Below are 144,179 nucleotides of genomic sequence, written 5' to 3'. Positions count from 1 at the left end.
TTGTGGGTAGACATGCACTCTGTACACATAAAACCTCCAGCAGATTTCACCCTCCATTCTTTTTCATTTATATTGTCTCTCACTAACTTTTAAACCCTTTTTTTGCGATTTTGCTTCAATTGTTATCAAGGTATAACAGAAATCATGCAGCAGATGATGCCAGTAGGCCCTTCTGTTTGAAATCTCAAGGATGGGGTAAGTGTGGGAACAGCAGTATTATGACAGACCTACTTGCTCTCCATAAACCACAGCTGGATCACACTAATCAGTGGCTCTGTTGCTTCTGCTCTGGCTTTTGAAAAGAGTTTCAATCCTCAGTGTGCTATAGGTGACAGACATTTTGAGTGAACTTTTGAGCAAACTCATTCTCACCCAACAGCATAAGAGTCAAGAAAAAATCCTCTCTCCATGTTAGAAGAGGCTAAACTTTGTTACCTTAACACCAAATAGGTTTGTTCCCTTTATCTGCATCTCTGTCTCCACCCAAACATATCTCTGCAGAAATTTCTGGTTCATAAAGTTGCTGCATTTTTCATTGAATGAGTCAAAGTGATTCTGAACTTTATTGCTAATGGGACTGAAATATTCACAATCCAAATATTGACTTCCTCAAAAAGAATAAGAAGAATCAAAAAAAATCTTAATTTTGCAACAATAACAGCATGAACATATGCTGGGAATTTTATTACACTATAAATCGCTGTTATAAAAGAGTTTTCTTTGGAACAGTTATAAAATAATTTAAAAAGACAAACAGAGTGATTCATATGTTCATGTGAACTCTACTAAGCTACTTATGAAGTGAATGAGGATTAGTGGTTTGTAAAAAGTCTCTGCTTTCTTAGCTACAAAATTTTGGTGTTTGACAGAAGACTCCGATTGAAAATAATGACCTCATCCACTGATTTACAATTGGCCATTCTGTTATTAGGGATATAAAGAGGCTTTCTGCTAATTATAGTTTATTTGGGCTCATTAGGTAGAGACTGACATTTCTCATACAATAAGAGGGTATGCTGGAGACATGAATGTCTCAGCTATAGTCTGGAATTCTAGTATCATTTGAGGACTGCAATTTTGAAAAATAACTGGAGACCTCATGGGCTGCAAAGAGGAGGAAGCAGACAGTATAAAGGTTGGGCACAGTGCCACAGTAAATACAGAAGTGTTTGCCATCCATCACACCACTGGTCTGGGCAGTACCCAGAGAAATGTCTACAGGCCAAACTCAAAATCAGGTTTTGTGGCTCTCAAAAACAGTTAACTGAAATAGGTATTTTTTTAACCCTTTATTGCTCATGGATCTTATATGAAATGTGTCTGCAGATGAACAAAATCACAGGTACTGATGGATATTCATGTAAACTAAGAAATTGGAGTGCAGAAAATGTTCAGATTAAGAGCTGTAGTGATGAAAAATGTTTCTTCCTACATGTGGGAAGACAGAGTTAAAAAAGCAGAAATATTGCAAAGAGCCTTCTATAATCTATTATAAAAATGGTGTGAAGTTTTCTTTTAATCTTCTGATTTCATAGGCTTTTTGACATACTTCCAATAGTTCTGCAAGCCCAGTGAAGTCAATGAAGTTTCTCAGTTATAACTGCTTTTGAAAAGAAATCTTTTTGAGCTTGGTCATAATTTCTCTTTTGAGAGTAAACATAGACAACCAGGATTATCAAAAATTCCTGTCAAACTATTTGTATATTCAAATGTTTTTGAAATAGTTGCAAACAACTCTGTGAAGTTTTGGGCCTTATTTTCTTCTGATGTTGAGGAATGGTGCATACATAAGGTACAAATGTATCTCTCCTTCCTTGCTTCTGAGTAAAACAATGATTAACCATACATTCCATTTCCTAACTGTGTAGAAAGAATATCTTGGCAGATTTCCCACCTTCAAGCATTTGTATGTCTCAGAGGAGGCATGTGGTCTGAGAGCACCTTTTAATGTTAATATAAGCCTTGCCATAGCAACGTGAGTGTTGCCACAAAAAGGTCACTGCAATCACTTAGAAAAATAATTTGAATTACTGTGGGGAAAATTACAGATTAAAACCAGCTTTCCAAAACTGTTGTAACACACAATTGTTGTAGATTCCCACTCTGGCTCGGTTTTGCATTCTCTGTCCATTTGCAAGGAAACATGGCTTGATTTTTCATTAGATATAAATAGCAAGAGTAAGAATATACAGGGCTCTAGCTTTAGTTGTCAGTAATTTGCAGCACTAAGGAGTGATTTATACTGAATACAGATAATCAGCAAGCTTTGTAGGCCCAGACCCTCAGAAGATGTTCTTTCCTGTCATGGCAGCTCTCAGGAAAGTGTCTGTAAGGGTGGTAAACCTTCTCCAAGTGTTCAGGGCTTTGGTGAAGGAAGGAAAGAACTCATCCCTCAGAATGACTTCAGTCAGATGCAGAAATCAACTGGTTGCAACTGTCACTGCTTTAGGCTGATCCATCTGATACACTGTAGGACACAGAAGACAGAATTCATAATAAATGGAAATTTATTGTGCACCAACAAATCTACCAGTGCAGAGCTGAGATTTGTGGCAGGCAACAGACAGCTCTTGAACCCTCTAAGTGTACCTGATTTTCTCCTCACATGAAAGCAGGGGACTGATCTTCTCCTATGTGAGTCTGGCCATGTTTCCATTACAAAAGCATTAATTATAGTGGAAAAGGATAGCACAGGTAGATAATGAACAGTTAACATATTTATTTTAATCTGTCCCTTCACTCACTGTTTGTTCTGTAAATCACTGGCACAAGATTTTCCACAGGAAAAGTTGAGTTAATAGGCAAACTCCTTGACCTGAAGAAAAATACACTGAAATTTTCCAAACCCATCCTAATCACTCCTAGACACTCTGTGATCCCTTAGTTCAGGCCAGAAGACAGACAGAAATACAATGAGAAACTATCTCTGGCTAGGCCACACTGTCATCCCTTCTTCAGACCACACTGTTACTCCACAAGCTGTGGAAGGGGCTAACAGTGGGCCTGTTAGCTAAAGGAGCGAGAAGAAGCTGAGAAGTAAGAAGAAACTGATAAGGAGCTCTCTCCAAGGCTGTAGCCAAGGAGACCGAGGGAAGAAAGACAGAAGAACTTTGCAGCTGGATGAAACATTTTTAGAAAGTTAATTAAGTCACCATAACTTCTCACCAATAGTATTATGTTGATTTATTGTGACCAATAGTAAAGATAGAAGAAGGATAAACAATTGAAAAGTGTATAAAAATCAGCCATATTCAATAATAAAGTGTTGCCAACTGAGACTGCTTGTGGTCTCTGCTTTATGTCGTGACCGCCTCGACAGCGACATTTGGTGACCCCGACATGATAAGAAGTCGGTGGGGGCCCATACGAGGTCCTAGCAACTGGCAACCGTGACCCACTGGGACGTAGTGGGGGAGGCGGCGTTGGTGTAGCTGAGAGTGGCAGGTGGAAGCCACAGGGAGGTCCGGACCTGATTTTCTCATATCAAGACACCTGGAAGAAGGTGAGCCACCAACTAGTAATAATGGGACATAATTTAACTAAAGAGGAAGAAAATGTTCTGGCTACATGGAAAGTTTTGTTAAGAAATAAGGGAATTAATACGTCAGACTATGCCCTTCGAAATATACTGCTGTGGGCTAAATCTCAGAATTTTGGCACTGATCCCCACACAGCTTTTAGTGTTAAGGCATGGAAAAAAGTCGGGGACAGACTGTGGGAAGTCATCCGAAAGGGAGATAAAACGGTTGTCGATCTAGCAGTTACTTGGGAATCGCTCTTTGAGGCATTAAAGGAATGGAAAACAGAGCGAGAACAAGCAGAGAAGGGACACACAAAACCCACAATCACAACCATCAACAAAATTCCCACTCTTAATACAATCATTCCTGTCCTTCATCCATCTTTGAGTACTGATATATGGTCTTAGCCGGTGTCATCCGCACGTTCTGCTTCAACTGCGGAACCATCCATCCTGTCCTTTCCTGCACGTTCTAGGTAAGGTTTAACACAGCGAGCAGGAACCCATTGAGGACCATTATCTGTCAAAACACAAGCATAACCCCTCCCCCAGGTTATCAGTTCCACTGGGCCAGACGATATACCAGTAATCAAATCCTTAACCCATACCATAACATTTCTACGGAAATCTGGTTGCTTAGAATTCAAAGAAGAAAAATGGTAAAAGATTGGAGATAACTGTGAATCAGGTAGGGGACGCAAAAAGTTTAACACATAAACAGCTTTATCTAATCTCACTTGAGGTGATTCTGTTGCAACAAGCTAAAGTAATTTCAAAGGAATATCCACTGTGCTTTTGTCTTAAGTTTGACCATGTATTAAAAACAAGAGCAGAGGAGATATAAAAACCCATAATGCCACTCCAGCTGTACTCTGAGATCTTCTGCTCTGAGGAAACAAGTCTTTTTGTGCTTTTTCTGGGAGAACTCTAAAGAAGAATGAACAAACTTGTTTTTAAATGAGATGCACCACACAATTCAGCTCTTTTTTTTAAGCTTTACAAAAACCCAAATACTTTCATTAAGAGAGAAAAAAATTCTGGGCTTTTCATGTACAGAGAGTAGGTTTAGATTAGTTATTATGAAAAAATGTTTCACTGCATGTGTGGTGAGGCACATGAACAGGTTGTCCAGAGAAGTTGTGGATGCTCATTCCCTGGAAGTGTTCAAGTCCAGGCTGGATGGTCTTTGAGCAACCTAGCCTGGTTGAAGGTGTCCCTGCTCACAGCAGAGGGTTTGAACTTGATGATTTTCAAGGTCCCCTTCCAAATGAAACCATTCTATGATTCTGTGAGTCTATCCCCATTGCTGTAGTCAGCACGATGGAAGAGCCAATTGTAAAAGCATTATTATCCAAGGGAATATGTGGAGACCCTCTTTTTGAGGGACCTTGGTATTGAAAATTGTCCTAAAATGACCCTCAAATGACTAAAAGAAAGCATCATCCTGAATCTGTTATAACACATAATCAAAGAATCACAGAATAAATTAAGTCGGAAAAGACCTCTAAGATCACTGAGCCCAACCTATGACTGAAAACCACTGTGCCAACATGGCAGAGTGTCACATCCAGGCTTTCCTTAAACCTCTAGGGATGGTGACTCCACCATCTCCCTGGGCAGCCCATTCCAATGTCCAAGAATTTCTTTCTGTGAAGAAATTCTTCCAATTATCCAACCAAAACATCCTCTGGTGCAACTTAATGTCCTCTTGTCCTGTTGCTGGTTACCTGGGAGAATAGATCAACCCCCACCTGGCTATACTCCCTTTTCAGGCAGTTTTAGAGCGTGATAAGGTCACTCCTGAGCCTCCTTTTCTCCAGGCTAAATTGTCAGTGCTCCCTCAGCTCCCCCAGCTGCTTGTCATCCAGCTTGTGCTTCAGATCTTCTCCAGCTTCAGTGCCCTTGTCTGGACACGCTTCAGCACCTCAAAGTCCTTCCTGAACTGAGGGCCCAGAATTGGACTCAGCACTCAAGGTGTGACTTTACCAGTGCCAAGTACAGGGGTAGAATCACTTTCCCAGTCCTGCTGGCCGCAGTGTTCCTGGTACACGTCAGGATGAGATTGGCCATCTTGGCCACCTGGGCACACGCTGGCTCATGCTCAGCTTCTCTCTACCAGCATCCCCAGGTCCTTCTCCACTGAGCCACTTTCCAACCACTCTGCCCCCCGCCTGTAGTGCTGCATGGGGTTATTGTGTCTCAAAGTTTTGTCCTGAAAAACAAGCAAGCTAGAAAATGACTGAGCTGTGATGTTATTAAGGATGCCAAATGAATCATGCAAAAGAATAATGTGAAACACACACATCACCACTGAGTATGGTAATAGGGATTTTAACTAACTAGTTTAATTGCTTCCAAGAACTGATGACTTGACAAGTGTACAGGATGGAAATGAAACAGCTCTGCTGAAGTCCAGATCCTCCAGTCAGTTGAGACTTAGAGGCACAGAGCTGCCTGTGTGCTCCTGCTTCCACTGAGCTGGGAAACATACTGAGGTATCCTACATAGGCACTATGGTCCTAAGGAGTACAGAAAAAAACAATTCTGTCCTGACTAGAATTTAAACAGTTTAGAGTAAAAACACTGGGGACAATACACAGAAGAAACTGATTTTTATAAACCAAATTACCATTCATCCTGAGCATAGGACAGGGCAAGGGTGGTCTGGGGTCCTATCTTGATGCATAGGCACAAAAAAGTTGGATTGTTGTCACAAAGATAGCCCCTAAGTCTATTCCCTAACTTCTGAATTATCTAGCTTTAGATATTTTGGTTTTTCAAGATAGGCTGTGTGTTTATCGTTTTACTACAGAGCTGCCAAAGAATTCAAATGAGCAGATACAGCCTTTCTATAAACCTGTGGAGAATTTTTCTCTTCATTGAAACGCACAAGACTCTTTGCCATAGTTTTTTGTTTGTTTGTTTGTTTCAGTGTCAGTTTCTCACTAGAGAACATGACTAAATCAAGACATCTTTTTCTGCTATATATTGAGTCTGGGAAAGTTTGGAGAGATTGATTAAACTTACCTTTCTGTCCATTCACCTCATACTCCTCCCTGACTTGCCTTTGATACTCACAATTTCCAGGGCCTAAGTTCTTGCATATTTCTGCCTAAATCTTGACATCATAAAATGAGTCTGTAACTCACGACTAAGCTCTAGGATGTTACAAAAATATCTTGGTTTGCCTTCTGTCTCAACTGCTTTTAGGACCGTGGGTGATTCTTTTCAAACAAAGCACACTGATTCAAGTCCGTGTCTTCCCCTGTCATTCACCACTGAGAAATCAATGTTGGGAGGGCTTAGGCAGGGTGGAATATCCAGCTAGAGATCTTTCCTCTGTCTGATCTGGGTATAGGATTTATTTAAACCTAGGTCATCTAACCACTGCAAAGCAAAGCTAGATGTGTTCAGTTCTGATATCCTCTCAGTCTCTCTTGTCCTACTGTGCAAAACCACTTAATTATTCATTGAGCTTAGAGAGAGTGTAAAAATTACTATATTTAGATCACAATCTCTGCTCATACATCTACTAATGTGTGTGTCAAGTGGATCACCTTCAGCAAACACAGACTTTGCTCAGTTTATTCTAAGTGTAAGGCAGCTCTCTTGGGAGGAAAACAATTTTATTTCAAGGTGTTGCCCTAAATCAAATTTATGGGGACTTGAATTTTGGGATTCATTGCTTTGAATTCAGCTGGGATAACTTCAGCTGGGATAAGACTTCCTCTTTTGGCTTTTTTTAACATGCTTTTGCATCTACCCTACTTCTGGAATTGATTTGTAGCTGTGAAGAGTTTGTTAACAGAATCCTCTGCCCCTCTATTAAAAAATCTGCAGAAGAGCTACCTTTTAAAAGAGAGCTAAATCCTGCTCTTGCCTGGGAATCCCTGTTGGCCAGCTTAAGTTACCTCACATACATCTGGGTGTTTTTTCTGAGCCTCCTGGCTTCAGATATTTAAATGCACTCTATCAATTGCCCGGCACTAATTTGGCTGGTGAGAATTGCCCATTTGTACAACTGGGATCCATTTCCCTGTGTGCTCAGGCCAAACAGGAGGAAGGGTGATGGCTCCAGGGCCTTTTGAAGGTTGTGGGGACAGCAAGAGGGACACTGCCTCCTTGGTGGGGTGGAGAGCCTGGAGACACTGGGAAAGTTCCACTGGGTCCCAGGCCAGGGGGTGGGCACAGCCAGCCTCTCTCTGTGACACCACCTGGGGCAGAACCCAGCCCTCAAACTTCAGGCAATTGGGCAAAAGCCCAGGAGAAAACATATGGAAAGAATGAAACCAGGGAACCTTATAAAAAGACTGCACTTAGAAAGAGGAAAAACATGGAAAACAACCTGAGAGGCTTTGCCTGAAGCAAAGGCTGTGGGTACTGCCAGCCTTTTTCTGTGCAAATAGAAAACCTTGGCAAAGATTTGAGGTATGAGGTAGTTGTTAGCAATGTTATGGTTAACCAGTATCAGATTGGTACACTTACAATATTCTCATTTTAGAAGGCTGAGTTTTAAGAAATGGAGTGAGACTTCCAGAATTTCTTGCACTTGATAAATCTAGTGAAAATAATTTGGATTCCTCAGAACTGAGGAATTCACAGTTTCCTCTCCTGTTCCCATCCCTTCACAGTCCCATAACAAACTGTGGTTTCCTAAATAATTTTCCATATGAAACCTTCAACTCAGCCCAGGTAAACTCTGTCAGGATATTATATCCCTGTTTCACTTGTTATTTCTCATTCCCTTTATTTGAAGATTGAGAGGAGTGTGTCCCCATGTGTCTTGCCCCAGGGAAGCTCCCCACCACAGTACAGCAGAAAGACAAAACAATTTGCTGACCCATCATTTATGGCGGTGTGTCTTGCACCTCTTATGGTGATCAGTGGCAAAATAAGGGATGACAAATGCAGTGTGCTGTTCATGGCGCATGGGCAAGCACAGCCATCTTCCGTGTCCATGAATGATTTGTTCCGTGTGCATATTTCAAATATAGGTGAGGAAGTGTCCTTCTTTGAATATGATTATTTGTCATCCTTCAAAGCATAAAAATGTTTTGGGATGGAGTAAATTGTAAGCATGCAATTAACTGAATTATTTTTTTGCAGCTCAGTTGCTGGTGGGATTTCATCCATGCTTATATTGCACAGGCTTTCATTATTTTGCTTCCTGGTTTACCTTTGCTTTATGATCTGTAAATATATGACAAGGAAGACTGTTGCCAAGGGATACATCAAACTAAGAATTTCTAATTAATAAATTAAGAATCAATAGCAGGTTATACCTAATCTTTCTGAGAATTTGACTTGGAACTTTTAAAGTTGGTAAATGTACAACATCAGCGAGCAAAGCTAACAATGATTCATTCTCCTCAAATAAATCGTGTTTCTCTTCCATAGGCAAATGTAAGAACTTTGCTTATATAATAAGAACTAAGAGAAATTATTTATGAAAAAAAGATTAGTTTTTGATAAAATACCACACACAGATTAAAAAAATGAACTCATAAATGAACATATGTTAAAGAAAATGCAGATAAATTACACACTCCACCCACGCTTCCCCAAACTATTAAAATTGATAATAACTTGTTCAGGCCAAAATATATTTCAGTCCTATTCTGTAGCAGACTCTAAAAGAATTGGGTAGTGTCAACATTCAGCTTTCAGCTGTTGCACCTGAAATGCAGAAAAAATATTTTGCTATTATCTGTACCTGTCTGAACTTGCTGTACTTGCTACTCCAGGGCTGCTTTCCACACTACTATGTCTGATCTCTCTGCTCTGAAAGAAGCAGCCTGTGTTGTGGGAAATAAACAAGTCTGTGGCACACCTACTTAATTCTTTTGTTATGCCTGCATAATTGGAGAAGGAATGTACACATTACAACCTGTCCTGTTCTATGTTAATGTAGAGTGACTGTAGAATTCTTTTTGGATTACTCTGCAATCTGCAAGAACAAGCAATTACAGTAGGTACAAAGTATTACCTTTCAAACACCCTGTACCTATCATGTAAGCACTGAAGGCTTACATGATAGCCTTACTCTGTTAATTACTTATCTAAAGCCCTGATAAATGTTTTAAAGACCCTTTCACAGTGTTCCCCACCAGTATAAAAAAAAATTTCAGCAGATGATATGTCACAGCCATATTTTTAGCAGGACTGGGCTCTGAAAAGCATGAAAGATAATGCTTTCTGAGAGAGGACTAAAACAACTCTTCAATTAAAAGCACAGTGGCCATTCTACTCACTCAATCAAACTAAAACAAAAACATTTGCATCAATAAAATAATTAAAAACATTAAAAAAGGCAAGTTAGCAATCTAAAATGAATGCAAGCCATCTTTGATTCTCAGTTGGACAGTTTAATTCTGATCTAAATTATACTGGGACACTTATTTTTTGTACACTCTACTGTTTTTTTCAATTAATTAAAAATAGTCATTAATAATCACTTAACATGTTGAAAGCTGAGTATTTATTCTTGCTTTATAGCCAAATCCTTATTCATGGAGAACTTTACCATTTATGCTGCTGACCCTTTGTTGAATTAATATTAACTCATTACCTTTAAAATATTTCTCAAAGGGTATTTGATTATTTATAGGCTATTCCATGATTTTTCTCAGCCACCTGAGAAAAAGCAATCATTCAGCAATCATATTTTTGTACATATACTGAGATATGTCTGATAAATTGAGCTTAATTTTCCATATGTTTGAGATACAAAGAGTAGTTTGAACACAATGGACAGACACGGGGCATGCATGAGGGATCAGACACATATAAAATCATTTTTCTGCTGTCCTAGGAATTGTCAGAGCTTCTTCTACATTTGTAACCCTTTAGAGCTGGGACTGACTAATCAGTATTTCTTCACACAGGTGTATGTGCTCTGACTGGAAAAGGATTGGGCACAAGGAACTGAAAGATGTTCAGACAGAGAAGAATAGACTGAGGACAGTTTATCACATTGTCAGCAGCTTGATCTTGATCTTGATCAAGCTTGATGGAAAGCTTGATCTTGCCCAAGGAGTTCTGTGTCCCCTGTAAGGTGCAGGCATAATACAAAATATAATGAAAAAATGCATAATTTTCAACGGCATATGATGCATAAAACACCTATTCTTGAGACTCCATTGCATAAAATCCTAAGCTCAGATCTCATCTTTATCTCAGATGAGATAACATCTGTCTTTCATTATCTTCACATACAGACTTCCCTCTGATGTGTTTGTGAACAGGTCTTTTTTTTTCTCTGATAAACCTGACATTACAGGACTCTCACTTACATTAGAAAACAAGGGTTCTTTTTGTTGAATTACTAGTAGTAGGTCTTTCAGAGTTATGTTTTTAATGAAAGTTTCCATAGATGGTGGATTTTATTTGTATGGCATTGCACTTCCATAAAAACAGTAGGTCTTTATTTTTTCCATGTATACCTCTTATAGCTGTTTTTTGACCTGGTCACAGGGAAAGCTGATGTCATGTAAAACTTCTATGAAGGGACCCTTCCAAAAATTTTTGGATCATTATCACAGACACAGAATCAAGAACAAAAGTTTCTGAGAGGCCAGAGGAATTTTTACCAACCCACCTTCCTCGTATTGAGGTACAAGGCTCAGTTTATCTGTTCTTGGCCATCCTTACACTCCTCACATGAGCCACAGAAATACCAATGAGTGTGGTGTTCTCTAACCATGATTAATTTTAGGGCTAGGATTTAATTTCACCTGTAGTGTGAAGATCTCTACATATAAAACTTCCAGTCATCTACAAATAATTATTTCTGGGACAATGTGTAGCACAAACATAACAGAGACCTAAGTCCGATCCATTTCCTATCCCCTTGACTAATCCCAGGATGAGTCTTATCTGTAAGCTTCAGTTGAGCACTAAGTGGGTGTGAACTCAACTCCATGTATCTGGAGAAGATATTGAAATGTTTTCAAGAGTTTCTGAAGATACTAAAACAGCTGCATAATATAATTTTGATGTTATTAGGCAAGGATAAGAATTGTCACAACAAGGTGAAATAAGTGACATGAATGAGGCAAGTAGAAATGCTGAGTATACCTTTTCCCTATCCTTGAGATGATGTTGTATACATAGATAAATATGTGTATACTTCAGCAGGAGTGTTCATGGTACTTTGCAGACATGAGAGAGCTCTTTGAGAATATACCATTTAAGGGTTTTTGTCATTGCTTTACATGAAACTACTAAACTTGGCAGGATCCATATTCTTTTCTAACATTATGAGGGATAAAATAAGCAGCCAGGGATCCCATAGACTGAGTAATGCTAAAAGAAGGTGTTTTATACTGTAAATCTGGCACCCTCCACTTTGTATCTGGGTGCATCTGGTCTCAAGATGGGCTGGAGTGGAAGTGGACATCATGGTCATGTAAAAAATTCCTCTATCTCAGCTTGAGAACTTGGCTGCTCCCGGGCTGCAGGTGGTCCTCTGCTGGGGACACTGTCTCTTGCCAAGAGCCCTTAGCGGAGATGGGAGAAAGGAAAGCTCCAGAGTTTCCTGTTTTTTTGAACTGAAGTGTCAATGACCATTATTTATTAACTGACAAAGGGGCCTTTTTTTCCTCTCTTTTAATTAGAAACTACAACAACTTGCTTTTCAAAGCTGAAAATACTTGAAATGATCCCAAGTAATATTCCAAAACCACTAGCCTAAAGCTGGCAGTTAGAAACCTAATGAAATTTGATCGACTGGCTGAGCCCTCCTTTTCCTACACACATACTCACATGCACACACATGCTTCCCTTGCTCCAAAAACACAAAAAAAGACCCCAGACAATGCAAGTGCATTCCTTTTTAACAGTCATCTAAACTTGTCACACATTTAGTGGACATTTTGGGATCTATCCAGGACAGATTACACTTACTGCTTTGAGAGGCAAAATCTCCTTCATGAAACTTCCCAGAGCAGAGTAAGAAAAGTACATTCATTTTACAGGCTATATTTAATTTCATTCCAGACTCATCACAGGGCTTTATAATCTTCTTCTGTGCAGAATATCTTAATGGTTTGAACTCCTCTTTAGCAGGATAGATTTAGCATTTGCTGTGGGAGAGGGGGAAATCTAAATGAAGCTGTGCTGAGTTGCAGCAGCTGCTCCACCACAGGTTCTCTTCTTCCCCATTTAGCATGATCTCTATTCCAGCTCAGGCCTCTGCAGCACACACAAACACACACACCAGCTCACAAGATGTGAGGGTTTTGTCTTTTAATGGCAGAGTCTGACAGGCAGCTTGCTGCTGAGGTTCAGCCAGATACAGCTGGTCAAAGCAATGCTGCTCATTTACATCTGTCTCCCATGCACTGAATTCTGTCAGGGTTTATTTGTCATGGACGGAGTTAATTGTAAAATGCTCAAAACTGAGAGAATATGGAAGATACAACATAAAAAAAGCATCTTTTCTGTGAGAAAAATGAAATGCTGACACAAAGCAGAGCTAAAGCTCAAGCAGTTTTAATGGTTGCATAGGTCTCATGTATTTGAGGGCTCCAGGATTATTTAGTCTGTCTCATTCAGTCCCCTTCCTAGTAAGTACTTCTGTCACACCCTGCCCACAGAAACAGCTTTTGAGTCTGTATTTGCACTGTTTTGAATCTCAAGATGGGCTTGAAGATTGTGATTGGACAGAAATAATTAGGACTATGTCGCAGGTGTATAAAGAGCAACTAGTTTAGAGATGCTGTATGACTGAAATGGTTTGAGGAAGGAGGACTTGGGATGGAGAGTGGGCAGAAACTGGGGAGGTGGGAGACACATCAGTAGTGCAGATGTGAAGTTCTTAAGTTTGGCTTGAAGAATGCCCACATCATCTCAGGCCTGTCTGGTATTGCTGGCCTGTGCTTCTTTGCAGAGGAAGGCCTGTCTGCAACGTGCTGATTTAAACTCATCAGATCAGCTGTGTGTTGTCCACCTGTTTCTCTCCAGCAGCAGCAGGATCACTTGTTAGCTGGTCACAGAGCCTTCATGATATATTTGTCACCAAGCAGAAACTAATGTTTAAGACTTTTCTGAAGACATTGTGGAGCCCAGAAGTTTGCACTGAGAAAATACTTCATCTCTCTGAAAACATGGGAACAAAACTCTTCTCTATAGATCTTCAGTCAATGACTGCCTCCAGGAAATGAAGTTGTGCAGGAGTATAAAACTGACATGTGGTGCTTTTTATGCAGTATAGAGACTTTTTTCAAAAGAACAGATATTTATGAGAAGTCATGTTTCCTTTCCATTTGCACAATGTTTTATCATGTGTTCTCTATAGCTATGTTTGTTTACTTATTTGATGTCTCCTCCCATGAGAACAAATCTCAAAAAAGAAATTTTCAAGGGTAACCCTACTCAGAATAGTTGGGATATACTTTTTCCTATGCTAGCTTTTATATAGGTACAGGAACATCAGTGTTTTCAAAATATTCACAACACATATTGCAAATGCAAAGAGATACATTTAAAGCTTGTTGATTCAAGAGTGACTTCAGCATTGTAAGTTAAACACACAATTAAACTCTTTTCAAATGGTGCCTCAAACACTTGCTAAAATCTCCCTTTTTCCTACCAAAGGGTCATAATAACTTGGAGCTAGTGCTGCCACTCTGAGTACTTTGATCTGTGCAACAAACTCTTGTTGTCTGCTGTCCATCTGTTCATCTCCTCACCCTAGTTGCACTCCATGAGAGCCTGTGGGCTTTCTGAAGTCTAACTCATTTAGGTGGGATACAGCAGAAATTCAGTCCTGATCCACCAGGAAGGCTAAAACATTGACGCTCTTGAGTCAGGAGTTAGAAACGGTATCAAATGTGAAGAGGAACAAATTGCAGCTAATTGTAGAAAACTATCAATCTGTGGGAAGAGGCAGAACTCAAACAAGAAATTCTACAAATTTTGGGAACCTCAGAATTCCTCTTCCCCGTGGTGTCTTTACAGTCTTTGTCTAAACTTGTCCTCCTATCCTTTCAATGGCCAGTTAGCTAGCCCTTTGCTCCTTTTGTGTGTATCATCCTTTGCCTTTTTTTTTTTCACAATCCCTTTCCCATCCTCCTCCTTACCTCCAAAAATATACAAACAGATAAATAAGCAGTGACTGTGACCTCTCCCTGACTTTGCTCTGCTTCCAATAGAAACATGGTGCAGGTTGATGCTTGAGCAGAATTCATGATAATTTTAATCCTTTTGAAACAAATGTTTCAATGTATTTGTCATCTGGAGCCCTAGGATAAACTTTGGAACAAGAATTTTCTGTCTGTATTTGTTTGCATAATTTTCAAGATCTTTATGTTTATTTGGTTTTTGTTTGTATACAGTATGGCGTTCACTACCAAACAGAGACAGTGGAGTCTCTGTGGAGTCATAGCTATCTGTGGAAAGTCATTCAGAAATTTGGAACTGTCTTCCATGTTCAGAGAGTCAGACCACTTCAGCAGATCAGCATCACCCTCTTCCAGGCCATAAAAAGCATTATTAAACCCGTGATGATCACTAACTTTTCTAACAAGAAAAGGTTTGTCCTTTTTCTTTGAACTGTCATCATATGGAAGTCTGTATAAAGAGCAGATTTTATTTCTAAATTTTCCCATTCCTTTATGTCAACTATTCTCCGTCCTTTGTATTTATATTTCTCTTACATCAGCAGTTCCAGAACAACAAAATCTGCCTATTGATATGAGAAATTTTGCTTTTTCACATCAATCAAGCACTAGATACATGGTAGGTAGACAGTGCAAAAGATGTTATACACCAAAGCCCTGTGACTGAGCAAAAGGCTACACATATTTCCATTCTACAGAATTCAGAACTCCATTCCAAATGCAATTAGTAACTAGTTTTGGACAATCTGCCATGTGTTTTCCAAAGAAACTTATGGATTGGCCTGGAAGAAGTGAACTGAATTGCTAGACTATATAAATTATTACTTTCTATAATCCTTCATTGGAGTCCACATTGTGAGTCTATGCTTACAGGTTTTGCTGTAAGATAAAGGAAGGCTAGGTCTCAGTTTGTCCAGCTGGTAAATGTCAATATTTACACCTTTTTGTCTGCAGTAGGAATTCATAACATTTTCATTTAGAGAACTTTAATGTAGGTACCCAATAGGTACTGATTTCTTTGGGCTTATAAATACCATTTATTTTAAGAAAACAGAAGGATTAAATAAATACAAATGTATAAATGTGTTTGAATTTTCCCATGCTTGAGTAGTTGAAGAAAGAGCTTCAAACATGTAGTTATTTCTAGGACTTGCAGTACCAAGTCTGAGATTAAGCAATTTTAAAGAACATAAAATTTATTGGAACCACGTTGCGCTTGTTCTTAAAAAACAATATTTTGGCTTTTTTTGTGGGAAATTAATGCTCACTGCTAATAACTGGATACCATTTCTAAGAAATCCAGGAATAGCCTTCTGATAAAAAATTAAAGATCATTTGTGAATTTATCGCATGACCCAGATTTAAATTTGATCAGGCTCTCTACTGTCTTCATTTGCATTATTGAAAGTTAATTCTAGAATTAAGTGGCTTAGTTAGTTGCAAATTTTTGAAGGACAGTGATGATGTTGATCATTGTATGAACAAAGCCTAGGATTTTTGAAGAACTTAGGGGAATTAAAGATCCAGCTTGCAGTGAAATGTAGACACCTAAAACTCCTAAAGCTTATTTATATTATGACTAAAAGATGTTTTGTTACAGAGTTACCTCCTTACAGATTGTAGTGCTAACTCTTGGTTTAGTTTTGACCTGAGACCTCTGTTGTACACAAGAAAATGAGAAGTGCGTGGCCTGCATGTAGCACCACCCTTCTGGGCCTCCAGCCACCACCCATTAACAAAAAAATTTCCAGGCAAGGCAATGTGAAGAAACATCCTGTTTCAGGGAAAATCTCCTTTTTTTCACATCATGCTGTCTTAATAAATCACAGATATGAGCAGAATAAGGATATCAAAGAAGATGAAACCTCATGGTAATGGTCAGTGGGTGAACATGTCAGTTTCTGCCACTTCAGTAATGGTGTTAATAGTATCAGTTTTTAGAACATGTTACTGATATTTCTCCCATCCACCAAGAACAGCCTCAAAAAAACCTTGGGATGAGATAGAAATGAGAAAATTACTAGTTTAAATAATTAAACATGAGGGACTGTATAACAAAAAGGCCTTCAATTTTCCTTTTTCATTTGACATGCCCTTGTGAATCCTTAAGTGTTTCTTTTAGCTGAAAACATGGCACTGTGCAATCCTGTGTCTTGGGTATTTAAAAAAAAAGAAGGTTTTTTTTAATATCAATTTTAGCCAGTTTTAGTAAATCAATCTGTGGCATTTCTGTCTGGAATGTTACTGCAACAGCCTTCTGCACACCAGTTTGTGGTGCCTTTCAAAGCTCTAAAACACCATTCTCCTAAACTGTGCTGGCCAGGGCAGTGGGAGATGCAGGGTCTGGAACCTGATAATGGCTAGCAATGCATGTGGATGGACAAGACTAAAAGAATAAAGGTGTTCTTCCAGCTGTTCCTCTGAATCTTGGATAGCCAAGAAGAGACACTGCTTAGGGAAGTTCAAGGTTAGGCAACATTTCAAAATGTGGGTATCTGAAGTAGAGAGGGAAAATTACTTCCATAGGAGAATAAATTTGGTGATTGCAGGCAGGAGTGTGAGATGAGTCTTCCCACTGCCATTTAGTATAAAACTTTTTGAGGAGGGCAAGCTGTGCAATGTACTGCTTACTGCATTAAATTTAGTGCTGAGGTTCACTAGGATGTCATATGTAAACTTATGGTATTACTCAGCCTACACTCTCCCATAAAAACAGACTTTTTTTAGGTGTAACTAATAATTATAGAGCATTAACTTGGAGTTCCAGATGACAAGGATCTGCTAGCAGTAGCACCTTTTGATTTGGCCTGGTCTGTGTTACCGACTGAAAGAATGAATAGCCACAACCAGTGTTTTAGACACATATTTAGATCATGCTTGGAAACTTCCAAAATGGTTAACATACACACTCTCACTTCAGATTATGTTTCAAATGGAACTGACACCTCTGTCTATCCATTTACTTTCAGAACAAGTAATAAATCTTTGATGTCTCAAATGAAAAACTGGCTAGCCCTATTATTTTTCTTGAGATGAAAAAAACCCCACAAAACAAAACCTAATAGCCAAAACAGAACTAGTTTAGTTGCAATACAATGAACTAAGTTTTTGGCTGTAAACCCTACTTGTGATGCACTAGAGTACGCCAATAACTTTCTTGGATAAGACAAAAATGTATATGGTTGTTCTGGAGCATATACACACAGATAAAGTCTCAAACCTTATTCATTTTGGCTGTATTTGTGCTTATCTAACCATAAACTATGGTTAAAACTATTTTGGCAGTGTTACAGTGCATTATATAGTTTATTGCTTTTTGTTTTGGAAACGGAAAGCTGCTAAGATATTGTGGTTTGGAAGCTGCTTGCAGAGCATATACAGTGCTTCTCCCAGGCACACACTTTCACTGTATTTTTGTTTTGTCAATGGATTACAGACATCTCATACAGTTAGGCCTTTATGTACCTTTTCAAAGACCCTTAAAAAGCGTAGGTGGACTCTCCACTCAGTTTAATTTGAATCACTCCTATGGTATTAAAAGAGTTATGTGTTATATCATAGTAAATACAATAAAAATGCATTACACCACCCCAGAAGTTGTTGGTTTTTATGGACTATTGTACCAGCTTTTGATTTCTTACTTGCTAACTTAATTTTTATTCACTTTGCCTTTCCATAAGGAAGGTTTCCTACCTATAAAAATATTTCCCTTTCTGAAACTTATTGAATAAATAAAAGAGAATGGAATTCCACACTCTTTTTTTTCCTGTTGTGTGTACTGTCTGATGCCAAGACACACACAGAAGTAGTAAATAGATATGTAGGTGAATAAAGAAAAGGAATTAGAGGGGAAATGATGTCAGGGGTGTGTGATGGGTGCTGATTCTGTGGGATTGCAAGAGCAACAGCAGAACTAGGTTTTATATTGAGAAGGATCACAGTGTTTATGGTTTACGTCATTTTTTGAGGACACTGAATGTACAGAGAGATATGAGGGCTAGTATCAGGATAGAGGTGGTGCTTAACATTTAATTGGAATTGAGAAGTTTGTTGAGTACCTTTTCACATAGAGACACTGGGACCATCAGATTTGCACCAGTCCTGCTTTACCTGGAGACCTGAAAGGTGGCCTGAGGCTACCACTGCAGTGTTGATGGATTGTATACACTGTTCTCACCAGTACTTTCAGCTCTTACACTTGTGTTGTAATTACCTCTCATCTTTAAATCAGGATTGTTCCTGCATCCACTGTGCTGGGTGGAGATGGAGAAACTCCTTCTCTATTTTGCTGAAAATGAAACCAAGTGTGATGAGATTGCAAGGATTATTAGGGTAAAACCAAAGCGCTTCTGTCTAAAGGTTACAGCAGAGATACAAATCCTGTCAGGGGTCCATGGGCCAGATCTCTTATTTCCCAGTATTCTCCCAGTGGTAATTCCTAACCTGGCATACATAAATTAAATTTGAGGAAAGTTTCACAGAGATTTCTGTGTTTCCTCCCTTTTACAAATAAAATGGCAAACTATCATTTAAGTCTATCTCAGTGACTTTTTCATCCTTTTTACCTTCCACTTGTATATCACTATGAGAGGAAGAGTAGCTTAAGCATAATTAACAGCTTTTAAAATGGATAAAAAATTTCTTTCTTTGTTCACTTTTATCTCTGGACAGAAAGGCTGATAGAAGTACAAGGAAATAAATTACTAACTTATTAAAGTGCTTGTCAAAGAGAAGAGGTTCCATTTTGCGTGGTCCAATATGTGAGCTGAGAGGAAGTAGGGAAATATTTTACTAGTGGAAAAATACTGTCTCCAAGTAGTCATGACAGTGAGCAGAGGCTGAGTGGTGCCCAGTTTCCATCATCCTCCCACCACAGCCATGTCTCCCAGACAGCTTGCCTGGCTGTGCCTGGCACTGTTCAACCCAAGCAGGCTGGGGCATGCATCCCAGATTATGGGCTTCAGGTATGGCTGGAGCCACATCTGCAGGCACATGGTACATGGAGAGGAGTCTGGCCATGAAGAAATGCCTGATGCACGACATGCACAGAAATTCAGAGCTAGAGGAATCAACCTGAGGATACAGGTTAAAGACCACAACACGTGGTAAAATACAGACTGCATTTATATGTGGTGAAGTAAAGCACGTAGTTTATAAGATAATCAAGGAGCTATTGCAGTGACTGTACCCAAAGTGGTTCTCACACTATTCGTTTTTTATTGCCTTCTGTTACTTGTAACCATGCATTGACTTACAACAATGGTGTAATAAATATTAGGATGCTCTCATTTATGGCATGCTGCTGAAGGGACTAAAATCAATATAAAAAGAGATAAAAAAGCAAATTAAAGGCTGAAGCTATAAATTCAACATTGTGCAAAGTACTGGTCAGATTGATTTCATGCTTTTACTGTAAAAATACATAGCAATAGGAATTGGCTTGCATGGGACAGAATAGCAGGTAGGGCACACAACCACATCTTTGCTTTTACTGCCAAGGTCTGCCCCTGCCAACACAATTGTGCTCTGACTTACTAAAGGTCTCCCTTTTTATGTTAATGTATCTTCCATCACCCTGACACCTGCACCAGGGTGGGGGTCCCTGGCTGTGCATGGGGGTCAGCAGAACCCTGGAGACTGCAGAGAAGATGGCCTCACAGCAGTGCTTGCAGGCCATGCTGCCAGGCTGGTTCACCCTCAATTACACAAGAGCCTCCTCCTCCCTGTCTCCACCATGGTGTAGATGTCCAGATTGCTCCAGGTCTGTATCACACACTGCTCCAGGTGAGGTTCCTACAACCAGTGGGGCCCACATACTCCTACAAACTGGATGCAAACCTATTTCCAGCACCTTTTCCAGGAAATACAGTTTTCCTGCTGACTTGACTAGGAAAAGTAAGTGTAGGTCTGGGTTCCCAGATCCTGCAGATGGCTGCTGGGGAAGCAGAGGTGCTGCTCTGCAGCTGGGGTGAGCTCTTTATCCCCTCAGCGAGGGAGAGAGTGCTGCCAAGGGCCCCTCCGCTGTGGCAAGGTTTAAAGGACGTGTCAGTCACCAGGGCCTTCAGCCTGCTCTGCAAATGCTTCTCCAGCCACGGGATTTAGGGGGAGGAATGCCTGCATCCCCAGCTCCCAGCTGCTCAGCCCTGTCAGAAATGGGCCCGTTCTGGCCCCGTGCTGAGATGTGAGCCCTGGCCCCAGGGAACTGTGGTGAAAGAGGAAAGCAGCTCTGGTGTTTATGTGTCTGCAGGCTTCTGCAGCAGCTGTGTGCTCTTATTTGGTGCCTCATGCTGCATTCACCACTCCAATTCTGCTTGAGAGCCCCAGGGTGTTTCTAGGGTCTGGATCAGCCCCACTTGAGGTGCATTAAGTAGCACACAGAGTAATCCCTGCTCTTTCTAAAATGGGCTTTTCTAAAATGGGTATTTTCTTCTCTGTCTGTTTATCTTCCTTTGTCTCACCTCTTTTTGACTCCAACCCTTCACCCAGCCCCTAAACTGGCCCTCCTCTTTTGACCTGCAGGTCTGGTCCCATCCTGACAGGTCCCAGTCTGACCTGCCAGCGCCTTGTCCAAACCCAGGTTTTTCTCTCAGCCTCCCTCTCCAGGGCCTTTCTTGGCTCTGGCCAGGCACTACACCTGTGGCTGCTTTGCCTCAGACTATTCCACAAATATCTCCAAGTTTCTCTGAGGCTGCAGTCAGGGTCCTTCCATGATATTCCAGTCCCAGTGACAGCAGCGGCTCTTCACCAAAACTGTGGGGCAAACTTTAGTTTCCATAAGAAGAGGATGATTTTATGTGTGAACTGTAGGTTTTTTTGAAATATTTTTTTCCTTATTTCTTCCTGAAAGTCTTCTCTGTGAAGGTGCCCACAGGTAACACACAACGGTGCATTGCATAACCTGGTGCAATTATGTGTTTGATCTGGTAAACAAACAGGGTGTAGAACCCAGCCAGTTCCCAGATTTCATACTTCCCCCAAATGTTTTCACAGGAAAGAATTCACATTTCACTTCCTCTGTTATTGCAAAGGTTCAAAGCATTCATACTTGGCATATGGTTTTATTTTATTTAGAGCTTTATTTATCCTTGTTTTCCCTGAGTATAGAAGCCACCATAATGAAATTGTTCTGTAATTCAAATATATGTATAACTACATAGTGAAAAAATGAAAAGGGAACTTAAACAAAAAGTAAGTGAACTCAGTACTAAACCACAGCATATTTCCAGATGAAACCCCACAGAATCATTATGTTGCCTGTGTGGTGGGATAAAATGAAAATAACCTCTATGAACGTTTTTTAGCAAAATGACAGCCATGATGATATAAATATATTTATAGACATATATATCGATATATAGATGTAACATATAATTGACTAATATCACTTGATCTTTATCCCTCTCTAGAATATTCTTGTTTACACAGTGATTACCTTGTATTTATATCAATCTGAATGAGAAAAGGCATACCTACTACTTACAGACAGTCAGACCATCATAATCTTAAATATAACCCTGGTAACAAGCATGTTTTCCATTAATTTTTTCTTCTTATAATTTTTTTCTTCCATAATTTTTTCTTCTTTTCTTCTTATATTTTACTTTGTATTTATCTCTGTTTGGATTTTTTTTTTCAAAAATTTTTCTTATGTGGGAAGATTGACTGAGCTAATTTCAACTGTTGAAATTTTCAAAAGCAGAAAAATATTCATTATGTATTATAGCTTTGAACAAAACAGATAATTATGTCCAAAGTTCATATTTCTGAATTATTTGGAAACTGTATGTAGCACAAAAAAATCCACTTCAAACAAGATCAAAATAGATAATCCCACATTTTACCTTAGATTTTAAATTTAGGGGAATCTCTGTGTGAAGTGAACTCCATACATTAGAAAGAGAATGGTTTTTGGTTAAAATGACATTAGACATGGGATTTATTAGTGCAGGCAGAGATCAGTAATTTACCCTAGTTGTTATTACTCCTTTGAAACTAAATGCTCAATGTAGATTAATAGAATTCTTAGCAGTCACAGAAACCACCACTCTGCAACTGGAGAAGAAAATATTAACAAAATATAGGAGTGTCATAGTTAATCTCATGGAGAACAATGAGTTCTTCAATTAAAAAAAGGGAGTATCTGCACTGCAGTAATGTTATATTTAAAATGAAATAATGATCAAACAATTTGCTGTGCAGATGCATTCTCCTTGCATTAATTGTGGCAGGGTGAACAAGTTCTAACAATATGGTAATTAAAACTGATCATATTTCAATCCAGAGCTGGAAGGTTTCAGTAGATATGTACTGCAAGACAGCATCTTTCATCTTTTTCTAGCTGGCTGGAGTAACCCAAAGGTTTTATTGCCCTGAATAAAGATCTGCTGGTCTGTTTTCTTGGCAAAATGAAGGAGCAGTTTCAGTTCCATGTACCAGTGCAGCTCCCACTGTCATCAGGGGCTTTGCAGCTATCCCACCACACTAGCAGGAATTCAGCATACAGGACTGTGAATTTAGACCTCACCCCTAGGAATATTCAACTGAGGGACGGGTTGGGAGAGCTTGCTGTGGGAATGTCTGAAGGAACAGACAGTATTAAAGTCACCTGGGGTACATTAACATGTGAAATATACAAATGGTTTCAAATACTTGTACTTTTTTATTTGACATGTTGACACCTGCTACAGAGCTGCTGCAGACCCGCTGAGCATCTTTAGAGGCTGCAGGAAATGTGCTTACTCTAAGTCACATGCTGCATGATCTTAACATCAAACTGCACAGCATAGGAGGACTCTGCTTTCTCTGCATCTTCTGCACTCTTTTTATTGGTGTGTCTTTTGTAAGAGTTATATTAACACTCAGTGACAACCTTATACTGCTTGTGTCTGAATTTGAACCAGTCAGGAAAAAGTCTGTGCTATATTTAGAGAGCAAGCCTCGCTTTCTTTCTTTATTAATGTAAATGATTTTGCTCTGAGTCAAGAGCTGCCAGACTTACAGGAAATGATAAATAGGCTTCTGCTTTACATGCAGGAGAAAAAGGCAAGAGGGAAAACCCCTCTAATTTGTTTGTATGAATGATAGTATATCTCTTTTGCATAGTGCTCGAGGTAGTCTCGTTGAGGAGATGATGATCTAGTTTTGGAAATAACACTCTGTAGTGAATCTAGGCAGATCTACAAAGACCTACAGGGCTGGTGGCAAAGAGAGGGATGGCAGTAGTGCACATCCCTCTGTGCAAACTGGTACAGGACTCCTGCCTCAGTAAAACATAGTCTTCAACATGGTGGACTGACTGAAACAATTTTTTCACCTATCTTGAATCGCCCAGGGCTATGTAGATGTTACTGTTCCTACTGAGAGCTTCTCTGTGGGACTGCTTGGGCAATTGCTGAGTTAATGAGTTAAATCTGGGAAACTGAAGCATTTGGTCAATGCAACAGAGAGAGTGCAGGTCAGACTCAGCCTGCCTCTTTGAGTAGTCTAGACAAAGAGATATATAAAACCAATTTGGAGTGAGAGGGAATTATTTTCTAATTGTTCTGGAACTAATCAGTTACATTTTTGGGCTGCATGTCTGATACTCATTTTCTTCTAGCTTCAGTTTCTGTAAATATCTTCCCAAACAAACAAGCTTGTATTCCCACAGATCTAAGGATGCATTCAAAGAATTAGTGAAAAACATCACTTGTGGAAAGAACTGCTTATGACCCTCTGCCCTCCAACTTCAGTCTGAATATGACCCTGCAAGATTTTCCCATGTGCTGAGAAAATCAGAATGTTCTAGAGCAGACTGCAACTTGCTCTTCTGCTTTTGTCTGTATCACACCACACCCTGTGCCCGGATGACCAAAGTGGGGCGGGGGCTACAAAGTTAATCCTGTAAATAATATATATCTTGCAACCATCTCAGGTAGGAGCCTTAGAGACAGATTTTCACTTCTGCCCTTGAACAGTAGTCAAAGAACAGTTTGGAAAAGACGATCTACTTGACTACTTTCAAAGTTCAAAATGTATTTTTGGAGAGTTAGGAAAAGAATAATAATAACTCCAGGAAATTTAATCTTTTGGAATATAAGCAAAGCCCTGAAAGTCTTGAGAAACAAAGATGTTTAAAAAAATAAGCAAAACTGATACAGAAATATTTTTGTAAAGTTGCTTCTCGTGCTACCAAAAAAGATAAGAAATCAGAAAGTCACTTTGCACACAAGACTATGTCACCTTCTAGCAAGAAACTGCAAATTGATGAAGACTTTTCACTCTGAAGGAGTCTGAAGATGCCTTTTTATTGTGACCACAAGAAACTTAACCTTGGCAAGCACGAATTTGATTCTAAGAAAGCTGACTAAAAGGCAATCAGAACAACTAAAAGGACACAAATTAGAACTGTTCTTGCTGCAAATTAACCACATTTGAAACTCTAATGGATTCTGGTTTGTCCATAGTGTTGTGAGCAAGCTTGAATTGTAGTGTTTTATTTACATGTAATGGCTCTTACAAACCTAACATGTAATGGTAGGTTAAAGTTATGTGCTTATTAAAATAAAAGCTACAAGGCTCAGCCAATATATGATCGTCCTAGATAAAAGCTGATTCACTTTGGCCCAAGGGCAGAATCACTGGGCTAAATCCTACTAAGCATTAAAATCAGAAAGAATCAAAGCTACAAATCTGGCATGCAAGAGCTTTAATCTAGAAGCACTATATACATTGTGTTATAGTTTTGATTTTAATGTACTCATTGCTTGAGGAAAAACCATCTGCTTTACATTATGCCTGCGGCACAGAGTACATAGATTTCATCACATCTCTGTACAGAATAACAATAAATGGACTGTGAACCATTCTTCAAATATCTTCTTTAAGAATATAACAACCAGTATAATATTTCAAGGTATGAAAACACAAAGAGAATGAAACAGAATAACTGCAAAAATTCACTTTGAAAGAATGTTTCAGAATGGTCTTGGTCATGTTCCCTTCATTTTATTGTCTGTTTTGACAGTTGGCCATCTTCAGCTGTCACTGAAAAGATCGATTCAAAACTTTCACTTTATTCTTGCTTTAGAGATAATAAAATAATAAAAGAGTTCTTACACTTGGAAGATATATTTATCATCTAAAACATGAAAAGTGCTGGACATGTTCTGTGCTTTTTTTTCCCCAAGAAAATTATTAGTTAAAACACTAAGGAAAAAATGTACAGTACTTCAAATTTTCAAGAATAGATGAAGACAGAAAACTTTCTAGGCTTTACAAATAGCTAGGTTTAGTAAAACTGTCAGGTTGATTTCTGGAATGGGACTTCTATAATAAAATAAAACAACCCAAAACAAACAAAAAGCATGGTGCTCACAAGTATTTTCCAAAAGAAGTCAGTAACCTGTTTTTACACATAAGTAAATCTAACTATCAGGAACTGTCAGAAAAGCAGCATAGATGTGATGATGATCATAATGCTACACAGGCTATATAAGTGTGCAAACATTACCTACAGCATAAAGTGACATACATGGTCATTATGGTCACCAGCCAGCACAAAGAAAGTGCAAAGGATGAAGCAATGAGGTGAAAGTAAAAACAAGTCAGCAGTGCAGTTTTCTGCTGTTTTGGTGAAGAATGTACACTTGCTCCATGCAGTGCAAGGCAACAGTACTACAGCAGGAACTCATCCAGAGCTGATGTCAGGTAAGAGCCTGAAAGATCAATAGCAGCCAAAATAGAACTGATCTGGGATTATGGGACTGCATGCTGAGAGGAGCAGGCCCTTAGGTCCTGCTGTTCCATCACTGTATGATCTAGATTCTCCTGCTTTGGTGGATAAATGATCATTGCCCAACCGCAGTTAGGCCAGTAATTAGAAAATTTGTCCTAGCTATCAGAAAAATGCAGTGGTGCTTGATAAATTTTTGTATGGGGTGACATGACCATATTCCTTTACCACCAAAGATCTAGTGCTGGTGACCTGGAAGTCTTCTCAATTGATATCGGAGAGCTTTTCTGATTACACCAGACCAGACTCCAGTGTCTGAATCACTCTCCAGACTTCACTTGACTGTAGGTTGAGATCTTTGCTGATAATAATAATTGAAGTACTGTCGAGTTCACAAGTAGATTCTAAAATTAGGCTGGTGCTGACTCCACACCCTTTCAATCTGCTGTTGTTTCTGTTGCAGTTTTTTAATGTGTGAGTCAACATAGAGCTAAATAATGGCCATGCAGACTAGGTGGCACAGATCATTCTGATTCATCCATGAATCTGTAAATCAAAAGAAGTTTTAAATGCTCAATAAAATAGTCTCAGTCATATGCTGAGGTCTGCATACATGGAATATGAAAACATTTTTTTTAACTCAACTTTAATTAAATGAAAGGGACACATATTTAAGCAGGGACTCTAGAGAGGAGGTACATTTTATCACTGGGGTAACCTCCCCTGCTTTGGGCCAGCCCCATTACAAGACTCAGTGCTTCACAAGTGAGCAAGCAAGAGTGCAGGTCTCCATTTCCATCGAGATCTAGTCACACTTATGGGAGAAGGGGAATGGATCACTTTGGAACAAAATCTGCCATTGCAAAGGCAATACAAGAAAACAAGTAACCTTTTCCATGGGAGCCCACTCATTGTCCATGCTCAAATCAGAAAGCATCTTCTATGATTGCATCTGACTGTGTCAGGGGAGAATGGACCAGAGCTCTTCTGTGAGTACATCAAAGAAGTTACATTTCTTTGAGTCTATTTTGACATATTTGCCAAGACAGAAAAACCAGGAAATACATAGCAAAAAATGAAATATAGGAAATGGGACTCCAAACTTTACATTTACATTTATTTTTTACATTTTATTTTGGTCTGGGACTGAAAATTATTTGGATGCAGGAGATCATAGAAACATATCATATCTCAGGTTAGAAGGGGCCCATAAGGATTATGTTATACCCTAAGCCTTCATTTTTCCTGTTTGTGGACAAAGTACACTTCTTCCACTGCAGTAAGCAGAGGAAGTGACCATACATTCTAGTTCCCTTTTTGGTACCTAAAAGAAGACTATGAAACTAAATGAAATCATGCTAGCACTTTGTCTGATGTGACATTTTGTATATTCTTTTCTTCCTCAATGTAATTCAGTGGCTCTCAGCATACAGCAGAATCCAATTAAACTTAATAAATCATGATAAACATAGATTCAAGTAGGAAATGGGGCTTCCCCAAAACTAATCAAAGCAACAGAGAAAGACTACTTAATGGGTCAAGGGAATAAAGAAAATATTATGCTAAAATTATACTAAATGCAAAGAAGAGTCAGAAGACCTGACCATAACTGGCATATGTTGGGACTCAGATGTCAGAACATATCTATAATGTTCTGCAATGTTTAGAGTCTGGCACAAGTGGTCAGTGGCTCTATGACTTCAAATGACAGTCATCCCCAAGCAAGGTAAGTTGTACAGGAAAAAAACCCTTAAGTAAATGACCTTTCTGGGAAAGATCATATTGGTATTTCAGGTAAATCAGACCATGTTTATAAAGAAAAATGCAGTAAAACTTTAATGAATGCCTCTGCATTTGGCAAAAAGCCAAAGAAAAATGCTGTACCATTGCTTTTCAGAGAAATTGAAGTTATTATTCACTTCATGGGTGTGGGATAATTGTTCTGCGCTTCTTTGAAGCCAAAGTTTTTCATAGGCAATTTAAAGCATCAAGTAAATTGCATGTGTTTTGAAAATAAAATACCTCTTCTATTGACAATACAGACATTTGGCCAGGAGGAATCTATAAAAGGAGCAGATTTATTGGAAGAAGCAATAGGAGGGTTTTCTAAAGATTAGAACTCTATAACATACACTTATTTGTTTTTGTCAATTCTTTGTCAATTCTTACTGCAACTATTCTAACAAGATTATTTCAGTGGTAATTTGGTTCCTAGGTATGTATGTATGTATGTATGTATGTATGTATGTATCTATCTATCTATCTATCTATCTATTTATTTAAAACTGCCTGATTAGCCCAGACCTTGGAAAAAGATAAGTCTCAGCCTTATTCACTTCATAGTGGAGGTCCTTAGTACACTCCTTGAAACTTCTCTGCTCATATTTTAGCTTTATTTAAAGTTTTCTTTTGGATAGATAGTCTGAATGATTTAATCACTTGCAACAACTAACATAAGAGTTTACATTCTGCACATGTCCCAGGTGAGTCTTTTCACATAGTTCTCAGAATTTTTTGATCAGTTAGTTTGTAAAACTATGAGGAATTGTCCACAGAATTTTTGGCCTGATCAGCAAGCTTGTCTTTAGCCAATTACCTCATCTGCAAACAGAAAGTCTCTCTAGAATGAGAAATAGGAGATAAGAAGGGAACAGTTATGGCACAGCTTCTATTGGAAAAGTGGATGCATTATCTGTGAAAAATATCCAGCACTGTCCCAGCTAGCTGATGCTGCCCAGAAACATGCAAGACATATTCTTAAGGGATTGCAATCAGTTTTAAAAGACTTTGCTTGAAAAATACCTCTTAAAAAATATTCTTCCTCCTCACCAGGCCAGAGATCTGAAGAAAAAACAGTAAGCATAGAAAAGTAAGCTGAGTGCCAGCAATTCCAGCAGAGCTGAAGTGCTGGGATCACTGTATCTGGCTTTCATGCCTGCCTAAGGCAGCCTGTGCTGATTGCTGTAACACCCACTGGTACTGGCAGACAGCCTCATCCCTGTCACTGTGAAAGCTTTCTGGTTGACTTTCATATCCCCTGTCACAGGGAACAGGCAAGATGCCACTGGCAGCAACAAATGGGTGATTCCCAAGGACTTCTGCTCACAGAATACTAAGAAGCAGGATGCAAACTTGCTGAATGTGTTGGATAATTGATACAGTGAGTTTATATCGAAGGTTGAGCACCAGAGGCCAGAACAGACATGCTGTCATGGGGTCACATTTGGACATGAATTCTACATTTTCTGTAGTAAGAGGAGATTGGCAGTTTCTTGTACATAAAAATATAAGTTGCTTCTGCATTCCAGATGCTGTGGTGATACAATTAAGTCTTTCCAATTTTAAAAAGTTTTATCACAACAATATTGACCAGCTATGAGCACAAAAGGACGGTGACCTGGGGGTGGATTAGAACTAATAAGAAATTAAATTCAGTTTTGCCCTCCTGATTTCCATGTCTATGAGATGGTTTGTAAATCAAACTGATTGCCTATTAGCATGTTAAACAAATCCACATGCTGATCATGTCAGAATGTAAAAGGAATGTAATTTTTTATCAACTTTTTTCCTCCTAAGTGCTTCTCAACAACATGCAGATGCCTCAATGTGGTGGTGATTCCTATATCTGTAATAGGCACCAATTTCCCCTGGCCTACCAGCTGCTTCTGTAAAAGTTGTAGAATTGCTTGTGTAGATATTTTGGATAGCCTATAGCTAAAATGGCACTAGATGTCTGTGTTTTAGTCCTTGAATATCTTCCAGTGTGTCATTCATTGACATGCACAGGAGATTGAATTTAAGAGTTCCGAATTTTAAGATTTGTGTAACCACTAGCTATGTGTACTCTGAGTAATTAAATAGCTGATCTTGATCTTACAGCCTAGTCATGCTCTTGATATTCTGTAAAATACAGAATAAAGCTACATCTAGCATTACATCTGGTAACAGATCTGCTCCATTTCCAACAGTGAAGTATTTCAAATAGTCACTTTTCATTACTCTGAGTTAAGAGTAAAGTGGATGATGACATTATCGCTGAGTGAGGAGGAAAAGATGCATACCAGTAAGACTGTGTCAGTAGATTGTGAATTGCTGTTTCAGCAGATTGCAAAGGTTTCAATTTCTCAGTGAAGGACAGGGATTACATTCTTTGAAACTACACAGATGCCAAGGAGAGGCTGAATGGTTGAGAAAAAATAAAATAGAAAGGAGGAACAACACAAAAGCTGATTTCTCCACCTGTAGAAAAGATAATCTTCCAAAGGTGTTTAGAAAATAAACTACATTTTTTGTTCTATTGCCTCAACCTCTTAAAATAGTATATAATCATTTATGAAAAACATCTGCCAATTAGTGGCAGGAATGAAATGTGGAAAGATCTGTGGTTTTGTGCTATTGTCATTATTTTCTACCTTCCCTTCTTTGATGCCAGAATAGTTACAGCACAGGTCAGAAAACTAACGTTAAAAAAAACCCCACAGTCAATGTTTTCAAAGCTAGAAATATTGATTTTTAAAATAGGCATAAGAGCTTTTCCCTGTTTTGCATGAATGACAATCATCTCCAGCTTCAGAGGCAGTAACCATTCCTGCTGGGATGAGAGAAAAGTTGAGAGACCCAGAGGTGACATTCAGAGCCAGAGACTGCCAGAATTGTTTTAGGTGTATATGGACAGTACAGTTATTTTTGCAAATATGTTCTGTATTTTTTCTACACGAACAGGCAGAAGTGATCTCTATCCTGAGGCACAGAGTTCCTGAGTAAGGTAGGCCACTTCTAAACTGACCTGACAACTTTAAACAAGGTAATTTTCTTACTTTGCAGACTGAACTAAATCCACTGTGACTGGGCCTCCAGGTGGAGAAGAACAGTCAGGGTACAGACACTGCCAGGGATAGAGGGGAAGACAGAAAGTAAGTGGGTAAATTTGTACTTATCTTTTTGTTTGTTTCTCCCATAGGCCAAAAGGATTCCACAAAACATTGTCAGAAATATTTAGAAGAGGCAGATACAGGATTTCCCTGCAGTTTTTGCAAATAAGCTCAGATAACTTATGCTGCAATTTGACAAGTTCCATAAGGTAAATGAATATCATGAGCAAAGAAATATGTGTGTTCAGCTGCTGTGAAAGCATCTTGATGATAGCTGAGAACACCTGCTGCAGGCTGAGATATGACACACAAAGGCTGTCAGCTAGGGAGTAAACACTTTCCTTCTCCAATTCTTCTGGATGGATTTTGAAATATTTGTGTGAGTAATTTCCAAAGGTTTTGTATGAATTTCAAAAACACATGAAACCAAAAAGAAAACTCAATTTGGCAGACAGCTATGGGCTCTTTAAAAGCACACGAGCAAGCTTCCACTCTTGAGCTGTGCACACATGTTTCTCCCACAGAATGAAAGGCCCCAGTCATGGACCAAGCAGAGTCATGAATAAAAGATGGGAGAAATCCAGTAAGTTATATAAATTGTTTGCAGAGTACCAGCTAGCTCAGTCTAGATCTGAGTGACGGACACTATGGCACCTCAAACTAACTCCCAAGGGCTGGATGTCCTATTACTCCCAAAGTTTCCTTAATATTTTGGTCTTTCTTCCATAGTTTTATCTAGAAGCTCCCTGTTGCCTCCTCTTCAGTCAGAAGAGATCTCCCTTTTTATCTCATTTTTTGGGAAATCAGACTGTCAACTCTTCCAAACTATAAACAAAACAAGGAATTCTTAGTGATGGAGAAAGAGACATTGGATAGGCATTTGACATGAGTTTTCAACATAATGTTTAGCAAAATCAAACCAATATAAATCTGGCATGCATAAGGAATTACCTCATAGAAAAAGGAGGCAAGAGATTTTCCCATAGATGTATGCCTCTAATATAATAAACAATAAATTCAACTAATGTCTCTTTGTCCAGTGCTGACATAATGGACTACATTCACTTTGAGAAAAAAATAAAAACAAAAACCCCATCCCCACCCCCCAGCTTGTTGAAAGAAAAGGATTTCAAAACGCAATTAAAACAATGGGCTTGTGTTACAAGGGGAGGTTTTTATTGAAGAATTATCTTGTCAAGAAAAAATAACAGCCGGTGACCCACCACTTCTGCTGGATCATTCTAATTTTTTTTACTTTTCTCTTCATACAAATTATTTTATAGCATGGTATATGGAAATACCAGTCCCTGAATACGAACTGTTCCAATTGACTAAGGGTGATCATCAAGAAATATTTTGTTGTGCGCCTCTCTGAAAGGCAGCTTCTTGAGATAACTATATAAAGACTAGAAGGAAGAAATCAAGAGGAGAAAAATAATAGGACAAATGAAGGGAAATCCTTCTCACAGGGAGAGCTTTTACAGGCCTACTGAGGTCTTGCATGAACAGGGTTTACCACAATCATCCTAATCAGACAGATGAAGCTTTTCTACAACAATGAGGAATCCTGTTCTGTCAGTGCGAGGAAAGAGATGATGTAAGAGATCTTTGCATCATTCTGTGATCCATTAGTAATATTTCTGTTTACTGATGCAGTTGATGGAAGTTAATCAGATTATGTACTTCTACTACAAGCTCTGCAGTGAAGTAGCCATTTTGAAGGTTCCTGACTGATAAGCAGAGATTGAACAGTTTGATCACAAGCTATAGAAAACTCTAGGTTCATAGCTGTTTATGCAGCTCCCCAGGAAACACTCAGCAGAATGATGACATGACTTTTCATGAGCAGGGGAAAGAGCACAATATAGCTGTAATTCACAGCACCAGACTATTTTTAGTTTCTAGTGCTTAAAAAGCAGGCTTTGAGACATTAAGAATCAAAAAAATCAGAACAGGATGCAATTTATCCTGCAAGGCCAAAAATGTTAGCCTAAAGATCTCTTTAATGTGATCTTAATGGCACTGTACTGACATTCATCTGATGTGAATGATTTTATTTAGGCAGACTAACAAAAAAAATCTTGAAAGCCACAGAGCCTTCACTGTGGTTACAAATGAGTATGATCCCAGAAGCAGATAAGTAGCTGATTTGCTCCCAAATGTGCAGGATCTCAAAATACATTAATGGTGTGTGAGACTTTTTTAATCTCCAGCCAAGAGTTACTATTTTTTCTCCTTCTGCTACCAGGCAAAATGTGCCTGGACATTTTACAGTGTGTCATAAATTAAAGAACACCAAAGGGACCTTTTTTTCTTTATTATAACAATCTACAAGAAAACCAGTCTGATTTTTTATTGTAAATAGAACAACATATCTGGTTTCTAATTCCAGCAAGCTGAGCAGCTAGTTGTTAATGTGGCACTGAAAAAGCATTTCATGCATGATTTAAGAAGCTGAGTGTAGGTAATTGTATCTGAAATTATACCACTAAAAATATAGTATAGTAAATGAAAGGTCAAATACTAGCTCTTGAGGGATGGAAGAAGGGTCCTTCATTATTTATTGCATGCAATTCTTAAAGAAGTGTTTCTCAAGTTTTAAGTTACAACTAGGAAGTTATAAAAGGCTTCAAAGACGTAATGGGTGGAAGAAGTACGTACAAGTTGTATTCCTCCAATGTGGGGAGTGACAAGGGAACATGAGTGGGCTGTAATACTTGGCTGGGTATGTTTATCTTAGCCAGGGAATTGCTACCTACCTCTCACTGCTGGCAGTGGCTTGATTTCTCCTGGGCAGGAGAACTGACTCAGGGCTGCATGAAGATTGACAGCCCAAAATGTTGAGAAAGATTGCTTTGAGGGAAGATGTGACTCAGAAGAAACTGGAAAAGAGAGAGCACAACTACTGCCATGTTCTTAGCATGCAGGGGGCAGAGGAGGAAGAGTGATGACACGGGACAATCCCAAGGCAGGTATCCTACTTGCCAAGTGTGTTGTAAGACAGATAGTCAATGCCTAAAAAAAAAAAAAAATCAATCTCTCCACTAAAGCAGAGTAGAGGACTGATATGAAAAAATTCCCTTTCTGCTGCAAAGCAGGAAAAGCTGTTTAAGCTAAAACACAGAAACATGTATGTAAGTTATGTGTGTTATTTTCAGGGCTCTGATCTGCTGTAGCAGGAACCGCTCACTAACATGCCGTGGGTAAAGACACCAGCTGCCAGAGCAAGGAACAGAGAGCAATAAGAAGTTGCAAAGAATGGTAGCAAAGAGGTTTGGAAAAATTACAAAAATCAGATAAGCAACTTAACAGCTGTTCAAATTGGGTCATATTACCCAATAGATTTTATCAATTGAGGGCTGCTGCTTAAGTTGTACCTCAAAGTGGACATGAGTTGGCCTAGCAGTTGCCACATCAGAGGAAAACAGATTCTAAAATAGCGTGGTATTTGCTTTAGGCATTAGGTGTTATAAATCATCCTGTTTAACCAACTTGTTGGAATTTTCTTTCTCACCTCCCCCCTTCCCCCTTAAATAACAACGGCTTGGTGATCTGTGTCTGCCAGCATGGGAGTCAGCTCATTTGAAACATCGAATAATTCCCATCAGTTATTCCAAGTTCCTGGGTGGAAGCTCAGCTGGTCTATTTGTTGTGAGGATCCACATTTGAATGCAGTCCTTCCTGCTGCCAGTTGGGCCCTGGCAGAAGGCTCATCCTAGAACAACAAGGCTGTTGCATAAGAAGGAGTCACCAGTCAGACAAGTCTGGTCTAGGAGCTTACAGTTGGCTCTGGGCCCTGTGGTGTGAAGAGCACTTAGCACTGCAGATCTCCCTGCAATGCCTGTTCAGGAGTTAAGAGTCTTGGCAGCAATTCTGAGCCATATTTGTCCTTTGTATATCCTATTAGTAACTTCAGCTACTGTGCAGTGCTGCTGCAGGAGTCTGGATGCTTTGTTCTCTGACGAAACAGGCAACTGCTCCAGCCATGAAGCAACTGTTCTTGCCCTACAGACTCCCACAGGCTATGTTCTTCACCTGCCTTTGCCATCTGTCAAAGTGATTTCAAGAGTATACTTCAGCCCTTACTGCAGAAGCTACACAGTTGTCTTCCTGCAGAACCAGCAGCAACTAAAAACTAATATCTATATCTAAATACTATCTAAACAATAAAATCAAATCGGTCTCATTCTACTGGTATCTCTTGGAGCAGGTTCTGTAAGATTTATATGACCCCTGAGAGTGGGTAGGTAAGTGTGTCCATTAATACAAAAATACTCTAGTTCTATAAATAAATAAAAGCAATGAAAAATGTTCCAGTGGTAAATCCAGTCAGATCTGGATCTTTTGCCACATATTTTACTTTTGTCCAGATTCTAGCAATGGGCATGCTGACTTCAAAGCACTTTGAACTTCCACAAGTTTTGAAGTCACAGCTGAGTCAGAAAATCTGTGTATTTCTCATCTGTAGCAAAAAACATTTTAAATGCTGGTTTTAGATATCTGCAAAAAAAAAGGAAGGACTGGAACAAACTTGACAAAGTCACTTCAGAGTTATATTTGAGGGAAAAAGCCAGAGCTTAGAAGCATTTGATGAGGTTTATCTACATTCTTTACACTGATCATTTCCACATTTTTGCTGCTTAATAATAATATTCTTGGTCTGAAGGTCCTACGATTGTTATTTTACTTTGCAATATTAAAATTGAAATACAAAGTTAGCAAAACTTTTCTTTGCCTGAGAACTTCCCTTTATTTATTTTATTAAGAACTATAGAGGGACTGAAAGTAGACTTGAGCCATAAAGCTAAGTACATAAAAGCTCATGTAGTGATTATAAATCTAGGTCTGAAGTTTAACGCAGATCCTTCTTTATGCTGAACGAGGTGTCACAGGCTCTTATTAGCCTTTCAAGTTCTGATTAGATGCCAGTATAATTAAAACATTCTTTGGCACATGATCATGTGCCTTCATGATCACAGGCTGCTCTGTGTGCATGCATGTGCACGTTACACAGAGCTGCTGCCACCACCCACCAGGGACTCACAAATGCTGCACCGTTCTGTTCAGCAATTTTGGGTACTTCTGCCAACAAAGGACTGCTCTATTTTTTATAGCGATTGGCAGTGCTGTGAAGTCCTGACCAGCTCTTGGCACTGTATTTGGAGCTCCACTGGCAGAAAGTCATTCTGCACTTACTCTACAGTTCCATTTATAACCTGGAAGAGCAACTTGCATGTTCTGTAAAAAAAACTGCTGGGAGACAGCTACAATCATACTTTCAATATTTGTGCTTTTAAAAACATGTATGTCAGTATGGACAGCTAAAATCAAAGAAAATAAACTCTCCAATGAGCCCATGTGTAACAGATTTCAGTTGCAGAGATCCTTCATCTACTGCAGATGTAAAACCAAGTATGAAGCTAGCTTTTTTTTTGGTTTGCAGTCTTTTATGTCTAAACCTCCATCCAAAACTGATTACACTTCTCCCCTCAAGAGAATTAAAAAGATGTTAATGACAAGCTGAAAGAATGTCCTAATTGCTGGGCTGCAGACTATCCTGGGAATCCAGCACCTCCTCCTGAGGAATCCAATTGTCTTAAGTGCATGTCCTAGATCCTAGACCAAAGGATACATCCCTTGCTCTCTCACTCTCTCCGTTATTCATGAACTACTTGGTCCAAGTGGAATGACTTTAAAGGAGAGACTTTTTCATTTCAGAATATCCTACGAACCACTGTGGAGACCATTTATTTCACTTCCAAATTCCAAACAAGGTAGAGGATGGAGCTAACTTGTTTTGCTTTCACATTAGCTCTTTTTGACAGACTTTCTGGCTGCTTTCTCTTGGACAAATTTTCTCGGTATGTTCTGAAAACCCTTGCAGGTTTGGGCCCCACAGAGATGCAGGAAACACCTGACATGCAACTTTGAGGGCTTGGTAGCCACGTAGCTCAGTATTGCCAGGATCTGAGCAGTTATGGAATAATCAAGGCAGCCAAGTAAGGACTCTGAAGATTTAAAATTTGCTCTTTAAAAAAGCATAGATTATAATTTAGAAACTAGAAAAGAATACAAATACCTTTAAACATCTTTTAAGTCCACTGAGAATGACACCATCCTTTCTCCTCCTACATCTCCCCCTCAAAACTTTAATGACAAGTGTCACAAATTATATTCATAGTTTCTTCTAATTTAGCTCTTACTTTTACTAAAAAGGAGTCAAGTTCTTCAAGTTGTTCATACCATGTAGCAACAGATGCCCACTACTGTGTGTTGTGGGAAGTCTGAATGTCCATAACCAGCAAAAATGAGAAAATGTGATCAAAAATTTTCATTCTGTAAGAATGGGAGGAACTTTTACATTTATTATTATTATTCCTATTATGCAGCATGAAGGATTCCCATTAGTACAAACATCCCTCAGGCATCCTCTACTGTTTTTATAAATTTTTTTCAGTAATGAAACTTCTCAAACTTATTTTTTATGGATTTCAGACATTCAGATGATTATGATCATATACAGCCTTCAAAATGTGTAAAAATATCTGTTGAAGTTATTAATTTTAAGTTAATTTAGTAATTAATATAAGTTATAAGCAATGTTGCTTATACGTTTATTTGCATCCAAGCCAGATTCAAATGAAGATAAGAGCCTGTTACCTTCAGCATAAATCATAAAAAAGTTTAATGTTGAGGGAGCTCTCCTTTTCTCAAAGACTGCCTACTTTGGAAACTAAGTGTATACATCTTTATTTAATACTAATAACATTGTGTGTTGGGCATCAAATAGAAAAGTCAGGTTATTAAGAAGAAAACTCATTATCTCACATGACTAATCACATCTTTGATTTCACATATTTGGTTGGATCTTCGAAATTTTTTCACTTCCATACTGATGCCTTAATACTATAGTTCTTTTTTACTTGTCAGGAAGACAAACTTCAAGAGATAAGAGGATTTATAGAATGTGGGTTCACCAGAAAAATCAATGCACCAGAACTTACTAGACTGAAAGAATGGACGTCTCTCTGTAGACCTGGCTCAGATTCATTGACAAGCAATCAAAGCAAGCATTGCGTCCTGAAGGGAGCAGGAATGAAATGGGTGAAACTGAACAGTGCCCCGCATTGGAAATTACGTGTTGAGATTGTGCAAAGTATACAATGGGTGGAACTTCATTTTTAGTTTTAGATGTCAACTTACATTTTGGATGTCTAAAGATGTTTCGGTCTTGTATTACTTAGTTAGAACTACAAGTGTCAGCTAGTAGGGAAGGATGCCTGGGCAGAGAGGAAAGAAGGCAGGAAGATAATTTGCTAAATTAATCAATGACAGAATGAAAATATTAGAAGTAGAATTGGACTCTTACTCTAGATAGTAGAATTTACTCTACTTAGAAAGCCAGTTCTCAGATAAACAAAACCACCTGAGAATAAAACAGCTCTCAGTTTAAGGGTGTGAGTGGGAAACATGGTTCCTCACTAAGAAGATCTCCAAAATAGCTATTTGGAAAAGCTCCCCTCTGACAGAGCTTTGAGTAAGGTTACGACTTCTATCAACAAATTGCCTGAGATTTTTATACAGTGCCTACTGCTGGTTTGGTATCACCATGGTTGTTAACCTTCATGCTGATTAGAGCAAAGAAAAAACTTTATAAATCTTTAAGAAAATGGCTTTCTGCAGAAGAAAATATCTCCTTCCTTCAAACAAAAGGACAGTAAGGTCCTATACTGCTAGGAACAGGTTGATATGTGGCTTGAAAGTGTACTTTTAATAAATGCAACAGACTACAAAGAAAAGGATAACCAGTGTTGCTTATATTATTGCTTGATTATTTCCAGATGTTACCTTATAGATTTGCAGTCTTGTTGAATTATCTTGTACCTTAGCATGTCTCTTTGTGCAGTGCAAGAAAAGTAAACAATAGTACTGACATACAGAGTTCATAGCCTCGTATTGATTCCGGATAAGACATTTGTCTTAATACACTTTACAAGACAATGGTGTATTTCCAGCCAATTAAATTATTGCCCATCATGTCACTAAACTGAAAAACTGTTGTAAATTTGGTAAACTGCATAGGGAATTACAGTGCAACATTTGATTTAGCATTACAAACAATTTAAAAGATTATCACGCAAAGCCAAAAGAGCACACAGGAAACAGTAATATTAGCAAATATTATTAGAAATAAACAAATTGTTTTCTTAATTTAATGTCATTTTGAACTAGCAATAAACAGTAAATACCAGTGTAATGTACCAATTGCCAGCTCCAGATCACAAAAAAGAACATGCTTCTTTTCAGCAGCATCAATGCAGAAATCTGTTCCTGCCTCAGCACTGTTCAACTGTTAATTTACTGTGAGTAAGCAATGAATATAAGAGCCTTCCAACTACTAATTGTGGCTTGCTATTTACAAACTTTATTTATAAACTCATTTTCATGCAAGTATAAAATACTAATTCCATGGACAAATACACATTTGTTCACCACTCTAAATTATATACATTGTATTTGCATCTAATATTCAGAGAAGTGCAAAGTCCACAGTGACGTAAAGAACAAGTTTTGTAAACTATTTTAGATGACAAGCTCTCAAAAGATATTAGTAACCATACAATAAGGTATTTTTTGTATACTGCTGAAATCAAATATTTTTGTAGTAAAAGAACATACATTTCAGCTACATTCAAGTGAATATTTTATTACCATGTATTATGTCTTACAAACTTCAGTGGAGATGAGCAAGAGCGCTACAGAACCATACCTTAACGCAAGAGGTGTATTGCATGGTATGTGCAGGCATAGCCAAGGAGAGAGGAGGACTGGAAAGGAAAACAAGGTAGTAAAACTTGTACAAAAATGGACAGTAATACTGACTAACACTGGGTTATAATCTTACTTATAACAGACCTGAAGGGCTAATAGAGATCCAATTCAGAAACACCTGTGCACTGTAGGTACAGTTTGGTGCAGATCAAGAGTGCACTAATACAGTCAACGTTGTACGCGTAAGATAATGCACAAAATACGCTGATATGCATATAAACAACTAACTTGTTTACATTAAGTAGGGCAGCACTCTTGTAGTACTGCATCCTTGGCACTTAGTGATAGGACAACATGTATTTGGTTTAACTAAATTCATAAACAGGATATATAATGGTTTGTAAGATGGAACACATATATTATCCCTTTCAACCTGGTTTTACAGCATTTTTCCAATTTTCAAGTTCAAATGCAAACATGACACACTAGCTAGATATGGAAGACATTTCAGATGTTGGCTTAAAACACCACCTTCAACTAAAAAAAGACAGAATCAAGGATTAATTCAAATTATAGAAAGTGAATTTGTTACTATTGTCTTGCGCAGAAAACAAAATCTGAAACATGGGGGAAAAAAGTGGCCTTATAATAAAACCCACAATATCTTTATGGGCTTTTCCTGAATAGTAACTGCTTCCTTAATGTCCCTTTTATATATGCTAATTTCACTTAAAAGAACTGCTGAATTTATTGATCCGAAAAGTTGTAACTGAGATAGAAGTTTGGCATCATGTTTCATATCACATAGAATGGAAGAAAATATGCTCTTCTTCAAAGAAAGCATGTTTCAGCTATGAAAGGATTCCAATTTTAAGTGATTGTCCTTTATTAAACAATATTAACAACTATCTGGAGGGAGCCAATTTACTTTTGCCTGTTTCAAACAAACTGGTTAAATTGCCATTTTACATTATATATAACAAATGTAATAAAATTGTTCTTAACATATAACGATGTAATACTTTAAAATTAACTGTTTAAAATATTTTACAAAGACATTTTATTATATATGAACTATACAACACACAAGAGTATGAAATATTTTGAACATATACACATTTCTGTATTTTTCATGTAGATTATTATTTTGCACCAAACATTGGTGTCTGCAATTTTACAGTCCTCAGTTAAAAGTAAAACGAAACCCCAGAATGTTTAGTGGATATGTTTACTTTGGGTTTTTTCCTGAAAATAAAGACTATTGCAAGGAGAATTTCTCTAATGATTTTTTTCTTTCCTCAGTTTCATAGTTTGCACAAAGCTTCCCAAATGGATCAACATACACAAGAAGAATAACCTCTCTGTTCTTTGCAGTGCAATTTGCCAGGGATAAAACTGAAACCAAACTGACACTTTCCCCACTATTAACATTGAAAATTGCAGTCAAAATAATGTCAATGCCAATCACTATTGAGATTCCTTTACCCCTTTCATTGAAAATGCAATCCTTTTCAATATCCATTTTAATGAAAATATTTGCATAGAGCAGCCTTGTATTATTTCTAAAGAACATTATGAGCGTTTTAACACAAGATAAGGCACATGTTTTTCAGCATTTATAATCTAAAACTAATCCTGAGGATCTGCTCCTCCCCCTCAGCAAAATCTGCTTTTTTAATATACCCTGTATTACCTGAAGAAAGCAGAAAAGCAGTATAGAATAAACTCAAATTCTTTAGCTGAACTAAATTCAGAACATTAACAACTCCTGATAATAGTGTAACAAATCCACAGATGAATTAAGTCACTTTCTAAACAAATAATTGTTAGAGGGAAAGAAAAAAAGATGCAGCCAGTAGCACTGTTGATGTTAGCTAAAAGTTCACATACTAGAGATGACATTTATAGTGAGTTTTGCTAAAATAAGCTCCCATCAGAAACAAGGTAGCTAAATTGTGAGGCACTTAAGGTTGACATGAAAAGGAGGAATGCAAGGGGTCTGTTTCATAGAAAACCTGAAGTTGCATATCATATCCTTGTATTAAGCCTTCTATTAAAGTGCTAGAAATGGAGACTTAAAACAAAAGGATTCAAATATAAAATAAGTGATTACAGAGCTTAGTATGCATTAAAATTAAGTGCTTTTGATTCTCATGAATTTAGAGCTTTTTAATAGTTTTTAAAAAATAAAGTCTGGAAATAATCCACATGTGAATCACCTTCCTTGTGCCATCAATGCTATTTGTAAAGTGCCCAATTATTTTCTAAACAACAAAACCATTTGCCTTATCTTATGTTGTATAGCATGACATAGTCTGTAGTATGTATGTAATCCATACTGCAAGGACACAGTCAGCCTGATGGAAAACAGCACATGCATACTTTAAATCAGAAGATTTAATTCCGCCTGTCATTCTAAGAAGCCAGGTCTTGAATTACATATCCACCCGTATATAGTGCAACCAACCTCATATTCTCAAAATGTAATTTAGCTGTTCAAGTCTGACACTCAAAGAGAGACATATCAAGCTTTTCCTCAGAGCAACCTGATGCCCAGACAAAATCACAGATGGAGCTCTAGATCTGAATCACATAAATCCACTAGATGCCAAATCTGAGAAGGATCTGGGTTCTTTTGGATGATGAAGAGGCTGAAGATGTGTAGCAGTCTGTGCATTACTGATCACATCTAACTGAGAGGGATATGATTCATTTACATTTCCTCCATTGAAACCATTTTGGAACTGGCAGGAAAAAAGAGAATATAAATGGTTAGTATAGGAAACTAATTTATTAATAAGTATTTAAAAATCCTCCTAAAGACACACTGGATGAAATAATCTTAAAATATATTGATTAGCTTTGTTTTTTTAATGATGATTAATGATAATATCATTTTCATTAAAATAGGAACTGAATCATCAGTGAACTTTATCCATGTTGAAGTCAATGGGAGCCCTAGTTCTGGCTAAGCAAAGAAATAACTCTATTATCTAAAGTGCAGTAGACTTTCTATTTCTAGAAAGTACAGTTTGAGAACTCCTCATTGTCACATCCAGCTGTTACATTTTAAAAGCAACCTATTTACATCTTTCCGTGCCTGCAGTGGGATCCAGACATAACAGCTCCTCCAGGAATGCACATGCAGTCCTATCCATAAGCTGAAGCATACTGTGTGCAATCCACTGGCTGAAATGTTGCAGGGTGGGCTTTTTGACAGTCTTCATATTGACAGTGCCAAGCAAGAGCAATGAATGGCTTTCATCAGTCTTAACATAATTGTTCATAGGATTATTTTAATCACCTAATGTAATGCTTCCTGTCATGCTGTGGACTTTATCTACAAAATACTCCATTCGGTCATGCAAAGAAAATGCAACAAAGTATTTTAAACATTTCCATCATCTCTTTGGGAGTAGCTTATATCATAAGTACTCATTCCTTCAAGGTTTGTCTTTAAGAACATGTCTTATATATTCATTCATCCATTCATCTATCAAATTATGCTGGGTATTAGCTCTTTTTTCCTTCTATGCAAGCATTGAAATTTGACTAACTGTGCACAATTCTTCTAACTTTTTAACAACAAGGCTATAGCCATGTGAATTATGTTTTTAATCAAAGCTGACATACTTTTAAGAGTACACGCAATGATTGTTTCTGGCAGAAGCAGGTTACTTCAATATTCTTCATTAATAAGATGACCACACTCATTAAATTTTTTAAGAATGCTCTCAACATAGAATCAAATACCTAGGAAGGTTTCTCCTGCTTAATAAAGGAATACTGATCCTAAACAAGCAGCCAAATAATCACAAGCCTTTCTGTTGTTCTCCATCACTGAAAGTGAGTTCAGATTGCACTGGCTATGCTCCTACCACAATTACAAGATAGGCAGAAAGTCAAGGCACATGACCACAATAGACCCTTCTGACTTTCTAATTCCATTGTCTTTTCATGGAGAAATCAATGGGAGTTAGAAGTCTGAAAAGATACCAATCACGGCTTGTATAGTGACATCTGTCCTCTCTCTGGACTCCAACCACTGACAGGGATGTGAGTGTGCTAAACCCAGCCACCAAGACCACCCTGCTTTGGTTTGGCTTGTGTGAATGTGGGCTCAGACACCAGTATCCTACCTGCTTATTCACACAGGGCTTCTGCTCATGCAGTGCTAGTCAGCCCCATGCAGCACAGGAATACCCTAACAAGAGGGGCTGAATTTGCCTCTGAACAACTTAAGTAAGCACGATTTTTCCACAAAGTGGGCTTTGATAATTTTTTACAACAAACTAAAAGTCCTATTATTATTGCAGCACAGCATGCTAGTAAATAGGAAGTAATAGACATCATTTTTTCAGAGGTGCTGTCTTAATCACTAAACTTTTTATAGATAGATGTGAAGTCAATGCAGGGAAGAAAATAAAAAAAAGGATCCTAACAAAAATTATTAAGGAAGTGTAACAACAAAATAATCTGCAAAATAAATGCAATTAAAACCAGCCATTAAAAATAAAAAAATGGAATTGCAAATGTAACAGCGGTTCAAAACTGATGCATCACATTAGTGCAGCTTTTGTGTAAAGAGTAATGCTTTGTTATTATAAAGACAAACTTGGATGGCCCTGGAGCTGCTCTGAAGCCCTGTTAAGAAGCGCTGAAAGACTAAACACCGAGCACAGCCAGGCAAGGCACAGCCAAGTCGTGCTCAAGTTTGCACAGTGCAGTTTCTCAAAGTCACTTCATGCAATTTCAACCTCAGGGAGAAGCCATTCATCATGCTGAACTGTGCTATAATTTAGGTAAATTTCTGCAATTCTGCAATTGCATTCTTTTCAGCAGTGAAACAGTTTTAAAAGGGGAATGTTTCGTACTTGTATTAAGCATGTTAAAAATGGATATGCTCTAATTGCATTCCTCACCTTTGTCTTGCATAGGTTAAATGCCACTTAATACTTTAATTCTGTAAATGCTTATGCATGTGCATAAGCATTTGCAGGATCAGTACTCCAGAACATTAACTCATTGAGATAGAACAACAAAAAATAAGAATCATGAGTCTGTACTCTAGCAGCATTAACAGAAATAAAGGGTACCACAGAAAGTACTTCAACAAAGATTATTCAGAATCAGGAACTAGCAATTGAATTTTGTTTCTAAGTTAATTTTACTAATGAAGAACAGTATTTACAACTGCAGTCTGTGCTCAGCCAGGATCCTCTCTTCTATGACTTTTATTGTGCATTCTCTTGGGTGAAAAAGGACCAGATTATTTTACTGTGACTATAACTTTTTCCAACTCTTTTCTTCTGCAGTTAATTTAGACAGCAGCTTGAGGAACAAGCTGGCTTTCACTCATAGCAATATATAAAAACTTGGGTTTTGCAGTAACATTGTGTATAGGAGTGAAACAGTTCATATTTCAGGCCATTTTTATGATACTATAATCTAATGCTTTCACTAATCCTAAAATCATTGAGTAATCTGAGTAGCTAGACAATATTCACACTTCAAAACCATTTTTTTTGGATCCTTACAACATATTTAATGAAAACGAAATTATATAAGCAAACTCAATTCCTCTATAAAGGGTTTATTAGCAAATTCCAAAACTTGGAATTTGCTAATATATTTGCTTCTATCAGGAAAATTACTGGTATAGTACCACAGACTAGTTAATTCACTCTTGATTAGTACTGCTAAAGAGAGTGATCAGACTGCAGGTACGCATATATATAAACTTGACCAAATACAACTCTCTTCACTCTAATGAACAAATAAAGCAAAGACATCCACACACTGCTAAGCCAACCATGTCAAACTCAGCAATTCAGTCACAACAAACTCTGCCCCCCAGCAGTCACCCAAAACAATATAAACTCGATTCAAAGTGCAAGCAGTGCAGCAATGCTGTTTACCATACCTTGTTCCCCAAGGTTTGTTGCTGTTGATCTGTCATCACAGGATCATACTGCATTTGATCCACGCAGCTGGGCTGTGCCTCCTGCGTGCACGGGTACATGGAAACAGCGCCTGCATAGCATGTTTGAGGAGTCAGCATAACCGACTCAGAGTTTATCCCACACTCAAGGTTTTCAGGGACTTGCTGCAAACAACTGAGAAAATCCTCAAAGTTGGAAGAAGCAGAATAGGTCGATCCGTCAAAACCTGCTGCAGAAAAATCCATTTGAGAAAAATTAGAAAGCTGTGGCATCATCGATGTGGGTTGCTTGTAAGGAACAAAGTCTTGCCTACACTCATAAGGGGAAGTGTTAACTTCTGACTTGTAAGAGAACTCAGATGTACTGGCATGCATGCCAGGGAACATGTATTGCTGGGGCTGCTGCTGTGAGCAGATAAGAGGCATGCCAGAGCTCCAATTTGTGAACATCCCATTGACTTGCATATGTTTCATCTTTTGACACAGCTGCTGTTGTTGCTGCTGCTGCTGCTGTTGTTGCTGTTCCACAAGCTGCTTCTGGTGCTGATGAAGTCGATGTGGATCTAAGTCTTGCTGTACCATGCAACCTTCATTCTGGACCAAGGGCTGCTGCTGGTTACAGTCTGAATATAAGAAGTCAGATTTATTTAAGGAATCCTGAACATAAGTCAGGATTTCATCAGTTATGTTGATGTCCCCAATATCATCCACATCAGATAATTCAGTTTTAAAAAACTCCTCATCCTGCTGAATACACTTTAGATCTTCAAAGTCAATACCCAGATTTTTCATGATGCTGTACAAATCACTGGTTTTGTTATCCTGAAAGAGTGCTGCACTGTCTTCAGGAAGTGGAACAGTGCTGTCCTGGGAACACTCCATCAGCTCCCGTTTGAGAATGTTGTGATTTCCCGCAGGTAGGAGATTGTCTGTCCAGCCACTGCTAACAACACCACCCAGTTCATCCCTACTGTCTGCAAAGAAATTCCGCTCAAAAGAAAGTTTATGTGAGGCTGGAGGGCAGAGATAAACAGACTCATCTTGCCTTAACATGACACCTAGGAGGGAGTTTGGATCCACAGAGTCATCGTGTAGCGCTGCTTTGGCTCCTTTTCCCACTGTGCTTTTACTCTTCGGTTGAGAGGGGTCCATAAGGCTCGACATAGGGAAAGATACCTCATATAACACAGCCTCACCCGTGGCAAACATGAAGGGCAACTTCATGTTACGCTTCCGTAGATGTTCTGCCCCTTCTTCATCTCTGAAAATAAATCAGATATGTAGCATGGTACTGCAGTAATAAACAGTTATTCTAATCTTTTTGTCCCATGGAATTAACATAAAAAATGAACTATTCTATTTGTAGGCATTTTTCGAATTCCTACCTATTCCAGCTCAACTTAGCTGAGTTAAACCAAGAGGCAGATTATGAAATAAGGAGCTTATGACTGTAATACCACATTTACATATTACATTTGTAATTAAATCTAGACAGCATACACCATTTTCTGTGCATTATGGGCTGAAATGAAAACAAGTGGGCTTTGTTCCATGCATTAAGCTTTTCTTGGTATAGCAAGTAAATCAAAACTTGAAGTATCAGTTTTTCTCCATTTTACAGACTCCTTAGCAAAAATTATTTAATCTATTTAACAAGGCTGAGTTCAATTTATGCAGAACTTTGTTCAGTACTAAAATTCAGGACTGAATTTGTTATTTGTTACTCCTACACAACTGCAGCTGGATTTCTCAGGTTTTGCTCATTGGGATTGAATGTGGTGCATGGAATAACTTCATGCTTCTGCTGCTTACCTTTTTCTTTCTAAGAAATACATTTGTCTGAAGTTTTATGCAAAAGAACTATGCCACAAGTTCTGAAATACCAGAATTTTCTACAGGTTTGTTAGCAAGAAAGAATTTGGGGAAATTGGAATATAAAGGGTAATAATTTAAAACCAGAAATTCCTTTGTGAATATAAACAGCCTCAAACTACTTTTTAGTTTGGAAGCATACTACTTTATGAACTGGTGACTTACGTAAGAGGTCTTTGCGTGGCAATGATGTAATCTGGTCTTCCATTTTTGTAGACAAGCCGTGCATTTGCCTGCACCCAGGCCCATCGATTTTCTTTGGTTAGAAGCCTAAATACAGTCATTCCACTCTCACCTGTCTTCATCACTAAAGAGTAAGCATACTGTTTACTGTCCAGCAAACAAATCATGAAAACATGCATGTCATGAAAGAATTCCCATCTGTAGAAAAATTTTACAAATCTCATGTCCTCAATCGCCCAATTTGGTGTGGCACTAACGCATTCCCAGTGATTCAGGATGAGTGATCACTTCAAGATGTCTAATTTACTCATAAAATAGAAGTCAAAACTGCAAGATATCTGCTAGAGATTGGTAACTTTCTATATGGGGCTTTGTCATTATTTCTTCAATAACAGAAATTAATAAATTCTAAAACACGTAAATGACAAAAGCCCAAGTCTCTTTCACCCTCATAAAGCGGCTATTACTTTAACATTTACAAAACACATTAGTTCTGAATGCAATCCTTTCACATTTTGACTGGTTTATGCACAGGTCAAATGTGCATAAAAATGTACTTAAAAATCTTATGTTTCATTCCCACTACCACTAACAGTGCTTGATAAACATACTCAATTTTCACAGTACATTTCTGTACTGGGTTTTTGTGGCCAGGTTTTGGTAATGACAGGAGTGCTACAGGGGTGGCCTCTGTAAGAAGCTGTTAGAAGCTTCCTCCATTTCCAGCAGAGCAAATCCCTAGCAGCTCCAAGGTGGACAGGTTGCTGGGCAATTCCAGGACAATTAGAAATTGTGATAATGCCTCTGTGATAACATTTGAGAAAAAAAAAGTTATTGTGTAGATATAATTGTGGCCAGAGAAGAGTGGGTTGAGAATACGTGAGAGGAACAGCTCTGCAGACACCAAGGTCAGTGAGGAAGGAAGAGCAGGAGGTTTCAGAGCTGAGACTCCACTGCAGCCCATGGTGCAGAGGCTTTGCCATGCAGAACCATGGGGATGCAGAGATTTATCCACCTGCAGTCCATGGAGAAGACCCATGCCAAGGCAGGTGGATGCCTTACAGGAGGCTGTGAACCCATGGAGGCCAGTGCTGGAGGAGGCTCCTGGCAGAGACTTGCAGACCCATAGAGAGAGGAGCCCATGCTGGAGAAGGTTTCCTGGTGGAAAGTTTTTAAGGCCTTATTTTACTTCTCATTATCCTGCTCTTTTGTTAGGAATCAATTAAATTAATATGCCTAGATGAAGTCTGTTCTGCCTGTAACAGTATTTGGTGAGTGATCTCTCCTGTTCCTTATCTCAATCCATGAACCCTTCATTATATTTTCTCTCCCTTGTCCAGTTGTGGAGGGCAGAGATGGAGAGGCTTCGATGGGTGCCTGGCATGCAGCAAGGGTCAACCCACTAGAGTCATTTTGGTGCCAAAACCCAGGACCATGAGGATGTTGAGATAAGGAGAGCAACCAGGAGAGGCAGTAGGCAAAACAAGTACTGAACAATCTTAGAGAGTAAAATTATAATTGGAAAGTTTTGTTGTAATTGTGGTGAAGGCATGGGGTGAATTTTGTGCAAATTTTCCAATTTTGTTCTGTGTTGTGATGAAGTTATCTTGGTTTTTGTGTGGGGAGCTATAATTTATTTTGTCTGGTTTTGTTGTTCTAAGTGAAGGTTGTGTGATCAATGTGAATTTTAAAGATAATTCTTAAATACGTGATTCACAGAGGCAAGAGGTGGAAGTAATACAATTGCTCAAAATCCCTGCACTTCTAGACAGAAAAGCTAAATAAAATGTATTAGGAAAGTCTAAGAATCTAACAAAAAATCCTTGCTACAAAACCTATCTTTTTAATTTTAATCTTAGCAAAAAAAAATGTAGCAAAACCAGTTTTAAGACAAAGTTTCAAACCATTCAAGTTTCATCCCCTTCTACTCTGGAACCATCTCTTTTTCTTTTTGAAAGAAAGAAAACCACTGATAAGCAACGGTGACTGAACTACACCTGAAGCAGAAAATATATTTAAATAGGCTGAGAACAACCTGCTGAGGGGCATTATGCAATTGTCTATGAGGGGATAAGAGAAAAAAATTTGAACTTTTCAAGAGAAGTCAGTAGAAAAGAAGTAACATAACATTCTGAAGATGATTCTGTAAGTTCCGAAGATAATTCTGTTATGACTAGCAGCAAAAGTAAAAAACAGAGTCCCCTAAACAGCTATACATCAGATAGCTGGTGCTTATTTCCTCAACACTATACTTCTTTCCATAATTATTACTTAAACCAGCTCAAGCTGCCAAGAATCAAACCCAGAAATGTTTGATGTTACAGCCTTTTTTTAGGGGACGAAACTTACTTCGGATGTGATTTTCAGCACAGTAAAGCATGTCAGCTGCATGAATAAACTGGTATCCTGTTCCTCTCATACACAGCTCTGCTTCAGTGTATCCCAGGACAATTTTTCCTCTGGAAGATAAAACCAAAAAATTGCAACATGGCTGATGAAGCAATTCACAGAATGAACGTCAGCAAGTTAATTATGGCAAGAATATTTCAGATGCAAGTGCTAACTACAGTTTGTTGGTATAGCAATTGTACACAGAAGCAGAACAGCTCCAATAAAAAATAGAGTCAACAAATCATAAAACTTTAACTAGTCTGCCAGGTTGCCTTCAGTGACTAGGACTGGGTTCACAAAACCATTAGATCATAAAAAAAGACTGGATGCCTACAGCCAGACTCTCAATTCCATACAACTGAACATATTCACTCCTAGCAGGCAGCTCCCATTACTTCCAAAGAAAGACACTGTTTTCTTAGCCCTGCTTCTTATCATTTACCTATAGGTGCTTGTGCAGAATTAAATAGGAGTTTAACTTCAGTCATTTAAAACCTCTTGCTTAAATTAGAATTTTTAGTAGCTTAATGTATCTCAGAACTACATCCCCTTTGCTTTTGAGTGGTATGAGACCCCTGTGTTTGCATTTAAACAAGATATGACTCAGAGGACCACTAGCAAGAGTCATGTTTGACCCTGCAGCTAAAATTAGAGTACTTTACTAGAGGCTGGGGGGATGAGACACTTAACAGAATTCGTGTGATCACTGTGCGATACCTGATAAAAAGACATAGTCAAGAGAGACTTAAACAGGATTTGAAACAAAGACATGGAGATGCAAAGACAAAAGGTAAAAAAAAGGGGGAAAGTAGAGATGAGGAACAATATACATAAAAGTATTTTTTTCAAGAGAATAAAAAAATCAAACAGAGAAAATAAACACTTATGTTAATATTTTTTGATTTTTACTTGTATCAGCTTAGAGAAATAAAACATTTTGGTCTCTCAGTTGACAAAACACCAAGTAATTTAATCCTATCCTGTAAGTAGGCATGGAAACCCATGTGAGAGACTCCACTGAAAATGCAAGAATTGTCTGTCAAAAATAGGAGGGAGAGGAGAAGGAAGGAGACCAGAGGCTCTTATTTTGATAAAAAAAGCATCCTAATGGATTTCTTGCTGTGTTGAAGCATAGTAACATTATTTTGATCTGATACTGCAGAGGTGCTTCCAAATTTTACATAGAGAAAAGAATGGTTTGGATGTGGGTAAAATCATAGTATAAAAAAAAGTATTTAAATTCTGTTGAAGGAAAATACATTTCCATTGTATTTTACACGTATTTGAGCTGAAGGAGAAATGTGGAATGAAATTAAACACTTGCTTTATCAGTTCTAAAACCAAATTTCAAACCAGATTTAATGTGAAACTTTTCTTCTTCCCTAATTCATTAGTATGCCGTCTTTCAGTTTTTCTATTTTGCATTGGTTTTGCAGGTTTTTGCTTTGTTTTTCTAACAACTGAGAGTCAGAGAGCTGCATGCCATTTCAAGGAAATAGACTATGGCAAACCCATTTCTCTTTACCTGATAGCAGGGCTGGAGAGAAAAACTTCAACAGCTTCTGGACTGCCATCACTGAAACAGTTTATATACCAAAAGAGTAGCCTGCTTTATGTTTCAAATACATCCCTGAAACCTATTTCATTGGCAAATTATTAGGCAATTACAGAGAATAATTTACACCTACTTTGCATCACAGCCAGTGGGTGTGAAATCCAGTTTGTGTTTAGTTCTGAAGATGAAGTTTTTGGTTCGTATCTCAAGGATGGATGGTGGCTGCAGGGGAGTAGCTACTGCAAACAGTGCAAGCTGAGGAGACAAAGCAGCACCATCCTTCCCTTTCTTGTTTTGTCCATGGAGAAACTTCAATCGTCCTTGAAAATTCATAGCCTTAGGATGAGGAAAAAAACAATTGTTACATGCTGGAGATATTTAAAAGCAAGATATTTTTGTTATGATGTAAAATATGTATTTTTCATTTTTTTTAAGATCCATCAGATTCAAGTGTTATAGGATGGCATACATAAAAGTTTACTAACAAGTACAGAACACTATTGTTATACCCTTGACCATGTCACTTCAATATCTACTAATAAACATACTGAAAAATTAATTAATGGGAAGATTATTCTGTAAAAAACAACAAAAACAAAAAACATATAGTATCACATATCAGCTGGGGCTTCTAAAATTCTAATGAACATACATGCATATAATTATATCATTAGTTCTCTTGCAAATTTGTATATTCAATTTTGCAATTCTAAAGAAATCTATTTTGTAAGATACCACATAGGGGGTGATAAACCCTTACTTGTTTTAAAATATAAATAATTTACTAACAAAAAATGCATTAAAAAGAGCAAGCAAAAACTTTTCCAAATAAGGAAAAACTATGGTCATCTTAATTATCATAACTTATTGCATCTCAAGATACTCAACTTGCTACAAGAAAATACTCTTGTAATGCATTTTAATCTACAAATCACACAGCATTTTACAAAAGCAGTTGCTTATTTGCATTTCATTGAGGAAACTTGGCCATGAGAGAGAACTCGCACTTGTGGTTGTGACAACAATCTTAAGGGGGAGACATTCAGTTCACTAACTGAAACATTGTGGCTCAAGCAGACCAGATAGCTTTGGAGACTTACAAATAAACTAAGTTGCCGCACCTCTTGTTAAGAGGTGCAGATTTCCAACTTTTAAGCATATGTGGAGGTATTTATGTAACTCCATACTCACCAGGAATCCAGATGAATTATCCAGGAGGCATCGTAACCTGCAGATGAAATTCCTTTCCATAAAGGAAGAATTCTCTGGAGGAAGTTGGTCTGGGTTATAATAGGTTGCTGGCTGTGAAAAGCCATTATCTCCTGCAGGAAAGGATTATTTTTAAGGATTATTTTTAGAAGAACACCTAGAGAAGGCTATCTATAACAAACGATCTTCCTTCTCATAAACAAAGCATTAGGTCATGACCTGAGCAAGAACAATGTAAACTGGAAACATCCTCACAACCCATTATTATTGTAACACTGAGGTTAAACATCAATTCTTCTGATGGGATTATGTTTTACAGGCTATGGTATTTGAAAACTGAATGCAATTTCAGGTTTTGGGTTTGTTTTTTTTTTACATCAGGGCTTTTGTTTGTTTGGGTTTTTTATTCATTCATTATTTTATCAACAGCCTAGATTCTGGATCAGTTGCAAAGAGCAGAGTTCTCAGCAGAGAACACACCAGTGTTTCTACAATGGTAGGATCTCCAAAAAGGCACAGCCACTGCAGGAACTTCAAGTACTCAAAAACTCAGTATCAAACTGTGAAACTTACTTTCCAGACAGCTAGGTGAAAGCAGTAGTAATAAATAAAAATCAGCAACTTTAGGAAAGCACCACAAAAAATCAGCATTTTTCTCCAATGAAGGCAAAATGAGCCTACTAAATAGTGAAAATATTTCTGGGCTCTGCTGATCAAAACACCATAGCTACCTCTCTAGGTGTACCTGGAGTTCTTGTGTTTTGCAGTTGTTTGTTTTACAAAATTCTCAAAACCATGATTGTTAACTAGGATAACAACATGGTATCCTTCCACCTTGTCAGGACAAGCATTTACTAAGTCGTATTTACAAAACAAACTTAAACATTTGGAATATAAAGTAAAACCAGAAGGTAAATCAATAAACCTCTGATAAAATACATATGTTCTACATGAGACTATACACACAGAGATACCAGAGCATGACTACTCACAGCAAATTTAGCAAAGCAATCTTGTTTGCAATACATATAAAAAACCAGCCATACCCTAGGAATTCATACATGCAGAAAAGTGAGAAAAATCCAGCTTAAAAAGACATTTTATAATAAAATAATCTTTAATTTAAAAAAATAGTCCATGTACTCTTAGAGAACTGATTATCCAGTATGGACAAAATAATACTACAGACTTTAAGAACCCATATTGACTTTTCAGACATGGAGATGAGGTCAGGGAGAGCATGTCACTTAATAACACACCACATTATATTTTCTGGAATATAATTCTGTCTCATGAACAGCTGGAAAAACTTACAGATAGGCTCAGAGGTCAGTATACTGGCAAAACAAACCCAAAGTTAAACAAATCATTACCAAAAGCCAGTTCTATTTAACCTCCTATGAATTCAAGGGACTGCATTGGAGCCAAATGAGATTGCTGATATCTTACCAATAGGCCTTCCAACCTAAGGCCATCTAAATCCTACAAGTATGCTGAGTTATCTAGCTTTTCAAATAAAATCAGGAGATATCTTTTTTTTTTCTTAAAAGAACTGCTATGCAAGGTCAATTTTTGCTGAATAAATGTCAAGATATGGAGAAAAAGAAACTTTTTTCTGTTCTAGTTGGTAGTGTGATGAAAAGGGATAATCTGAAATTACAGCCATGTAAAGAACTGTATTGGCCAGTCACCATTATGAGCAGATCCCACAGGCAGACAAACTCAGGTATTTGTAGTCCAAGTCAGTTATCATATAACTTTGAAATTACAAAATAAGAAATTCCCACACTTTTCATATGGACAGTTCGCAACAGACAAAGCAAACTTCCTTACTTGCTACTGCTGCAGTTTTCTTATTATAAATTGCTTAACTGACAGTGAGAATTTTCAACACTTCTGAGATGGTCCTTCTCTAGGAAGCTCTCTGAAGAAGCAATGATTATGAAAAAAGAGCATCAAGGAAACAGTATGCAAATCCTAAATAATATTTCAAAAATGCCAACTCTGGGTGCAGATGTAGTAGCCAATAAGCAGTGCCAGGGTTTCTGCTGCCATCCTTGGCACTGTTAGGTGTGTCCTTCAGCATTTCCGCCACAGGAGAAACTCAGTGTTATCCTTTGGGTAAATATAGAGATGAAATTTGAAGGTTCAGCAAGTCCAGCTGGCTGCTGTGGAGTTTGTCAAGTTCCATAGTAAAATGCACAGCTCCCAAGAGTGAGCAAAGCTGTTGTGAAAGAAGTGGCTCCCAACAGGAGGGGAACAGAACTCAAAACAGGAGGCAGTGGGTTTCAAAACTGAGCCTCCTACACTTGTGAAAGCAACACTGCTGCACTTTTCCAGGCAGACAGAAGGCAGGAAGGTTTTACTGCCAGGATCTTGAAGTGACTCACTGTAAGAAGGCAAAGACTCGTACAGAGCATCTACAATCCCTAGAGCAAAACTAGCAGTTAGCACTACAGGGTTAGAAGCCATATCCCTCACAAAGTTCCCACCAGATCTCATCAATCCCATGGAGCAACGTGCAGAACATGCAGTGCATTAAGTGCTTGCCTTTAAACTCAAGACCATATGGTTGCGCAACACATCAAGTTCAAAAGATAATCCAGACTTAATGCCCCAAAGCAGATATTTGGGACTGAAAAAATCAGAATTTTGCAAACTTCTCTGGGAACAAGTCAAGGACCGGGAGGCATGTCTGGGAAGCACAGTAACAGCTGAGGAAACCAGTGGTCTAGCAGCATACCAGAGTACTGAGTGAGAAATAACTAGCCCAGGCTAACTGAAGCAGAATCAGTTCCCAGACTCAGGATGGAATCTGTGTCTGAGTCTGAGATACCTATAAATATCTACATAATGCCAGCTGAATGTATTAAAAAAGAAATGGATTAAATTAGCAAAAATGGAGGGGATCCTTACGGTCATAGCATTATCCTTTGCTATAAATCTGAATTCAGTTTAAAATCCTCAACATCCAAACATTTTATGCCACTTGAGGCTCAAAAGTCATCATTGAATCATAGAATGGTTTGAGATAGAAGAGACCTTGGAGATCACCTAATTCCAACCCCCCTGCCAAGGACAGGGACACCTTTCTCTAGACCAGGTTGCTCAAAGAGCCATCTACCCAGTCCTTGGATACTTTCAGGAATGGGGCACAATTAGCAGCTTTTAGCAAGCTAGAAACACTACATACAAAACAAAAAATTGTTTGTAATCCTGCTCAGTACATGCTAATGCTCAGTCAAATCTGAGGCCAATCCAACCTGGTGTCATTCTTTTCAAATAACTTTTTCTAAATTCATATGCACTTGCTTAAGGTCCATAGAACACAATTTCATTCTGAAGCAAGCAGGATGAAAATTTGGTTTCTGAGAACTGTACTCTTTGCTGTACTGAACTCTACTCTTACCTAGCTGTGCAGTGGACCTGAGGAGATTGATCTAGAGATGATGTAACAACACTGACTGCTAAATGAAAAACTGAAATATACTGAGGTATGTTACAAACACAGTAATCTTTCTCTACTAAATCACAGCATTTCCATGCTCTTTTTTTTTCAATTTCTTAAAGATTTATTTTAAAATATGGACTTTTTATGGATTAATAAATGCCCTATAATCATGTCACAGTAACAGAAGTTTTACCTACGTGTTTAAACAACTGTTGTGCAAAGGGAGCATTAAAATGGAGCAGTTGCCTCAATGGCTTTGTTGTCATTGTGATGCAGGCACATGCTTCCTGGATTACACATAACCTGCACCTACACATCTTTGCTCTGACACACATGCAGTATGTTTCACCTTAGCTGTTTCTCAATATAGCAGCTCACTCAAGCATCAGCCAGTAACATGTGACAATTCTGCTCTAACATGCACACTTCTTGATCTTAAAGGCTCATCTATTTAATGTTTTATTTCTCTTCCCCTTTTATCTCCAAAAGAAGTGCTGCTCTATGTGGCAATGAATGCACTATTCCCTACAGTAACACTGTAACTAGTATATTCTTGGACTGATCAGTCTAAGAAACATTGTCACTTATACGCCAAATTAAAGTCTTCCAATTTAAAGTATAATTAGTACTTTAATGCTATGAATAACAGTGCATACTTAAAGTGCAAAAAATAGTAATTCTCACTGTTGACTAAATGTGCCCATAAAATTCAAATAAATTTGAAAGATGCTATTTCTTCCTTTATTAGTCTAAATAATTATTATCTATTTTTTTTTACATAGACAAATTAAAAAAAGCCCAAAAAGCAACAACTAATCTGACAGGCAAACAATAAATTCTGTTCTCACCTTGTACACTTGGTCCAGAATCTCCTGACTGGGCAGGATTTAATGCCCAATGTAGCTGTCGTTGAAACTCAGGTCTGTCTTCTGTGTGAATCAATTCAAATACACTCTGGTGTATAATATCTGACTGTGAACAAAAAGAGAAAGGTGAGAGAGAACAACAATAAGGAAATTATATCACAATATGGTACAAGTTGTCTGATCGACAACACTGTTATGGATATAGCAAAATCCATTTTGCTCAGGGATAAATACATACAATCACATGTAGGCAGCAAAACTTCATGAAACGATTTTTAGCAGCACAGAGAACAGCTCAATTACACACATGACTATGAACATAGGAAACTAATAAAAAATATTGCCTTAGAAAAAGGAAGTTACATTATGTCAACTATTTCTTTACCTTCTTCTACCTAAAGGCCTGGAAATGCTATGCTTAGGTTGTGTTTAAGTTATTTAATTTCATATACTGGTAAATAAAGTATTTATCAGGCAGTACTTGACTTGACCCACTATAGGTGCTACAGGAATATAAAAGGAGCTAAAGACTGTGAACCAAACTACCAAAACTAAGCCAAGCAGATTATAAACAGTGAATTTGCTTGCCTGCAAGCTTTGTCACTTCCTAAGGATGCACTAAAACATGTAATTATGAAGCCCTTATTCCAATATCAATTGTGTGGTTAGGAATGTGATCTAAATGGCAAAGGCTCAAGAGCAAGGATTAGTGCTTAAAGGAATTTAAGGTGGAAAAAACCCCATCCAAAATAGTCAAGAAAAGACTTAGTTGACTGACAAGAGTTAAGATCCTGGTTTTTGGCATGTTTCAAAAACCCAGCCATTATATAAACAGAAAATACTTAAATAAAACATAGATCTAATGTAATTGAGATGAACTGCCAGAAGCAGAAGCCTAGGTCAAATTTTGCTATTACAAATTTCACAAAACAATCACTATTTTCCAGAATAAATTGCCAGAAATGTTAATCTTTCTAACTTTACGACTTTATTTCTATATCATGCACTTGATTTACTAGCGTTACTTCATGAATGTTACGCCCAATTTATTTTCCAAGCTTTTTTCTTTTTTATTCCCCAGCACTGAAGTAATACGTAAACCCAGGAATAAAAATGGGGTTTTTTGAAATATTTTCTTTTACACAAACTTTCCCCAATCTTTTATCAGTTACCTGAAATTGCAGACCAAGCAAGGTTTCTTGCTGTTTTTAGACAACAGCTGAATCTATCAATATGCAGTATTCATGGATATACTTTGAGAACTATAACAATCATCTTCATTCTATCATCTTCACAAAAAGTAATCCCAGGAGTTTTCTAACAAAGGCAGAATTTGCCTGCTATGCCTCAGTCTTTAGTACTTTGGCACCTGGGTTTCAAGACCAATTAATTCAGCCATATGCAATCTGCACCATAAATAGTAAAAAACAAATGCTTGTCTTGAAATTAATAATTAAATAAATACACATGAGCAAGAGGACAAATTCCAAAAATAGCAAAATCAGCCACTTGATGTTTATAAATCTCAAGGCATATGGAAATAATTTTTCATGAAAGGTTTCTATTAAAATAATTACCTTCCCACTGAATTATGTCTCACTCAGCATCATAAACTGGGTAACACCACAGTATAAATTTCAAACAGTTGTTCCAGTAAAGAATAATTAAGTGTGAAAATTTCCTATCTTGCCTAACTCAACTTTGGAAATTATATTCCTGTTGTGCTTGGCCTGACATCCTGGCTATGGAAGATGATAGAAAATATGGTTTCAAAGTAATTCAAGCTAAAGTACCTAACTGAGAGTTTTATTACAAAAAAATTTTAAGACCCTAAATATGAACACTGATGTTCCCTGAAATTAGGCAAAACTTTTGGAAAAAATAGAAGAAAAAATAAACTTACTTGTTGGAATCCCAAGTAGTCTTGGATAGTAGAAGAGACATAAAACACCAGAGCATCTGCTGTAACAACTAACACAAATCCATTTAATGCCTGGGGAAGAAACACAGCAATCTGTCAGCTTCAGAGATAAAATTCCAGATAATTATTGTGTCTCTTGTTCTACCTATACTGTAGTCCCCCAATAAAATGTGAAGCATGCAAAAGCACATCATTATCTGACAGCACAAACAGGATTCCCCATTGCATCTCTCTGTAGCATAAGTGTTAAAATGAAAACTGGATCTAATTAAAAAAACCCAAACTTTATATTAAAATTCAGTGGAGAAGACAATACGTGTTGATGACTTTTCAATACCCTTGATTGAAGAAGACAAAGGACATATATGAAGAGCTATAAGTTTATCTAACATCAACCACAGTTCACAATGTTTGTGTGGCTCAAGCCTTGGTTACCCCCAGCCGCCCACAGCAGAAACGAGAGCCATGTCACAAACCCAGTCCCAAAATCCATTCTATTCATAGTGCAGACAGGCCACTGTGGACAGGAAATCAAGCTATCAAGATCCCCTATATAGTCCAAGAAAACATTTTATAGTTTACTTAAAATAGAAAACCTCTGCAAAAGCAGACTGTTGCAAGTAAACAATGTTTTTGAAGAGATTTCCCCCTCGGTGGAGCAGCAGACCAGGCGGCTCCACACTCAAAGTCACGCAAAGGGCATTTATCTGAACTCCCAATCAATAGGGTCCACGGCAATTGTTGTGATAGCAAACAGTACATTTGTGACTTGGCAGCTCATCTGAAAGGTGCCGATTTACTTCCATGGATCTCAGTCAAGATTTAACAAAAGGCAGTCTCTAGGGGCTGGATTGAGTATATTGTGCCACTTAATTTCCTCAGCTGCATTCAAAGGCAAATTTGGCCAGCATACTCAAAACCATTTTTTAAAAAAACCTCTTAATTTATGTAGAATTTTTGTACATAGAAAATGTAAAGTAAGTGAAGGCTATCGTATATCTTACTGCAACAAAGTAATAACATATAAATGAAATATCTTGTTAAATGACTGGTCTTTAAATGCTGTGAACCACTCCAATTTTATGTGTAGATATTATTTAATCTACTCTAACAAACAATTGTTAGCTCTATAAAAACTCCTTACAAGTTTAGTAAATTTTACATGAATAAAGAATGAGATAAAAAATCAATAATAATCTGAAATTAAATAGCATGGCCAATCCAAGAAATGTCGAGTGGTTACACAGAATCCTTGGTTTAGATGAAGCTCACAGTAATTCCATGGTTGCGGAATGCCGCAGTGGCAGGTGCTTGTGTCCTCTGCTGACCTGTTCTGCAGGGCATCTCACCTCAGCTGCTTGACACAAAACATCTGCAAGCTGCACAGCATCTAACTTTGTCTCAAATCTTAAAATTGGTTATTCTGGTCCATTTCATACAGAGCTACCTACACTTTCAGTGCCTGGAATTCAATCACATTTTGCACTGGCCCTGGTACACAGTTCATCTCAAAACAGGATTGTTACTGAGATAGCAATATGCATTACTAAAGCCAAAAATTCTGTAAAATGCATACATCTGGAGAGACCCAATAAGTGGGAGATGAGTTCTGATGGAGGTTTTTTCAAGATGCAATCCAAAAGCAATTATCTGAAAACACATAATGAAATTTCTCAGTGAGTTCATTATTCTGGAGAACTGAAGATGATATTTGTGCCTCTAAAAATACTCTCAATGTTCCAAACTAAAGAGGTAGTTACAAAATTGTTCATTATTATTGAGAATTAAGTTTTAAAAATTTCTTAAAGGTCATCATTTTTCTTGCACTTTTTTACAATAAACTTGCTTGGGTTGCGATGGACTTTGCATTTAAAATAAGAATTTTAAATAATTTAAATAATTTTAAAGGAAATTTAGCTTGCTTTTAAGAAAGGCACATTTATGTATTTGATCTCTGCTTCCACAATACATTGAATTGGTAAGACTGTTTCTATGTTGGAAATTAAAGACAATTTTCTGTTTGTTAAGAAGCAAGCAAGAACAACTGATGAACAAATAAAAGCAAATACAAACAAGAGTGTTTATTCATATCACCTTGGAAAAACCAAAAAAAGTAGGGAGAAAATAAAAGGAAAACATTCATCATCAGTTATCATTTATTCACCTGTGTAATGCAAAATACATCTGAGCATAAGTGGAAGGGAAGGACTTTGACAGCATTTACAACTTACTGCTTCCCACTATCTTCTGGAAAATTCCCAGATTCATCACACTCATGACTTGTTACATAACCTAAGAAAACTCTATCTACATATTCATTCTCATAAATTTTTTCACATACATAAAATATTTACAAAACAAATTCATTTAAGAAATTTGGCTCATTTACTTCCCAAGAGGGGCAGGATTTTCAGTAATAACTATATCACCCACTTAATTTTTTTGCTGGAGAAGAGTTCCCTCATATAACTTCCAGTCAGAAGTCATAACCGCGCCCCACTATATTTCAGATTAAATAGATGCCTCCAATATAAACTGTCTATTTTTGCTTTTTAGGTTCTTTCCTGTTTAAAAGAAAGCTGCTCATTGGTAGTAACTCCACTACAGTTCTTTGTCATACTTTATTAAGGTTAGAAAATGAAATAAATGTCCTAGTTTTTTTAGTTGGTTGGAAAACAATTTTCAATTAGCATCAATTTAAAATAGTTGTTTTGTGGGATTCTAAGAACCTGTTTTCATTTCTAGTCTTTGAGCACTCAAATTCATTTTGTTTGACGGAAACAACTGGCTCTGACTGAATGATTTGCCACTTTTGATAGATACATTAGTGAGGAACCTGTGTAGAAGGCAGACTAACAACATATTTCAAATGGAGCTGCAGGTCTCCATAAAATCCATTCTGTGAAACTAGATAGAACATAGTAATACCTATATTGGTAATTTCTTGAGTTTAATCTGGACTTGGTAGTATAGAATTATCCATAAGCTTTGACACTCTAGGATATTAAAACAGGCTAGACAATTTAAAAAAAAACCCCACAGTTTTTAAATAAATATTTTCCATTAGTTCATATAAAAGCTATTCAAAGTATTTTAAAATTTGTCCTGAATCTACACTACGTATGCTGAGTTCTTTCAAACCACTGAGAAAGCAAGATCTTTCGGCAAGCCCAAGGTCTTTGAAGTTAAAAATTGTTTCTTTCAGACAATTAGTCACCAAATTTACAGTAAATCGGTAACTTATCTGTCCCTTATACAAACTGTTCCTTTATATTAATATCTTTACTAACAACAGATGCAAAGACACGGGAACCCCCCCAATTAATTACTGAGAAACACTGAAGAGGAGCCCATATTCTAACATACACTCTAAAGTCCTACTACCAAAAAAAAAAAAAGCACCCTAAAGAAAATGAGGAAGGAATTTCACAATAAGAAAACTTTTCTATCTCATCATTGAGCATCTAGTATGGTAAATACAGGTGTTTGGTTTTATAAAATTTAAATCTTTGAAAAATATGTCTATTGCAAAACATACCTGCAAGAGGAGTTCTCCTTCCAGGATCTGCATCCCTTCTCCACACTTTCCTGTTCTAGAGGTTTCCTGAATGCCATTTCTTTCTGGTCTGGTAGAGCTAGATGATTTCAGAGCAACTAGAACAAAGAAAAGAAAAAAAATTGAGTGATCTTTGAAAGGCTCTATAGAAATTTAGGTAAAGATCTGCTATTTTGTGTAAGAAAAAAAAGTATTTAAATATATGCATTTTTATATATTATAAATACAATCTAATGAAAAATTTTTGTTCCCATATCAAACTTTTTCCTTACCTTAAGAGTGAACCCTCCAATTTTGTCATCTTTCTCTTTTCTATATATAATACTTTCACAACAAAATCATTATTCTTGCAATCAACCCAAGTCTCATTATTTTATACCTTTTCTCCTTCTTGTCCTTCTCTTGACTATAAGACTCACTTCTAGTTTGTCACTCATGTGACAAATAAAGGACACTTTTGTTTTCATAGACCATCCTCCTATGACAGCAACAACTCTGTGTTAAGGTAGGGAAACACTCGCACTTATTCTTATCCCACCTAATTTCAGACATCAAACTATGGTTCATCAGACAGGTAAGCCTGCTCTATACCTAAGGCTCTCTTCAGGGAAAGGAAGGAAAGAAACATGAACCCTAAATTCATGGTACATAGTAAAAAATCCCAACAAAACAAAGAAAGGTATTTCAAACAAAAAGATGTGGATATTTTCTGTCATAGTTAAATTTTAACCTTTTAAACAACTCTTTCCAACTTCAGATAAAATACTATAACAATGAATCATCATTATTCAGATCACAAATATTTCTAATTGAAAGAAAAAATTACCCAATAACTAAGAAATGAAGAATCAGATCAGATTGCTGGGAAGTTCCCAAAAGACATTTCCGTCTCTGCATCCTTCTAATAAAAAGGATACTGTCAAATAAAACTACATACTCAGAGATCATCCATAACTCAGAATTTTCTTACTCTTCACTGCTCCAAAAAAGAGGAGGAAAAGAAAGCAGTCTTCAAATCTGAAATTAGTCTGAGTAGGTCTGTAGTGTCTAAACAGCTTCAAATTACTTGAGCAATTGTACCTTAAACCTTTACCATAAAATTAAAGGCCACCACCTCCCAGCCCCAAAATGCCTATGATGCAAAGCAAAGGGAAATTCATAATAGAATAAAACTTATAAAAACAACTGCACTTCTGTAAAATACAAGTTTCTCACGATGATGGGATATTCAGCCTAAATTTAAAATGTTTTGAATCTGCTGAAAACCTTCATTTTTCCCTTGTTCAGAACTTTATTCAAGAATCCTGAAGAACTTCTGTTCACTCACTTTTAAATTACATTAAATTATATTTTACACTATATATATTACCTGAAGATAAATGATGCCTTTCCCATTTTTTTCAAGCTATCATGGTAGCTAAGAACTTTCAAGCCAGACAATTTTCATTAAAATATACCTCAAAGGCACCACAGAGGAAAAATGTGTTTTAAAGAGACATTAACTGATTAATCAAATCAGAAGGTATTTAAAGGTTTGCTTTGAAATTAAAACCCTAATGCTGTTTTTCCTACAAGGTAGTAAAAATGTCCTGCAACAGGCCACAGGGAGGTACAGTCACAGCAAATTCATGTGAATACATTATAAAGCCAATTTTTTTTCTAGCATTATTTCAAAAGTATATATATAGAATATTCACTAAACATCCCTGAAGCCAACAGGCAGTAGAAGAAAATGTTTTAAAATGTATCATATATGATTATTGAACAAGTCCAAATTCAGCTGTGAAAGCTGCAAGTAAAGATGCCTTATCACCCTTGCCATTCTTCAAAATACTATATGCCATTAAATACAAGTGAGTTTTTTCTTTTATAATGTCTGATAGGGTTAAATACTGTCTGAGAGATAAAATCCATCAGGGTTCCTGAGCTAAAACATAGCCAATGTGTTGGTGGCTATATTCCTCCTAACTTTCAAGGTGCACAAGAGGTAAGTGTGAATTTAAACATTTTCCTGAACTGGTATCTGCACCTTTTGCAGAAATCAGAATGTGCATGGAATCAAGCTGTTTACAACTAAGGCACATGGAAAATCGCCAATTGAGATTAGTGAAAATGGAAGATACAGTGGAAATTAGAGCTGTATATCCACAGTTTGGTATGCAACTCATGAAAAAAATGAAACAAATCCAAATTTTCCCTTTTCTGACAGATAACTCACAGGCCTGTCAGTGCCTGCTACAAGCCACCCAAGTCCCTGGCACTGAACAATCCCAGATACCAGGATGCACACTTGCAATGTGTGCTTCTACACTGTCAAAATGAAGGCCACCAGAAACAAGAAGCCTTTTATCATGGGAGGACCACCTTGCTAAGCAGCAGTTGTGAACAGACTTAGCCAGACAATCAGGTGGTCTCAGAAATACCAGCTGGAGATATAATAATAGGTAATGGAAAGGAGAACTAAATCTTAGAAAGCATAACTCATCAAAAGGTAATATTACAGTCAACATCACTCAGCTTAAAACCAGCCATGTGTGTTCTGCTAGTTCTCATAGTCTGTCTTACTCATGTCATCAGACAAAATAATCTCAGTAGTTCATTACTTTATAGTCTTTGAATATCTGAATTAAATAGAATGCATTGTGTGCTCTCCTTGCTTAATTCTCCTACACAGGAAATTAAAACATGAATACCCCACAGAGTAAAGACGAAAAATCTGTACACATACTCTAGATTATATTCACCATCAAATTACTTTTCAGAATTTCCCATTAATAATTTTAAAGCATCAAAAATACAGCAAATTTGCTTATACTTGTAAAAACACTCAAAACCAAATGAGCAAACAAACAAAAAAACCCCAAACCAAAAAAATATCAGTTACACAGCTTGAGCAGGAAGGTTGGATTGTAAGCACCTGCTTTTAAAGTAGGTTAATGATTGTCATTTAATCCTATGTCCTGCAATAAGTATTATTTCCATTGCCTAGACTTCCCGGATTTGAAGTACAAGTTAAATCTCAAAGACGACTAGATAGTGACATTTAATAGATTTTTCTAGACATAAATATATATATATATATATATATTCTGATACATTTGTTTTATGATTGTGAAATGCTTTAGAACACAAGCCAGCAAATGTAAAAGACAGTTGCTTTTACCTTACATCTACAAAGATAAATTCAATAACAATGGTTACATCAGTATTTACCAGCTTATCTCTGACTTGAACCGTTACATTCAGGTGATAAGAGACTTATATGGAGATGCAGTGTACTTTATTAGACTAACAGTATGGAGTGGGGGGAAAAAATGTTTGACATACAACTACTTCTTCAGGTCTGAAACAGAGTTCTAGCAATTGAGTTCTAACTACTGACAAAATCCATCTTTTATTTTAAAGCCATAAAAGTACTCATTAAAAAATTATTTTTTATGTAAGGACAACAGGTATTAGGTGATCTTCTTTCCAAGGACCACTAGTCAGTATGAGAAATTGCATGAGTTATAAGCAGTTTGCTGAATCAACTAATAATTCATGATAGATTAATTTCATCAATTATCTGCTAAGATATTGAGAAAGCAATCTAATATGAGGAAAATTATTTTAAAAATAAGTCTATCTACTGCCTCATTTAATCACTATGCTGTTCTTAAAGACTGCCTCTAGTCCAAGATGAAAAATGTCTTTTTCACCTTCAAATACCTGATCTCTAGGGTTTATACTTGGTAGGTATGCTCCCCTCAAGCTCCAACCCACAACCAACATCCTCTTCCTTCCAGGCTGTCACTCCTGCTCTCAATAAGAGCCCTTGCCATGACTTTCTCACTTGACAGGCTGCTGCCCTGAAGTCCCAGCTCCACTATTTCACCCACCCCATTGCAAAATCAATGACCAGGCAGCCATCCACAGCTCACAGAGCACCTTCAACAGGAATCTCGTAAATGATGATTCCATATTCTCTTACAGAAGTTAACAACAGCAGAGAATTGCCAAATTGTCACAGAGCAAGTTCAAATAGACTCTAACTGATGTAATTGAGAGGGCCCTACTTGTGCTAATTGTTGCAAAGTTAATAAAGTAAATGGAGATGCAGAGAATTCATCATAAGGCATAAGGCATCATATTAGCAATTTTCTAATTTTATTAAGTTTCTGAAAAGCATCTATGCAGAAGGCTGATTTAACACATACATACTTGAACTGTTGAATTTACTATTACTTTAAGAATACAATTTAGATAGTTAATTTACTTGAAGACAAAGGATTCAAAAACTTGCCCCGTTCATAAAAGTGACAACCTACAGCACTTATACAAATATTCAAAAGAAATATCAATAGCAACAAAATCTAATAAAAATACCTTTCACCTCAATGTGACTAATATTTTATGTAATAATCAGTTGCCTGACCATAAAACAACATAGTAGCATCCATCCAACATAGTGGTATGAGGACACTGTCAATACTCAACTCGGCCAAACCAAGTTTATTATACTGTTTTCCTCAAATCTAGAAACTACTAAATTGGGAAAAAAGTACCTTTTTTTTTTTCATGTCATCAGAAAGAACTAAGTAAATAAGAAAAATAACTAAAAGTTCTTTTTTTTCTGTTTTGAGTGAATACAGAAGCTTTTCTGACACAAATACACATTTGCTGGTGTTCAGCTGTGAAGTCTGGAGAGATTTTTCTCCACTGAAACCTGAGCATTCGCACACCAAATGTCTCTTATTTGATTATCAAAGGAATGAAAAAATGTATGATTAAGCTTTCCATCTCAAAATTCATCTAATCCAGCCACGTGTTATTAGACTGCTGAATAAAACCATTTCAGCAACTGCTGGCTGAAAAGCTTTATGGAAACCATACCCCAGTAGAATGTGTTAGAACTTTTTCTTACCTTTTCTTCCCCAAAGAAAAAGCATAGCAAATTGTTTTGGAGGAGCAAGGGTAGCTCACTACTGAGAGGTGTAAAGAACAGAATATCAAGATGCCAAATTTTAAACAGACCTTTTAAAATCATATTGAGAGTCAACAAATTTCTTTGAATCAGACTTGAGATAATTTTAACTTTTAGGTGAATGATCTGTACAAGGCTAAACCTGTATTGAAGCAACACTTGTCTAATATTGCAAGTATATCACTAGCACATCAGTCATGCAGTGCTGGAATTTAATCTTAAAGAGCTTCCCAGAACTGCTTTAAATCAAATTTTGGCACAGTTTCCAAAATCCGGCCAAACAGGTCAAAGTTTGCAGTCAAAGCCAATTGAGACCGTTTCATAACCTTTTCAGCAGATTTATAAATTCTCCTTGTCTGTTCTAGATTACTGTACAATAACAACAGTATCTTGAGGGGGGTGGTCTTGCTCCAGCCACAAATGCTAAGCCTCAACACGAAGGTCACCAGCTAACACAAGACAAGGAGGGCACTACTGAGAAAACAGTAGTTTAATATTAAACTCTTGCCTAAATCATTAACATAAGCTAAACTGTTTATACTGGTGAAAGATCCATTTTAAGTGGGAGAAAGTATTATATATACACATCCCTGTATCCACATGCAACTTTATCTATTTCCATTACTTAAGATTATATAAAACATTTTGCACCTGCCATCTCTGACACTGTCAAGGCAAAAAGTGTTTATGCAAGTTAAGTAACGTGGAAAAAATGCAACTAATTATTTTTCTAGGAAGATAAAAGATGCATTGACTGCATATTTTGTAAATAGCTACACTTTTAGATAGCAAAACCTATAAAGTTTAGTAATAAAATTTGCGAAGGATTGCTCTGTATTTAGAGATACAAGAGAAAATAAAATTCAGAATTATCATAACTAGTTCTAAAGTCAGTTATGTTACATGAGGCAAGATTGACTTCTGTGTAGGCTCCATTTACAAGCAAAACACATTACATATAGGGGAGGAAAAGTTTTCACTGTGTTTTGCATCCTTAAATTTTCCATTTCCTACCTTTTCATTTATGATTCTGAATAATTGTCAAGATAGATTTACAGTGGGTCTTCTTGCTTACATGTCTGAAGATGAAATAATTTAAGAGCAGTCTTCCTGGTAAATGTATTATAAATTACAGGTCAGCTTCTAAATTACAGTAAACTGTGCAATTGTATGTATATGCATTATAAATTACAGGTCAGCTTCTAAGTGATAGTAAACTGAGCAATGTATAACAACTTGTGTTCTCCATTACTACTGATACTCCAAAATGTAATAAATACATTAATAAAAATATAAAAATACATAACTTTTCTGATGTGCAGACCAACATCAGAAGATTTCAGAGCAATATCAGAAGAAAACACCTTACAAAAGTAGTCATGGAAGTTGAATAAACAGATTTTGTAAATATAAGCAAAATGAGGATGAAATTGTACATTTGGTGGTGACTAATAACAAAGGATACATTTTTTACCCCTTAAGCATCAATGAATGAACCTAATTATGACAATACTGGAACTGTTTTCAAATAATACATTTTAAAGCAGAAAAATTACCAATAAAACATACTTAGGAGCTGCCTTTACTTTCCAGAAAAAAGCCCAATATAGTTTAAAAACTAGTTAGAACCAACCTTCAGCCTCAGAAGCCATGGTACATTGATTCATAAGCATATTTTCAGCTAATGAGGAAGCATATAAATATGTTTACATATTTAGGAAAAGCTACTGAAAGAACCAATAAGCCACAGAAGACAGGTATTCTTGGTTTGGCCTCAAAGAAATTATTCATGGTTCAAGAGAGAGAAAATGCCATGAAGCAGCTATCACAAGAGGATAAATCATAATTATTTGTGATACCATGAATACTTTAAAGAAATGTTAGTAGATTATGGTTGGTGAAAGAAGAAAAAAAGAGACTCAGGGGAAGTAAAACTTTAATAACAAGTTTTAACTGAAAAATTATTTCCACTGCTTAGAAAAGGAGAACAGAACGTGGGTAAGTGGTCAGGTTCTGGGCATTTCCTGGGCTTTTGAGAGTCAATAACTTAACTGTTGTACAGATACAGATTGCTTAATGATGTTACAAATCTCTAGAACTCAAATATTTCCAGGTGTGCAGATTTTGTGACTGCCACCAGAGTGAGCCCAGCAGTGCCACAGATGCACTGCATGCACTACAAGCTCTGTGCATGTGCACCCCTCCATTTCCAGTCATCCAGTACTTTCTTCTAGCCCAAATTCAAACCAAATAAAATGCATACTCATCAGCTATACAATCAGACACAGCAGAGAGCACAAATCTACCCATCTGTGACAATGTTCAAGTATAAAACAAATTTTATTTAAGGGAGGAAGAAATGTAGGACTTGCCCAAAAAGGCTAAGAACGGGAAAAGGAAATTTTCTTCTCCAAAGCAGATGATTCCAAAGGTTAAAAGCTCCTTAATACAAAATTTTTCAATAGAAATTGTTGGGAACTTATAGTGGCTGTCACCAAAGCACCTACTACAATATAGCCATATGCATTTGCTAGACTATGGGGAAATATTTATACTTTTGGCATAATCAAGATAAAGTAATTTCAATATTAAGTTTCTACTAAGAATCCTATTTGAACATTTCAGAGACCATGGATAAAAACAGACCCACAAACCAAAAATAAACCAGTAAATATTTTGTCAGAATTGGGCTGAAATTACTCAAGGTACAGCTCCAGAAGGCTTCTCAAGGGCCCTGCTGTACTTACACTTCAGACATGTCTTCATACATATTTTACACTCAACAAGAGAAAAGTGCAGAAGTGGTACACATTACTTGAATTGCTGCAGGAGTCTAAAATAGTCTCTTCATTGCAATCAATATATAACAAATATACATGAGGAATAAAAGCAGCACACAACATTTTTCTCAATACCAAGTACCACGATATTTGAAATTGTGATATTTCAGACTGACCTAACAAAACCCATCTAAATTTAAAATGACCTTGTGTTTGCCCTACTATACAAAAAAGGTCCAAAGTGAAAAATACTATTTTTCATTTATCTGTGATCAAATAATACACTTAAATAATTTAGCATGAAAGCTATTTTTGGCATGAGGAAGTCTGTTGCTTGCCCTTTCAAAATTGACATGTCTGGAGTTCAGATCAGTTCTACTTAGTTTCCAGGTCTACGGCAAGGATATGTTTCCAATGTTCAGAGTTATAAATCATAAAACTGACAAAAACTTGGCAGGAGTGTCACCTTTCTTCCTACCTAAGCTTCAATCAAATTTCATTGGCCAAGACTCAAAGGGAGCCACAAATTTGCCAGAAATTACATTTCTGAATCACAAGATTATTTATAAGATAGTAAATGAGTACACTCATTTGTTCTACTGGGGGAAAAAAAGAAACTATCTTTTCTCTAAATCTAATTTTGCTACTTAGTAAAATTTACCAACACTAACAGCAAACAAAAGCAGAACAAAACCTTTCAAAAAGTTTCTAAATCCTACAGCTTTTGTTGATAAACCACCATATCCTAGAAATACCGTAGTGTAGTATTTTAATTCCTCTTACTTTATGATATTTTATACTTGAACATATTATCTGAATATGTATCTTCTAAAGAATAAGATTTTAATTTAAATTTACAATTTTTTTCATTTAAATAATTATTAAACTACATATATAGACCACACATATACTATACTATAAACTACACATATACCATATGAATATGTATCTTCTAAAGAACAAGATTTTAATTTAAATTTGCCATTTTTTTCATTTAAATAATTATTAAACTACATATATAGAAAGAAAACATACAAGGCCAAATCAGGTACTTTTCAAAATATCTTGAAATTACAAAAGGTGAACCAGCAAGTTGGTAACTTATCTGCTGTTTTACAAGTTCTGGGTTTAGTGGACCACAATTTAAATCCTAAAACTCATTTATAATAAAACAAGGAGATATATTTTAATAGTTGGTTGTACTGAAAAGTTATTGTTCTGCTAAATGCATGACTACAGGTGTAAATTCTAAACAGGAGGAAGAAAACCATAAACTTTTCCTTTCTAGCACCTGAAACATGGGAAAGCCTGTATGAAACATCTCTAACTCTTCCTGGCATTATTTTTATACCACCAAAAAGCCTCTTAGAAGAAATGAACTCTGATCTCGGTCTCCTATGGAAAGTTGAATAGGTAACAGCAGGTAACCAGGACAGGAATTAGATCTTACCTAATGAGTTTATTTATGATGGGCTAAATGTGTAGCAACTTCCTGAGCCAGAATTTGGACAAGATGCTGGGTATCCACTGTTATTTTGGAGAAATATCTAAAACCTCATCTTAATATCCTAAAAGAATGATGCTTTAACTGCAACAGCCTGCAAAAGTGGCAGCTGTCTTTCTCTATGGCTTCAGTCATGGCAACACTTTAAGACAGCAGAGGTCTACAGCCAAAAATGAGGAAGGCAATAAGTCTGTGGCTTAGGTATATTTTTCACACAGATACCAGTGTATCACTATTATGCTTTTCAAGCAAATACAGGATTATAATATACACTACAGCATATACATGGGGCAGGCTGGGTGGTAGGCAGGCAAAAAAGGAAAAGACTGAGAGGCTGAAGACAATGAGGAAGTTATCAAAAATATGCCTAAAAGTTGAGAGGAGGAATGGGTTTGTGGTTCTGACATCACCTTCCTGTGTGTTGTGATGGAAATCATACAGGCACTGTACACTTTACTTCCTTAACCATGAAACCAGAACAGGAGCACTTCAGCTCCACCAGCACTGCAAGAATAAATGCAGTAAAGATTTGGAAGTTCACATTCCCTAACTGGGAGAGTTTTCAGTGCTCCATGTAAAAATCACATTAGATGACACAAAGCTTAAAGCTTATGATTGCACAGTATTTCAATATCATCTTTCCTGACAATTTTGGCTTGCTATGTTGAACTATGAAGTTTATGAATTAAAGACCTATCCACATAACAAACAAGGTAAAATTTTCAATGGCTTCCTATATAGAAAGAACAAAAAGGGAAACAAGGTCAGACTGGATTTTTTCCCAGACACTTCTATTGAAGACTGTGCTTAGGAGGTTGCACAGGACAGAGGTCTGTGCTTCTGATCTAGCAGAAATACAGAAATAGCAACAGCGAGCGTTATATAACTTATGTTGCTAAGGGTTAGGCTGTGACGCAAAGGAAAACTATATTTTATTCATTACAACCCCAAAGAGGAGGGAAATAGAAAGGCAAGGAATGCTGCAAAGAAGGGGAACTGGAACACACAGACACACTCTGGAAGAAGAGGACTTGGGTAACAGGAACCTCTGCCTCTGTCATCTGCTCTGCCCCACAGGGATCCATTTCACAGAGGGCCTGTTCAGGTCTGTCCATAAGTAAACTTGATAGAAGCAGTCTGATAAAACCACAGAAAACCATGGTGTAAGTTTGCAAAGCTTATTCCGATAATTCTAGCCTTGCAGGACATTATATAATAAATATTTTAAATATTTAAAACTTTAAATATTAAAATACACCCTAGAGACTACAAGTATTAACAAAAACTTACTACTGGAACAACTTATTTATTCATCTTTCAGAAACAACTGCTCAATTCAGTCAGATGTGTATAACAGTAAATCTAAAGCAAAACAATATTTTCATTAATATTTTACTAGGTATGTCTACAAGCTTTCATACACAGAACCTTTTCTTCAATACCATAAAATATTTTAACATATTTTATGGTTTTAAGATTCTAAAATTAATATAGAAAATTTTACTTATTGTTTTAAAAAAACACTCTAGTAAAGGTTCTATTCCCAACAATACTAAATACAGAATTGCTGTGTCCCTTTCATAGCACAAGCTTTTAGTAAACCAAAAGGTACACAAAATTTTCTTAATATTTTAGTGTTTGCATTCTACTTTTAATAAACTGCTTCAGAAAACAAGACAGATACTTAAATGCTATTCATTAAGCATCACTACTTAATTTTACCCACAGATAACATAAACACAGAAAGCTCCTGCCTTGATGAGATTGCCCTGGAGGGCAACCACACACACAAAGAAAGATGAGTGATAGTATCGTATCAAGATTTCAGTTTCTTGTTGCTTGTTCAGTTTCTTCTTTAGTTTCATACTTTAGAAGAACTATGTGGCTTGTGTGGACTGGCAGAATTTTTTCAGTTGGGGAGGAGAGGGGTTGGGGGTCTTGAGAGTTTGGGGCATTTTGTTTGTTTTCTGTTTGTGCTGTGGAGAAATTTTGTTTGTTTTGCAACTGCCTAGAAATACAAATATTGTTCTGAGAATCTGACAGCAAAAGGGACCTCTCTGGAGCTGTGGCACTACCTGGCCACAGAGCTCAGAGATACCCATGGTGTGATGTTGCAGAATCTTGTATCTCTGAAGTCAACAATACTACAGCAAATTCAAAAGGGATTTCCATCTGCTTCCACATAACTTAGTTCCACAGCTTTACAGTAAACATGAGACTTTGCTAGATGCTCAGAAAGAATTGCTCCTTTCACTGACTCTTCATTTCACATGCATTCCTTTCTTGTTTGGGAATTCCATAAATTCTTATTTCTAAAGAAAATACAACATTGGAAAGGCTGTACATAAGTAATTACCATTTCCTCACAAAATGCTTTTTGAAGCATGTTCAACTTTCACTGCACCTGAAATGCCATTAAAAAGGTAAGTTGGAAGATGCAATGTCTTAAAGGGGACAAAGCAACACTTTAAGGCAATAACTGCTGCTACACTGCATCACCACAGCAAAATCTGAATAATACTTACTTCTTCCTCCTTTTTTTTTTTTTCTCTTTCTCCCCTCACTGACATTCTAGTAAGGCTTTCTTTGCTTATTTTACTAGAAATCCTCTAATCCCTGGTGACCATTTTATCACATCCAGCTTATGTCCTCCTGTGATAACACTGCCCATTAACTTCAACAGCTCTTCTCCCTCTTTTGTATTACCCTACTTGGTACATCCACAGACAGCAATCATAACCCCTAGCCTGCATTCTGCCATGCTAAACATGACAAATACAGTCATCTCCTCTAATGTGTACCCTCTAGGGCTTCTTTCTTCCTGTTCCTGTGATATTTGTAAGACCCTAACTTGATTTGACAAACTGAATGACAATCTCAGATGTTCTGGAGAATCGCAGTTGTCTTAAACTCTTTGATAAATGGAGTGACCCTGTTCTACAGGAATGTACCTTTCAATACTACCTCCAAGACTGCTTCAAGAGGATCTACCAAAATCTTCAGAAGGGAGATACAAAAGACAGCTAAGTCCAGATTAATAAAAAGGCTTCCATGTCACTTGTTTTAGTCCCACCAGAAAAGCTGGGACTTTGAAAATGACTACAAGTTTACAAAAATACTTACCAGTATTTATTAACTGCAGCTACTGAAGTGAAAAACATTCTCAATATTTTAGTTTAGACAGTTATTGTCTGGCTCCCAGACTCCTGAAAACAGTCATATAGCAGGAAACATGATTTTAACGTGCACAATTGCAGCAGAGATGGATATGGCTATAGGCCAGAGTAGTGCACAACTCCAGAAGGCCAGATCCATATAAAGGACCTGATACACGAAATTTGGGGTTCTATACCCAACATACTATTTAGAAAATTCCCAGTTTAAATACCATATGTACTTCAGTTTCCTAAGTTCCACCGTAAGCCTCAGCCTGCATAGCTGCTGTACCTCCCTCTGGATGGGTAAGAATGGCTTGTCACCCACATCACCCTGACCCTAAGCATGGTGCAGAAATTGATTTCTCCTGACTCTTCCCCAATATGGCATAAATCCAGGTTCTTCTGGCAGCTGGTAGTCACTGATTCTTTTACAGGTCTGAGGAAAACTACATAGTTCTTTTTTTCAATGTCAGGATATAAACCCAGGTTTTATTCACTCCTCTGCTACAGGTGGTTCCCACTCCTTCCTTTTCCACTGCAGAAGAGGTCTGAAAGCTGGGGGTACTGGTAATACCTTACTCTTCCTGCTGAAAAATATATACCATATATAAAAGAAAAAAAAAGTTTCTCAAGTCTGAAATACCAAATCAGAAAGCATGTTCCATCTGGGACACTGACAAAAAAGGGCAAGATTTATCTCTGACCCAGTCCCCATTGGAAAGGGACCACTCTGTTATGGGATGAATGTTTCATGGGAAATGCATAATCTAGTCCAGACAATTCCATTTTCAAAAGACTTTAGGTCTAGTAAGGTAATGAAGAAAAATCAGAAGTCAAGTAAATAAGAGCATACTGAATTAATCTTGACAGAACATTTTTAATGTTGCAAAAAGTGGTTTTTTATAGGGTAGGCTACATTATAGGCTATAGGCTATCTGCCCGCAGAGTGGACACTGCAATGGAGAATTGGCAATCACTGATATTGGCCTCCCCATAGAAAAGAGAAACAGAAACAAGCTTAAAGCCAAAATTTGATTGCAGTTTTATTTATAATAAAAGGAATAATGTGCACATATTTTCTTGTGAACACCTGCATGATATTAAATTTGTTTTTACAGTTACACAGATTGCTCATGTTCTTACCAAGATAAATGTACTTTGCTTCAAAATTTCAGTTAAGTTTGTGCCATGCCTTTATCAAGCATATTCAGATTCATATTAGAGTAAGCACAAATCAACTCATATTTTAAGGGTGCCATCTGTCATATTTTTTGTATTCTACTGCCAAAGCAGCAAAAGATCAAATGAAATAAAATGTAAACATGAGGTTTCATTTACTCTGCCACAAGAAATAATTTTCAAGGTGGCAAAGACAGAGCTGTTTGATAATTACATATTTTCTGCTAAATTGTTCCATATGCTTAGAATATTTGGGATTTAGCCAAGAAGAAAAGCAAAATCACTTTTCATAGTTGAGCAGTTCCTCCCAAAATACACATCAAGTTATCCTTATGCAGTTGTTTCTTAGGTAAAAAAATTACATTAGCAATTTATTTTACTATGTTCATCAGAAAAAAACACAAAGTTACAGAAATATATGCATTTAGTTTAAAAATTTAAAATGTAAGCTAAAATAGTGCAAAAATACTTTGAAGCACTCTAGTGACAATTTCACTCAATTGACTCCATCTGCTCTACTAAGCTATTTGAATTATTCATAACAACACTTACAAATATGTTCCTTTGACAGCTGTCATTAAAGACAAGATATATTTGTATATAAAATAATCCAGTTGCAACTATTCACCATATTTGTTTAATCTTTAAATAGAAACCAAATTTCACTTCCACATTTACTTCAGTTCTAAAATTAATCCATTGAATAAAAGCTTTGATAAACCAGAATGAGAATCTATTATTAGTTTTAATGTGTTAGTGAGGGAGATGCACATAGGACAGATGAAAAGATGACACGGAACTCTCTGCAGGATTCAGATGGTGATTGTTAGTGAGACAAACCCCACTTCCTTCCTGCATCCCAGCCCTTTGTGCAGGAGGATGCTGAACTCACCAAGAGTGTTTTAATTTGAGTTTATAAATTATGGCATATTCTGATAATAACTTTTTTTTTCAAATATACTGCTGCTATGAATTGTTTTGCGGAAATAAGTCCAGACTGATTCCAGGCACAACTTCATACTAATTTCCCTGACCTTACAGCACAAAAGAAGGAAGAGCAATATGAGCATTCTTGGCAAAAGCTGTACACATCCCCCCCTCACTGCCTTGCACATCACCATTTTTGTAACGCTACTGCAAATCATAATTTAAGGATTTCATTTTGCCATTACATTTAATACATAAATTTATAAAAGGACGTAGATGTTTCAATTTCTAAGCAGTTTTCATCTCAGTTGGAGAACAGCTTGCTTACAAACACATCCTGGATATAGTTTATTAATTCTGCAGCTCAGCTACAGATATCTGCATTCCAAATGAATACAAAGTTGAGTGACCCTCATTCTTGCAGCAAAACACAAGTAATAAAATGGCAAGAAATGCAATGGTTTGAAGAACAGAAGACTTTGATTTAGAAAGGTGAGACAGCCCTCAAACACTTTCCCCCAGCATGCCTTCCAACCCAAGAGAGGACATAGTTCACTCCACAGCTTGGATAGCTTTAGCAGGGAACATATTTGCCTTTGAGTTACCACAGCTCACAGCATACAGTGCTCAGGTAAAACAAACCCAGTGATTCCTCTTCCACACAGTGAGCAGTAAATCACAGAGCTCAATATTCACCACCACCAGCTTCAGCCAGGGCTGCCAAGCTCAACAGCTAAAACAAACCTGGAGCCTAAATAAAATTTAGTAGAACATATATGTAACACATATAGCTGCAACCTCACCATTTTATAAGCCTCCTTTCCATACATCAAATATTTTCAAATGTGATGGCCAATTATTAAATATCACTGAATCTAACATCACATTTAACAGAGTAGAAAACTATCACTACAATCTTTTCACTGCAAGTTTTAATATTCGACAACCAGTTCTTAACTCTTTCTGACCCAAACATTCAACTAAAACAACAAGGCTGTGCAAGACTATTGGAAAAGTTTGATTTATGTTATTTTACCATTATAGGAAAAGTGAAATGAGTCTATACTGTTTCAGCTCTGTGGTACATATGCATAAGCTACTCAGCAAAATAAAATAAAATTCACCCTGCTAAAAGCATAACTGGTTTCTCAGGTATGTTCAAACTGAAAAAACTCAAGTGCAAAAGGAAATTAAAAAGGCATATTACTGGTGATGACTATACTAATGTATGAGCAGAGGAATGTACTGACCTGCACAAAGATAAAAAAACAGGTGGGATAGACATGGTCTGTTTTGTACAAAGTATATACACAGCTTCTGAGATTTAACTGATCTTGTTCAGTCTCACAAAAAGACTGAAACCAAATTGCTAGGCATTCCTTCTTCAGGACAGCTTGGCTTTGCAGAGAAGATAAAAAGTTAATCTTTCTATGAGCTTTCCTATTCTATTTCTAGCTCTATCAACAAAATAAGCTATTAAAAAAGTAGTAGTTAATGTATCAGATTTATTTTCCTGCTCTTCATGCAGGCTGTGAAAACTATTGATATTCATCTCTCTCCTCAAGCATAACTGGAATAATTTAGGGGTGAATTAAAATAAACTATATGTAATTCAGTAATGTATTTCTCATTAAAGGAACTATGGGTGTTTAGTCCAGTGAGGACTGTAGTAATTTACAGTTTTTGCTTTTAGGTACCAAATGGCATTTCCATCCTTAGATCCTAGTGCCAACAAAAATCTACTATTTCATTCCAAACATTTAGTAGTATTACACTTTGCATACATAAATGTATAGCTGCCAGCCTCGCAGAATAAATTCAAGTAACAAATATTTTACATGCAATCTGGAATCAACTCACTCTGCAAGCAAAACACCAAAATCTTCTGCTATAAGCAATTGATCCTGCTCATAAAATACACAAAAGAATCAGAAGTGATTGCAACTTTCACTGTTGCTTGGCATAAAAATACAAAAAATAACCAGCTTTTATAAAATTATTTATTATTTGGATCTCTTAGTTCCGTTTATCTTATGCATGTAACTTTCTTATGCAGAACCTTTAAGTGGGGTGACAATCTCTAAATTCAAGTAACATGTAGTCTATTCTGAAAGTCTATTCTATTCTACATTCTGAAAGTAGACAGCAACATTTCTTTTCAGAGATGTACATACAAAAGGTGATCTTGCAGCAATGTTATATTTGCACTTACTGCATCAACTAACAATTTACCAGGCTGAGATTAATTTCTGAGTTACTAGAAATTACACAATTATTATTTAAGTGTAAATTTCTTAAGGCTATTATCAATGTCTTAAGAGGAAGAAAGTTCAGTGGCCTTAATATAATCTAAATGAAGCAGATATCCCATTAGAAGGATTTTTTTAATTATTATTATTTCCTGGTTTGTTTTTACAAAAGAAAGTGGCATTTTGGGAAACTTATTAGTTCTTTAGCTCCTACTGATTACAATGTTCAATATCAGAAAGAAAACCATAAAGATATTAAAATACAGAACTGATTCCCTAAACATCTCTCAGGTGCTGCCACATGAGCTACATCCTGTTAAGCATTAAGTTTCTAATTAGGGAAAATTAAATCGTCCGGTGTGATATCTTGGAAAGTGATAATCTTGAGTGCATATCTTCCAGAGAACCTTCCAATACCTGTAAGCCTGAAGTACATCTGTGCACATTAAATAGTATGTTTCACATTTTAAAAGTTCCTTGAATGCAGAGCTCAAATTTTTGATGCAAAGAAGGTTCATAATAGCACCCCTGGGTTCTTGCATCAGAGAAGACAAGCAAAGGAGAGAATTTGGTCATGACATATAAAAGTCAGTAAACACCTCTACAAAGGCAGGGATTCCCACCAGGGAGTCCTAGAAGGATCCCTGTAATAACAACATAGCTGAGCATTCAATGCCATCGTGAAACCTTGAGTCAGAATAGAGTCAGAATATCTGAAAATGTCTGAAATGTAAGTGTATTCTTACTTCAGTACCTTCATAAAAAAGTGAAAGAAACTGAAGCAATTTCTCCAAAAGTCTCTTGCATTTAATTTATCATGTCTCTACTTTGACATTTACTTTAATACAGCCATAGAGTGGGGTTAGATAATGCAGACAAAGAATCTTCAGAATACTTTAAAGATACCTCAAGTATGAAAATATTTATATACACTGTAAATTCCTGTGTTTTATTTTCATTTTGAATGAAAGCATGACCCACTTTATGAACATGAGCAACTGTGGACTTGGGGGGCATTACCAAATCCAAAGGGAGACAAATCTTTTCCTGTATGATTTCACCCATACAAGAGTTAAAAGCAGCACATGGCTTTGGACAGCACTGAAAGAGTCTGCACAAGTAATTTTCTCCCAGATGGGTTTAGAGCAGTAGTATTTTCTGAACAGTTATACCACCTAATAGTGTATCATCAGGATCTGTCCCCTTCCACTTGATACTGCCTCCCCTCCCCATTCATTTACGTTCCTTAATCAGACAAATCCTCTCCAAGAGATTATAAAATAATTTACATATGGGTTTCCTGGGAGAGAAGAGGCAAAAATGAACGTGGCTATATTCTTTTCTAGGACACTTAGGAGCTTAAAATAAGACAAAGGGTTAAACTGAAGGACAGTCTCAGCTACTTAGGTTAGTCTGGCCAGCTTAGTCACTAACAGTCAGGTATCCTCAGTTAGAGGAAGGCACAAAGGACAGCAGATATTTTTCTGTCTTTTAATGGAGAGACACTACTTGAAGTGCAAGGGTGGGAGCTCTTCCAAAAGCATATCATTGTACATAGACTCACTTGAGCCATAGTATTCCAGAGAGAAGATGCATTTCACAGCATTAGCTGCCCCTCAGCACTGCTACTTGACCCCATGAATGGAAATGTAAGTAAATATGTGCACAAGAAACACAAGTCCTTTGCATTATACAAACACGGACTGGCATGGATGTTACAGGTGACATGAAATGAAGGCAAAGTAATTTGAAGTTGAAAGGCATGGAATGAAAACACTTGCTAAGGTTCCTCTCAAACATAGCCATGGTTTCTTGATTTTGCACAAGTTTTTATTGCATTCCTCTGTTTTGGTCTAATTCAGACAGATTCAAATCCTGCAAGAAACAAGCTTATAAGACTGAACCAGCATTCTTGCACACAACAGGTGGAACCTAATTCTGTCATTAGGATCTCTAATGCTTTCTTCTCTAGTTACAAGAGGCACTGTAACACCCATTACATTTTTCTCATTGTCCATTACATTTTTTTGATTGTTAGTAATCCAATCCTTTGCCTGAATTATTTTTTCCTATATAGCTTATAATATTTATTACAACATTCCACTGTTTCCCAGGCTTCCTAATTGCTTAGTGTAAAATGTTCTTCTTTGTTATTTTAACTTTGCTTTTAAACTTCTCATTTGTGCACACTGCTTTTATAGCTTTCTCTCTATGAGATGTGTGTCTTATTTAATTCTCTGATATGGATTCTAATGATTTTGTAAGTGTTCTCTATTTTCATCCAGTCTTGCATGCAATTCCATGGTTTTTAAACTCTATTTTATTGGGAAAACAAATTAGGAAGAGGTCAAAAATACAACTGATCCATATCACGCATTCCTGACTTTTGAAAGTTTGCCACAACTTTTAATTTCTAACATATCCTAAATCACACATTATGATTAGTAGGCAGCTCACAACCATTTGGTGAAGGGTGATGTGCTTGCACACTCAGGCCCACTCAGAATTCTTTTGTTTGGTTTTTTTAACAATCAAGCCTTTTTATTGTTTTCAAAAGTTAGCCTAATTGGCTAACTAATTTGCTGGACTTGGTCTGTCCAGCAAAACCAGATTTTCTTTTTTAAGCCTAGTCTCATTACAGCAAGCATTTTTAATTAAGTAAGCAGAAGTTGTGTCTGGGAAAGAAACCACCTAGTACAGCATAATACTCATAAGTCCAGACAATTAACCCCCTTTTTTTTCCAGCATTTTCTCAATCCATATTCTTTTCTGTATCACTAATGCAAAAACATTCAAACAGCAACAGAAACACGCAACCTTATCTTGAACCAATACTGCCTAGCAACCTTTTCTTCCAATAGGGTTTCAGAGAAGCAAATGTCTATTTTGGTCTTGAATTCTAAAGTGAGTTAAATATGTAAGCAGTGGTTATAAAATGTTTTTAAAATATAAAAATCAGACTAAATGCAACTGTAAATCTTGTCGACAGTGTTCTGCTGAACTATTCCTAATTCAGCTCAAACATGCAAATCTCATAACATAAGCAGTTTATCCTCAAAAAATTTCTTGATTAAGATCTCTTCATTTTTGAAGTAGCAGAAACATCATGTCTGAAAGACCACATTCTAGTGCTAGACCCACTAAAATGGAAAGCTAGCATGAACAGCAGTAGTTTAATGCCTGAGCTCTTCATGTCCAATTTTCCTCCCGCCCAGACAAATGTACAAAATGTTGGCTAAATCTCACTCCTCAATTCACAGCCCTTATTGTCTATAAAATTTACTACTAACAAATAGTAAATTTGCATTGCCAACTACAGAAAAATTATTGAAGAAAAAAACATGCTTGCTGCATGCTTAGAGCAAAATGCTTTGCAAAATATTGGTGGTACAGTGATTGAACCCTTTTCCCTACAATATCACACCCCTGCAGAACATGTTCCTTTTAAAAGCATTAACAGTAGCTATGACATTCTTAAATTTAGCTGAAGTAGTAATATTGAAGCAACACACTTACTGGTTTTAGAAACATTTTACCAAATGAAGAGATTAGATTTTACTAGAGTTGCCTAACATATATACCATACTCTGTTTAAAAACATTCACCTAACCCAAGAACTTGAAGTTTAACCAGATTGTGTGTGGGATGATTTTCCTCAGCTTTCACAATATACTTTCTTTTAAGCCATTCCCAAAACATAGCTCAGCAAGTCCTAAACTGCTTGTTGAACTAGATTGGTGTTTCTCTTAAGACCAATAAAAGATTCAAATAAATAAAATATCTGATTTTAAAGAGCTGAAAAACCATTATATACCACAGAATCACTCACAACACTGATTAAAACCAACCCAAGCTCTGCTACACAGGTCAGCTGAACTCAGGTTTTTATATGTTTTTAGCCTGTTTAATGTTGCTTTTTAAAGAAAGAGTTAACAGCATTATTAAGTGTGGAATGTTAAGTGTTTATGCAGTAGTCTCCCTTAAATGGGGGACATATCCTCAGTTGCTACAAAGTGGTACTTAATACAACTCTGTTTTCTTAAGTAGAAGGTAAAACCAACAACTAAGCTGTGTATATTTTTTTCCTTAAGTGACTGATACTAAACTCATTTCACAGCGTGATAATTATTCAGTCCAGAAACACCACACTAAGTCAACATGCACCAGCCTACAAAAATGAGAGTTCAGTCACTGCACTTGGAGGACTCAAGCCTTTGCTCACACAAACAGTTGCACTTCCTATAGCAGATGTTCCCAAACTGTGCTATGCATTAGGAGCCACTGCTCCTGATCTGGGTGTGAGAATGAAGACAAAATAAAAAAGAATAGAAAAATAAAAATGGAGTCATAAATAGTTGCAACCACTATGGAATAAATGTTTATTCCCTTAAAGCCTAAAAGCAGGTGTGTGCATCTTGCTCAAAATACCCCTATCAGCCTCCCAGATTCAGAGAAGGCAAAAGGAAGGCAAAATGAGATTTCCATGGGAGCTGAGAGGCAGTTTGTCATTTTTGAGAGCAAGAAGTGGGCAGGTTACAGGACCTTGTAAGTGTAGGATCAGGAGTATTATGTCTTTGTCAGAGAGGGTCAAAAGTGGGTGGGAATTTCTACATTTCTAATCCATCAGTGGTAGTTCTCAACTTAAAGTTGAGAAAAAAACAAGCCTCAAGAATGGCTGCATATGAATATGTATAATGTAGGAGGAACAGAAATAAGTGTTAGTCAGTTTTATAGTTAGTCAGTTGCACCTAGTCACCTGATAAAATTTTAGTTCAGATTTTTTTTTTTAAACATACACAAGGAATAAAACTTCACTTTTGCTTTTATCTTGTACTTAAAAACAGAAAAGTAAATCTCAGGAAGCATACAGTTGCTCAAATTTGTAATCTCTCACTTGAGCTTTGAAGCTTAACAACCACATAACAAACTGCATACTGCTTGTGGTTTCCAGACTCAGAGGCAATGAACTCTTGTCCCCTAACTATCACAGAGATGACAGTCACCAGCTGAATCACCAAAACCATATCCTGGCATACACACATTTCTTCTGAGCTATTTCCCATTCAGTTGCTTCTCTTGGTACATCATCTTTGCTTCTTCAGAAAGAAAAAAGGTCAGCAAGAGGTGCATGGTGGTAAATTGTAACTTATCATCAGAGCTATTGATGTGATACTGCTTTAGCCAGAAAAAGGGATGGAAAAAGGCCTTCCTAATTTTTTTGAAATGAGGCACAAAAAATCAAAGATGAAAGTGAAGTAATTTAATTCTTTGTGGAATGAGATCTGTGGGAAGCTGAACCTAGAGTAACAGTTTCCTACTTCTGAGCCTTTGGTTCCTAAAATCAGAGTTCTCTCTTCCTATAACAATTTTTCAATATGTTAGAACAAAGCAAAAGTGAATCAAATATTACATATTGTTTAAACTGCCATTTGTTAGGCTTTTGGTTTGTAGAAAAGAAGACAAGTTAATAACAACTAGAAAATTACAATCTACTACCAGAGATTTTTATTTTTTAATAAATCACTAGTTCTGAAATGGTTGAAGTCTTTGCTTAAGAAAAAAATCATATTGAAATAACTGTTCCTTTTTATACATCAGTATTAATTTTTATTATAAAGCCTAGGAATCAAAAGTGTTTTTTAAATTCCCTTTACAGCTCCCAGTTATTTTCTTATCCATCAGTTTTATTAGGCAACTTACCTCATGCAAACTTGGACCTGGTGCTCAAACATTAACTCAAATTCTTTTTTTTTTTTTCCCTACTGAAACAGTGTCTTAACTTTATCTTCACTGAACTGATGGCTCAACAGCAACTTCATAGGATTTTTGCCTGGGGAATTTCTCTACCATTTTAACTGATAAAACAGAAACTGTCAATTATATTCCATACATGAAAGAGGACAGTTTATTCTACTGGTAAAAGGCAATGTTGAATTTTGCAACTACTGCATTAAAAGGATATGGAAGTGGGTTTGGAAGGTTTCTTTACAAGACCATTCAATTCCAGACCTTGCTATATAAAAAATATTAATGAATAAGCACTTTCTAACAGAAATATCTCTTATTTAAATTGAGAGAGGAAAAAATGCATTTCAGCAAAAGAGATGAAGTTGTATTTTTATACCAATCCATAACTTCTCAGCAACTTAGCAGAAGGCTTTCTGAAATGACTGAATTATAGCAAGGGAATCAAGTGGGCTTTTGGAGGATTGCTTCCTTTCCAGACCAAGGCTGTCTTTTCTCTACTTGGGATACAGGAGTCACTCACAGCTTATTTCACTGCCAGAGCCCATGGGCTTATCTTGTAAAAAGACACATGCATGTCTTCGGTCTGGTAAAAGTAAATCAAACAACAAATTGCATGAGCAAGGAGGAAACTGGGGGCTATCCTTATTTTTCCTCTAAATAAGTAAAATGCAACATGCTAAAAAATGCAGCATAAAGAAAAGCATCAATAAAGGAAAGACATCATCCTTCAGTTTGTAGCTCAGATGGAGACACCAAGAGGAAAAAGGGAATTCATTCACAAAGCTAGTGTCTTCTGGTGGCCCCAGGAATTTTACTGCTGAATATGTGACAATGGAGTTTGATGGGGAAGTCAGATTATTTGACCAGTCAGGCAGTGGACTTACTCCAGTAATCCCTACTTTATGCAATAGTTAGAACTTGTCTTGAGGGGCCAAGGATGTATATATTTCAGCTCATTAGATGTTATACAATGCCATGCACAAAGTGTGCAGTACTGTGCAATTCAAAAGGCACATGGGTTGAATTTCAAGAGGCAATTATTCAGTGGAAAAAAATGAGCATCTCTTTGTTCAATTAAAAACAGAGTTTAGCATGCATCAGTAAGGACAACTAATTCCCATTTGTAGGTCCCTTTTAATGTTCACAGCTGGCAGGCAGTAAACCTACATTTTCTTAAGGAGCTTCAGATAACAGCTCATTCTAGTTCTTACAGTTTAGTTCATTTAAGTTTATAGAATAACTATGGTGAAGTTTTATCATTAACAGAATACCTTCTTAAACATGCACAGATTGGACATAGCACTGATGAGCACGAACTCCTGAGAGACTTTTCCCAGGAAACATTTATCAATGCATTACCTGAAACTTTGAAGAGCACATTTGAAATTCATTATTTTTTACCTCTTTAAAAAGAGGTAAGTTATTTAATTTAATTTATTATTTTTAATAATAAATTAATAAAATAAACAATTACAATGACCAAGGTCTGGTAAATAGAGTTAGCTTCCAGCTGGATCTCCAAGGCCATTCACAAAGCAATCATTCTTTAAGCGAGTAGTTTATGAAAGCATGTACGCAGCAGAAACTGTTCAAACAGAGGTGAAGCTTTTGTTTACTCAGGAAAAACAAACAGTGTTAGAACTAGCTAGAACTGTAAACATCTACAGAACTCAATCATACATGTCTTATTTCCTGTTTGACTGTATCTGTATTCTGATAAGGCAAAACTAGGGCATTTCTCCCATTGGCAAACACACACAGGAGGAAAACTGCTGAGTCACAAACAACACAGACAGCAGCAAAGACCATTCCAGTATTAACAGATTATTTGTACACATTTTTAATTTATATTCATACTGAAGCCTTAAAAAAACTAGGACATATTTCTAAGGTCATAGTCAAGCAAACCATACTTCTACAAATTCAGATGGATGAATCATGAAGCCCATGGAAGACAGATGTTGAGAGCCCAGTTCAAGCTCTAGTTATAATTCTCCACTCAAGCTGTCATTGGAGGAGGGAGCAACAGTTGTGGTGATTCGTATTACAAAACCAAAAAGCTCCAAATCACTTTATCTTTAGGTGCTACAGTACAGCAATAATGTTAGAAAAGATAAAAAGACCTGGAATATACAAGGCCAGAGAAGCAGAGGTACTTCCTCAGGCTAGGCTTTTTATCTTGCTACCTGTTCTAGGTTTCAATGTCATACAGCAGCGTCAATCTCCAGAACACTGATGTTGCTAGAAGAGGATAAATTATATTTTAGGCTCTGACCTTGCAAACAAGAGTTGGGAATCCTGAGTAAAGCACAGAACAGTATGCTTAAAACTAATCTCCCTATTAACTAGGCCTACAGAGAAATAACAAATGCTCTGTGTACTGGGACAGGGTTTTTAAGTAATTTTACAACAGCTTTGTGGAACACAAGAGGCTCCTACACTGACTTTTCATATGCCTTTGATTAAATAGTACACATAGGGCAGAGAAGAAAAAATAACCTTTCATTTCTCTTCCTTGCAAGGGGAGTTCTAACAGTGATTAACATCAATCACTGAAATACCAGAATGTAATAGGAAAAGAAAATCCAAAGAACATATTAACTGTTAGCATTTGTGTCTGGTTTCTCCTCTTATACTACAAATACACTAACATTTTAAGTTCTTACTTTGTTATATAAACAGAACTTTCAATCTTAGATATTCCGTTTGGGTTATGTTAAATTGCATCAATCCATGGGGGTATAGAGCTGCCCAGCCGCATCAGATGCTTAGTGACACAGCACTCCTAAAAATAAAAGCTAAGATTGTGGAAACATACATATTTTGAGATTTAGAGTGATGTCACAGCTGCATGGCTCTAATCATCATTTTTGAAGATCAGAATTTAGGACTTCAAAGCTTAAATCCCTACTTATCATCTGTTACGTAAAATACAGGCTAAAATAGTCTTTAGCAGACAGTCCCAAATGGTCAGTGTGAATCTCAGGGGATTGGAGGGAAGGGGGGAGGCTTGGAGTAAAAAAAAAAAAAAAAGAAGCAGCCTGGATTAGAAAATAACATGAACGGCATGGTAGTCTGATACTGAAATAGCTACACAATTCCCAGGTTCACATTTTGTATTAATTTTGTATTTGGGCCGGGGGAAGACAGTACAAAAGGAAACAGAGTTGGTTTGTTTGGGTTGGGGTTTTTTTCCCCAATATTTTTTTCTCTCCAACTCTCGGACAAGATTCAAAGAAGTGCATTCAAAATTGTGAAAATTACTTCATGTGCATGGTATAAAATACCAGATACGGGAAAGTAATTAGAGAACAACCAAACTATGGGGTATTTTCTACCTTGGGTGTAGAAAAATGGCTCAAGGTAGTCATGAATCAAGTAATATTAGCCAGGCCCACTAGAAGCTACTGGCAGCAGCAAATTCCTACACAGCATCTACAGAAACACTCCAGAGCAGTAAGTGCAGCCTAATTCCACTGCTCTACAGGGCTGTAGCTTTTCCTGCTGTGGAGATTAATTATCTATGCATGCAGCAACAGGAGCAGGGAAAGAAGGTATAACTTGAAAGGGAAGTCACACCTTCAAAAAATACACGAGGAAAACTGCATTAGACACACACAGCAGGCAAAGATGGTACATGTCTAAAATAAAAGCAAGTCAGGACTGTATTATCCTGGTCTTACTGGGCTGCATTTTAATAATTTTTGTGCTTTCAGGTTTCTGTTCCAGACCACCACGTGCCACTTGGATGAAGGGCTATCTATATCTGCTAGACTGGCAAAATGTTGCTGCCCTTCTCAGTGTGACAGAATAAACACATTGTCTCCCACTTTGCCTGTCTTTCCCATTTCTACATCTTAGCCATACTCTCCAGAACAGGAACCACATGCAGTCTGTTCTCTCCAGCACATAGCATGATAGAACAGTGGGCATGACAGGAAAAATACATTATCAAAAAATATATTCTATGTGATGACAATGGCTGCACTGCAAATTTAAGCCATACGATGCCAAGGAATGTGTGTTAATTATATTACAAAGTTAAAGAAAAAAGGCAATGCAAACTTAGTGGAAAAAATAAATCTTAATTATTTTGTTATTGCTGTGCTTGCCAGAATCCCTAGCATCCCACATAAGAAACCAATTCTAAACTAATTTTGAGCGGAAACTTTCTTCTATAAATGCAAAATACTGCCCAATAAGCAAGAGGGAAAAAAAAACCAAATACTTTAAACCACAGGAATTCTTAGCGAAATGGATGAAAGGACAATTAATAAGCAACATGTTGAATTTAGTTTCTTATGTATTGATACATACACATAGCACAGCTACTTCATTTTAGATTCTGCAAGCCTCTCCTTTATTCTCAGTACACCTTTAAGAAGAAAAATTAAGCCCCTAACATTAAAAATGTGATCAGTCATATAAACTCTACTTTTAACCCTTTAATCTGTTTCACCAAAATCCCAAGAACAATTATGAATGATTTTCTTTACCACAGTAAAGTACTTTAATGATTATCAATTCATCATATAAACAACGACCAAAGCTAGAGGCAAAAGGGCTTTTTCCTTTAGTATGGATGGGGAACACAGGCTATGCCTAAATGATTGTCCAGTTGTGCTCCAGATGCTGAGCTCACACTAACCTGCATCCACACAAAGAGCTGTTGTCCCACATTCTACTTTATATTTTTCACTGCTGAATGCACACATGCATGGGCACTTAACAGCAAAATGAACTGAAATAATACCAGGACAACACATAAAGGCTTTAGTGATTGTCAGCAGACACCTGCCTGATTCATCCCAGTCTCATATATAAAAAGCTTGCCTTAAGCCACTTTCAGAAAGTATCTTACATGCACAAAATAAACACTCCAGCAGTGATTTAAGCTAACCTGCTTGACTTTGAGGACTGCTAATCCACTTCAGTACAGCAGGTAGAAGTGCACAGCTGAGAAGTGACACCACCCTAAACCACTTTTTAGCTTTGACTTGCCACACAAGACTTTATATAAAGAAACAGACTTGAGACTCACTATTTTAATCCACTACTACAATTTCCTCCTTGAATAAGGTCAAATCTGTACATATAAAAGCATGCCTGACATGGGCATACAGAAAGCCTGCTGACATCATGTGGACTTGAAACTACCCTGATCACACTAAACTATAGTGTATGTAAAGAGTCACTTAGCAGCACAATAATTTCATTAACAAAAAAACAACAATCAAAAGCCACTGCCCAACAGAATACAATCACCAACACTGAGACCTTTTGAGGCTGTGGAAGAGTAAAATGCATACAACTATTTCCTACAACCTGAAATACTGCAAGCATGCAGAGGTCTACCATATTTCAGTAGACACTATAGAAAAACTCACCTGTCTCTAGCGCCAGAGAACATTCTGTACCACTCTACCATCTTAATAACTAGGGGAAATGAAACCCCTACTCATTTATTTTATATATATATATATATATATATATATACACATATATATAAACACACACGTTTAGCTTTTAAGTAACACCAGAAAACCCTGTAGATGTTTAAGTGAGGCACATTTATTCAAATTGATGTAACTCTTTGAGATGTCTTTCACAAAAAGAGTTCTTTTTCTCCCCACAGACTTCCGCCTTCAGAAAGCAGACATTCACTCTAGATTATTTAAACTTGGAAAAATGCAAGTGTTTTCTTTGAAAAAAATATCTATTGTTACAGCAAAAACTTGGGTTTCCTTTCAAGCAAGATCATATGATTACGCGTTTATATTTTACTTTCCGCAGGAATTTACACACCCCCCATTTGCATCCTGTTATTCATTTAGCGTTTCCCTTCACTTCAGCATGCTGCGTTAATAAAGTGGAGCCTTGGCTCAGCCTGGGCACTCAAGGTGACAATCAGTGCTCCCTCTTACATTTGTCAGATTTATTCTACAGGGTTTTCCACATGTACCCAACCACACAAAATGCTCTTTCAAAAAAACCATTCTGAGAAGCACAGCACAGACAGAGCATGAAAATCAAACCTGGGGCTTTTCAAGGCTTTTTTGCCAATTCTGTTCTTCAAAGTACTAATTTTTCTTTCGGAAGGTGAATGTTACTGAAATAGATTCCATGTTATTTAAGACTACTAAAATAGTCTAAAGACCTAATTTTCACTCTTCTGTCAGTCACAAATTGGTTACTTTTGTTTATCTTCATTGAAGTCATCAATGTTAGTCTTTAAATACCTTCAGATGGAGACTGATACTAACCTGATTTGTAGGTCCTACAACACAAAGATCTGAAAAGAAGCAGCAGAAAGACTTTTTCTGCTAATAAAACCCTTTAAGACAGCTTCTACTGAAGGTATCAATTCTTTTTTTCCCTGTAGAGAAATCACACCTTAAACTTTAAATCATAGCCTTAAACTTTATTCCAGGACCTTCAAGTGCAAACTGGGGGAAGAAGCAGGAAGAGTAAAAATTAAGCAGTTCCATTCCACAAGAAATTGGAATAAGAAATTAAGATTTACTATTATCACTCCCTCCCAAGTAAGACAAAAACTTGAATTATTTCAGAAAACATCATTAAAGCAACCACAACAAAACACATTTCATTGAGATGAGAACTTCTTCAATTCACCAAGAGAACACAGACAGGCAAAATAATTTCTTTTACAGCAGTCTACCTGAGATAACCTTTTGTAAAGATTTTCATGAAACTGAGGTGCCAAGAGAACTCTCACTTGATGGGAGAAAATATTTGCATTTGAAAAAAGCACAGCTAGAAATATTTGGCCAGCTCTAGCTTCAGAGGTTGAACTTCATACTAAAAATTGTCCTGAACAATCACAGAAATCAAGACACTTGGATATATTCTTCAAACAATAAAACAATATAAATTCATAAGCACTAATAAACTGAAGACAGTTGACACAATAAATGAAAACTAATATTCTGTATTCCTGCAGGAAAACATGGAACTGTTTTAGACAGGTTTCTTGAATCCTTTCATCCATGTTTTGAAGGCTGAGATAATCTTAAACTGATGAGGACAGAGTTTATTATAATGTCAAATAAAACTTGAAATTTAATATCAACTTCATTGCAATAAGATTCTTTAGCTACAGCTGATCAATAAGATTTCATCTTCAATATAATAACTGTAAAATCTCAGTGACTGATAAAAGAAAAGGACAATTAATTAAATACAAGCTCCTTGCTTCATTCCTGCACTGAATAGGATCAGACTACTCCTGCCTTTTAAGATACAGGCAGGAAGCCAAGCAGTGCATCCCACTCTACAGAGCAGCTCAGGTAGTGAAGGAGAGAGAGAGAGGGACAGGACTCCTTGGCCAGCTCGGAGGTGACCAAGGACACACACTTCTGACCCCATGACTACTCTGAGTGCTGCTGTATTGCCCTGGCCAGGACTGGGGTCAGTGCGCACCTGCTGTGCAGAGCCTAACTGCAGAACCTTAGCTGCCATTTTAATGCCTCATGTCCTGCATTAATCAGGGCTTGGACATGGGAAAGATTTCGTATCTATCCTTTACAAGTCACCTGTGCAATAAACTGTAGGAAGGGGCACTATCAATTACTTTGTATCAAAGCAAAGTAATTTTTGATGAATCATTACGCAAAATACAGTTGGATGGGAAGTCCTATGACATATTTTGAAACAGTAATAGTTTTACTAAGGCAATTTTCTGAGGGGGGAAAAGAGAAATCTCTTGGGCATCTTTGACAGTCTGATGAAAAGGATTGAAGGACTCATTAAGGGCAATATTACTTCCAAATGCAAAGCTTTGAATGACTGGTGACCTAAGTGAAATGTAAGTAGTTACATTTGGTTTCAAGAAAGTGGAAAGCTTACTTTACACAGTTCCATTGTATATATTCATGCAACTGGAGGTTCCATTAAAATGCAGATAAATTTAACAGTTTTAAGCACTTAAACAGCTGAAATCAACATACAGTATAAACTGAATTTTACAAGCAGTTCAAACCCAAATAAATTCCCAATGCTTACCATCAAAAAAACTTTTTGCTCTCAGGTAACTGACGCTAAGCCTAAGCACAGACAGCTTATCCAACTTGGCAATCACATCCTGCGGGAAGGGCAGCAGGCTCGCCAGGCGGTCCAGCTCCGCATTCAGGCGGTCCCTGTGTCTCTTGGAGGGATTGGATTTGACTCCTTCAGCTGGGGACGGCTTTACACTGCGGCAGAAAAACAAACACAATGTAAATGCCAGCTCCTTTCCAAAATGAAGGCAAATATTTGCTGTGCCTAATGTTACATATTGTCTCAAACTGTAACAACCAAAATGTTTTCCCCAGTGACTTTGTTTCCCATTGGGGAAAGAAAAAAAAAAAAAAAAACTAAAATGGCCTAATCTCTCCTCCAACACATACATTGTTAAATGAAGCAGTTTGAGCTACAATGTCTACTTGAACTTTTGAATAACCATTCAAAACCTTTTACATTCAACAATTTTTATAAAAATCTTCCTATGCTTTCAGTCAAATATCACTTGAGTTCTCCCAAATGTTAGTATTCCAAATATACCGATAACTTTCAGTAATATTTGTGTACAAATAAATTTGGCAGTACACTTTTTCACTTCAATAACAATTTCTCACGGATGTCCTTAATTTTATCAGTTTGGAACAGGCTAGTATTAATTGAATATAACAAAAGTTTTAGTAACTTCCTAGGCATCCAAAACTCTACTAAAAACCATGAGATATAGCTCAGCCAGCATGTAAACTTTTTGCAGGAAACACTGGAAGCTCATCCCTTAAAGCATCTCACAGTTGAAGGCACTTCATTTGAGTACAGCACGGCAAAAGTGTGCCTTTGGACAGTACAAAGAACAATTTAAAAATCTGTGTTATGAATTACATAATGAAGTTTTTGTAAACTTGCTCTTTTCCATTTATATCCACCCTGAGCTCCAATTCCAGATACTTGGATACTCACCCCTTCCCACATACCAGAAGTCTGTGAAAAGGGTTAGATCCCTACTCATTTAAATTACTACTAGTCATTACAAGCAAATACCGAAACCAAATAATTTATCTGCCTAAGCCATAGTACATTTTATGTTCTTTATTAAACAGTCTTCCAATTAGAGAGTGAGTCATTGTCACTTTTCCAGTACTGCAGTTCTACGTGAGATCTACAGCAGTTATCAATTTGTGCTGCTCTCACAGAAATGTTGGTTCTGCAAGAGGCATCACTCAAAAATACTGAGCAGAAAGACATTCAGCAGCTAATTTCTTCAGTATTTCATTTAATCTGCTCCCAACTGTCATCCTTATATCAATTACATGGTGAGCAATTGCAAAAGCTCCAATAGTTATTTTTGCCACTGCTAGAAGTAAACCATACGGAAAAGTAATTTCATCTTGTATTTTCAGTCAAATGAGTACTGATAGAGTGGACAGTCTTATTTTTAGCTTGCTTTTACTTTATGTTTCAATTACACCTCTTGTTAGTTTAAATCCACGCCCTTCTTTTTACAGCCATGGCTTATTCAATTGTTACTTGTCAAAAACTTGCCACTTCAGCCTGGCTGCCTGCTCCCCAGCACTACAATTGCCCTTTTCCACATTAAAGGAGCCTTATGTGGAGCCTGGAAATGCAAAGATGCCATAATGCAAAATGTTGATAACAGATAGAAATATAACATATCAGCAGAAATTACTCCCAGATGGATAAAGTTAAACTTGCTGCAGAATAAATACTATAAATTAGTAATGCTTTAGCCTAAAAACATTTGAAAAGTGGGCAAAACAGTTGAAGCAAGAATTAGGAAAATTCTCTCTCTTAAAAAAAACCATAGGCTCATCATCATTGTCAATGGATGACTAACTACTTGGTTAGATGGGTGCTTCGGTCACAAATCATGACTTTGACACCAGCAGTTCACCATATTCCCAAGTGAACATTAAATAATTTAGCAAGGTTTTCTTCATATTCTCTTATGCTGGTAGAAAATTAATTTGTACAAGCCATATAATTGGCAAAACTTACATATAGCCTTTAAAAAAGAAAGTTAAAAATCATCAAATCTTAGCAGCAACATTTAAGGGATATTTCTTTAATATTTTATGTATTAGACTGTTTCTAAATGTAGAAACAAAATAACAGATTTCAATTAAGCATGTAACAGTTGTATAACAACCAGTGAACAGCTAACTACTATCAAATCAAAGTGGTTTGCTTCTGAAAAGCAGAGGACCTCATAGAAACCATTTAAGACATGCAAACTTTACAAAATATATCAGCACTAAGTAACAGGCTTTTCTGTCGTAACAACTGTACCCTGCTTTGCTTTAAAGTTGCAAATTGACCAAGCAGCTAAAACTATGTTTAACTTGCAGTCATCTAATCAGATTTAGATGTGATTGTTTTTCTACTTTGCATTTACTTTCTAAAGATTTCTCTTACTTTTATCTAGCTGAAAGCATTTCTGAATACTAAGTGACCAGTACTTATATCATAAATCTTGCCATATTCTCTCCCCCAAATCAAACACCGATTATCCCTAATTTTCCCCTTTGTCACCCAACTAAAATTCGTTACATAAAAATGGATCCTTCAGTGACAATGGGAATGAGGGCAGAAATGCTGGGGGCATAAGCAGCAACTTAACCATTTTCCATCCATTTATATAAGCCCTTGATGCTGAAGACAGCCCAGATTCAATGCAGAAAATTGTCTTCAAGGCAAATTATAAGCTATGTCAAGATTAAATCTATGCATGTGTTTTATTTAAAAGAAAAAAGAAAATAAAGACTAAAAGAAGGAATGTATTTAAGCTGATCTTTCCATTCTTAATCTTCTACCTTTCATAGAAAATCTGAATTCTCTAACCAAAGGCCAGAGGTCTCTGTACACTCACTGCTTCTGGACTTATCTACAACCCTTGTCACCCAAGAGCTGCAAGACAAGCAAGACCACTTAATTTTTTGATTTAACAATTTTAAAGCATTTCCATCACAAGACCAGCTGACTGCTGTTTTCACAGGTCTGCTACAGCATACTTAATTAGAAGTTTTCACTACACATGCTCATCATGTTCACCTTTATAGGCATTAACCCCAAATGTTTAAAAAGTGCACAATTACCTGAGTCTTAATTATTATCAAAAGGCCAAATTAAGTTTCAATATTTACATGCTCATTTGTATTATTTTAGATGGAAATTTTAGTAGTTTCTGAGAAAATGCAAAGAGAGAACAAGCTTATTTTGTTCATAACAACATAAAACACTGGGGGGAAAAAAGTAGAAAAGCCAAGCACTGAAAAGCATGATATCTTACTAACAAGACTGAAGTGTCAAATGAAATCAGAGAATAAATGAATGTGCAAAAAGAACACTACAGAGATGTTTTAAAAAAACTAATTTGTTAAAAACCCCTAATTATTAATTCATCAGAACTATCTTATTCCTTAGGAAAGAGGGATATAAGGAAAAACATACAAGCCACCTAACTAATAGATTTCATCTTCTCAGTTTTGAGTATTTTTCATCTCATATTTAATAGTACATGCAATAACACATCTTTTTCCTATGCACAGGGTTTCACTCAGTGGAGGCCAGGTATCTAAAATCAGTTATGAAACTAAGCAAGAAATAGAATCCTAAAAAATATATCTTTATTTACTTTAGCAATTAAAAAATACTTCTAAGAATTTACTCTTATTTCCCACACTGAATTTGCAATTACTGAAAATTCAGCTGATGATTTCTTTGGAAACAACAGATAAGAATTACTGCCTATCAACCTCTTAAAGTTATTGTCAACCAATCTTAAAAGGGCAGAGACCCTTTCATGGCTCTTTCAGGGGAGACTGAGACCACTCAAGATTCAAACTGCTGAAGGGATAAAGTTGTTTTATTAAAAAAACCTCAGTCAGTGACACACTACTCATCTGATGCTGGGCTACTATTTGCCATCCAGTAGCAAACGGTTAGTTCAGGTTGGTTTGGTGCATTAAGGATTCAACCAGAGTGACAGAAACATCTAGAACACCAATCAAGGATGAAAGTCTGACACTCAGTTTTAACATATTTCACAACTTTCTAAGATAACAAGCCAGCATTTATTGGAAAAAGAGAAACAAAAAATTATGTTCCTGCCTACTGATCATGTTACTTATATACGTATACCTTCATTTGATATAGATTCTCCTTCTTAAAAGTACTCTTTTGCAAGAAGCATTAACCAAAACCAACCAATCAAAAAAAAAACAACCCACAAACCTTAAAACAAGCGACTTTTAACAATAAAGTGACTTAGAACAGTGATTTTACTATATGTAACATAGAGTTACCCCAAGGCTGACAAATATATATATATATATACACATATAAGAAGTTTATTCTATGTAAGACAACAGTCTTACTACCTCCATTTCAAATAAGAGGTACAGACTCCTTTGTGGCAGATAATTCTTTACACAAAGCAATATTTCAATGATTATTTTTCTTTTCTGATGACTTCCTTTTTGAAAGCTTATTCTGGCACTTTTTGTTTGTTTGCCTTGAATGAACACATAAATAGTTCAATTTTTTAAATTAAAACGTGTGCTCTGCTTTCTAATACTACTAGGACTACTCATTACTAAAGATCAATCAGTCAAAACTCTGGAGTACTTAATGTCCCAAATACATTTAAGATAACAAAGAAGAAAACCCTATCATATTTTTTTTTAATTTGATCTACTAGATAAACAAATCATTATGCTTTTTGTCTCTGCATAGCATGAAACATTTAGAACTCCCCACCCCATTCCTTGTCTATTACATTCATCCAGTTATACAAAACAATTCTTATCCAAACACTGAAAAAAAGAATAACAAACCAAATCAGAGCTAGTAAGCAAAAAGACCTAAAAACTGCAAGTTGGAGCTGTACTTTTATATAATACCTTTCATCTCACATTAGAATCTATCTGCAGTAAACCCCACTTCCATAAAACTTGCATTTTTTCCCTACAACTACAATGCTTTTATATTAGTTCCCATAATAGTCACTAGACAAAAGAAGTTGAAGACTTGGAAAAAAAAAACAAAAACAGAAAGCAGGGGCCACACATTGCTCCTCAAGCCTCAGTGGGGAGTGGAGCATCCCCCAGCCCTGCTGCCACCAGGGGGACTCATAGGGTTTAAACCCTAAAGAGGGAGGAAATCGAAAGACTCCAAGGTATTGGGAAAGTGATTTCTGTAGCATATCACAAGCAATTGCAGTGCACGTGTTTAGCATCTTTTTCTTCTCTCCCCTTACATGACAAGATAACAAGAAGAATTGGAAGGAACAAGGAACAACTGCCTATTATGTTCCCCCACAACTGTGTTTCTTTTTTAGCTGCAGTACTGTAATTCTCAACTGAATCAAAAAAGCACATTTCAACACTTGGCACAGTCAGACAACAGCCTGTGATTCCCTCTCAAATTCAGCTCTCTACAGGGCAATAGTAGAAACTGGGAGTTGAGTTGCAAGAAGGAAGTTTCTTAAATTGTTACAGAGTTATGACCATGAGTTATTTGTACCTGAAACAAGAAGTATTTCTTCTGTTTAATTTTTTTCCCATGGCAACTATGGCATTAGAGTTAGACCTTCTTCCATTTCTACAAGCCTCTACAGATCTTACTAATTATTATGCTCCATTAAGAGGTACCTATATGACAAATAAAACATTAGAACTATCAACAGATATAATCTCTTCTACAAAGATATTAGTCCCAGTAATGTATCACCTCTACCTTTTTCTGTTCTCTTCTTTTTGGGTTTGTTTTTTTTTTTTTTTGAATAACTGAATTCTACTGAGAGGAGGAAAAATTGAATTCAAACAGATTAAAATGACAGTAGTGTCAAACCTTTAGTAGCCAGCACCAAGTACCTCTTTCCTCTCTCTTGCAATCAGTTAAAAAAGGTTTATTGCCCGTGTCACTTTTTTTTGGCCTAAAGGTGTGGTCTGTAAAGGTGTGGTGTGTATGTAGTTATGTGAGAAATCAGAACCCTCTGACCCATTAGCAACATTCTCCAAGACTGGCCCAACAGAAGCAGCAACCAAGGAGGATAAGGTATTTTGAGAAGAAAAGAAACACATGAACATGATAAGTGTGTTAAAAGCAAGATAAATGTCTTACATAAAAATAATTTCCAGTAACCCAAGCAAGGTGGGTTAATAATTAGCCTCCATTTCAATTATAGGTGAACAAACTGTTTCAATATGAATGTGTTTATTTTGAGAAGAAACTTCTCCCTCTGATCCTAAGGCCAATAGATAAATAGTTCCCATTAGTAATAAAGCTTCAAGTTCAACTACTCACAGCAGTTCAGCCAACTTACATAACAAGAAGATACAGGGAAATGGATTACTTACATAGACACTACAGTAAGGTAAAACAAAAAGATTTCACATCCTCTATCCAAGGCTAACCAAAATTTAATAATAAGGAGATCTTACCAGCAAGCAGAATACCTCATCATTCACAACCAGAACCTCTTGCCTTTAGCTATTAGTAAGCTACAAATGCTACCGGTACATTTCATTTCCTTGTGAACAAACACTGATTTCATTCTTAAAAATTGGAAACTACAGTGTGAATTTAATTAGGTACCTCTATAGTTTTTATTTGGAAATAAGTGGTCAAAAAAGCAGGCACTGGTGTTTTCATAATTAATGCATTTTTTAGCAGGTGAATTATATATATACACACACATATGTATATACACATAGATACACATACACAATTTTTCAACTTTTTTCCTAATTTGTGGGGTAAAAATCCAAGCTATGTACATGCATTCATTCTAACAACTCCAACCATAAAGAAGCAAGCACTCAAGCTAATTCCCTTCATCCCGAGACTGATTTGTCTGCTGTGAATCTAAAAACATATCATTCACAACACGATTTGATCAAAAATTTCCCATTCTCTCCTTCTATGCTTTTGTAGCCCATGTAGTTATTTTACACCTACAGAAGTAGCCCATAGAAATGCACTTGGATTTTTTGAGCATTGCTTATTTTTCTTGCAACTCGGTAGTTTACCTTTGCTACTTTTTATGACCTAGAGATTCTTGACTTTCAGTTGAAAGTGCAAGTTAAGCATCTCTTCTAGCCTAAAAATTCCCCTCTCACGAGAGCAACGTTTTAGTGAATCATATAAAACCTAGGATGCAAACCTAAAGCAGGTGCAGCAAACAAAATTATTTCAGCACTAAACTGTTCCCACAGTTTCAAAAATATTAATTAATAAACAAAAAGCCCCTATATAGCCAGGTGTTTGAGTTTGGTTTTTTATTTTTTCTTTCCTCTTCCGACCGGTCTACAGCACTTGGGTTTCTTTGACTCTGCACAAATAAGCGCATCTCATGCGGTACCGGAGGATTCAAGAGGAGGGTTCAAGCCGGGGGTCCAGCACTCCTAGGCAGGCCCTACACAGTGGGAACCGGCCAAGCCTTTCCCGACTCCGACCCCGCGTTCCCCGCAGAGACACCTGAGCGGGCCGGGGGCCGCGCGGTGCGGGAGCGCGGGGGGAGCGCGGCCCTCGCCCACGGCGGCCACCGCGGCGGGGCGAGCGCAGCCACCGCGCGGAGCCGTCACCTCAGATGCCTCCCAATCTAGGTCAGCCGGCTGCGCCGCGCTGCCGGCACCGCTCCCTCCTTCCGCCGCCCCGACCCTCCGCGCCCCGACACTCCCTTCTTCTTTTTTATCGGGGTGGCGGGAAAATCCCTAAAAGCGGTAAGAGTCCTGCCGGCACCCCGAAGCAGCAGCAGCGCTCCCGGCGCCCCTGCCCCGTACCGCCCCCGCCGGGCCCCGCGGCGCGGTGCGGGGCAGGACGGCGCGCCCCCGAGAAGCTCCGCGCTCGCTCTGCCCTCCTCGCCTCGCCCGCCCGCGGCGCCGCTTACATTTTCTGCACAGGTTTCCGCCGCTTGCGACTGGCGTAGGTGACATTGGGGTTCATCCTGCCGCGGCTCTAGCGCCCCGCGCCGCGGGCGCCGCCGGCCGGGGGCCGCCGCCCCTGCTGCCCGCCGGGTCCCGGCTGCCGGGAGCGGGCGAGCCCCACCGGCGCCGCAGCCCTGGCCTCGCTCCGCCCGCGGGCCCCGCTCCTGCTGCCCGCGGCCGCCCGGAGCTCGCTCGCTCGCTGTGGCGGTGGCGCCTTCCCCGGGCGGGCGAGGACGGGAGGCGGAGGCGCTGCAGGGGCGGGTTCCCAGGTGATCGGCGGCGGCTACACCCACTCGCCGCCCCCGGAGGGCACAGGTATGGGGGCGGTCGGGGCTTTCCAGCGCCGCTCGCGCCGCGTCTCCCCGCCAAGGCGACGCCGTCTCCCCGTCGGCTCCTCTGCGGCGGTGGGAGGGTGCGCGGCGGGCTCTGCACCCCGGCGCGGCCGCCGTCTGCTGGCCGAGCGCCTGTCAGAGTGCGCGGCGCCGGGACCGCCCCGCAGCGCCCGGCCCGGCCCCGCGCCCGCTCCCGGCCGGGTCCCGCCCCGCCCGGCTGACAGCCGCCACCGCCCCCTCGCCGGGGAGGCCCCTCGCGGCGGCGGCGGCGGGCGGAGGAGCAGGGGCGGCCGCGCCGCCATGTTGGGAAGGTCACGCCAGGAGAGGGAGGACCGGCGCGGCGGCGGCGGGAGCGCTCCGGGGTGGGCACGGGGATGGGAGACGGAAAAACCCCCAGCCTCTGGTGGCCGGGGAGCGATGCGAGGGGGGCTCCCGCGGCCAGTGAGAAGGAAGGTCAGCTCCGAGAGGTCATGTAGCCCCGATAACAGAAAATAATCGGGGGCGGCAAGGGGAGAGGGGGAGAATCACAGCGTTAAAGTTGAAAGACAAATGACACCATCTCAGTGGCACCGTGATGTCCGTGTCTGTCAGTCCACGTCCCCCGTTCCCCCTCTCTTCCCGCCTCCGCCGGACTGACACCGTCACAGCCGCAGGTCGCCCCAGCAGGGAAGCCCAGAATACCAGGCGACCGCCCAAAATAGGGGGTTATTGGGGGAGAAGCGGAAAGGCACCGGGCTCCACCGAGGACAAGGACAGCAGGACACCTGGGGACAGAACGGAAATCACTGGCGGCAAGGTTGTCGCTCGCCAAGCATCGGGAGGACCGGCGGGTCTCAGTGACCGGGGACGCGGCTCATGTCCCATTAGGTGACAAATCTCTGAGACATTGCGCTGATATTTTCGGCTAAACATTAGTTTCAAATGAAAGGAGCTGCATGGGAAAGTTACTGCCAAATTGCTGACGAGTAAAACCGTCCAAGGAGACCCCGGTGCCGGTCTGACCCGCCGTCTCTTCCCCGGCCCGTTCTCTCCCTCCGATCCCTTTCGCCGCCTCTGCCGCAAGCATCAGAGCTCTTCCTCCCTCCCCTGGAATAACCGCAATAAATTTTATCTCAGCGCTAAACTCGAGAGCCCAGGAGTCGCCCTGTGTAAACACAGGTTGTTCGCGGTCAGGCTGAGACGACAGTCGGGAAGAGCAGCCTTTTCTCCCTTGCCGAGGCACCCGCGCCCCGTGGGGACGGCCCTGCCCCGCCGCCGGAGCGGGACCGCAGCTGCCGGCTCGGTCCCGGCCCCGCCCGGGCGCGGTCCCCGCAGCCGCCGCTCCACTGGCGGGAGGCCGAGGCAGTGTCCGTGGTGCTGCTCTGGCTGCCCGTCCGCAGGGCTGGCCGGGCTGTCGGCATCGCACCCCGGCTCGGGGCTCGCCCCTTTCTCCGCCGCTTACACGGAGAGGAGCCCCGCTTACACGGTGTTTCTGCTCCGCCCTGCCCGCGGAGGAGATAGCGGTGGTCCCGGTGTTATCGTACGGCAAAAACCTGGGGCAGAGCGCGGCGCCCGCCCCGCGGCCAAGCGGCTTCCCCGGGCGGTGCTGCCGGTCCCGCGGGGTCCCTCCGGGCCGGGCCGTGCCCCGCCGGGTCCCTCCGCGGGCATTTAGGCGCACTTGGTTATCAGCTTAATTGCTCGGGTTTAGCTCCCTGCTATCCTGTGCCAGGGGCAAAGTGCACTGAAGCCACAACAGGCAGATAAAATTAATTTGACTAGACCTTAACGATGCTAGTGGGTTTGTCAGATGCCAGGGATTTGTCAAATTATGTTTTCAAAAAATAAGTCCTCAGAATACAACATTTTTGGAAAAATACAGATAGAGGACCTTATGCCTTATGAGGTCAATGCCTTGCAGTTGCAGTCTGGCCAACTTTCTGACCTATCATTTTTGCAGAGGACGCCAACTTTTTGGTAGCTTCATTCCCCTGTCCCTTTCCTCTTCACTCTCATCTCTCTTCAGAAGATCGTACCAGCATCCTAGAAAAAGCAAGTGGATAATACAGTATGTGTCTTACTTCCTTCTCTTTTCCTGTCCCTTTATTCTTTTGATTTTAGAGCTGAAACTGAAATTCATGCACATTCTTCACTCCAAACATATTCACCTATGGAAGCACTCAGTTTCTTCCAGCCCAAACTTCCCAGTCCCTTTCAGTGCTCTTTTTAGCCTGTGACTCTTCCTATTCACTGGTTTATTTCTCTGTCAACACAAGTGGGCTGTGATCACTCCATACAACATAAATTGCTGCTCTGCTTTCATTCTTCTCTTCACTCAGATTATCTTTGTGTTGAATGGTTACAGTCATTGTTCATGGCTCCTCTTCTTCTAATTTTTGATTAATTGCTTTCAGTCCTTTATTTATTCACTTTGAGATTGAACAAAGATTTCTTATTCTCTGCTGGTGTCAAGACCATAATGCTTTCTTGCTCTCTTGTGCTACCTAGGTAGCAGAGAGACACTCATGCTGTCTCACAGGCTACCTCCAAATCTCTGGGCATTACAAGAAGGAAGTAGCCTCCCATGATGGGCTGTATCTCCCAATTCCCTTCTGAGGCCATGGGAATTGCATAACACTACCAAGGTACTGTGGGTACTCTTAGCTCCCTAATTTGGAAATAAAGAGTAAGGTAAATTCATGCTGCTAGGCAGAAGTTGCATCTTCTGTTCATTGGAATGCCAATCCACTGCCCATTGTTACAAATCCTCTCCAATGACAGAGACACCTATTTAACAGTAAATATGAGATTTCAGATGTTCAGCACACAGAGAATTGCAGAATGCATGGAGAATGTCCTTATACATCACTGGGGCCTTTTAGGCAGTTAACTAAAAAATTCTAAAAATTACCCACAGCTTTTGCAAATCAGTCCTCATCTGGTGTTCTTATAGCCCCTTTGCTTAATGCACTGTCTCATTATTTTCTTTTATATTTGATAATTTGGGTAGAGATGTTGCCTCACATTGAGTGTAAAACAAGAAAAACTATACAACTGTGATTCAGCAGTCTTAGATACACTCCTTTATAGTGTATTATTTTTGTTAGACTTTTTATTATTTTTCTTTTTGAACTTGTATTTTGTCATGTTTAACAGCAGGTTTGGTCTTGCAAAGGATGACTGTGGTTAATATCATGTAGACAATTAAAAAAGGTTTAGTTCCTATGGAGATCACATTCATGCATACAGTACTCTCATCTCTTCTCATTTTATCTTTAGGCTACTACCCAGGTGTTTTACTAGTTCTAAACCAAGGAACAAATTTTCCTGGAATAAATTCTCTCAAACAACTAGTAATCACTTTTCTCCTCCTACTCAAAGCTAGCATTTTTGCCCTTATAGATATGACTTGTCATGCCAATCAGTGATGAGATTTTTAAGAGAAATATGTTTGTGCATGTAGTGAGCTGTGCCTTTCCCCATCCCCAGCATGTGTGAGGTCCAGTATCCAGTATACTTTGCAGCTATCATCCTCTGGAACTTCCAGAGCTCTTACTTGTCAGCAGTCACACCTGTTGCCCTAGCTTCAAAATAAGCTCTATCGTTTTGTTCCACACAATTCCACATTCTGCCCCATTTCTGCATCTCCTGCCCTGAACAGTTCCCTCCTAAGCTCTGTCTCCTGTCCCCTCACTCATTTCATAGGGTAGGGGCTATTTGGAAGAGGGGACTTTTACTAAACAGACAGAAATTCCTGAGTGAGCTGGAGATCACAGGGTCACTATGAGACGAACAAAAATCTTGTCATTTGGGAGGAATTTATAAGAACTATAAACACTGCTTGTTATCTTAGGGTCATCTCTGACTCATTTCTAGCTTTTACCCTACTCTTTCTGTCCGTGGCCAAAATTTTACTTCCGTCAGCTTAATTCTGTGTGCTGACTTGTTCTAGCTGTTTGCAGGGTAAATAGCACAGAAGAAATCTAGTCTTGGTATCTGTGATTTCTTCTTTCCTTCCCTGGAGACATGGAAAGAAGACTGGGATTTAAAATTGTGATTTATGCATCTCAGGTTTTGTTGATATACAGAACTGTTGCTGATTTAGCTGTTATTTTCTGTGTTCTACTGAGAAGGAATATTTATGGTAACTCAGATAAGTCTTGTCCTACTCGTTTCAGGGGAAGTAATCATCTGTAGAAGTTGAATGAGAGTTAGTGAATTGCCTGTATGTATAGGCAATGATTGTTTGATGATTGGAAAGGACGTACAAACCTATTACTGCAAGAAACGAGGATTGTTGGCAGAGATTCTACCCCACTTTTTAAAACTTTAACAGAAGTAATTATATAGAGAACAAAGAAAGTCAGTCTTGGGATTAATATTACTAAAGCCTCACTTTCAGGTACTTATTGAACTGTCTACAGTTTTAATGAGAAAATGGGATTGACAATAAACTTCCTCCTCCCCCACCCTGCTATTTGTATTTTTGTCAATATGAGACAGAAACACCACATTCTTATTTTTTGCTCCCATCCAGACCTGCCTCCCCGCTCCCACTACCCTTGCAGGTGCTTCTGATGTGTTAGTGTTTAAAATCACACCCAGTTTCTATTGAATATTTAATTTGGGGAGCATTTCCAGAAGTTGAAGTGCCGTATGAAGGATGAAAAATATGAAATATAATTATTTGGGAAAGGAGAATATAATCATCACATAGAGGTTCCTGCTGATAGGTCTTGGTTAACAATGGTGTTTTAATTATTTAAAATTCATTGACTTGCACTAATCCAATGTAATCTATAATCTTAATTGTTCCAACAGAGCCCCCAAAAATTATTGAGTAGATGAAAAACACATTTAAAGACTGTGTTCAAGATTTTTCAATTTGGAAAAAGTTTGGGAAATTAGTAAGAATCATCTTTAAGGCAGGATCATGATTCTACTTATATCCTATGGTATGTAAACCAAAAAAGCATATTGCACTTCTTAGTACAGGGATAAAGGAACAATATTAGTATAAAATAAGTATAAAAGGCTTGGTATTCTCAGGTTTTTTTCTCCTATGCAGAAACAAGTAGAAGAGAACAAATTTATACAGAAACTGCCTCTTTGCTCAAGATAACTCTTTTTTAATCTGAAACCAAGAGGTTCTGAAGAGCTTTAGATATATAGCAAGCAACTTAAATGAAAGTTGCCTGCCTAAAACATTCATCAATCCTCTTTTTCCCCACAAGCATTGAAAGTAAATTTTATATTATAGCTAAATATTCTTCCATTATTATGACCAAGGACCTCTGTTTTTGTCCAGAAAAGTAAAGAGACACTCATTTTCATCCAACATAATTGACTCCCAATCAAGTACAGGAAGACATAAAGCAATCAGTGATAATAAGTCATCCTTTCCCAATGGCAAGTCAGGATGACCCCAGAGAACCTCTTAAGCAAGACACCAGCGGTTAGACACCAGTATGACTGACAGCCACTCCTTCCTCCTCCCCTCCTTCCTCGTTGATGGAGTAAGTTTATGTTTGTTACATGAATATACAAAGAGTTAGGTCTGCAACTACAGACCTAGAAAGAGAAAAATACTGGCTTTGCATATACTGTATTAAGTTTCCTGCAGTCAAAACACCAGGATCAGCAAATACATTATGTTCCTAGGATCCTTCCCTGCCACTGAGGCTCACTGGTACAAAAGGAATCAGATCCAGACTATTATATTTTCTTAGTTTCCAGATTAAGGTGATTGCATGCAAACTGCAAACTGCTTGTGCTAGCCTGCGGACTGCCCCTGGGAATCATGTGGGAACATGTTGAAGCTGTCTAAATGATGATTCTAACAATTTAAATCTACCAGTGATTGTTTTAACATCTTGGAAGTTCCACAACACTTGTTAAATTTACTAATACAGATTGAGCCTCAGAAAACATTTGTGATGCTTTTGGCTGCGAATGTTCCAAATAGCCTACAATCACTAGGATGAAGGAGCAGGAAAGTTTTGGTCACAACAATAAATGTGACCAAAACTGACAATCAGCAAATGTGGGCAGCATATGATCCAGCTGCACCACAAATACAATCTTGTTGCACCGAGACCTTCTGTTCTTACACACACCACAAATACATGAAGAGCTGATCATTTACTTCTACTTTACAAGCACTACTGCACTCTGTTCATTAACAGGACTTTGTTGCTTAATTGGCTTACAATTTTAACAAAACCTGTGGTTTGAGAGGTCCTGAAACAAGCTTACAATTATGACGGTTGACTCAGTAGGCTGCAAATTCTCTTTCTGCTCTCATTAAGAGGGAAGGGTATACACAAAGTAAGACTAATGAGTAAAAAACTTATCTAAATTAGACATGACAATGCTGTTTCCATGCCAGAGTTTTATTTCTGTGAGAAGAAACTTGAGCTAACTTTAATAAATAAATGTAGGTGTCATGCATTTTAATTTAACCTTATAAAACCTTACCATGACTAAGATGAGCTACAGGTATTGTATCAATGGCAATTGTATTATTTCTCATTCTAGGGGACTTCCTGTTGAATCTAGTGGGTATACAAAGACAAGAATATAACAAAAATAGCAAATAGATACACAGATATCTAAATGCCAAAGACCAAGGCTAAAACTAATATCAGATCTGTATAATTACACAGAGATTTCCACAAACATACTGACATATAACAACAGACAAGAGCAAACAAACAGGAAAGCCCAAACACAGTGATTTTAATACCTGCTCAGGAAGTAGCCTGCCTGAGAATAAAACTCTGGTCTGTGTTAGTTTCATTCAAATTATTTTCATTTACGTGATACAAAATGCAGTCATTTCTTGAGTCCATAGTTCTCTAAAGCATAGTGAGCTGAATCTGTGTCATCCCTATCAGTTAACTTCCCTACCCATCACTTACTGCCTTCTGTCACAAGGACACTGCAGCCTCCCCAGCTAACGTACTCAGGGCATGCTCCTAGAGACTTTTTCTCATTGAGCAATTCCATTTTTATAGGTTTTCTAATTTAGACACCTAACATACTTTCCCATCCAGAGTGACTACAGTTTTCTGTTATTCCAGCAATATTTTTTTTTTGCTTTCATCCCTGACTGAGCCACCTGAGGAAGTGAAGAGAGGTGAGAAGACAATGCATCTTGTTAGGGCAGGAAAGTAGGGAAACAACTGCCTTTGAAGAATTAAAGCCAGCATGGATCCTGAGAGCTACCTCATTACATAGAGCAAACAATAACACTGGAGAAAGGGTAACAGAAGCAGGTATCTTTGCAGTGGGAAGAACTTGAATGCTTTTATTCTGCAAATAGTAGTCATGGCTTGTTATTTCTTCTCAGCATTAATGGAGAACATGCATGTACTGAAAACTGCCCACAAACCACTTGATGTATTGTTTGCTTTATCCTTTCTATTTTTTCCACATTATACTGTTAAGTGTCCTAACCAGACTGTGTTTACATGTATCCCTAAGCAAGCCACAACTGTTGCTAGCTACATATCATCTTTATAGTCTCATTATCTCTGGTTCTCAGAATTCTGTCTGGCTCACAGACTAACTTAGTATTTAACACTTGCTTGTAATGAGTCTTCTCAAAGCCTTCTAAATCAGTGTGCCCTGCATGCAAGATAAGTGTTTAGCTCCTCAGTTATAGTGACCTGCATGTTCATTTTCCCAACTAGCTACCTAGCATCAGCTTCAGAGTAGAGCCTCGGGTGTTGTCTGAAAAGTAAGATTTTAACAATCTGAGCTATGCAGAAAGCTGTCTCTTAAATATTTTTAATGTTATACACATGCAAAAGAACCACAGACCAATGTCTAGTGTGTTCTTTTGCAGTTCAGAACATTCTTTAAGTATTTTTCTGTTTACAAAAATAAAGATACTGAATAATGAAGATACTGAATTAGAAAACTATCTGTCCAGTAGAAAAAAGAAAGCTGTTCTATTTCTTCTAAGGAATACTGGGAATACTGCCTCATTTATAATTTGTATTTTGGATTACATATATATATATATATATATATGTATATATATATATATAAAACATTGTAAATAAATGACAAAATACTGGAGTGGATAAGAAATATGGGCATTCTTTTCAATAAAAGAGAAGTGCTTATTTTTTAGTCTATGTATTTAATCTTCTAAAAACCACTAGATTAAACCAACTTTGAAACCTGCTGATTACCAGTTTCTTATGTCAGTTTTCTTAGCAATTCTGATGATCTCAGCACAATAGTGTCAGAACTGTTTCTTCAGTGTTTTGCACAAATATTTTTATTATCCTGGCACTACAGTAGATTGTGTCATCAAGATACCATGAAGTTTTAGAAGTTCACTGTTTTCCCTTAATAGTCAATGGATCTATTATCTAAACTATCTGCCAGAGATTAGAAGTTGCTCATTTCAGAGATATAAAATACTTCTTGTTATTTCTGAGGGTGTATACCAGAGCCAGTTCACAGCTTCTTTCATAAGGAAGACGTAACAAAAGAGATGTCCTAGAGGCAGCAAAACTCCAGCAAACATAAATTTTTCATCCAGGATTCCTTTTATAGGAATTCCCTGAGTTCATACTTGGTAAGTTTGAATCTGGGCTCTTTCATCTTACAAAGTTAAGGGTGAGATTTCCCTAGTAGTGTGCAGCATGATAGATGATCCTTCAAAAGTCATTGACAATCCTTTCAAGGCACATATGACAATATTTTGAAGTAGAGTAGGGTTTGAAATGAAACCAAACACTAAGCACAGAAATAGGGTGAGATGATCTCATCTATGTTAAGAAAGACAAGCAGTGGCATGTTGGTCTGTCTGAGCCTTTCAGCTGGCCCTCAGGCTTGCCTTAAGGTGGCTTGTGGTCTGCATAATGTCTCAAGGCCAGTGTGATATGTTTTAAGTGAGTTTCCAATGATGAAAGAAGTAATTCCTGTATTTGTTTCTACCTCAAGCCTAAAGAATCAGGAGTTGCAGCTGAAGGTTACTTCAGTTATTGAAGTTATCATATTGAAGTTATCATATTGAATGAAATGGAGCAACTGTCAAATTTTCTATTTTCTGTTTTGTTTGCTTTTTTTCCTGGTAAATATTCCTACTATATCTACTAAAATATAAATAGTTATAATAGTATGAAGTGAATTGAGTCTATGTTGCATTCAGTTCCCTAATTCCATCAGATCAGGGTATCTGGCATAGTGTTTTGCATGCTAAATAATAAGACAACACTGTGTTCTTGGTGCATTTATTCATTCCTCATCTGATAGAAGTAATTAAGCATCTCTATACAATTTTGAGATGTTTAATAACAAAAAGTCTTGGGACAATTTATCAAAGTCACAGAAATGTTTCAGTCTTACTTTCTGAAAGTGGGATTCCTACTCTACTTTTCTAGAAATGCAACCAGAATAGAACAGGAAGGTAAAATTGATGAAAAGCAAAGAGAATAAGTACAGCAAATAAGGAAATCCAGAAATAACAATAAGCCAGTAGTTAAAAAGGTGGGTATTGAAGAGAAAACTGAAAATGGTTATGGAGCAACTTGAGATCAAAAAGAAGACATTAAAAAAATCTGGAAAAAGAGACATAAGAGAAAATTTTTGAGTTCCACTAGTAGCTCATAGAAGCATGGAAGCTATTATTTGTAATAGCTCATTTAGAAATGTCACTGTAAGAACTAGTGGTCAATATGTTGTTACATTACAAAGAAATTTCTTAGAGCTTTTATGCCAGTAGTTACAGTGGCAGAGAACCATATGAGGAATTATACAAATTTAACAGAGTATGTATGTCTGAACAGCAGTGTCTGGGTCATTGCCAACATCTAAACTCTATTTAATTTCCTAGGTATGTTGCCTTTCACACTCATGTTCTAGAATTAGCCAATCCAAAAAAATGAACAAAGAAAGGGAATGATATGGGAATAATCTTCAGCTTGTCCCCATAGAATCTTCTTGTGCCTTTTGGCTCCATAGAGCATATTGTGGATTTGCAATTATTCTTCCTCTGTGGAGCCCTCAGGGAAAGGCACACACAGGGAAACCTCCACATTCCCCATCACATGATCCTTCTGCAATAAACTGAAAAAAAAAAGCCTTTCTAAAAGGAGACCTGAAAACAAATTTCTTTGGGATATTACTCTTCCTGTCAGAACGTCTCCCCAGTAAAAAGTGTTTCAGCAATCCATGTGCCAGAATGTTATGGCTAGAAAGTATTTGTTAAAGATGTATTGCTACCCTTGTATAAAATATTTATTTTATTCCCATAACATTCTCAATAAGTAGCAAATGTATATTTCTTGGTCTCCATTGTTTCAGGCCAAAATTTGTACCAAAGTCATGACAACATTTAGAATAGACACAATGAGACAAATATGTTGATCAGGGCAGAACCTGGTAGATACCTGTGTGTGTTTTCCCCTTGTTTTCCTCTCCTCTGTAACTATACAGATGGAAGAATCACAGCTCAGTGGGTTTTTTTTTTTCCCTTCATTTCATTTTTTTCTATTGTAGGCCGAGAAGAATAAAGAAAACTGCCAGTTTAGGATTTTAAGCCTAAAACAGTACAGTTCCTGATGATTGGAAATATGGTTACCTTAAAATCATGGCTGCAGGTCACTTGAACTGCATTTGTAAAAATGAAAATAATAAGAATTTCATATATATTTGTGCCATTTTACTCCTGTTGTGGTAATTGATGCTCTGACAAGGCTGAGTTTGTTCCTTTAACACCTATGTGCATTCTATCCACAAGCAGCTAAATAGTTGCTTAGTTGCTTCCCTTACATAATTCACACAGAATGGCATTAAACCTGAAGATGATGTTCCAGATTGTTTAGGCTTGTGGTGGCTAGAACCATCTTCTGTGATCCTCTCCAAGCTTATTACAGCTGCATTATATATATATATATAAAACTATCAAATTATCATACAATGATATGTACCTATATATATACACATATATATATATATATATATATAAAACGATCAAACTATCATACAATGATTTATATGTACCTAGTCAGATAAAACAATAATTTCTTACACCAAGCTATATGCAAACCCAGAGCAGAATTTTACATAAATTAATAACCACTTCTGGTTTAAACCACAGTGTGTCATGGGGAAAGAAAAGGAAATGTTATATCCTTTTTGCTGTTGAGTTAATATTGTTAAGACTAGGCCTTTCATGGAAATTTTTGGTATTCACATGGTGTAAGAACATCCAGTATTTGCAATATTTGAAATATTCATTTATTTGAGGTTCTTTCACACAATATATCTGCATGTATCCAAACAGCAGACATAATATGTTTTTTTCTGAAATATTTGATAAGGATGACATAGAATAAGAATAAGCTTTGGAAAGTACTCCATATTTTAAATCACCTCTGTTTTCTTTATGAAATAAAACATTACTATGAGTAGCTAGGTCATTTCCATCTATAAAAAGCAGAGAAATCAGTGTTTTGTCTGATAGTATTTTGCAATCCCTTCAATCTATTTAGCTTAACAGATGTAGGAATGCACACGGATGGAAACAACTCAATCTTTTTCAAGCCTGATGCTCAAGAAAATAATCAGGGCAGTGAGCTGGTGATGCTATGCCTTGTGTTTTTTGTAACTGAAACTATTGCAGAGGGGATATTGGAAGCAAAAGAGTATTATTTTTTAGAAAACTATGGATTTCATGTTGGTTATCTAATATCCAACCTATGTCATTCCCAGAAATCACTCCAGTTCAAGAGACGTGGCTGTCCTACTCAACTCTGAGTGTCATGCTGCTTCTGCTGGAATTAATGGTTCATCCAAACTGCAGGTGCTGTTAGACCCTGAGCCTAGGTGCAGGCAGTGGCTGCATTCTGTGGTGGAATAAGGTGAGCTGCAATTCAATATAATTTTCTCTCTTCCTCTATCTTTATTTTCTGTACTCCAGTTTAGACTGGAAGATGAAACAGCCATAGGGAGGAAAGTCAGTGTGTGCTGTGCATCAGGATAGCTGACCTGCAGGATCAGTTACAAACTGCTCAAGACTGTTAGTGTAAATGCAGTCCAGGGAGAGATATTAATGAATATAAATTCAACAGAATATAATCAGTGAAGGCTACTTTTCCAATTTCATCATACTTTTGTAAGGAGTGATAGGATTCAAAATAAATCTCTGATGGTGCTCCTCGGTTTAATGAGCAGCCACCTGTACTGCCAGATGTACAGATCCTCAGGCTTTTCTACCTTTCAAGTCAGTATTCTGCAATCTAGTCACTCCAACCAGCAGTCAGGTAGCAAACATTCAGCATGGCTCACTCAGGAATTTCAGCTGGGATTTGGACCCTACAGGACTTTCCTTGGGGGAACTTGTCACAGCGTGTTTGTGCTGACACAGGGTTTTAGAAACAAAGTAATTTATATTACTTTTTGCAAGGTAAAAAGCCTTTGGGAAAAGTAATAAATAAATAAATCCTCTTTGTGAGCAAATCCCTCCACTGAAAAGAAAACAAACAAAAAATCGTCCTCTTGTTTTGAACTGATATCAATGGCACATTTTGGATGGCTTCTTCTTTCTTCTCAAGCTTCCAGCTATTTGCAGGATTTTTGATATTTGTGGTTTCCCCTGATTAGGAGTTACTGACTTATCTATGTTTTATTCCTGCCAAGCACCCTTATCCCAATCTACCCAATATTCAAACACTTTTATCTATTACTCTGAAGAGGTAGAGGGAATTTGTACCAGTATCATTATTGTACCTTTCTATCTCACTTTTTAAAGTCTTCCTTTATTGCTCTCCTTTATCTAATGCCTTGCTGTTGAGCAGACAGGCAACAATACAAAGCCAAACACATTAGTCATTGAAAGTACCTCCCTCACCCTTCATCAGAATCTGTTTTGTTTCTTCTGCAGCTGTATCTTACACAAAGACACATTCATGAAATCACGCACAACTTTGATTATTTTGAAGACATGGACAAAACAAGGAACAGGAGAAAAACAAGCAAAAAATCCAGAAGTAGAAACATCTTCTTTAATTGCTTTCATACTGAAATTAAATTATATTCTTCAAGAAAATGCTCAGGTTGTCTAAACCAAATACTTGGGAAGTGATATGAGATGTAATGAAAACAAGTACTTTTTTTTTTAATAGTTCATCTGAAAATGCTTACATGCAATTTTACCTACAGTGACACTTACTGTGTTGGTAGACAAACACAGAGGTTGAAATTAGTAGATATAAATCATTCTGACTTATAAACATAATGGAAAATTGCAGGTTTAGTTGAGACCTGTTCTTAAATATAGACTCTTAGTTTTCAAGAGGTGAAAAAGAAAGGTGGGAGAGAATAAGAGAAATTATTTATTTGGGTTGAACAGAAACAGCAATAATTCAGACTTACTAGAAAAAATGAGCACTTCCACATCTCTGAGTTTTTTCTACAAAAGAAAATTCCTTCATTTGAGCATGGGTTAAGGTTTCCAGCCTTTGGAGTAAACACTTTAGAAAGCACTGCAATCTTTTTTCTTTTTTCAATGTCAACTGAAACAAAGTCAGGATTAGTGCTCAGTGGATTTTCTGAAATAAGTGAGTCTCACACATAAATATACTCATTGGATCCAACTCTACTCAAAATGGTTATAAGTTTGCTTCATGCACAATGACTACAACACAATTCAGGCTCAGATTTTGAATGGAATCTCAGGCAGATTTGCCATGTGTTATATATTCCACTTGAAGCTATCCAGATTGAATAAATAGACATCAGTTTATATTCTGCATAGTAATTAATACAAAGATTTGAATTATCCTAAGAACCTGGGCCTTGAAAATTCAGAATTAAATTGACCATCCTGCCTGAAATCTAACAGTTATGGAATACCGTACATTCCTTAATACACCATATTACAAACACAAACACAGTTAACAACAGTACAGGTAATAACAATATCAAAACCTAGTAGCAATATATTGATACCCAGTTACCAAATTTCTTCTGAAGAACTGTTGTTACTCTCTGGAAAACAATACAAATCACAAGAGTTCCCTGGGAAGTGCTGTTAAGGGATCATTGCTCTTACATGGTTATGTCTCAAGCAAGCATATGGATAAAAAAAGCACTAATTTAAAAAGCTATTATGGAGGTCATGAAGCATAAACACACTGCATAAACCCTGGTTAGGCAAAACCCTAAGTCTTCCCTGTTTTCTTTCATTCCATATTTTTATCTTGGATGGAAACAAAGTCAACATTCTCTTTCAGCTCTCCAAATAAAATTTCCAGGAATCAGGTGTTTCAAGCTCAACAGAGGCAATGAGAAAGAATGAGGGTGCAGGGTTATTGTAAGCAACCACAGTAGGAAATTCACATCTATCGTTTCAAGCACTGTAGTAAGTATTTTAAAACTTCCCTAACAGTAAGTTAAGATTCACAAATCCATATTGCTTTAGTAATAAGGGAAGTTCCAATGGCTCTGGTTCTGCAATCATCACTGTTATTAACAGCTGTTTGTTCACCTCAGTTTGTGGAGAAGAGGTCATTATTAATGCCAATGTGAATTCTTTTTATGAATGGTACAACCAGCTAGTTACAAAATAAAAAGTTACAAAAATAAAGGGAGAGAAAAATCCTAAAATGTAGTGTCTAGGTAATGTTATCCTCGTGGAATCGAGATATGTGGTGGGAATGGGCCTATAAATATTAATAGAGATAAATAAAACAATAGATAATATCAAATAAATATAGTATAATATCAATAAATCAGAAAGAATAGCCTGGAAATAGCACACAAACTGTTTCCAAAATCAAGTAGAACTGATGTAAAGCCTGGAGGCAATGAAGCCGAGGAGAGGTTAATCTGATCATGCAGCAATCCTTATGACCTCTTTATGTTGATAGGATCATTCCTCTTAAGCGGAATTAAAACTTATGGAGGAATAAATATGCTAAACTGTGCTGAGATGAAAATGATTATCAAATTATATATTGCTGAAAATAACTGTAATGTGAAGGCTGCCCATGAGACAGCACTTGCCATCACTGCATCACTACCTGCTCCTGAAGGCAAGGTGCTGATTTTGAATAACCTGCTTCTGCAGGAATCTGTTGATTTGCCCAGTGTTGCTTCATTACTTCAGCAGTCTTCTCTCTTCTCCAGCAGTTAGCAGGCCACCATGAGGCAGTTATGTTTTACATTTGCTTCAACTGAAAATAATGCTAATGAAACATCAACCAACTTCCATTCATGATAGCTCTAATTTTGGCAGACTGAAATTAGTAAGTGCTATTATATTTTTGTATCACAATTCATACACAGACCTGGATGTTTCAAGAAAAAATTAAACTAAGATGCCTATCATTTAGCATTTTGAAAGAAATCCAACAAATCCAGAATTTCTGATACAAATTGTGAACGCAAAATCTTGTGTAGCGTGTATAAACACTGAAATAAGGTTAAAAAGCTCAATCAACTTCCATACTTTGAAACATCTGGAGGTCAAGAGACATTTTTACAGGGATGGCAAATGAACTGAATTAAAGGGAAAATAGATTTAATGAAAGTGCTTAAGAAAATACTTTTCTTTAATTGCAAAGTATTATTGTTAACAACATTCACGTCAAGCTTTTACCTCATTGCAATTGTGTCTTCCTTTGGACACAAGTAATCAAATTGTGTCAGTATAATTTAATTCTTTTGGGCATAATAAGCTTAATGCTTTATATAGCAGTGCTAAACCTAACAAGTGCACAGAGTCCTGTAAATGCAAAGAGCAATCCTTCATTGCATAAACCATCGTGTGCAATCACCCCAGTTCAGACAAAGCCATAAACACCTGCAAGAACCATTTCAGGGGGGTCAGCACCTGGCACAACACAAAACTATTTGTGCAAGAGAATTTTCCAGCCACTAAAAATGTATTTACAAAGCATGGATGCTCTTTTTTTCCTTCATTTTGCAAGACTTCATGTTATAGCAGAATATGCACTGCACTCTACACACACTAAATGTTCAGATGCAGTTTCAGAAATATTTTAATTAAAATGAGTTATCAATTACTTGAAAATAATTGCCCTCAAATGTTTCCTTACTCTCTTTACAGGTGTGAAAATTTCTGAATAATAATGCTTTCTGGGAGCAAGATGGGGGAAGGAAGACAACTCATATCATAGACTCTCTTTATTGTAATGCTGAAGGCTATGTCTGTAGTTGATATGTGGCATATAAAAAGACAAAGTATAGGTAGGTCTGATTATCTTTTTTTTTAAACCTGAGGTGACTTCTGAATATAGACAAATCTCCTATGGAAAAGCAGCCGACCTTCTATTTAAAATATAGAAAAATATTTTTGTATAAAATATATAGTTTTAAAGTTGTGTTTAACTGTAAGGATCAATATTTGAATTGATATCATGTGATTAAATTAGCTATTTCTTTTGGAGTATAGCTACTGTTATTAAGATACATACATAATATCTTTTATGTCCAAATTTCTTTTCCTAAAATGTTTTCCTAAATTTCCTTAAATTGCGAGTTCCCTCTCCTTGACTACTATAAAGCATCATTCCTGGCAGAACTATTTAAAGTATTAATTTTAAAAAACTTGCTTCTTATGTTAAGTGTAGACGTAGCATGTGAATTATTAGAAACAAAATACAGTTCACCTTCTGTGGTATTTGCTGTTGGCTTTTTTCTAATTAAAAAATGTCTTCTAAACCAAATCAAAACAAAACAATCAAAAAAACCCCCAAACAAACATAAAAAAGCTTGCTTTCTTTCTCCTATACCGGAGAAAATACCAGAGTCCTGAACAGACCTCAGCATTTCAGGATTTGGTGCCATGATGTATTCATTTAAGTTTGTGTGTGTGTGAGTTATTTTCCAGGGATGTGAAACTCTTTTGTATGTTTCTCATGGTTATGCAACTTACTGAACTGACATTTGAAAAATACATGTGATTCATATTGTCTCCAGTTTTGGGGAAAACTTCTGGATTCCCACAACTTCCAAAAGAAGGAACTTATGGAAACCTTTTGATTTGCCTAGCTGGTGTGACCAACTTCAACCACTTCTCATCTTCAAGCAAGACACCAGTTGTCTCCCCTCTGTTGCTTTTGCAGCAATTGGACGCTAAATTTAATACACAGGAGAAATATTGAGCTTCAAGGTGCTTCAAGGGAGAAAAGCAGAGAAATGGATCCCTCTTTGCATTATACACTTGAGGAGGCACTGAATGAAGACATGAACCAAAATATAGTCCTAAAATCACTGTAAGGGTGTAAGAATAATGCCATGCATAGGGGTGTCAGCTCTCTTGAGGATTAAGGTAAAAGAAGCAAAGACTTGCACCATCATGAAAAATTGTCTCTTCTTCAAAGAGACACTGTCCCACTTTAGTAGTCAGTACCTCTGTATTTCATGTACATAGATTTTCATGTCAAACATATGCTTCTGATTATTCTAAGACTTCAGTTTTCTTAACTGTTTTACTCAGCAAGGAGTGGATTTTTTAAAATTGTACTATAAATAGTCATTCCTCTATTCAACTTGACACATATGGTCATTCTATCATTTTTGCCAAAACAAGGGAAACCAAATAAAGATTTGGGGAAAAAAAAGGGAAGAGGAAGAATAGTGAGGTAAAGTATTTCTGCACTTTGTCAGACTTCTTTATTCTCAGAATTTCGTCATCTTTTTCACACAGAATCTACACAGAAACACACTCACAATGCTGACAAGTCCACTCCGTTCAGGTTTACTTCTCTTTTCCCTTTAAGATAATAAAAATCATAACAAGAATAACAAAGAGGTTATAATCCACTAACTTCACAAGAAATTGAAGCAATACTTAGGGTGTAAAGAATAAAAGTTTGACCGTGCACTTCTAAATTATAGCTGTAGTTTTTTTCTTAACTTTGAAAAGATCTGTACTATTGCTTCCCAATTGGTTCATGAAGGCTATTTTTAATTTTTTTTTTTGGAGCAGCAAGATAAAAATTCTATTTAGAAAGATGGGTAAATATGGAAAATTGGGATCCAAACCTGAGATTCAAACTCTCTCAGGATTTGCACACATTCAAATCCAGACAGAAAAACATCTGTATGTCTACTGGCTCTGACCTAAAAACTCACACCAAAAAATCTGGTAGGCTGTTTGGCTAAGGCCTGTCTATATTTAATAATCTTTATTATACATTTGAGAATCTAAATAATTAACCTTGTTTCTTTGCAGGAGATCTTTCTAAAGTTGTGAATGAAAACAGTACCTCCATTCAGGGATACTGATCCTATACACACTGACCTCTGAGAAAAAAGAAGAAGCATTGTAAAAAAACCAACATCTATATGTGGACTTATACTCCTGGGTGGGGGTAGATTTCAAAATATTTTCAAGAGTTTCTCCAGCAGATGAATGTCTCAATGAGCATGTAATTTATCTTATCTGTCATGCCTGGTAACATGTAAGACAGAAAACATTATTTCTTTTCCCACCACCCAAGAACATTCTGTATTTTCATAAGAAACAATACAAATAGCAGGCAAATTCTCTTTTTCTCCTCTGTGTCTAAGAGTTGGATGTAGTTCACCTGCAGGGCTGGCATGAAGACTGAACACTTGTAACCATCCTGTTTGCACTGAGGAAGCTGAACCCTAAAGCAGAAGAGTCAGCATATAAACTAAAGGAACTTTATTTGATAATTTTATGTAGAAACAGAAAGAGCTGGTTATAGATTAGATTATTCAACTTTATGTTAATGTATTCCACCAGATAAAAAATAAGATATCTATGTTAACTCTAAATAAATTCACACCAGGAAGTCTCCTGTAAAATGAATTGAAATGCAGATAGGAAAATGAAAAATAGTAGTTTTGATCCTTATTTTAGGATCCTTATTTTAGAAGTACCTTGATCCTTATTTTAGGGATTATTCAAAGACTTACCCAACACAGGTGTATATGTATGTCACCTATGGGATTTCTCTGACCTTTTCACTAGATGAATACTGTCAAATATTATATTCTGGCCTTTAATCAATCCTTCTGTGCAGTTCCTGTGGCTGGAACAACAGGAGGGATGGCCAACTCCCCAGCATCTTGCTCTAATCATCACTTCTCAAGAGAAAACAGCCCCCTGCAAATCAGAAGTATTCACTCCTCAGGTGCTTTCCCACAAAATCCTTCAGACGGGAGGCTTAAAATAAGCCCTTAAAGGGATCAGATTGTGCTCCTGGGGAGTAGTTGCTTTTGTGTTCTCTGCTTTTTCTGAGAAAAGGATCAGCAAAACATCTGCTGTAGGATATGAAATAGTTGGAAAAAAGAGGCTTTTAAGGGCCTAAATTAGAATAAGGGAGATGAATCTGGGAAAACTGATAAGCAGTATTAATAATTTGTAAACCACCAAAGATACTTCCATCATATCTACCACTATTACATAAAAAAATATGATAAATTGTAGCTTACTGTAAAGAAGACAGTAAAAATTCTAGCATTTACAGTTGTTTGAGAAACTTTAAATCTTCCTTTGTATGTAATTCTTGAGAAATCAGAATAAACATAAAGATCATGCCATGATCATGGTCATGTAATTGAAGGCAGTGTTGTAATAGATATATACAAATGCAGCAACGTATTACTGATATCTTTTTCTGAACTATAGAGTTTTTTTCTATAGACTCGGTAATGTGTAGCATTTTACACTAAGCAGTCCTATCTTCATATTTCTCAGTTGTATGACTTAAAATGTGTAGGAGAGCCCTCAAGATGTCACCTGTAAGACACCTTGGCTATGGAGTGAATTTTAAACTGTGCTGTAGTTTTATACATTTTTCATCTTCTGAGATAAAATGTTAAAGGGCCTGATAGGGTAGCCAAGAAAGTAATTTCTATGAACTATACCAACAGTATCATATAGGTTTAAATAATTTCTGAGAAAAATATAATAAAAGAAGATTACTTAGGATGTAAAAGAAGCTGTTGAAATGTAGGTCTCAGAGATTATGAAAGCCACACACTAGCCCTGCAGCAAGTACTGGCTTCCACAATTACCTACTGCTACTAAGGTTTGGTTGCTCAGCCTTAGATATTCCAGGAAAAATACATGAGAAAGGGATTGAGAATTTTTTTAAATTTTGTGACAGTAGTCACTGATGCCGGGACTGTTTCCAGTAACAGCTGCCCTAAGGTAACAGCACAATCAACAGCTGCGAAGTCCAAAAATTAGAAATTTGTTTGGCATACAAATCAGTAATTTTGAGGAAAGGAGCCAACTGAAGAGTACTTCATGCATCTGGCATCTGTTGAGTAGCTGCTCTGTACAGTGTGGAAGGATATTGTAGGAAAATATTTGAAACAAACTGGAAACAAGTAGCTTAAAACAAGCCTTCTGGGGACTGAGAAAGATTCTGTGTTGATAACAATATGGAAAAGATAAAATATGAGGCTTCTGGGAAAAGGGTGAACCACAAAATAGGCATGACTTGTAATATGGCTGAACATAACCCTAAGTATCACTTTCCAAAACTTTAGTTTCCAGAAAAGCTAAAAGCACGTCTCTTAAAAATGAAAACAACTGAGGTTATTAATATATTATAAACAACATGACAAGTAAAATAAATGTTATTTCTAATTTTCTAGAAATACTAATATTAATCTGTGAGTTCTTAAAACAGGCCACTTTCAGTCAGAGTGAGAAAATTGGAACTGGGATCTACAATAATAAAGCTGCTCTGAATAATGATTTAATACAGGGGTTTGTCTAGTGTTAGATGATAGAAGGCTGTGAATAAACTAATATTCTTTAAGCCCTAATGGGATTAAGGGAGCAACATGATGCAATTTGATTATTTCCAATAAGAAGCTGAAAGCATTTGGCTTTCACTGTCATATAAGAATCACTCTTTTCTAAGCACTTTTAATTTTGATGGGATATCCAATATAACATTATGTGGATCAGCTTAAAGGCAGTTATGTTTGATTATTTTCCTTTCTTTGTTTATTATGTTCCTACTGATATTTTAAATAAAAGGGTCTCTGCAATTCAAAGGCAAACAGATTCAAAAGCTGTAATTAACAAACTCTAGATATGAGCGACTCTAAATATATACAAATACAAGAGAAATCTTGAGCCAAATCTGAGCATGATGAATAAATTATTCTAAGAACCATTACTTAAGTATCATCAGCAATGCCAGGAGCAAATTTTAAATTGGAAACATGACTTTTTATTTTCCCAGCTGCAGGCAACAAAAAGCCTGACCTGCTTATAATTGTGCATTCTTAAGTGTCTGTTAGAGAACCTTTGACCTCAGGCAAGTGACCAGGCCCACAATTCCCTTTTGTAAGTCCTGTGGCGACATTGGGTTTGGGTTGCTTCTGCCACCACACTCTAGGAGGTGATGCACTTAACCAAATGAGTCTACAAGGCTCCTTTGGCTTTAGCAGGAGCAAGTTCTCTACCTTCTCATTCCAGCTCTTTGTTCAGCTCAGCCTCCTATTTTAGTATTAGCCTCTTAACCCTATGATCACCAATTTTCTTAAGCTTATCATGAAAATGTCTGCTTCACTCATCAGTGGGCTCTGAGCATTTGCACATCAACGCTGCCCTGTATGTTTGCACCGGGTAGGTGCTAATGCTCATCTCAGAAATTCACCTATCTGCCAAAAATAGAAGGTGTTATTTCTATTTTGTCAGATCACAAGTCAGTGGCTTCACATATACAAGAAACAAACAAACAAAAAATAAAAAGAGAATGATGATGTGGGAGACAGTCTTGCTCAGTCATTCCCCAAATCCACAGCTTCTGTACAGGTTGAAGGAACTCAAAGGTCTCTCTGAAGTGCAAAACATTTTCTAGTGGCAAAGAAAAAAGGAATTTTGCCTTGGGACATTGCAGTGTAAAGGGCCAGGTCAAAAGATTCAGAGAGCAGAGCTTTTTGCTACTTTCAAGTTGTCAGGTTTAGTTTGTGCTAAAAGGCACCGTGGTCCCTGGTGAAAGGTAAGAAGCTGTTTAGACCTCACAGAGAAAAGAAACTACCATTCACTGCAGTTCATGAGACTTTTCCTGCTGTCAGAATCCTTCATAGTCCAGAGACCTTGTTTACCTGCCCTAGCTCCCAGGGAAGCTCTTTGTGCTGAGGACTCCATTGCCCTCCTGAGGGGGAAAGTCAGACTTCTCCTTTCATGTGCCATAAATCTACCTGAGTGTTGAGGGAATTCTTCCTTCACCTTTCCAATTACACCCTGTTTTACCAGACTGCATAAATAAGAGAAGCATTTATTTCTAAAGCTTCCTTCATTAAAACAATTGCCCCTTTTCTTTGGGAGGCAAGGTGGTTATTATTGTTACATTAAAATTAATACTTGAGTGGATGTATAATGAGCAGAAATTGTTAATCTTTTAAGGCAAATTTGCATTCACTGACATGTTGACACTGAGGTCTCTCTATTGCAGCAAAGCACTTTTGTTTTGGTGTTGACATTTCAATTTGACATTCTTAGGCTCTAAAACATCTCTAAAAGGGCAGCTGACACCAGCCCCCTCTTTTCCTTTTTATACACCCCTGCCACTACACAGTGTGAATTTGGCTGCATATATTTCAGAGAAGTAAGGCATCTAGTAATGCCTTAAGTGTTACACTTGTGTTCTGCTCATCCCTTGAATTTAGATAGGGCTTCTTCTCTTACCATTTTTATCAGAGTTAAACACTCAGGTACATCAGCGCAGAAGTGAAAATTTCCAGCATTTATTGACATTTATACCACAGACATATCAAACCACTTGATAGACAAGACCTTTCTATATTTGCTAATCAGATAAAACAACAGAAATCCAACCACAACTGAAGAGTCATGTTTTTATTTCAATACCAGGTATGGATACAACCAAATAGTGAAATATAGATCTGAAACTACATCAATTGTTTCTGAAGGTGACAAAATCTTCTGTGTAATTTCTCCTCCCACTATATTTTTCTGGACTCCTCTCTTTAAGAGGCTTTTTGTGTCTATACAGAGACACTAATGAATCATTTTCCTTCCCAACTAGCCCCATATCTACTAAAAAAATAAAGGAAAATATTTTAAAATTGAATAACTGGAGTGTTAGCCATTATGTTGTCAACAACTGAGTAACATGAAGCTGTTTGCTCACCACCCCCTACCCATGCTGGGATGGGAAGGAGAATAAGAAAAGAGTTAATACTTGTGGGCTGAGATAAGAACAGCTTAAAAATTGAAATAAAATAGAATGTTATAATATTACAACAGTAATAATAATAATGGAAAGGGAGATAACAACTAAAGAGAGAAATAAAATCCAAGGAAGATAAGTGATGCACAATACAATTGCTCACCAGTTGCTGACCAATGCCCAGCTTATCCCTGAGCAGCTATCAGCCCCTCTGAGCTGATTCCCCCCCAGTTTATGTATTGAGAATGATGTTCTGTGATACAGAACTTCCCTAAGCTAACTGTCCTGGCTATGGTCCCTCCCAGCTTCTTGTGTACCTGCTTAACAGCAGAGCATGAGACACTGAAAGGCCTTGACTAAGAGCAAGCACTAAATATGAGTGTGTTGTCTACATTATCCTCACACTGAGTGAAAAAAGCACAACACAGTAGTACCAGTTACTTGGAAAAATATTGACTCTATCCCAGCTAAAATCAGGAGCAGTTTGTACAAAAATTAGAAGCAAACAAAGAAACACAACTTCTCAAAATGTCACCAGCAATGTAAGCTCTTAAGGGCTTTGAATAGGTCACAGTTGCATGTAGACAACATTGTATGTTGTGCTGAACAGTGTCAGTTCCCTGTCCAAGGGAACCTCCCTCTTAAGAGCATCTGATGACTTCCATGAAAGAGCAATCCCATTGAGGTAAGAGGAATATATGATTGTCAAGCTTAGCTCAGCTTATTAAAATGTCAGAGAACAGGGGAACACCCACTTTCACTCTATGACTTCTTCCTTCAAGCATCTCATATCAAAAGCATTCTTTTAGTGCTGGCTAATATCAAGAAAACATATAATATACGCCTATAAACTGTGCAGAACTGAGCTCCATTTCTAACTGTGAAAAAAGAAAGAAATCCAAAGAATAGCAGTTAGAGAAAATCATGGTACAACACCACTGATGAAAGTTATAACCAATGATGAAATAGTATTTCTTAGAATTACAGCTGAATACTTCAGACTTTGAGAACCATGCTGTTTATCAAAAATAATGCATATTTCTGCTTTTCATAGTAGGAAGCAGCTAAAGAAAAAAAATCAGTCTTCAAGAGATAAAATATCTGTTACATTAACTACTTAGCTGTGGGAATATATTTTCCATGTTTTAAAGAACCAGACAAGGTATATGTGCACATTTTAATATGCCATATTCTCTATAAATTAAATGCAGTTTAATTTTATGAATTAAGAAATGAAGATGAGTTCTTCTGTGGACAAGTGAGCATACTATATGTAACGTTGATTTTAAAAACTTATTTAAATGAGTAAATGACTGTTTTCAGACACTCCATTTTTCTCTCTTCTTGTTAAAGAAGTTTCTCCCATGTTGCAAAACATTATCGAGATATTGGGGAAAATTTTATTTCAATTGTGTTTTACATTACATATTTAGCATGGAGAGCATGTACACCTGAGGTATTTGGGATGGGAGGGATTGTGAAGACCTGTGAAATTTCTGTTAAGTGTATGAAGCTGAAGAAACAGGAAAAAGAGAAGGCTGAATATGAAGTCACCCATGTAGGTTGACTGGATTAATATTTATTTATCTAGAATGATGTATGTGGCAAATATTGCAGCATTATGCCTCTGGTCTCAATAATTGCAGTGGAGTTGCTTGTGATACCTAACAAAGCAGATGAAATGCTGGCCTTAGTGTCTGCTGAACAATGGTTATACACAGAAAAATTTGTAATGTTCTAGGAGCTAGCACTCTAATTATTTTTTTTTTGAGAATTCATACAAGCTTAGTCACATGAAGGATTTGAAGAGGGCCACTCCTTCTGGGAGTTGTCCCTAGTTGAGAAAAGGAGCAGAGAAGCATAGGGATGCAAAAGTGTGGATTTCCAGTCCAGCTGTATGAACTCTATTGAAAATCTTGAGATGCCACCAGTAGTAGGGAGCTCCTGCCAATGAGTACTCATGTTATAACATGATAGGCAGTTCCCACTTCAGCCTGATAAACTGCAACTGGATAAGAAAACCTCTCTGCTCTTAGAACTTAAAACTGAATTTCCAGCTGAACAAGTGTTTCTTGGGACTGTAAGGAGGCTTTGCTCTATGTAATAGAAATTATTATACTTTATGGAATTTCAATTTTGATTATAAAATGTTAAATTTGACTATTTGACTATGAAGACTATTGTAGAAATAGTCTTCCCTGCAACAAGAATAATGTATGCATCTGCAACCTGGAAATGATGCAAATCACACAATTATAAATATCACATGGCACCTTTATTTCTAAATAGAAAAACTATTTGATCATTTATTAGAGGATAATGTGCCAAGAGTGCAACTGTGAGAATAATGTTGTTGCTTGTGACAAGTCTGTCCTTACAGGAGGAGGGTATAAAGAAAACATATTTCATCCACATACCACAAACTATCTACATTTTAGCAGATGTTTTCTCACAGCAGAAATTTCGGAAACAAAAAGTCAGTCTTCCTAACCACAAGATATGAATCACACTACCGTAGCATGGAAACCAAGATGATGCACACTCAGAAACAACAAATAAAATTAAAGATAGCAGTCTATTGTGATAGCTATAATTCTTAAGAATTTCTACTGGAAACCTTGTCTGCTTTATGAACAAATCAAATTCTATAGTTTACTTATGAATGAGACAGATTAAATTCTTCTGCCTCTGAGTAGTTTCAGTTTATATTTAGTCTCTTATTTTAAATTATGACTCACTGAGCTTTATGGACATGAGAGGCTACTTGCAGTTAAATTTTACAAGAATTAAGAGTAAATTTGCTTTTCATTTCTTGAATCCTTCCATCACTTTTTTTCTCCATATTTTGCTCTAGATTATCATTCTTTTTTTCTTGCAGGGAAAGTGAGAGTGAGGAGTCATGACCTGACTCTAATCTGACCATCAGGTGCCTCTGAATTAAAAAATGATAATTAAAAAATCTAAATTTCTAGGCATCTTTACTATTACATAAGGTTTGTTGCATCCCAGGTGCTACTTCTGCAAATGGATGTAGCCTTGCAGGGAGGTGTGTGACCCAGGTCTAACCCAGCTGTGTCTGCACTACAGCACAGGCAGCAAGGGCAGCACGGGTGTCACTGCAGTGTGGTTTGCTGGAGGGATGCTGGATCAGCCCTAGCTGTGCTGGGACATGTGGCTGTCCCAGCAGCTGCAGAGCTGGCTCCAGTACAGGGCTCTGCTGGGGGCTCTGCACCTCACTGAAATGTTCTCCACTTCCTTTGCTCTTGCACTGTGTTCAACACTCCCCTCTGTTCCCCTTCACCAATACACTTATCCTGCTGTCCTTGAACACCCAGTACTTTTTCTGACTACTCCTGGTAGTTACTCAATATTAGCATTGTTTTGATGTCATCATACAGTCTGTGTTGTAACCATGGCATAAGTGGGTGAGGAGAGAGGACAGAGACAAGGCCCTCGAGGAGATGACTCTCAAATGTAGAGTAAGTTTGGTATGCCTTGTTTCCATGAAGGATTTGCAAACCTGACCTACTTGGGGTTATTATCTTACCTCCCACAGGCAGCTAAACCCTAATATGTCTGAATGTGCTAAAGACATTTGTATGAGGCTGGAAAAGATAGATCAGCCTGTCACAGAAAGTAAATGTATAGATGTAAACCCCTCAAATATATGCATTTTGTTAGTAGTCAGACAAGAGTGATGCAAATAAAATTCATTCACTTTGTCAGAATTATTAGAAAAAGCTCTGCTCTGGATCTATAGCTTGATCTCATCACACATTTTGAGATTTTGGCCTGTGAAATAGAGGGCAGTTTGGTAGAATGAAGAATATGTTTACCCCCCTTTTCCCAGCTCTTCTTAAGCAACTCTGAATTATCTTGCTTTTAAAGACTCTGAATGACATAATAAGCATGTATATATTTAACAAAATCCTAATTGAAATTTTAAAAATTAAATTAATACTAATATCTTTTATTGCTCTTCCATACTGCAGGGCAGAAACTATGCAAATAAATAAAACTGAATGCAACAGAACTCTGCTTTCAGCTAAAGCTGAGATTATTAATGCATGCAGACAGGTCAAATACTGTTGTGGTTTCACATCAGTTTCTTCTGTTTTACTTCCAGATTTTTGAGAGCTTCCCTTAGGTAAAGAAGACATCTGTTTATGTCTGAAAACAATAGATATGCTCAAGCTGGAATGTGGAGGAGGTTTCTCTTCACAAAACAAGCACAGCACTCTCCTGGCAGGCTTGCCAGAGGGCACAACATAACTAAGAATATGAACTGCTCCACTTACCATCTCTATACAAGCACAAGGTTTTTCTCCAAACATGCCCTTGATGATACCAGAGAATGTATCTGAAGCTAACACTGGAATATTCCCATTTATTTCCTGACACTGGGATAAGCCTATCCATCTAACTCACAAAAGTGGGTTAGTATCATTCAGATTATTACAGTGCAAAAACCCAATAACAATAAAGATGCAATGTGCCATATCAGCAATAAACTTATGCATGAGCAGAGCAAAATACTGGCCAGCCTGGAGTAGGAAAGGTTTTGTCCTTATTTTTCATGAAATTGTTTAATGTTTAGCCTTAAATGTCTACAATTATCCATGCAATTAAAGATGTAGTCCATAGAAATCAGGTCTACATTAACTTTTTTTTTTTTAATTTAGCTAAATTTTAAAGAATCAATCATAAAAAAGTTACATTTACACTACAAGTACGAGATCAGTGAGAGGTAATATCTTGGCAATGATATTTCCTTCAAGCTATGATGAGACTAGAAAAACACATTTCTAGTGCATTCATTAAGTTAACATATTCTATAATTAATAAAGAATCATGAGTCACTTTCTGGGAACGGTATTAAAGGAACTTCAGGATGTAGTATTTGAAGAAAGAGAATTTGGGAAGCCCTGTGATGGTGTGGAACTGCATTTCTTAATAGTACAGGAAAGTGATTTTAAGGGGAGGGGAATTGATGACTTCTTTTAGTAAAAATGAATCACAGAAGTGCTGGAATCTGACAATCAAAATGAAATCTCACTAAATTATACAAGTAACTAGCAATATAGTTCTGAGACATAAAGAAACCACAGGCTTCTGGCAAGTTTTTTCTCACGAAAACTTGGAGCAGTTAGAGAAGATATAAAGCACAGAGCAATTAGATGGTTTCCTCTTTTTTACCATTGAAGATTTAATAGTTAAGCAGATGATTCTGTTAAGAAAGTTACTACTTTTTTATTCATGCATGTTTCAATGCATATTGACATATTTTTACATGCTTTTACATATGCTTTTCTTTAAGATTTCAAATAGCACAGTTGTTGAGAAACCAACAGTGAATAGAACTCATTTTAATCCATATGCTTGTTTCAGATGCAGCTTCAGCAAAAGGTTGGAGTAGTGGTCCCTGCTTCCAGGAATGGCTTTGATTTTTTTCAGTGACAATCTAATATGAATGCATACATCAACATGAGTTAATATAAGTGCACACATGGCATTCTATTTGTGTCCCTTAGCAGGTGTATTTTTTCTGGCTGGGATGGAGTTAATTTTCCCACAGCAGCTCTCAGAGTGCTGTGCTCTGCCCTGACAGCTGGAAAGGTGTTGATAACACACCAGCAGTGTTTGCACTATTGCTGAGAAGAACTTGCCCAGCATCAGCTCTGTCCAACATTCCCCCTCACAAGCAGGTTGGTAGTGGGCAAGACCTTGGGAGACAATATGGCCAGGACAGTTGACCCAAACTGACCAAAGGGAGACTCCATAATATTCCAGACCATGTGTCTTCTCAGCAATAGAAGCTAAAAGAAAAGAGGAGGGGGGTGGGAGAGGGGCGTAAGGGGTGATCTGTTATTTACATAATTTTTCTTCTGGAGCAACTATTACGTGTACTGAAGCCCTGCTTCCTGGGAAGTGGCAAGGCATCCATTTATGATGGGAAGCAGAAAATAAAATATTTGTGTTTCCTGTGCTTCTGCATGCGTGACCTTTGGTTTTGCTTTATTAAATTGCCCTTATCTTGACCCATGAGTTTTTTCCACCTTATTTTCTCCCTGCCCTGCCCAATGAGGAGGAGAGTGATAGAGCAGGTTCCATTCTCTTCAGTTTGAGGAGTCCAGTGCTAGCCACTTTCTATGGCAGTATCAATCTTCATCAGACTTAACCTCATATTATACTTCTCAGATTTTCCTGCAAGATTTTGATAAAGCAGCTCTTTCCAGGGCAACCACTGTGAGCAAATGTTCTCAATTCTGGAAATGCTGGTCAGGGGGTGGAAGATCTGACAGTTCTGAAACTTTTAATCTATAAATGTCATATTCAAAGTCTGGCAGTACCTGAAATGGAGGAATTAAAATTGAAGTTATCAGATCTTCTTTTCAGCATCATTCAGACAGATTCTGCTCTACTTTATTATGAAATGACAAGAAGTCCTGCTTGTATTGAGGAAGAGGAACTGTATCCTATGCCATAATTTCACACTTCTCTAATTTACTTCAAAAGAAAGGAAAAGCAGATTAATATGTTCCTTTCCTTCTTCTCCAGCTAAATTACAATTCTTCCCTGACACTTGTTCATCTACCAGAAGTTTAATAGTAACAATAGTACATTCAATAAATGGTTCTTTTTATCAATAAAAACAAAAGAATTTTTAAAGTAAAGTTGAAACTTTAAAGGTAAATGTAGGAGAAGGCATAACTTCTCATCTTCCTTTTCCATTCTGATTTTTAAAAGTCTTTTTTCCTGAAATTATCTGTCTCTGTCTCAGATTCCAACTCTCTTACACAAAAACTCTTCCTAAGCCTTTTTTTTTTCTTCTAGTAATTTTTTTCCACCCTCTAGCAGAAAGATGAAAGGCAGGTAATTTGTCTGCAGTCTCCAGACTGATGAGAAGCAAAAGACTCTGTGCATAGAGGAAGTTCTAACACTACTAACGAAAACATCCCAGCAATGTGTTTCTCAGTGGCACAATTATTATTTGAAACAACTCATTGATCAGGGCATACATTTTAGATATTGGAATGAGAAAGTAGCAGTCTGTATTTTACATTAAAGGAGAATTTTTCCACTGAAGGAAAAAAAAAAATATTTTTTGGGAGTAAGAACCAAGAAATTATAATCACATTTTTAAAATCTTCCAGAATAGTAGTACTCAATTATCATCTTTGAAGGGGAAGCTTATGAGTATGCATTTTGTAATTATATTATTGTTAATATTTGGAACATTTGTTCTTAAAGAGATAAAAATTTGCTTTCTGGAAGCTAAACACATTGACACATTGCTTTGTTGAGCCTTTTACAAAGTTTAAGGTGCAAGTTGTTTTAGACACATCTGTGCCTTTGTCTTTTGATAGAGTTTCAGCCTAAAGTGTGGAAATAACTGAAGTCAGATTGCTCCTGCAGGTAAAGCAAATAGGTCCTGACATGACCAACAGAAACAGACAACCCAAATTACTTTCAAGAATAATGCATTTTATCTAAAATGAGTAGTCCACCTGCTTCTTTTTTTCCTGTTGCTTTAAGACTGACTTTTCATTTGAAGAGAAGTTTTCTTTCCTGAAGGGGAAATATAAAGAATAGGAACTGATAACAAAAGACAACAAGCTTTACAAATGTTTCCAAGAGACAAAAGTACACGGTGTCTTGGGGAAAAAAAAAAAGGAAAAATAAGAATAAGTTATTTACAGACGTTTCTAAATTTTCATCAATGACAATCTCTCCACAAGAGTTGACATTATTGCTCCCCATAACAAATCCCCAAAACCCCCAACCTTAAGAAAAATTCATTCTAGTTCCTCTGTTTTCTTTCATATCTCAGAAGGGAACCTGAGGTATAACACAACAGGTAGTTAAAGAAAAAACTAGTAGATACTGAAGTTTACCATTTCACTGTGCAAACCAGTCTGAGACTTTCAGTGAAGCTCCTGGCAAAGCCCAGGACATTTCCACTGGCATCTGAATGCAGGCATTGGCTGGGACCAGCTCCTGCAATAATTTTTTTGCCTTTTTGCTCTTTTACTACAGTGACCTGTAGTCAATGCAGGTATTTCTTTTCACACTGAACCCTTTTCACAGATTAATTCGTGGCCTAAATAACTCTGCTTATTTTGCTTTACCTGATTGCAGGAAATGTCATTCCTCCTCTTTGTTTTTTTTTTCCCCCTTGGTAATTTTTTTTTAATTTTTGCATTCCAGGCAACATAACATCTGCACAGTATAATCAGCCAGTGACTTCTTGGGGATCTCCCCCATGCCTTACCACAGCTGTCCTTCCAGCCAAAACTCCTTCTCCAGTCCCTATTCTTTCCCTCTAACCTCCCACTGCTGCCAGTATGCTCTCCTGTTTTTCAAAGGCACAGTGGAGTGTTATGGAAGTGTGGTTCAAGGGCTATATTTACCACATAATACTAATGTTTATTAGCCATAAATCCCATGGCAGGTATATGAAATACAGTTGTTGGTGTCAGACACCACAACTTTTCAAAACATAAGCATTCTTCAAAAACTATGTGCTAAATATATTTTCTTCATTCTCTCTTCAGTTAATAGTAAAAAAATGAAGATAAGGCAGATGACCTCTTCCTTGTTTTATTACATGAGTGATATTATATGAAATAGCCTTTGCTGCCCCAAATCTACTATCATCAAGCATTTAAAAGATGAGAGTAAATGCTCACAAGTGCAATATATCATTGACAGAATTCCACCAGGTTTCTGTACTTTATGTATGTCACAGTCTAAAGGCTCTCCTGAAAACACCTCTGTTGCTTCTTCCTTGCAGTACTTTACTAATGCTGGTGTAAATACCCTTTGTGTCTATCTCTCATCTGGTAATTAACTGTGTTGATTAGAAGAGCTTCAAAATGAGTATTTAAGGATCATTCTGTAAAATATGTAACTCCATGGTCTCAGATTAAAGCTTAGTTAGAAAGTTTTTACATCAATCTTGAAGTAGAAAGAATAAGAAGGAAGAAACTCTTGTGCAGGTGAGTTTCTCTGCTATCCAGCCATAGTATTTTTAAACCCAGAAGGATTCTCTGAATGCACTGCTTCAATAAGACATAGATAATGCACAGCAAGCAAGCTAACACCCTGTATAGAGTTCAGTGAAAATTCATGCAGTGAGATGATCACATGCATTATAACACCTTGCTGACTCATTGCTAGTATGAGAGAAAATAGTTTGCCCTCAGGGAAAATAATAGCTTATCTCATTTGCAAAGAGAAAGAATAATAACCATGAAGTCATAGCAAATTATCTCCACCTGTGACACTGATGAAATTCTGAGGTGGAGCTGGCCAGGTGAAACTGTAGAGGTGGAAACTAAAATAAAAATATATGTCTGGAAAAGATTGTGTATTGAGACACAGGACTTTCTTTGAAGAAGATAAAAGGGCAGTGTTCAGTTATGATTTCTGTAAAGAAACACAATGAGTCAAATAACCACGATGTATTTTGTGACTGGAAGGAAGGGTGGGGATGTGTGTGGGGAGGGGAGAAGACAAAAAGACATCTTCTGTCTGAGTCTGGCATCTATGAGAAACAAGAAGTTCCCTTCCTGGATAAGTTTCTCTTCTTAATAACTTCCTAAACTCCCAAGGTATACTTTTTATTTTGCTCCTTAACTAAGGAAGTAGAAGCCAAGAATTGAGAAAAAATAATTGCTCAACCTCACAAAAGAGATACTGTCTGGTTTAGAGAGGGGTCAGATTAGTCTGTGAAAGCAGAAACTTGGTACTTATGAAATTTAAATGTCAGCATAAGCACTTAGTATATTTGAAAACATGTGGACACTGGATACATATGTTTGATTTTGTTTATCAAAACTTATGGAATTTTTCTCACCATTGATCTGGAGTCGGTGCAACTTTACTTCAGTGTGGATTGGGGCAACTATGTGCTCCCCAGCCTGGCTCAGATGAACTGCAGGCATGTTGAGATAGACAGTGTCAATCACTCCCACTCACTCTGTGCAGTTTCAGGAATTATCTTTATGAGGAATCACTCTTCTAACTCACAGCCTAAGTTTAGTTCTGTCTTGTTATAGTTACACTTACCTGTGGTAAATTTTTCTGTGGTGGAGGGGACTCCTCCAGCCCAGCTCCTTCATTTCCTGTACAGCCACGAGATAGAAGGATAAATATTTGGAGACTGGGAGAGGAAAATCCATTCCATTTACCATAGGTGGTTTCCATCTCTTTGGATGCACAGGCTATTTATAAAATCTTTTACAGTTAATTTTGGACAGAAATCTAGCTCTTCTACTGAGGGGATAAGGGACTGAAAAAAATGTTAGAAAAATCAATCTTTTCATGGGTCAACAGACCTAGCTTTCTTTTGACATCTTCCAACATGACTCAGTAAATGGGAAATAGTTCTTAGACCTCAAATAAGGTCTGAGAACTATTTGGATCATCTGGGGTACTGCTACTGATAGAAATAAAGACAGAATCTACAGCATAAACAGGCATTAATTTTTTTACTAGGGTTCTGTTCTGTGAAGATTTAGTAGGAAACTGTAGCACATGGAAGAATTGTCTGTATTTGGAAGAAGTAAGCTCAGCAGACCATGAAAAGCACCCAGTGAAGCCACATTGTAATCTCTAGAGTGACTGAAGCCTATGAGAAGTGTAAATCTATCCTGAATAGATGGTGGTATATATTAGGAACCAGGGAAATATATTCAGTTGACCACAGCCTTTCTTACTCAACCTTTGAGTCAACACAACTGCACTTACATCAGTAATTTCAAGCTCAGAGATGTCTGGCCCTTTACCAATAATTATGGGCTTCAGTTTCCCAAAGGTTATGGAGGTTTTATTATAAGTCTCATACTACAAAAATCAAATTGGACAAGAACCTTGTATTAAGTCAAGCTTAGACTCAATCTCGGTCTAAGTGGGCTACTAGATTCTCATATTCTTATGTTAAAATTTCCTAATTGTTACTGACAATACCATGAACTGGCATGATGTGGATTACATTGTGCTTTTCACTGTACAATCTCAACATTCAAATACATATTTACAGGTGGGGAAAAAATGTTGGAAGTTTTGGGTTTCAATTTTCACCTCTGCAGAGAGATTTATTGACCACTATTCAAGGTAGTAGGTACAAAAAAAGAACTATTTAGCTCCATTAAAGACTTAAAAAGCTTAGATTTACTTAAAAACATTGATTTCCAAGTAGGCAGGATGTATGTACAATTTCATGAAACAGGAAGAGAGTAATAGTTAAGTACATTGTGTCATTGCTTTGAAAGCTTTTGCTGGAAGCTAATTTTTATGATTTAATTCAACTTAGAAAGAAAAAGTATGGACTGACCCAACAAGATCTTTCACAGCTGAATATGCTTCTATAATTCTATACAAACATTTTTTAAAAAGTAGTGGTGGTGTTGTTCCCAAGATAAGAGCCTACACATTAACCTAAACCTACTCTTTATTCTGCTCTAAGATGGCAGCCAGAACCAGTTTAAATTTGCTAATTTTCCTTTAACCAGAGACAAACATTTCACAAAGCATTTGCTAGAGCACAGATGATAAAAAATATATATAAATCAGCCTAAAATGCAGCACAGTGCTTCCCTTCTGAGGAAATTTCTCTCGATAGAAATGCAAGCATATATTTTTGTGAGTCAATAAAGGTACACTTCATTTCCATCATACCCACACTTCATTTCCATTACACTGTCACTTTGTCATAAACTGTCCTACACAATGTTTTTTTCCTTCAGCATTTCCTTAGTGTAACTCCAGTGCACTCATAAGCTCAGGAATGTTAAAATGTATGTATGCAACAATCATCCCAGAGACCTGGCTAGATTATAACACCTGACCATTGCTAATTCAATGCAATCATTTCATAGTAGAAATCAAAACTGCAGCTAATACAATTGTCAATAAATATAAACATTGTTATATATATACAAATCTAGAGATTCCCAGATGGCAAACCTGCAGGATAAATTTCTTCACTTGCTTTGCCAAAATTTGCTCAGGCTCTCCCTGGTCCTGCCTGCTCAATGTGTGCAGTTTGTTATATAGAACAGAATAAACAAAGAAAATGGAGATTAAAGCTTCTGAAACCAGTGGATCCGGTCTCTGTCTGGTTCCATCTGGTGTGACAAAGCACCAGTACCTTGACCTAGTCCTATTCCCTGAACTCCTACAGGAATTCAGAATCAATGCAGAATAAACCTTATGTGTACCTTTATAGTAAATGTTTTAATTCATATGTTTCAGTCCATTCAAAACTGACATACTGAGCTCTGACATTGCTTATGAAACTTCTGTTTAAACTTCAGTGCTGATACTGATGATAATGAACCCATGTATGTAAATGTATACGTACACACACTCTAACTAGACAATTTTATTTTTCCCTTTAACAGCCTGATATTTCTTACTCTCATTTGAGTCATCCTGTTTTAAAATTGGGGGAGCTCCCAGTTTCTCAGATTAGCATAGCTTATCATTTTATTTTTATTGGCTATCAAAATGCATATATTTATTCACAGTAAAAGCTACTGTAGTTAATTTTCCAGCATAAGATGTAGTACAGTGTGTGCTCAAAGAGAGTGAGTTCTTGTAAATTTTGTGAGAGAAATCCAGAACTCTCTGAACTCTGATGAACTTAGTGGTTTTGCTGCTGGCCACAAAGATGTTGTCCTTCTACCCTCATCCTCTCTTGTTCTACAAGGAACCTGAGCAGTTGTTAACTCTGACGTTAGCCAAAAGAAACAATAAATGCTGGTTGTTAAAATTTCCTGTTTTCATGGTCTTAGAAAGTCTAATGGCAATCAGACCTTACCACACACTTGTGAATGCTGTGAAGTGTTTGCCTTCATCCATCATTTTAAAATTGTCATAGTTTTAGGGTCTAGAAATAAAAGCCAAAAAACAGAAGCAGAACTCTTAGTGATTCATTGATGATTCAGAGTGTCTCATTTATTCCCTATTTCTCACCAAGGGAACTTGACACCCACTTCCTATCACATCAGTGTTACAACCTTGAGCATCAAGCCACAATATTGTTTTGTTGTCATTTTTGGTTGCTAAATGCCAGCTTCTAAAGAAAAACCCGCAAAAAATAGGTTTTCTTAATATCTTCATTAGGTTTTATGTCTTAAACCTATCAGTGGCCAGCTAGAAAGCACACAGGAAAAGAAAAATAAGATCTGTGGATCTGCAGCTTCCCATCTGTCTTCTAGATACTTTTAAATTGGTTCATCTCAGTCATTTGAGCCTTGGTACACTCCAAACCTTGAATTGCGTAAGGAGGTTTATGGGGTGTTACTGAAATGTTTTCTTGACTTCTGAAGCCATCTCAACAAGAAATAAGCTAGAATTGGAGATACTTGAAAGATATTGGAGATACTTGTAAAAAATGTTCTTTGTTTGGTTTGGTTGGTTTGGTTTTGATTTTTTGTGGTTTTGGTGTGGGTTTTTTTTTCTTTGTATTTTTAATGTGTTTTACATTCAAGATAGATTAAATTGATCTTTTTCAATATTTTCAATGAACTGCAAACTTCCCTTATCTTATTCACTGGCGGTGAGACTGGCATTCTTGTCACCAGATATGTCTGCTCTGAGGACAGGGAAATGAAGTGACATCCAATACATTTTAACCAAACTTTTTCAGGCTTGAACAATAGACCTCCAAAGAAAACAACTTGCTGAAGATTTTATGTCCTAGTACATAAAGATAATTCATACTTGTCCTATATTTTCTGACTTTAATTCAGTTTATCAGAAATTTAAGGGACATTTTTTTCAGTCCCTTATACCCTCAGTAGAAACGCTTTACAAAGCTCCACATATACTTCAGACGTACCTGTGGAATCACTTGGTAACCTCCTTCACCTTCCTCAGACAGATCTCTTTCTATCACTGTAGAAGAAAAAAAGTTTGAAGAACGTCTGTTTTTTAATTAGCAATAAAATAATGCTATTAAATAATAAAATAAACAACAAAAAATTAAAAATAAAATATTTTAAGTGTCAGAATATTTACCTTATCATAGTATTGCAAGGTTTCTTTGGAAGTTTGCCAGTCAGAATTCCTGTTCTCACCTAAGCTTTATAAATTGCTTGATAGATATGCATTGGGATAATTTCTTTATCACACAGAGGAAAATAATCTCTTTTGGTATTAACCTAGAATGAATCCAAGAAAAGCATGGAAGAGCAAGAAAGCTCCACACCCTGCTAGGAAGGGTACTTATTCCAAACTAAGAGTTTAGAAATTCTGAAAGTCCATACATTTTTTAATTCAGAGTCACCTGAGACAAAAACCTTTGTTTCAAGCCTATGAGAAATAATCAAAATCTGCATCTTCAAACAACAGAGTAAATCCTATTCTCCAGACTAATCTGTGCCCTGTGACATACTTTCACTAGAAATGCATCCTCTCAATATTTTTTTTAAATTTCTCTTTGCCAAACCAGAATTTTTTGGGTTTTACTATGCTGTGTTTTGGCAAAAAGAAGTCTTGGCAAACCTGGTTCCGTGTTGAGCATGGTGGCCTTGGCCCGTGAAAGCACTTGCATTCTTATCTCTAAACTAAGACTTAAATCTTATTCTTTCAGCTACTTGAAATTATGTAGTGTTCCTTTAACATCAGAGGCATAATGAGATAGGAACCTAACAAGAATATATTCTAAGGCAAACATGTTATGATTCAAAATAGCCATGTGCTAGGAACTGCATAAAAGTTATGTGTTTTGGTTTAATTTGTCAGAAAACAATTAGAAAACAACTGGGAAAATATTTTTTGAACTTTCTGTTTACAGTTTGTCTAACTCTTTAAGAATTAAAAGAAAAATCTGCACGACAGAAGTGTGGAGATGGAATATAACTCCATTTTATGTGTTTTCTTTTAATACCGTATAGTACAGTACTGTTTTTGCAATATGAAAACTAAATATATCTAACTGTACTAGTATTTAGAAAACTTATTTGCATTTTAATTAGAAGCTGTACATATTTGTAACTGTTAGATATATGAAAATAAAAATAGGAGTGCCATACAAAGACCAGAGATGTTTATTTCTGTCTCATCAAAGTTGTGTAAATAAGTTATTTGTAGTCATATACATGTATTTATGTATATCTATACAGGAAATAGAAGAGATTTCAGCAAAAGGTTTCAAGGCTACTTTTGCTTCTAGTGTTTCTCATCTGAGAAAATAGGTATGTACTACATTTTTTGGTGTTTAAGTACACTTGAGAGAAAAAGCCATACAATCATGAATAATAAAGTCATAGATAAGCAGATGACAAGGTGATAACCAAGAGCAGAGAGATAACAAACAAAGAAAATTCCTTGTAAACCTAGCATATGTTGTTAGATGCTCTGCAATATGAGAAAAAAACAGATTATCTGTTTATACTCTTCAGGGCACAATATAGTCTGTTTCTGGGCCAGAATATGTTTTTACTGACTTTTTCATGGAATATATAGCTGTCCAGGGCCAGTGACTGAAGCTGGAATCCACTTCCAAGGTGCTGATGCAGAGCACCTCACTCCCCACAGCTCGTATCCCCACAGCCTACTGCACACACCAGGGTATTCCTCTGACCTGTCAGGAAGCTGAGGCAGAGAGAGGCAATTTGCCCATCCCCAGAGTAGATTAAAGAATCTGTGGTAAGAACGCAGAGCCAGTGGCTCTCAGCCACCTTTGGCTGCCACATCCAGGAGCTTGGGGCCTCAGCTGGGTGATGCTGGCAACCAGAGGAGTGTGCAACACATTGGCAATGGCTTGGTGTGAGAGTCCAGGTTGGAGCAGAGTCACGAGTCTTTAGTGCCTTGGAGAGAAACGCAGGAAGGAAATACAGACTTCAAAGGCCCATTATATTGCCCAACAAGTAAAAAGGAACCTAATTATAACTGAGAATGTGGCCAGCAGGGTCAGTGGTCCAGCTGGAAGCCAAGCTCTGTTTGCTTCATGCTAAAGGTCCCTTGAAGTTCCTGTTGTGTCAAATGTCAAGCATATTTTGAGTTTTAACTAGTTCACATGAAATCAACAATAAAAATCTTACTGACTTCAGTGAGAGCAGAATTTGATGGTAATCCACGACCTGAGAACATTTCTCACAGTAGATAAGGATTCCATTTGATATCAGGTTACTTGCAAACTTTTCTCATTGATGTCTTCTGAAGGAAGATATTTGTACCTACAAAAAATAAAGGATAGTACTTTAGAGAAAATAGACTGCACTCTTTTGAGTCTTCTCGATAATATTTTCATGCCCAGAAGGGAGGCTGAACAGTGCACCGCTGTTGTGAAACTTCCCTTCAGTTGCCGCTAGAAAGAATGCCTTGGGGTTTTTTCCACGTTCAAAGCATCAGGTTTTGTAAGCTCAATTTAAAACCATGAAACAATGTGTTTCTTTTAGGCTGAGTAAGGCAAAAGATTTCTGTGTTTGGGAGGATTTATAGATACAGTGTTACAATGTGGCATTTGTTTTAAAGCAGTAAAATGATGAAATGTTTAAGAGGTTTTAGCCATGTGATTATTTTGTGTCATAATTACATCGAAATATTCTTCCCCATATCTAAATTTTGGGGGGGTCAGGGTGGGTAAAGAATATTAAAATTTTGGTAAGTTTTCTGTTCTATTGAAATACCTGGTGGCTGCAATGAGATGCAGCAGTCTTGCTACACCTTTCAAGAAAAAAGTCTCACATGGCTTTTTTCTTGAAAGAGGAGCTCTATCTTTGGTCCCTTGGCATCTTCTCAAATCCTCATTGTCAGGAACATTTACATTTAGATTCTTCTTATGTAGACCTATCAACTCAACAACAATCTGCACCACCCCTGAAAAGAGGAGGGCTGATGTTCTCCTGCATGCCAGCTGTAGTCTGGAGTTAGATCAGGGATTTGGTCTGCCTGAAAAGTGATCTGGTGAAAGCAAAGACAAAACAAATCCAGGACCTGCACTGTGGCTGTGTGAAAGCAGCTGCACAGCTGCAATTGTTGCAGTGCCAGTGTCCATTGAAATCTAGGGTGGCCTTGGAACTTTTGTAGTGTATTCTGAGGTCCAGGCTGCCACCTGGCCAGAAAACACCTCTGACTTCAGCAGGAGCCCCAGTGAAGAGTTTAGTGGATTCCTGGGTAGATGGCCATCTAACTTCAGCCTGGAACCAAATAATATTGTTGTAGAAGACATTCATGTTTCTACCTGCTACAGATCTCCACTTTTGCATGTCAGAAATGTTTGCTAACTTTGAAATGTTTCAAACAATGGTGGATAACACCATTTTATTCCCCTGATCTATTTTCACCCCAAAAGGAAAAGAAAAACAAAACAATAGTCAGATATTTTCAGGGTTTCCCAGGTAAAATTACGTTGTGTTGTTCATTGTTATGTAATCACAGTTAAAATTAATTTTTTTTTTCCTTTGGTTACTAAATTCATGCTTTGAACTCCAAGTGTTGGTATGCACTTAAGTTAGAAAAATATCAAAAGTTCAGTGCTCGAAGGCATATCTCCCTTTTTAGGCAGTGCTCAGGTCTTGAACTTTGGAAGAAAAAAGTCTCTGTTTTTCTAATACTACTTTGACTACATCTGCAGCTGTCAGGAGATCTATATCCAGTAGCCCAAAAGGCATTTTGAGATGAGTAAGATTCAATTTTTAATGTGCAAGAAATAGCTTAGTGTGTTTTGTTAATAAACCTCCATACACTTTTTCCTTTTCTCTTACATTAGCAAAAAGAATGTCAGCACTATCTACGGCATCATTTCTGACACAGCATATGAGTTCTTGTTACAGAACTTTGTGTGGAACAAATGTTTTGTACAAATTTTTTCTTTACTCTCTTATACCAGAGCTCACAAAAATGATTCAAAAACACTCATTAATGCAACATGTACTGGAACAAAGAGATATTTAAGGGCTGCTTTACTCAATACTAAATAATTTTTAAAAGTTTAAAAAATTGCTTAATGTTTTGATTCAAGCATTATTTTCTTCTGGATGTGGCTGAGATCACTGCTTTTGTAAAAATGTATTGTGTGTTGCACACATAGCAACATCTACTTTTTTCTGTATACTACACTTACTCATTCTAGAAGACAGCTATAAGCAGCCACTGCTTTGCTTTCAAATCATGCTTTTCTCTATTTTTTCTGGCTTTTTTAAAATAAAAAGATGTGTTATCGAGGTTCAACTATCACAAGGGCTGAGTACATGAATATTGTACTTTATCTGAAAAAGGATTTCTCCAAGAATAAAAATTCTCAGCACTATAATAGTAAGGGAGTGGGTTAAATCATTCTAGGATAAAAGTGCTGTTCACAGAGGGTCTCTGTCAAACATTTTGCAGTCATTTGTTTTTTCCTGATGTTCTTTATGTTAAACTAATAAAATGCTTATTTGGTGGTGACACACGATCTCAGTGTAATGTAGCTGCGTACAGACCAGCTGCTTTGCTTGCTAACAGAATTGTGTGAATGTGGCCTGGCCGCACACAGTCACTGTAGAAGGATTGGATATTCTGATAGAGCAGGATCTGACTGATTCTTTTTAACTGAAACCTTTAGTTTCAGTTACAAACCTTAGAAAAAATAAGGGTTTGCCAGAATTGAATTGCCAATAAGATTATGATCTTTTCTGAAATATTTAGATTTTTTACTTCTTTTTTTTCATATATAATACCTTTAAGTGCAATATAAACTTACATTCATCTTTTAAAAAAATGTGAAACTACACTGTAAGTTGCTTTTTACATTTCAATCATCTTTGCAAAATCTAAAGATTGTTCTAACAGAATAAAACACAGAACTGAAATGCATATGTAATCTGTATTTCTTAAAGGTCTCAAATAAATATTTTTATTGGGTTGTGAGATCTAGAAGTAGGGATATAGTTTACCTTGGTTTGCAGCAAAAATTAAAAGGGAATTCTATCACCAGCTAACACAAAAGAGTCACGGCACTGCGTTTCTTAAATTAATGGATCTGTATTGAATCACAAGGCCAAGAGAATAGGAAAGGTTGTTAAGGCCTGGTGGTGCTAAAGGGCTTCAAGAAAAAGTATCATCAAATACAGCTTTAAGCTGTTTCTTGTAAAAGAACACTTATTTCAGCTAACTCTGCAGTCAAAATAAATTTTCAAACTAATATGTCAGAGCTTTAAACAAACCTCACTGAACTGTGCAGAAATATCCTTTCTGGTTATGACCGTGGATGTTGGAGCTGGCTTGAGCAGCACTAGTCAGAGATTTTGCCCTCTCCATCCTAAACCTGTACCCACCAGGCAGCCCCA

General features: G+C 37.3%; 1 protein-coding gene and 1 long non-coding RNA gene across 3 annotated transcripts; one reads left to right on the top strand and one right to left on the bottom strand.

Annotated features, from left to right (window-relative positions):
• Positions 1 to 39,026: 39,026 nt before the first annotated feature.
• AHR (aryl hydrocarbon receptor) lies at positions 39,027 to 101,837 on the bottom strand. The gene is made up of 11 exons (XM_036402023.2): positions 101,372 to 101,837; positions 93,472 to 93,659; positions 62,924 to 63,039; positions 59,368 to 59,457; positions 57,447 to 57,570; positions 53,130 to 53,260; positions 52,072 to 52,274; positions 50,342 to 50,451; positions 47,975 to 48,116; positions 45,920 to 47,198; positions 39,027 to 42,740 (listed from the first exon to the last, which is right to left on the bottom strand). Exons 1-11 carry the CDS (start codon positions 101,425 to 101,427, stop codon positions 42,585 to 42,587), a joined length of 2,595 nt encoding a protein of 864 aa, XP_036257916.1. The 5' UTR covers positions 101,428 to 101,837; the 3' UTR covers positions 39,027 to 42,584.
• Positions 101,411 to 120,253, top strand: LOC118698603 (uncharacterized). 2 transcript variants are annotated; one of them, XR_004981921.2, is made up of 5 exons: positions 101,411 to 101,723; positions 113,450 to 113,598; positions 117,810 to 117,949; positions 118,593 to 119,033; positions 119,940 to 120,253. It is a non-coding gene; the product is annotated as an uncharacterized LOC118698603 (long non-coding RNA). The 2 variants fall into 2 exon arrangements; XR_004981920.2 differs by having other exon boundaries at positions 118,593 to 120,253.
• The last annotated feature ends 23,926 nt before the right edge of the window (positions 120,254 to 144,179 follow it).

Source organism: Molothrus ater, chromosome 1 (genome assembly GCF_012460135.2).
Source record: "Molothrus ater isolate BHLD 08-10-18 breed brown headed cowbird chromosome 1, BPBGC_Mater_1.1, whole genome shotgun sequence".
Taxonomy (NCBI): Eukaryota; Metazoa; Chordata; class Aves; order Passeriformes; family Icteridae; genus Molothrus; species Molothrus ater.
The sequence above is the reverse complement of the archived record's forward strand: the minus strand, read 5'-3'. Positions and strand labels throughout refer to the sequence as shown.

Excerpts from the sequence above, each read along its gene's own strand:
- AHR (XM_036402023.2), bottom strand. The coding sequence starts at position 101,427 with ATGAACCCCAATGTCACCTACGCCAGTCGCAAGCGGCGGAAACCTGTG. Across the intron at positions 93,660-101,371 it reads CGGAAACCTGTGCAGAAAAT|TGTAAAGCCGTCCCCAGCTG; the intron begins GTAAGCGGCGCC and ends TTTCTGCCGCAG. Across the intron at positions 48,117-50,341 it reads TGCTGAAAATCACATCCGAA|TGATGAAGACAGGTGAGAGT; the intron begins GTAAGTTTCGTC and ends CTTACTCTTTAG.